At 38.9% G+C, this 144,179-nt stretch overlaps 2 protein-coding genes across 3 annotated transcripts; both read left to right on the top strand.

Annotated features, from left to right (window-relative positions):
- The first annotated feature begins 67,557 nt into the window (after positions 1-67,557).
- Positions 67,558-117,121, top strand: HBS1L (HBS1 like translational GTPase). 2 transcript variants are annotated; one of them, XM_070733588.1, is made up of 18 exons: positions 67,558-67,838; positions 69,536-69,601; positions 71,410-71,538; positions 75,152-75,346; positions 95,390-95,498; positions 98,235-98,494; positions 98,604-98,769; positions 99,792-99,909; positions 100,264-100,410; positions 101,105-101,179; positions 103,775-103,892; positions 104,011-104,079; positions 106,950-107,054; positions 109,502-109,592; positions 112,501-112,609; positions 113,520-113,620; positions 114,518-114,662; positions 116,490-117,121. In XM_070733588.1, exons 1-18 carry the CDS (start codon positions 67,796-67,798, stop codon positions 116,499-116,501), a joined length of 2,058 nt encoding a protein of 685 aa, XP_070589689.1. In that variant the 5' UTR covers positions 67,558-67,795; the 3' UTR covers positions 116,502-117,121. The 2 variants fall into 2 exon arrangements, with proteins under 2 accessions (XP_070589689.1, XP_070589690.1); XM_070733589.1 differs by lacking the exons at positions 95,390-95,498; positions 98,235-98,494; positions 98,604-98,769; ... (9 more) ...; positions 114,518-114,662; positions 116,490-117,121 and adding an exon at positions 75,986-80,336 and having other exon boundaries at positions 67,609-67,838.
- A 1,038-nt stretch (positions 117,122-118,159) lies between these two features.
- On the top strand, positions 118,160-138,524 carry ALDH8A1 (aldehyde dehydrogenase 8 family member A1). Its single transcript, XM_070733559.1, has 7 exons — positions 118,160-118,330; positions 121,667-121,814; positions 125,521-125,676; positions 129,839-129,988; positions 131,464-131,720; positions 134,124-134,285; positions 135,922-138,524. The coding sequence occupies exons 1-7, from the start codon at positions 118,193-118,195 to the stop codon at positions 136,384-136,386; spliced, it is 1,476 nt and encodes a 491-aa protein (XP_070589660.1). The 5' UTR covers positions 118,160-118,192; the 3' UTR covers positions 136,387-138,524.
- The last annotated feature ends 5,655 nt before the right edge of the window (positions 138,525-144,179 follow it).

Here is a 144,179-nt window from a genome sequence, read left to right as displayed (position 1 = left end):
TGTATACAGTATTGTATTGTTTGTTGTGAGCCGCTCCAAGTCCTCGGAGAGGGGTGGCATACAAATCTAATAAATTATTGTTATTATTGTTGTTGTTGTTGTTGGTAACATGAAATATGAAGTTATCTGGAAATCAGTGAATAGTTAATATTATCAAAATAGAGCATGCTATTGTGCTTGAGTTAATTTACTGGATATTTTTTCTGCAATATTAAACTAAATCATGTTCATCTAAATTGGCTGCATTTAGTGCACCAGCCTAAACTGATGAAAGATGATGGCTAGCAGGACCTTAATTAAATTACCCGACATATCTTGTTTTTAAAGGGAAAGTAAATGTTTACACATCATTGATCTCAGCCACTCTAAAACGCATGTACCTGGGAATATTGCTGCAGTAGTCCCTATCCGCTAAAAATATAAGAAAGTTGAAGTTAATAAGGTATGCAAATAAGATATTCAAAGATATTTTGGTGTATATATTCTGAAATATGGATTTTTCAATGATGTTCCAAATAACACAATATTTTTTTTTCCTCTTCAAGCTAACTGCTTGAAAGGATAACCTAGTGTGTGTTTTTCTTTCTGTAAGAAACACATAACCAAATGACATTTCTATGGGGTTGTGTTTTTTTGGCACTATTTCAATCTTTGCATATTTTTGCCTTCTAAAAACTAGCAACAAGGAAGTCTGACAAAATGAGAAATAAATTTACAGAAAGGACTCTAATCTTGATGACAGAACAAACCAGAAATACTGAAATGGCAACTGAAGGTCAAATTTCATCTTCTTGTATAATGCATGCAAATAAAAGTGTTCTTCAAGGAGGTAACTTTGGTCTCAGAAATCTAGCTTTTAGGAAAGTAGCAAAAAAATGCATTTCTTTTCCCCTGCTTGTATCAAGCCCTGGACCTTAAGCTCAAAAAAATGTGCTGGGCTGACTAAAAAAACCCAAAAAACCCAAAAAAGCTTGAAAGACAAAGGAATTGAAGCAGAAGTAGCGGGGATTACAATATATTGTACATATTGTATTATCCTAGATATAACAGGAGCAAAATTGAAGTCCTTTCAAAGATAAGAATGGGAAGATTTTGCTCATTAAGGAAGCACAAGAAATATGCTATGTAAAGCATTTCAAAGAGATACAAAATCAACCATGGTCAGGTGTCCAGTCTTGTCCGTAAACCAGGGGATGATCACAGCAAAACGCTGCCAGCAATAAGAACATTAAAGAATGACAAAATCCTACATTCACTCTACATCACAGCAGATCTACTAAAATCATGGAAAAAGCAAGAAGCAGGAATTAATAGGACTACTCAATGAATGTTCGGCAAAAATAGTGTGTCTCAGGAATTTGTGCTTACGTGAGATTCAGCTTCTGCGCATGCGTAGAAGTGAAAAACTTATGAGCCACCTTTGAGGTTACTACTGCCACCTCCTCCCTGCAGTTACATGATTTTATTTCCGGCACTCAGTAACTGGATTCCATTTAGGACTAGTTGCATTGTCCTAATGCTCATGTGGTTATACTGTAATTTGTAGTGTTTTCTGCCGGTGTGTGCAAAAACACTCATTTGGAAGAATAGATTCACTTAACAACCATTTGATTTGCTTAGCAACCACAGCAACTCACTATACGTCCATTGTAAAAGGGTTGTAAAATTGAGTCTAGACATGTTTATTTTTATTTATTTTATTATTTTTTATTATTTTATTATTTTTTAAATTTATAAATTTATAAATTTAAATTTATAAATTTATAAATTTTAATTTAATTTAATTTAATTTAATTTAATTTAATTTAATTTAATTTAATTTAATTTAATTTAATTTAATTTAATTTAATTTAATTTAATTTAATTTAATTTAATTTAATTTAATTTAATTTAATTTAATTTAATTTAATTTAATTTTAAATTTTTTATTTATTTATTTATTTATTTATTTGTTTGTTTGTTTATTTGTTTATTTATTTATTGTTAGAGTTGGAAGGGACCATGCGGGTCATCAGGTCCAACCTCCTGCCTAAGCAGGAAACCTATAGCATCCCAGCCAAATGGCAGTCCAATTTTCTCTTAAAAATGTCTAGAGTATTGGAGTTTACAACATCCGCTTGTAGGTTGTTCCACTGGTTGATCGTTCTGAACATCAGGAAGTTCTTCCTTATTTCCAGGTTGAATCTCTCCTTGGTCAGCTTCCAGCCGTTTGTTCCTCGTCCAACCCTCCGGTGCCCTGGAGAATAAAGTGATCTCCTCCTCTCTGTGACATCCCCTCGTATACCTGTAGACTGCTATCATGTCCGCTCTGGCCCTACTTTTCTCTATGCTATCCATACCCAGTTCCCGCAGTCTGTGTGGTACCTGACTTACGACCGCAACAACTTATGACTACAAGTCCAGTTCCAACTGTGGTTGTGAGTCACAGAATGCTGGTGGTATGACTATCACTACCCCAGTGTTGACACTGTAACAAACATCCAGCTTCAGGGTGTTATTTTATGAGCAACAACCTATGCAAGTGAAACTTGGAAATTACCACATCAACAGCACAGAAGCTCAAAATACTCTACAAGCATTGCTTATGAAACGTTACCATGATCTCACGTCTAAAAATGAGATTTTACAAAGAAGTGGCTCAAACAAAGTGCAACATATTTTGAAGGTAATGCAAGGAATTGTGGGCCTATCCTATATCTGCAAGATAAGTATGATCCAAAGACTGCCATGAAATGCAAAACAACTGGAAGGGAAAAAAGAGGCAATCCAAATTCTTCATGACTTGGACAAAAATATTGTAAAATCTTTTAAAATATAATTAGATCCTATGGAAAGAAACAAACCATTATACCTAACCAAAATCATTGAAGAAGATCTTGCCATCAGAATGTCCCAAATCTTAAATTCTAGAAAAGGTTTAGGAAATCCATGGGAAATTAATGTGGAAAAAACTGTTCTCTTTTTATCTCTATTTCTCTGGGCTCATTTTAACCACCAAACATCACCGCTATGTAACATCTTCTACAAAGACATTTGAAGTTCACAAGGAATATGCAGTAAAGATGCCATTTCCATATTGATACTCATAACTTCAGAGTTAGATAATTAGAAATATATATAAAGGCGGTTGGTAGCTAACTGTAATAACTGCTTGTGAAAAGCCTGGATACAGTGTTTGTCATATGCTTAGGTCTTTGTACTACTGGCTTTTATACCTGTGTGCACAGATTGCTTGCATAATTCATGCACGTTTGTAGCTTCTTTTAAATTCCTATACCAGGGATGGCGAACCTACGGCACGGGTGCCACAGGTGGCACATGGAGCCATATCTGCTGGCACGCAAACCGTTGCCCTAGCTCAGCTTTAACCTGCATGTGGGTGCTGGCCAGCTGATTTTTGGCTCGCACAGAGGCTCTGGGAGGGTGTTTTTGGCTTCCAGAGAGCCTCCGGGAGGATAGGAAAGGGTGTTTTTACCCTCCTGTGGCTCCAGCAAAGCCTTTGGAGCCTGGGGAGGGTGAAACAAGAGCCTACTGGGCCCACCAGAAGTTGGGAAACAGGTCGTTTCCGGCCTCCAGTGGGCCTCTGGGGTGCGGGGGAAGCTGTTTTTGCCTTCCCCAGGCATTGAATTATGGGTGTGGGCACTTGCACATGCGCGATAATGCATGTGCATGCTCTTTCTGCACCCAAGGAAATAAAGGTTCACCATCACTGTCCTACACAACTGCAGTATGCAATGCATTTTCCTACATGATGATATACAGTGTTCCCTCGCTTTTTGCGGGAGATGCGTTCCGAGACTGCCCGCGAAAGTCGAATTTCCACGAAGTAGAGATGCGGAAGTAAATACACTATTTTTGGCTATGAACAGTATCACAAATCTTCCCTTAACACTTTAAACCCCTAAATTGCAATTTTTCATTCCCTTAGCAACCATTTAGATTATTATTCACCATGTTTATTTATTAAAGTTTATTAAAAAAAATATTTATTAAAAGCAGACAAAAGTTTGGCAATGACATATGACATCATTGGGTAGGAAAAACCGTGGTATAGGGAAAAAATCCGTGAAGTATTTTTAAATTAATATTTTTGAAAAACCGTGGTATAGACTTTTCGCGAAGTTCGAACCCGCGAAAATCGAGGGAACACTGTATTTATGTCTTTACTGTATAGACCAGAGGTCTTCAAACTTGGCTATGCTGGCTGGAGAATTCTGGGAGTTGAAATCTACAAGTCTTAAAGTTGCCAGGTTTGGAGAGCCCTGGTATAGACCCATGATGGCGAATCTATGGCAAGCATGCTACAGCTGGCACGCAGAGCCTTGTCTGTGGGCACACTAGCTATCACCCAGCTCAGCTCCAGTGTGCATATGAGTGGGTGCCTTCCACCAGCCAGCTGATTTTTGGGATGTGCATGGGGGTGAAGTGCATGCAGAATACATGTGTGCATGCATGGGAGTTGCATGTGCATGCATGAGGGCTGCATGCAGGGGTGGATGTCATGCGATGGGTGCGGCGCCTCCCCATGGCTCATCTCAGGAGGCTGCAGGGAGTCCTACTAGGCTCAAAACAGGGCGTGGGTTTTTCCCCCCACATGTGCATGCACACAGGATGGGGATCATGGGGGATCATGCACACATGTGCAGCCTCTTGCATTGCATTATGGGTGTTGCGCGCACTTTCTACACACAATGAGAAAAGGGTTAGCTATCACTGGTATAGACAGTATGTCAACCTTATGCCTATGTTCTCTGCGTATTTTCTGTAAAATTGGTAGTCTGCTTGTCAATGTTCACATTCCCTTCAATTGAAGACCCAAGTTCAGAAGAAATGCATAGAATTATAGGTCAAGATGTGGTGCTGGGTTTTATTTGTACCTATAGTACAGATGACTACTAAGCAAGACAGATGTTAAGTGAGTTTTGCCCCGTTTTACAACCTTCCTCACACAATGAGCCGGGGTGGCGCAGCAGGTAGAGTGCTGTACCGCAGGCCACTGAAGCTGACTTGTACATCTAAAGGTCAGCGGTTCAAATCTCATCACCGGCTCAAGGTTGACTCAGCCTTCCATCCTTCCGAGGTGGGTAAAATGAGGACCCGGATTGTGGGGGCAATAGCCTAGCTCTGTTAAAAAGTGCTATTGCTAACATGTTGTGAGCCGCCCTGTGTCTAAGGAGAAGGGCAGCATAAAAATTGAATGAATGAATGAATGAATGAATGAATGAATGAATAAATAAATAAATAAATACTGTTGTTAAGTGAATCACTGCAGTTGTTAAATTAATAACACGGTTGTTAACTGAATCTGGCATTGATTTGGCTAGTCAGAAGTTTGCTAAAGACCCCATGACCCCAGGATACTGCAACTGTTATAAATAATGCCAGTTACTAAGCATCCAAATTTTGATCGCGTGACTACTTTTTTCAGTGCCATTATAACTTTAAATGGTCACTAGATGCATGGATATAAGTTGAGGATGATCGCTATAGGAGCCCTCATTCTACATAGGCGTTGGATAACATAATTTTTGCATGATCTTATTTATATATGACCCTCTACAAAATGTTCCTATTAGACTTTCAAGACATTAGGAACTTTAAAAGCTTAAAAAAAGATTGCAGCAATAGAAAGAAAAAAAGGCTATTTTGTCTGATTTTGTATAATAATTCTATTACATTATTTTCTGTACTTGTGATTTTTGTGTCTTTTACTATTACTGTCATGGTAAGAAAGTACCTGATACATTTTAAATGGCTCAAAAAATACCTCAAAATATAGAAATGAGTCACATTTTGAAATACATCAAATATTTAAATTTCCATCTCAAGGAAAACTATTTCTTAAATTTATTGAGTTTATGGCTTTTTTTTTGGTGTAAATATACTTAAATGTGTTTTCCTATGAAATCATTGAGAATTCCTACATAGCAAATTTGTTTAGGGCAGACTCTCATGAAATAAATGCTTGTTAAATGATTATTAACAAGTACAAAATGCTTATTAAATGATGATGTTATCAAGGCTGAATATAGAGTCTGAAGTGCAGCTGAGCCAAATAAACAAGTAAATCCATAAATACAGTATGGTTGGCTTAGCAATTCCTCATAAGACAAAGCCTGCAATCGGGCTTTAAAAAGTTTTTAAAAAACCCAGGAAGTGATGATGTCATGGCAGGTGGGTGGAGCCTCACGCTGCCATCGCTACCGGTTCTCTGAACCAGCCGCCATAGTTGCTACCTACTCGCCTGAACTGGGAGGATTTCACCACTGCCTGAAATGCACATATCCGAGTACTTATATGGAAAAAATGTTTTTACAATACTGAAAACAATAGAAGACTCTGCAAGTAAGTAAATAAAAAAGATGAAATAAGAATAATGTACAATTTCTAGATCTGAAGCTGAAACTGAACTTGGCTGTGATTTAAAATGCTAATTACCAAATGTGGTAACATGCATAGAGTAGTCAGAAATAGAATTGCTTTGAAAGAAACTTTATCAATTACAGAACAATATATGATCTATATATAGTTTGCCATGTAGAGCAGTTCTACTCATAGGATTTCCCTTGTGGGTACTGTCATGGTTTTCACCTTCCTAGAACATGTGTAGCTCATGTACTATTATGTACTTGCAGCAAACTCCAAGCATATGGGTTGTGATACAATTTATAGAGTGCATTATAATCAGGTTGCATAAATCTCATCCCAATTAATGAAACAGCGCGGAATGTAGTGTAGGTAGAAAACACAAGTTTTAGTGGAATTCACTTCCATGTAGTGTGGAACTCTGAGGCTCAATCAATTCTGCAAATTTTACATTTGTTACACAAAACTTCATAGTCCAATGCTAAGCACACTACATGGAAGTGAATCCCACTAAAATCCATGTGTTTCATTATTCCACGGTTTACAATTGTGTGCAAGTGCACATTCCATACTAACTCAATTCTTGAGGTATTAACAAAAAAAACCAAGCATGGTCACAATAGTATGAAATATTCTTTGCATCCTGCTTTGGAATTCACTCTAAATATCCAATTAAAAAAGCAGATTGGAAGCCACAGGTTTAATCACAGAAAAGGAAATGGAGCAACTATTTACTTTGCACAATTTTAGTAGCCAGGGCTGTGGTCAGATACTGATTGCAGAGGCAGTAAGATATTCACGTGAACCTCCAATTCTACCTCCAGTCATAACAATTCTACTGATTTTGTGTCATTTTGGCAAGAAATGATATATTCCTGTGTTTCATTTGCGAAGGATATCATTCCTAGGAACTTCTTCATATCTGCCTGGATGTCAGCAATGTATTGCCACTTTCCAGGGCATCTATGTTGTTTCAATCATTTCTCTTCAGTGGTTTAGAAATCTCCACAAATTGTTCACAGCTTCAGTTTGTGAATATGAGGTTAAACATTAAAATAAAATAATAATACAAAAATATAAAACTGATAGTAGCTTATTTCATAACCTATAATTTTCTTTCATTCACCTGCTCAGAAATAAAAAAAATTCAGGTTCACTTGTTTGTCTCATCTCTATGCCTTTTAAATATTTTATGAACCCCTTTCATATATTTAATAAAAAGGTGTGCAGTAAACTATTGAATAAAACAATATTGACAGAGTTTATTTACTATGTTTGATCATAAAGTATACTTTAGAAACCACAGTGGCTTTCTATTAAACAAAATAAATAAATCCACATTGTTGTGCAATATGTTTATGTGAACCAGAATTATAGGTTGTATGAATCCACATCAAGCCCAAAATCTAACAGTTAGCAAAAAAAATAAATACATCACAACACTACTTCCACAAACCTAGTGGAACTTGTGATACTTGTGCTCTTCTACTTTAATCAATGAACCAGTGAATCCAACTTTAAGATTTTACAATATGCTGTAGAATATTTTACTAGACACCTTTCCTCTGTATTCATGTTTTAATTAATTCAATTTATAATATTTAGTCATAATTATAAAAAATAATTTATAATTTGTAAGTAATACAACCTGGTAATATAAATAGTAAAAGTTTGTGGCCGTTGAATAAGAATGTTCAAAAAGCACCATATTTGGCCATGCCTAACAAAAGTAAAAAAGATACAACAATTTTGTATCTTGGTTTACAGTCGTCCTTTCCATTTGTTAACATTCATTCAAATTCCAGTATTTCATTGGTTAATCAAATTTTAGCGATTAAAGACTTTGGATTGGAAAGCCAATTACTGATTGCATAGAATGCATTTGTTTATATGCAATATTGTGCAGGTTCTGCTTTTAATCTTCAGATGTCTATTGTAACGTCTGAGAATATACTTTCAGATATGCAGAAGACTGCAACCACTGTAGATACAGCAGTGCAATATGACTAGTTTAAATGAGTCTATACAATCATTCTGTACATCTGAAAAATTGTGTGATGGTTCAGCTGTGCTTATTTTTAAAGTGAAATCACCTTCTTGAATATTATAATGAAGTACTGTTATGACTCTTAAATTAATAGAGTAGTAGTACATATAGTACTCCCAATAGTTAAAGAAGGAATAATGCACTTACAAGTTAAAAGCAATATGAGAATTATTTTCTCTTTAACATAGTGGAATATAATGCAGAAGGCAATAGCATGCAATCAAGGACTGGCAAAAATGCGATAATTCAATTTTCCCCACACCATTGGATATATTCTTGCTATTTCATTTATGGATTTTAGCTTGGACAAATTTGGGTACAAAAAGTAATGTAATAATACAGCTTAAAGCAGCAAGATAAAACATTGATAAATTTATTTTGGTGGGGATAAATCATGTTGATCTGTTACAATTCAAGCAATGAAGCGGCATGACATTTTCATGTATCTCACAAATCAAATTCAGCCCATAATTATAAAACACATGGACCACAGCTAATCTTGCTATTGATTTTAGTTGTTAATGCATCAGACAAAATTAGATGAAAACAAGTGGTAATTTAAAGTACTTAACCCAGTTCATACTTAACAACATGCTGCAAAACCTTTGCAAAATAACTAGTTATATTGATAAGTATTTACCATCACGCTGATGAACATTTCTTTTGTTGACTTACAGTCACATCATATATATGTGATCTATAATTTAAATGCTATTTTAATACTATTGTTCTCCAAAGAACTGTCCAAGGTGTACTCCCAACTGCAATGCAACAATACGGTAATAGGAGAGTCAACAACAACAGAAACTGAACAGTACTGGAAGAATATAGGGGAGAAAAGAAGACATGTGATACCAGTGAAAAGTGGCTGCAGGACCTCAGAGCAAACCACAGCAATTTCCCAAAACAGGAACCAGTCACCATCACAATAGCAGACATCCAACCGTGGGTCAAGAACATGAAGAGCTGGACAGCATCTGGCCCATACATGATCCACACTTACTACAGAAGCTGAAAAAAAATCTAATACCAGTGCGTGGACACCTAGCAGCAGAGATGAACCAGCTGTTAGCAATAGCACCTGTCTGGCTAACTTAAGGGATGACATTGCAGATCATGAAAGACCCCTCCCCAGGAAATAGCACCATCCAACAATCAGGCAATAGACTACCTACTCACAGCACAGTCCTATCAAGCATCATAGATTTCAGATTATAGGACCATATAGCCCAGTACATGAACACCACTCAGAAAGGATTTGGAACAACACCAGAAGCTCAAAACATTAGTTTCTCATAGAGCAGTTGCCCAAGACTCAAGGTCTAGACCAGTGATAGTGAACCTTTTTTTCCTTGGGTGCTATCTTGCACGCATGAGTGCCCACATCCATAATTTAATGCCTGGGGAGGGCGAAAACAGCTTTCCCTATCTCCCCGGAGGCCCTCTGGAGGCCAGAAATAGCCTGTTTCCCAACTTCTAGTGGTCCCAGTAGGCTTGTGTTTTGCCCTTCCCAGGCTCCAAAGGCTTCCCTGGAACATGGAAGGCAAAAACATCCTCCCACAGCCTCTATGTGAGCCAAAAATCAGCTGAGGTAGGGCAACAGCTTGCATGCCAGCAGATATGGCTCCGTGTGCCACCTGTGGCACCTGTGCCATAGGTTTGCCATCATTGGTCTAGACTAATGGTTCCCAACATGGGCCCCACACCCCACGGGTATGTGGGGCAATTTGATCTTAATGGGGGCAGTTTGAAGCTTGTTTAAACCAAGTTAATGGCCTTTTAGGCTTCCTCTGCGTGAGCAGTTCATTTTTGGAATAGCAAGAATTATATGTCATCAGGGGCGGGGGGGGGGACCAGGGGAATCAGGATTTTAGAGATGCTTAGTGGGGCATGGCCAAAAAAAGGTTGGGCACCACTGGCAGACAGACCAGTCTGAGTACAATAATGTGGATTGAATACAAGAAAGCCTACAACTTAATGCCACCTGCATGGATCTGTGAAATGGTGCTATACAAAATTAGAAGATACTAAGGGCCTTCTTCAAAAACTCAGTGGGGCTGTAGAAGACAATGTTGGAAGTCAATTCAAGATTGCTCACACAAGTGGCCATCCAGTGCAGGAGATAACAAGGTAATGGTAGGATGGCCACTAGTATTCCTGTTGGAAATAAACGTGAAATGGAATGCTTTGAAGTTGGATGAAAGACACCATTGATTTTACCTGATTAATTTTCTTCTTTGTAATAGGCTCTCAGAAAGGAGGAGGTGGAGGAGAAGGAGGAGGAAGAGGCACAAATACACCCATCCTACCTGATGAATAAAGCCGCCTTGCCTCCCAGCTGTGTCACAAAATAGTATAAAACAAGAGGAAGGAAAATTGTCTAGTGCTACTCTATTCCACATGGCAATTGTTGGTAATGACCTTTAAAGCCCTACATGGCATTGGACCAGAATACATGTACATCCGGAACCGCCTTCTACCGCACGAATCCCAGCGGCCAATAAGGTCCCACAGAGTTGGCCTTCTCCGGGTCCCGTCGACCAAACAATGTTGTTTGGTGGGCCCCAGGGGAAGAGCCTTCTCTGTGGCGGCCCCAGCCCTCTGGAACCAACTCCCCCCAGAGATTAGAATGGCCCCCACCCTCCTTGTCTTTCGCAAATTACTTAAGACCCACCTTTGTCGCCAGGCATGGGGGAGTTAAGTTATCCTTTCCCCCTAGGCTATTACAAGTTATGCATGGTATGTTTGTGTGTTTGTTTGGTTTTTTTTATAATAAGGGTTTTTTAGTTGTTTTTATTAATTGGATTGTTCATGTTGTTTTACCACTGTTGTTAGCCGCCCCGAGTCTGCGGAGAGGGGCGGCATACAAATCCAATAAATAATAATAATAATAATAATAATAATAATAATAATAATAATAATAATAATTACAGTAGCTCCTAGTCATGCTACCTGGAAGAATGGCTTCTGTGCCTTTTCTTGGGGACAAACTACGCTTTGAAGGGATAGCAAGTATTGTATCTCCACAACACAAACTCTTTAAAAAAAAAAGACTAGATTCATTGCATCAACCAATGCATAATGTACAGCGGTGCTTTTTTTGCAATGCACTTAATGCGAAAATGCAAACGGGGAGTTGTGTTCTAAATTTGCCAAGGACACTTTGAAGGGAGAAGTTTGAAAGTGATTTCCCCACCATATTCTGGTAACTCTTTAAGATTCTCCACCCACTTTTATGTCTGTCACCGTGAAGGGGAATCCCTAATTGAAGGGTTGATTCTCATATGCTACTTTTCACTAATGACCTGTTTCTGACCTTCCTTTTAAGTGGCAAGCACATACAGGCAAAGCCCATAATCTGCTTATCTACTTTTATCCTGCTATTTGTTTATAGAAAAATAATATGATATGAGTGATGTGAATAAAGTTGTCTACAAATTGGAGGATTAAGCAAAACAATGGACCAAAACAAATGTCCACTTTTTAATTGTTAATTTCCCTTGGTCTAATACACATGTTGACATGGTGATGATTATTTCTTCCTTCATTTATTACTTGAGGTCTATAGACTGATTTAGAAGATGCAAAAATATTTGATTGGATTGGATTTGTATGCCGCCCCTTTCCGTAGACTCCGTAGGCTAACAACAGTAGTAAAACAGCATATGACAATCCAATATTAAAACGGTTAAAAACCCTTATTGTAAAACCAAACATACATACAGTTATACCATGCATAAAATTGTAAAGGCCTAGGGGGAAAGAGTATCTCAGTTCCCCCATGCCTTGCAGCAGAGGTGGGTTTTAAGAAGCTTACGAAAGGCAAGGAGGGTGGGGGCAATTCTAATCTCTGGGGGGAGTTGGTTCCAGAGGGCTGGGGCCGCCACAGAGAAGGCTCATCCCCTGGGTCCCGCCAAGCGACATTATTTAGTTGACAGGACCCGGAGAAGACCCACTCTGTGGTACCTAACTGGTCGCTGGGATTCGTGCAGCAGAAGGCGGTCCCTGAGATAATCTGGTCCGGTGCCATGAAGGGCTTTATAGGTCATAACCAACACTTTGAATTGTAACCGGAAACTGATCGGCAACCAATGCAGACTGCGGAGTGTTGGAGTAACATGGGCATATTTGGGAAAGCCCATGATTGCTCTCGCAGCTGCATTCTGCACAACCTGAAGTTTCCGAACACTTTTCAAAGGTAGCCCCATGTAGAGAGCATTACAGTAGTCGAGCCTCATATTTCCATTTCATAGTGATGTTTATTAAAGTATTTCATGTCTACATTGAAGGGGAGTACCTCTAATTTCTATATGACTGCGTATGCATGTATGTACAGTATGTAACATTTTTGCTGATAATGAAAATAAAGGGAGAGTAGTATAGATCTATTTCAAGCTATTTTGCTTTCATCAGCTAGCCATAACCTTACCGGGATTTGAACCTAGGCAGTCTGCCTATAAGGCAGTAGTTTTAACCACTAGGCCACAGATTATCTTCCTATCTTACCTTTTACCAGGGAAGAATTTAAAAAACCCCCAAAACAAATACACACACACACACACACACACACACACACACACACACACACTCATTATTAAGTCATGGTGGGCTGTTGCAGTTCCTCAACATTTGAGAATCCCTTCGATACATATAATAAATTTAATAATTAAAGTTTTTAAAAGTTAGCAGCATATTTACTTCTTGCCCCAGCCTAATCAAATTATTAATTCTATGTGAAGGTGGGAGGACCAGTCAAATTTATTATCCTTTTTAGAAAGTTATCATATTGCAAAGTTTGGGAACTAGTGCAATAATGAAATGAGATGCATGTGATTAAGAATAGAAATATTTGGTTTATTTTCAAAACAAATAAAATTCTATACACATGTAACTGCACGCAGTAGAATTGTATGGCTGTCCCATGCCACAGTTCCATTGGTATTTTTTGACAGTCTAAATCATACAAGCAGGGGATTCTAAAGCAAAATTGAAAAGAAAGAATTAAAAAAATATATCCTTGTCACAAATTTCACAAATTAAAGGGTATACCATTAATGGTCACTTATTTGCAGATGCAAAATATAAAACTTTTGGGAAAATCCAAAGTAAATTAAAAGTGCCTGAAAAAAAGTCCAATAGATCACACAAAAGGCTTTCTCAGTTTCTAAATTATAGCTGTGGATCCTATATATTTTGTTAGAGCAAGAATTCTGAGTAAAATGTGATATTGTCACAAAGTTTATAACTGATAAAAACCCAGTTTGTTCTGTGTGCACAACAGACAGATGTTCAAGTTGTAATTTCTGGATCAGAACAGTATTTAAACAGCACCAGTCAAGGTAAAGTTCTATAATTAAAATCCATAGTAGAACCCTTGGCTTGAGGATATTTGGTTCATTAAAGTTAAACAATGTCAGGCCAAAGCCTCTGATTTATTTCTCGGATGCTATTTGGAACACTGACAAGGGATTTATTTGAAAATATATATTTCCACTTAAATAAGAGATAAATGTCCAGTGCATTTCTTGTAGTAATTCAGTAGAAAACCATCAGGTCCGGAGCCTTTCCCAATTGCATAGATTTGATTAAAATTACAGTTTCTTGAAGTAAAGGGAGTTTAGTAGCATTCTGGTCCCATCATATGACAAATTCTTCTGTCAAGATTAGATTAGATTAGATTTATTGGATTTATATGCTGCCCCTCTCTGCAGACTTGGGGCGGCTCACAACAATAGCAAAAAACAGTACATAGTGACAAATCCAATGCCCACCAATCCAATTACAATTTTAAGTTAAGAAATTCATAAAACAATCCCAATATATATAAAAAACAAGCACACAATCAATCAAACAGCAAAACAACATGGGCAAGGGGGAGATGTTTTAGTTCCCCCATGCCTGACAGCAGAGGTGGGTTTTAAGGAGTTTACGAAAGGCAAGGAGGGTGGGGGCAATCCTAATCTCAGGGGGGAGCTGGTTCAAGAGGGTCGGAGCCACCACAGAGAAGGCTCTTCCCCTGGGTCCCGCCAGACGACATTGTCAAGCAATGTTTTTGTGGTGCTGAACATTTTTAATGTGTTCAACTTCCTCAAAATAATTTGGGAAAAATTCATCAGATTTTTAAATTCCTTTTTAAAATATTGGAGTTGAATGGGCCTACGGTAAAACTTATTAGTCATGCAGGGCCAGATTTAAGCTACAGCCAAGAAAGTGCAAGACCTGGATATCAAAGTTTATAGGGTGCTAATACAGCCCTCTATTTGAATCATTCTAAAAATGCAAATCTTCACATCAGTGGGATGCGGTGCCATTAGTCACTGTGGCCTTGGGACACCACATGCTTTTGAGCTGCACGAACAAGAGAAACTGTAATGAGAAGAATCCTCTCAATGTTGAGCAGATAGTCATCAAGCAAAGCAAACCATTCCTATATTAGAGTTTTCCTACAGAGAACTGGGTAGTCTCTCTTAGTTTCTTTTGGAATATCAATCAGGTATAATTTGACCTAGTAAGAGTGAAATTCCAGATACTTATTTATTTTGTCCAATACATAATACATATTGCTGCATGAATCCCAGCGACCAGTTAGGTCCCACAGAGTGGATCTTCTCCGGGTCCCGTCAACTAAGCAATGTCGCCTGGCGGGACCCAGGGGAAGAGCCTTCTCTGTGGCGGCCCCGGCCCTCTGGAACCAACTCCCCCCAGAGATTAGAACTGCCCCCACCCTCCTTGCCTTTCGTAAACAACTTAAAACCCACCTCTGCCGCCAGGCATGGGGGAATTGAGATCCTTTTTTCCCCTAGGCCTTTACAATTCTATGCATGGTATGTATGTATGTATGTTTGGTTTTTATATTAATAGATTTTTAATCATTACTATTGTACACTGTTTTATTGTCGCTGTTAGCCGCCCCGAGTCTCTGGAGAGGGGCGGCATACAAATCCAATAAATAAATAAATAATAAATAAATAAATATTGAAGAGAAAGATATGTAATAATATAAGTAAAGAAAAGAATAGAAGAAAAGATGTAAAAGTATAGGTGAACATATTTGAAAGGAAGAAAAGATAAATGAGATAAGGAGAGACAATTGGACAGGGGACGGAAGGCACACTGGTGCACTTATGCACGCCCCTTACTGACCTCTAAGGAGCCTGGAGAGGTCAATTGTGGATAGTCTAAGGGAAAAATGTTGGGGGTTAGGAGTTGACACTAATGAGTCAGGTAATGAGTTCCACGCTTCGACAACTCGGTTGCTGAAGTCATATTTTTTACAGTCAAGTTTGGAGCAGTTAATATTAAGTTTGAATCTGTTGCGTGCTCTTGTGTTGTTGTGGTTGAAGCTGAAGTAGTCGCCGACAGGCAGGACGTTGCAGCATATGATCTTGTGGGCAATACTTAGATCGTGTTTTAGGCGACGTAGTTCTAAGCTTTCTAGACTTAGGATTGATAGTCTGCTTTCGTAGAGTATTCTGTTTCGAGTGGAGGAGTGAAGGGCTCTTCTGGTGAAGTATCTTTGGACATTTTCAAGGGTGTTGATGTCCAAGATGTGGTATGGGTTCCAGACAAATGAACTGTATTCAAGGATGAATACTTCCTTATTTACTTACTTACTTACTTACTTACTTACTTACTTACTTACTTACTTACTTACTTACTTACTTACTTATTTACTTACTTACTTATTTACTTACTTACTTACTTACTTACTTACTTACTAGATTTGTATGCCGCCCCTCTGTGTAGACTCGGGGCGGCTCACAGCAATAATAAAGACAATGTAAAAGCAAATCTAATAATTTAAAAAAACACTAAAAACCCCATTATTAAAAGCAAACATACACACAAACATACAATGTATAAACTGTATAGGCCCGGGGGAGATGTCTCAGTTCCCCCATGCCTGACGGCAGAGGTGGGTTTTAAGAAGTTTACGAAAGGCAAGGAGATACTTTATTTTGGCCAGAAAAATATTAATCTAATTGAATGTTGGGATCGTCCACTGACTTCTAATTTTCAGCTGATGCATTCCACTTTCCACCATCACATTGCTATGAGAGTAACTGAACTGTTAAGAGGATGGCAAAACTTTCATGGACCGTAGCTGAACAAGCCATCTCCATCATGGTGACATGTCCATCTTACTGCTTCTTGACCTCTCAGTGGATTTTTATATTCTTCACCATTGTATTCTTCTAGGCTGGTTACTGGGGTTAGGAGTGGGAGACATTGTGCCCTAGTGCACTGATGGTGAACCTTTTTTTCCTCAGGTGCCGAAAGAGCGTGGGCGCACGCTATTGCACATACTGTACTTGAATGCCCACACCCATAATTCAATGCCTGGGAGGGAGAAAACAGTTTCCCCCCACTCCTCCAGAGGCCCTCTGGAGGCCAGAAACGGCCTGTTTCCCAACTTCTGGTGAGCCCAGTAGGCTTGTGTTTCACGCTCCCCGGGTTCCAAAGGCTTCCCTGCAGCCGGGGGAGAGAGAAACACCTTCTCCTACCCTCCTGGAGGCTCTCTGGAAGCCAAAAATGCCATCCAGAGCCTCTGTGTGAGCCAAAAATCAGCTGGCCAGCACATACATACACATTGGAACTGAGCATTGAGTGGCTATTAAATTTCAATAAATAATCAAATAATCTATGTAATGAACTGTATCTGTTCAGTTCTTTATGAGGCAATTAAAGGGTTATTGGGATGAAAATAATAATAATAATAGTAATAATAATAATAATAATAATAATAATAATAATAATAATAATTTATTGGATTTGTATGCCGCCTGTCTCCGTAGACTCGGGGCGGCTAACAACAATGATAAAAACAGCATGTGACAATCCAATAATAAACAACTAAAAACCCTTATTATAAAACCAAACATACACACAGACATACCATGCATAACTTGTAATGGCCTAGGGGGAAGGAATATCTCAACTCCCCCATGCCTGGTGGTATAAATGAGTCTTCAGTAGTTTACGAAAGACAGGGAGGGTGGGGGCAGTTCTAATCTCCGGGGGGAGTTGGTTCCAGAGGGCCGAGGCCGCCACAGAGAAGGCTCTTCCCCTGGGGCCCACCAAACGACATTGTTTAGTCGACGGGACCCGGAGAAGGCCAACTCTGTGGGACCTTATCGGTCGCTGGGGTTCGTGCGGTAGCAGGCGGTTCCAGATATTATTGGGGAGCCAAAAGATACTAATATCCATCACTGTCTGCCTGGCCACAACATTATTATTTTGAAAAATCTTCCAACCCCCTTTTTTTAAACAGGCAAGAATTTTGAGTTAAGTGGAAAACAAGACTTTAGAAAGTTGGTTAAATTAGCCTTCTCCATTCGAATACTCTCCAGATGTATTAGATTACAATTCCCATCCATCCGGCTAAATATATATTTCTAGGTTAACAATTTTGTGTTCCCACCCGTGCTACTTGAGTTATGTATTGATGTTATATCCTAGACTATCTGGGCTTTGGTATTCCTCTTAATGGTTTATGCCTACTTATTACCCATATCTTTCAGGAAGAAATTATCTCTGTTTTTTTCTAATCATGTTCTCACTTGTCCTCACAAACATGTATCTGCCAACATCTGTGTTTGATGAAAGCTTTGTATGTGTTTCTTTTCCTTAAAGTGTTATATAGATTTCCGTATAATCTTCAATGTGTGAAAAGTGGGCCATCTACTGCTGGTTTTGAATATGAACCTTAAAACAGTGAACAAAGCAACCAGCAAGCTCACATTTACAATATCAATACAGTGTTCCCTCGATTTTTGCGGGGGATGCGTTCTGAGACCGCCCGCGAAAGTCGAATTTCCGCGAAGTAGAGATGTGGAAGTAAATACACTATTTTTGGCTATGAACAGTATCACAAGCCTTCCCTTAACACTTTAAACCCCTAAACTGCAATTTCTCATTCCCTTAGCAACCATTTAGATTATTACTCACCATGTTTATTTATAAAGTTTATTAAAAAAAATTATTAAAGGCGGACGAAAGTTTGCCGATGACGTATGATGTCATCGGGCGGGAAAAACCGTAGTATAGGGAAAAAAACAGCAAAGTATTTTTAATTTATATTTTTGAAAAACCGTGGCATGGCTGTTTTGCGAAGTTCGAACCCGTGAAAATCGAGGGACCATTATATATGTCAACGTATATATTAATATGAATATGTCATCCTATATAATGGATATATATTAATATGAATATATTGTTCCTGGTTTTTATTTCACCCATGTTTTTTCTTAAGGGGTGCAATGTAGCCTAGCCTCTTCATGGTGCACCCTGGGTAAAGTGACATTGTCATGGCTAAATATTCTCCCACTAAATTCTTTCTATCTATCTATCTATCTATCTATCTATCTATCTATCTATCTATCTATCTATCTATCTATCTATCTATCTATCTATCTATTTGATTTTTATGCCGTCCTTCTCCTTAGACTCAGGGCGGCTTACAACATGTTAGCAATGGCACTTTTTAAACAGAGCTAGCCTATTGCCCCCACAATCCGGGTCCTCATTTTACCCACCTCGGAAGGATGGAAGGTTGAGTCAACCTTGAGCCGGTGATGAGATTTGAACCGCTGACCTACAGATCTACAAGTCAGCTTCAGTGGCCTGCAGTACAGCACTCTGGCTCATTCTCTATCTTCTTATCTCTATCCACAATTACTCTGCAGTCTTTGAAATTCCAAATTTTAGCTGCCGGGCCACACAAGGATTTCTCAGCATGAATACTGTACTGGTACTAATAGTAGGGTGTACTCAGTGATGGGCTCCTATGGGAACGGTCAGGTAAGCAGTACCGGTAGAAAAATTTTGGTCAGGTATGCAGCACCAGTAAAAAATGCTGGATTTTTTTTCCCTGGGCTCTGGGTATGTTTTTCCTATCACAGTAAATGAGGTTGAATGTGTATAATTTTAGAAGAGTTGTGTGTGTGTGTGTGTGTGTGTGTGTGTACATACATACACATACAGTTTACATAGTACATAATGTATAATTTTGTGTGCCTGTGTGTAACATGTATGTACACATAGGGCATATATACATAGAATTAAATAGTATATTTTGCATGTTCAGTAATAGTAAATAGATAGGGAAATTGTATCTCTTTGACGCAAGAAGCCAGGCACCCTAACCCAAACCCTTGATGTGAGTGAGGTCAAGTTGGCCTCCTTTAAGCAAGTCACATGATCTTTAAGCCACCCCCCCAGTCACATGATCGTCAAGCCACTCCCACCTGGTCACATGGCCTGCAAGCCACCTCCACAAATAAGCCACGGCCACAGTGTGGCAGTAAAATTTTTTGTAGCTCTTCACTGGGTGTACTTCTATTAACTCCCTCACTTAAACAATATTTGAAAACATAGGATAGTGATGGCGAACCTTTTTTTCCTCAGGTGTCGAAAGTGCGTGTGCTATCACGCATGCGCGAGTGCCCACACCCATAATTCAATGCCTTGGAATGGCAAAAATGGCTTCCCTACCCCTCGTGGAGACCCTCTGGAGGCCTGAAATGGCCCATTTCTCAAACTCTGGTGGGCCCGTTAGGCCCATTTTTTGCCTCCCCAGGCTCCAGAGAGCCTCTGGGTGAGCCGAAAATCAGCTGGCCAGCTTTTACATGCACACTGGAGCTGAGATAGGGCAAAAGCTCATGTGCCAGCAGATATGGTTCCATGTGCCACCTGTGGCACCTGTGCTATAGTTTCACCATCACTGACATAGAAGGTTTGTCTATTTACTTCATCCTAATCCATGTGGATTCTTTCCCATTTTGATCCTATCCATGGGTAAAGAAGTACTGCAGCGATTGATTCATATTGAATCACAAATAGTACAGTGATGTACAAATCGTTGACCTAGCCCAGACCCACTAAGGAATGATGGGCTTGTGTCTTCATTTTATTGATAGCCGGTGGTCTATCAGGAACCTCATTTAAGAATTTTTATTGAAATGTCGGCAGTATAGCCACCAAGTTCACCAGAGTATGCAGCTCTGCTCTATGGAAAGTTTATCTCAAAATAAATATTTCTTCATTTGACCAAATATAAACAGCTAGGGCAGCACTGAAGAAATAATCCCACACTTTTGCCAAAAAATTGCAGTCACCTGAGTAGTTGCAGATGAACAATTTTTACAATGAATAGGTAATTGTTACATATAAGTATTTAAAAAATATTTCTTGTTATTTATATTTAAATATTTATTTGTTTGTTGAAACAGTAGATATCTCCCTGTCTCACAACAATGAGACTGGGTGTTGCTTAGAAGATGAAACCTAAAGAAGAAGAAGAGGAAGAGGAAGAGGAGGAAGAATTATGGCAAGAACCTTTCTTAATCCCTCCCCCCCCCCGAGGGGGAACTAATCAAATTTGCAGATGACACCAAGCTGGTGGGGATAGCCAAAACCCTAGAGGATAGGCTCAAAATACAGAAAGACTTAGATAGATTAACGCTGTGGGCCCAAACTAACAAAATGATGTTTAACATCCAGAAAAGTAAAGTCCTTCACCTAGGTAAAAAAAAACCTAGACACGTATACATTCTGAGAGAAATCTTACTTAGCAGCAGTGACTGTGAAAGTTATCTCGGAGTCTTGGTGGATAATCAACTAAATATGAGCCAGCAATGTGCAGCAGCGGCTAAAAAGGCCAACACAATCCTAAACTGTATCAACAGGGGGATACACTCCAAGACCAGAGAGGTATTAATACCACTCTGTAACGCCCTGGTCAGACCACATCTGGAGTACTGCATTCAGTTCTGGTCACCACACGTCAAAAGAGATAGAAACTCTGGAGAAGGTGCAGAAAAGAGCAACCAAAATGATTAGGGGACTAGAAACCAAGACTTATGAAGAGAGATTGCTGGAACCGGGCAGGGATAGCCTAGAGAAAAGAAGGGCCAGGGGGGACATGATAGCAGTCTACAGGTACTTGAAGGGTTGTGACAGAGAGGAGGGGGTCATGCTGTTTTCCAGGGCAACAGAGCGCCAGACGAGGAACAATGGTTGGAAGCTGACCAAGGAGAGATTTAACCTAGAAATAAGGAGGAAGAACAATCAACCAGTGGAACGGCCTGCCAGCGGAGGTTGTGAACTCCCCAACTTTAGACATTTTCAATAGTAGATTGGATTGTCACTTGGCTGGGGTGCTGTAGGATTTCCTGCTTAAGCAGGGGTTTGGACTTGATGACCTGCAAGGTTCCTTTCAACATACATACATACCTACCTACCTACCTACCTACCTACCTACCTACATACATACATACATACATACATACATAATGGGCATAATGGCACTGAAGATAGTATTCTTGATGCAAAAGCAATAGAATGCTCTTCTTCATCAACCATATAATGTGAAATAACAGTTTCAGCATCATTCAGGCATATCACACTGACCTCAATGGTTTATTTAGGTCATTATAGGCAAGACCCACGGATTGCTATCTGAAAAGCATTTTCACATTTTGTTCTCCATTTCCATTGGACAATTTCCTGCAAGAATTCATGCAACTCGGGCTAGGATGACAAAATTTGCTTACAGTAATTTAAGAAGTCTGAAATAAATAGGTGAAAATGTATTCAACACTGGGTTGCATCAGCCATATTTTCGGTAAGACTGTGGTCATGCCAACCAATATTGCACGGTAAGAACTCTACTGCCTCTTGAAGAAAGTAATCCTTGGATGATTGCAACACCAGTCATCACATTATCGAGTAGTGCTAAATGTTCATCCATAAAGCAAGCAGGGATTAAAGTACCGTATTATCCAGGATGCAGACAGTATGAAGTAAGCTTTGCATTACTTGATCCATTGTATGGTACACTGAAAAGCTGCAGGAGTGTTGAAATCCCCAAAGGAAATCTTTGATACTGATACAGATGTTTGTTGACTGTTTATGTACTATTCTAAGATGGAGACCAAATCTAACTGCTGATGGCACATGAGAAATATGTTTTACCTTTACTGGATTTGCCACCAGTCATTGGGGCAAACGTATCAGAGTGGGTTCCTCCCAGTTTGGGTCAGTTCTCCTAAACCAGTAGTGACCCACTGGTGATGTCACGATGATGTCACAGAACCGGTTGGGTTGGTGCTGGTTCATGGACACCACCATCTGGTTTTTGGATATTTTTTTATTTTGATTAAAACAAATCTTTTGGGCATGCACCAAAGCTGAGTTTCTGGCACTTCGTGTTTTCAGTTTTTTAATTTTTAAAAAAATTTCAGCACTATGCATGTGCACTCATGCGTCCCTCAATGACTTTGACACCTCTAATATATATACTTTGAAATTTTGTGTTGAATAAAATAAAAGCACTTATTTAATGCATCTACCATCACTTCTAAAACTGGCAATACTCACAGAATGGAGGTTTGGCTCCCTGGTCTTTGAAAAAGCAAGGAAATAAAATACCATGGAAACAAATTGTGCCCTTGGAAGGTGTGACACTGTATAATGTGGCCCTGTCTCCCACAGTGGTGACAAGTCACTAATTTAAAGTGGCAAGTGTGCTGTAAATGTGTACCCTTTAGCAATACATTTTATTTTACTGTTAATGAGGCTTCCTAAGCGCTGGAGATTTGTCTATGGTTTGTGATGCTCTCAATCCTGTCTCTTATACTGAAGAGATGCTATTGCATTACGTGCATAAACAAATGTGATTTGCATCTTTCAAATCTTCTTAAATAAAAATCAAAATCCTCGGCTATGTTAGAAATCTCTGTAACTTGTCCAAGAGCAGCCCTTGTGGCCAGGCGGCTGACAACAAGAATACCAATATCTAATAATTAAAATTATGACTAAAACCCATTCTCTTAAAAACAATCGATATTACACAATCAAACAATCACTATTAACAATCATAACCATACATAACTTTTAATGGTCAGAAAGGGGGGGCATGTGCTAATTGCCAAATGCCTGGTGACATAGATAGGTATTAAGGGTCTTGCGGAAGATGAGGAGAGTGGGGGCGGTTTGAATCTCTGGAGGGAGCTGATTCCAGAGGGCCGGGGCCACCACAGAGAAGGCTCTTCCCCTAGGCCCCACCAGACGACATTGTCTGGTCGACGGGACCTGGAGAAGGCCAACTCTGTGGGACCTGATCGGCCACTGGGATTTATGCAGCAGAAGGCGGTCCCATAAGTAATCTGGTCCAATGCCATGTAGGGCTTTATAGATCATCACCAACACTTTGAATTGTGTCCGGAAACCAATTGGCAACCAATACAGGCCGTGGAGTGTTGATGAAACATGGGTATATCTGGGAAGACCCATGACTGTTCGCATGGCCGCATTCTGCACAATCTGCAATTTCCAAACACTTTTCAGAGGCAGCCCCATGTAGAGAGCGTTTTAATTCTACTTCCAGGTCTAAAATAGCCACAAAGTCATCTTTCACACCAAATGATGTCTAGAAATGAACAAGTGCTCTCTTTTACAAAAATGGCTGCACAAGCCACAGTTAGTAAAACTTGGGAGTTTGCATTTTTGAATCTTACTCTTCTTCTGAGTCATATCTGGACAATGAGCTGAGAGAAAAACAACATAATGTTAGTGTTAAACAGCTATGAGAACTCAAATATTCTTCCCCTTGTTCCAGTTGTTATGAATCAACCAGTTCTGACTCGTGAAGTCTTAATTTATTGACAGTATCCTAGCAAGATCAACCCAGTGAGGTTTTCTAATTCCTGTAGCAGAGTTTCATAGCTTTCTTCTGAGTGCTGGTTGTGCTCATCATGATAAAAATGATGCATAGTACATAGTACACTGTTTTTTTCCACTGAAATGCAAATAGAAAGCTTCAGAATTTTATATCTCTAGGTAGGTAATTTTGTTTTAATTCAAGGCAAACTCCTGAAAAATCGCCGGCTGGGAAAAATATTAAGAAATATTAAATCCAGAAAATATTTATTTATTTATTTATTTACTTACTTACTTACTTACTTACTTACTTACTTACTTACTTACTTACTTACTTACTTACTTACTTACTTATTGTTAGAGTTGGAAGGGACCATGCGGGTCATCAAGTCCAACCCCCTGCCTAAGCAGGAACCCCATAGCATTCCAGCCAAATGGCAGTCCAATTTCCTCTTAAAAATGTCCAGAGTATTGGAGTTCACAACATCCGCTGGTAGGTTGTTCCACTGGTTGATCGTTCTGACCATCAGGAAGTTCTTCCTTATTTCCAGGTTGAATCTCTCCTTGGTCAGCTTCCAGCCGTTTGTTCCTCGTCCGGCCCTCCGGTGCCCTGGATAATAAAGTGATCCCCTTCTCTCTGTGGCAACCCCTCGTATACCTGTAGACTGCTATCATGTCCGCTCTGGCCCTCCTTTTCTCTAGGCTATACATGCCCAGTTCCCGCAGTCTCTCTTCGTAAGTCTTGTTTTCTAGACCCATGATCATTTTGGTTGCTCTTTTATGCACCTTCTCCAGAGTTTCAATGTATTTTTTGAAGTGTGGTGACCAGAACTGAACACAGTACTCCAGGTGTGGTCTGACCAGGGCATAGTAGACTGGTATTAAGACTTCCCTGGTCTTGGAGTGTATTCCCCTGTTGATGCAGCTTAGGATTGTATTGGCTTTTTTGGCTGCTGCTGCACATTGTTGGCTCATGTTTAGTTGATTATCCACCAAGACTCCGATGATGTTGAATTATTTGTTAAAGATTTGCGGAATATATTTCTTGTTACCTGAATGGTCAAGCAAAAATGCATCAAACTGAAGACTACATAAAGAACTAATAAATAATGTTTGGGGTGGTAATCATGTCTAAAAGCATAGAAAACAAAATAACAGAGCACAGCAAAACAAAGTGTAAGAGGATCACACATGTATCTGGATATTTTATTGGCCCAGGCTGGAAAGGACAGTTGGTCCTCAACATATGACCACAATTGACCTTAAATTTTCTGTCACTAAGCAAGACAGTTGCCAATGAAACTTTGTCCCATTTTATGACTTCCACTGCCACAATTGTTAAGTGAATCACTGCAGTTTTTAAGATGGGAACCCAGTTATTAAATGAATCTGGCTTCCCCATTGACTTTGCTTGTCAGAGGGTCACAAAAGGTGATTACGTGACCCGTCATAAGTTTGAACTGGTTGCCAAGTGTCTGAAATTTGATCATGTGATTATGGGGATGTTGCAATCGTTAATGGTCATTAGTCACTTTTTTCAGTGCTGTTGTAACTTTAACCAGTCACTAAATAAATGGTTGTGAATTGAGGACTATCTGTAATTCTTATTGTTGAATCAAAACCAAACTTCTCTTCTATTTAAAATAAAGCATATATTTTCAGGAGTAGAAACTGCTATATCTAAAAGTACGTGCAGGACTCTGGCTGGGGGAATTTTTCATGCCTATTTGTTTCTCTTGGGGTAATAACCATTCTGCTTTGAACTCTTCCTATTCAAGAGGACTAGGGGCTTGGATGTTGCTTTTTTTCAGTTTTTACCAGCACTGTTGTACTATTTAATAGCACTGTTGTACAATAGCAGGTTTCAGGCGCACTTCATAAATTCTACAAGGGGCACTGAGGACCCAATCAACAAGAAAGTAGAAGTAGTGTAATAAATAAAATAATGCCACAAAAAATGTGTCTTGTTACAAGCTGCAATACAGATTAATATCAATTCGGCTTTAAATTTTTTCAAATGGTTTCACAGAAATTTGACTTTGGTTTCATTAGACAGTGATGAATAATTATTGTACTTTGTATCTTAAAACCTAAAGAGAATGGCGTATTGTTTGGCTGTAGACAACTGCTCAACAGAACTGATGTCTTTTTAAATGCAAAGCTACATAGTGAAATCTCTTAGAATTAGAATGAATATGGAAACATGCCAACTATATACAAAGGCACGTATTTAAAAAGATCTCTTTTAGCATTATCACATCACACAAGGTCTGCCAGATATTTCCAAGTTAATCTTACTGCTGAGCTGTTCTCTGCCCACAATCCCATATCAGAGAACCAAGATTTTGTTCACCAACTAGCGCAATTTTGCTGTCAAAATCTAAGCAATATGATCCTTGGCAGCCAACATAACAGGTGTATTCCCAATTCCAAAGAGCAGTCTCTGGAATCAGGAAAAATTATGCCAGTTTGCAAATTCATTTTCAGCATTTTAGGGCCTGCAGAATTTCAAACCTTAAACTCAAAGAAAAAGCAAAATGAGTGCAATTAGCATTTTGATGCAGCTTATTTGTTTATTTATGTTTATCCTGTATTTATTCATTTTATAAATAACTCAAGATGGCAAACATATCTAATACTTCTTTCTCCTTTCCCCCCCTTTCAACAACAGCCCTGTGAGGTGGGTTAAGCTGAGAGAAAGTGATAGTTATCTCCAAATCTGTGGATGACTCTCTTGAAACTGTTCATATGGATCCTAAATTAGTGTCATCAGAACAGGGCTGCAAAAATTTGGACAGCAGCAAAGAAACAAAGCCAACTAAAATATGTACTGTACTGTAATATTTGTACAGATGTTTGTAAGTTCTTTGCTAGAAGTAAACAGCTGAAGACCAGACAGACTAAGTGATTTAAACATGTTACAAAACAAGTGGTGAGAATCACCTGATCCTTACTGTGCAAGGATCAAGTGATTTTAAAAAAGGAGGTTCATTGTTTACTTCTTTAGTAGTTTGTCTTCATTGTTAGATCTTTTTGTATTTACAGCAAAAGTAACTTCTTTAGCCAAGTGCTGTTCTGGAGTTATAGCTACTTGCTCCTGAGTGTGTGGATTTCTAAAGAAAATTCTATTGTACTAAATATAAGCTGGACAATTACAAAGCAAATGGCAGTACAGTACTGTATTAGTAAAAAGGAATGATATGGGAGAATTTAGAGAAATTAAAATAACAATTATAGAAAATGCCCAAGCGGTAATAGTTTTAGGTTGGAAGGATGTAATGAAATGGACAACAACAACAACAACAACAACAACAATAATAATAATAATAATTTATTAGATTTGTATGCAGCCCCTCTCGGAGGACTTGGAGTGGCTCACAACAAGCAATACATCTACAATACAAAATTGGTACCGGTACATGGTAGACCACATTCAGTTTGAAATTATGGACATAAAGATGATTATGGTTAATGAAAATAAATTGGGAGAACTAATGGGATGATGGGATAGGGTTAGAGATTACATGGCTAGAAGAATTTGAGACCAAGTTACAAAGAATAAATTGGAATTACTTTATAATATGTAAATAGACAGATTGATCTTGTGTTAAAATATTATATATACAACATACCTTCATTTGGGTGGTGGGGTTTCAATGTTGTCTGCTGGTGAGTGCACAGATCACCGAGCACTGTGTTATATGTAGTGTGTATGTTTTTATTATTATAAAAATTATTAAAATTTATGATATAAGAAAGAAAATTCTATTGTAGAACTCTGGGAGAAACTCTGCCATGTATTAACCAGGGGTGGGTTCTACTTACCTTTCTCACTGGTTTGCAATGCAACGGAAGTGCACATATTGCACGCATGCACGTCACTTCCTGAAATTGACCCTCAGCATATGGGCAGTACTAAAAAAAAGCTGTGCATACATAGAAGCAAAAAACAAGAGAGAACCGCCTCGGGGGCATTGCAGGCCTGGGTTGCTGCCAGTTTTAGTGACCCTGGCCACCAAATTACTAAGGATTCTATAGAACCAGTCCAAACCAGGAGGAATCTACCTCTGGTATTAGCCCTAATTAGGTAACAGGGCAGACAAGACAGAACACTGTAGGATTTCCCAGTACAATTCCAAGAAGATTAAGCCAAATATAGTAGTACCTCTAGATACAAGCTGCTCCACATACGAGTATTCCAAGTTACGAGCCACGACGGGAGCGAAATTTCTGTTCCAGACCCGAGCTCAAATTCGGGATACGAGCCGAGCTTCCACTAGGTGGCGGAAGAATCCTTGCTTCTGGTTATCTCTGCGGGGGAAAACAAAGTCTAAAGCCATTTGTTCCAGATACGAGCTGATCGACATACAAGCTCCGTTCTGGAACGAATTGAACTCGTATCTAGAGCTACTACTATACCTACAATGCTATCTTTAGTGTTACTGGAAGGAGAATCAAAAAGCCACCAGAAAGCTGTGATTTCAACCTTACAGCTTTCTGCAAGTTATTATTGGTTGACGATATGAGAAGCCAGGGAAGGTAATGCTCTCCCATGTCTTTCCCAGCATCTATCATCCCTTCAGATAATCATAGTTGCCTCTATGCCAAATCCAGCTTGTAGCATTTGCTGGAAAGGTCTTATAATTGGTTTCATTAAAAGCACTACCGTAGCTTCTTATTTACCATATTTGTGGAATATGTGGAATGTGGAATATGTGGAATATATTAAATTGTTCAGGGTTGAAAGATTTTTGTAAACAAGGTCACCTCACCAATCTCCTTTAAGACGTTAGAAGATTCTGTAATCAATATTGGCAAGACTAAGGCTTTAGAGCAGGGGTGTCAAACTCAATTTCATTGAGGGCTGCATCAGGGTTGTGTTTAACCTCGGGGGGGGGGGGCTGGAATGGGCACGGCCAGCTCAACATCATTTGTGTTGGGGGCACCTGGGGGGATCCATTGTCTCCAGCGGAGGAAGGCGAGACCAGGGAGAGCATCAAACCCTTCTCCTCCAGAGGAGCCGTGCTGTCTGCTGGTGGCCAAGTACTAAGGTAGGACTTCTCTTCATCTCTCTCTCCCTTTTCTTCTTTTTCCTTCCTTAGAAACATAGAAACATTGAAGATTGACGGCAAAAAAAGACCTCATGGTCCATCTAGTCTGCCCTTATACTATTTCCTGAATTTTATCTTACAATGGATATATGTTTATCCCAGGCATGTTTAAATTCAGTTACTGTGGATTTACCAATCATGTCTGCTGGAAGTTTGTTCCAAGCATCTACTATTCTTTCAAAAAAATAATATTTTCTCACGCTGCTTCTGATCTTTCCCCCAAAACCTCAGATTGTGTCCCCTTGTTCTTGTGTTCACTTTCCTATTAAAAACACTTCTCTCCTGAACCTTATTTAACCCTTTAGCATATTTAAATATGTTAAACACATTTAAATTTAACCCTTATTTCCCTTGCTCTCTTCCCATCTTCTTTTTCTTTGTTTTTCGTCTTTCCCTTTCTCCTTTTCTGTCCCTTCTTGTATGCTCAAATGTACAAGGGAAGCCCCATTTTCAACCCGGAAGGCCTCCTGTAATCCTCTGCCAGTGAAAACAGAGCCTACGCATGCCACCCCCCACCCGAATCCCATTTTCGCCGATAAATCCACCACAGGCCAATCCTTTGCTGTTTCCATAGCTGCCCTGTGGGACAGATCTAAGCAATCTGCAGGACGGATCCAGCCCACAGACCTTGAGTTTGACACCCCTGCTTTAGAGCCTTCTGTAAAACAGGCCAGGAAGAAGCCAACATACAGAGAATGGCACTAAGAGATCTAAAAACATGACCCACTTTCTCAAGAAACAAACTACAAAAGAAATTCAAACCATATTATTAGGCCACGTGCTGGAACATCAGACCCGGCATAAGTATTAGGAATTTGGAACCGTCTTCTGCTGCACAAATTCCAGCGACTGATAAGGTCCATCAGAGTTGGCCTTCTCCTGTCCCGTCGACTAAACAATGTCATCTGGAAGGCCCCAGGGGAAGAGCCTTCTCTGTGGCGGCCCTGGCCCTCTGGCATCAGCTCCCCCGGAGATCAGAACTGCCCCCACCCTCCTTGCCTTTCATAAGCTATTGAAGACCCACCTATGTCATCAGGCATGGGGAAATTAAGATACCCCTGGGCTTGTATTGCTTATGTATGGTATGATTGTGCTGCATGGTTTTAAAAATGGGTTTTAGATGTCTTTTAATATATTGGATTTGTCATATTGTTGTTTTTGTTGTGAGCCACTCTGAGTCTCTGGAGAGGGGCAGCATACAAACAAACAAACAAACAAACAAGGGAGAGTAGTATCAGCAAAAATATGTTACACTTATAGATTATAGTTGCCGGCTATAACAAGTTTATCTGTCTTGGAAAATGTCCCCTGGTGTGCATGCACGCACCTGCACCTGCACACATACATATTCAAATTCAGCAAAAACATGTGACATACACACACACACATAGGTCAGATGGGGTCTCCTGGCATACAGGTGAAGAGAGTTCCCTTGGGTGATTCTGTGCAGATGTAAAAGGGAAATGAGATCACTTTTCTCACAACTGTGCATAGATCTCATGCTAATGCCTAATTACTCATTCTTGGACCACTGCCACACTTGTTTTGCCCTTAATACTTAATTACTCAAAACTATTCATTTTTCAAAACTACTCTTGGTGTATTACATGCAGTGAGCGAGAGGCACTTAAGAAGCACAATATCAACATCTGGAAGATCGAATAGAATAGAATAACAGAGTTGGAAGGGATCTTGGAGGTCTTTTAGTCCAGCCTCCTGCTTAGGCAGGAAACCCTACATCATTTCAGACAGATGGTTATCCAACAACTTAAAAACTTCCAATGTTGGCACATTCACAACTTCTGGAGGCAAATTGTTCCACTGATTACTTGTTCTAACTGTCAGGAAATTTCTCCTTAGTTCTAAGTTGTTTCTCTCCTTGATCAGTTTCCGCCCATTGCTTCTTGTTCTACCCTCAGGTGCTTTGGGCAATAGCATCAGTCCTTCTTCTTTGTGGCAACCTCTGAGATATTGGAATACTGCTATCATGTCTCTTCTAGTCCTTCTTTTCATTAAACTAGACATACCCAGCCCCTGCAATCGTTCTTCATATGTTTTAGCTTCCAGTCCCCTAATCATCTTTGTTGCTCTTCTCTTCAGTCATTCTAGAGTCTCACCATCCTTTTTACATTGTGGTGACCAAATTTGAATGCAGTATTCCAAGTGTGGCCTTACCAAGGCATTACACTTACCAAGGTCTTGGTATATATCACTGAAAATCTACATGGAATAAAGCAAGAATGGTGTCAAGGCCTCTGGTAGCTCCTAGATCCCCAGGATCTTTGAGTAGCTAAAGGAGGTGACAAGAGGAACATTTAAAAAAGAAAGGATTTTACCCAGTGGTGGGTTCTGAATTTGTTTGCTACTGGTCTGCGCGCGTGCACATGATGCTTCTGGGCAATATCTTAAAAATAGTTTAAAAGATAGTTTAAAACCCATTAAAATCTCTTATGTCCGGATTTAGATAATATCTCATATAATCAATGGCCCCATGTCTGCCAGCAAAGGCTTTAAGGCTTTCCAGAAGGCCAGTAGGGTGGGGGTGGTATGGATTGCCAGGGATAGCTGATTCCAGAGAGCTGGAACCACCACAGAGAAGGCCCTTCCCCATGCCTACCAGCCAACACTGTTTAACTAATGGGATCAGGAGAAGGCCAACCCTGTAGGCCAGTGGTTCCCAATGTAGGCCCCACACCCCACAGGGAGGCAATTTGATTTTTAATGGGGGCAATTGGAACCTTGTTTAAACCCAATTATTGGTCTTTTAGGCTTGGTCTACATGAGTATGAGTTACTTTTTGAATAATAAGAATTATATGTCACTGGCGGGGGGAGTAATCAGGATTTTAAAGATGTTTAGGTGGGGCATGGGCCATAAAAAGGTTGGGAACTATTGCTGTAGGCCTTTATTGCCCCCTGGGACCTATTTGGCAGCCTGGTCCTAAGTGTTGCTTTCAGAAGTGTTCATCTCTTTGGGTCTCTGCAATTGCATGAAGAAACAGAAAATTTCTCAAGGGTTGGAAATCATATCTTGCCGTGTAGCTACTGAACTTCAAGTCTACAAAGGACTGCCCATTTTTTGGCTGCCATTCTTTTGGAATTTTTTTTCATTAAAAGCCTTTCTTTTTTCTTTCTTTCTCCACTCATTCATTAGGAGTGTGTATTATTGACAAGTACAAGCCAGGGTAACAGCTATTTTATTTTCAGCATCAGTCTCCCGTTTGCTTGAGATTTACACATGCACACCTGCTTTCCAGCTCCTAGTAAAAAGAAATTTTCTAATCCCACCCCACCCGCAGTTTTTGGCACCCTGTGTTGGCAGGAGTCTTTATTCTATGCCAACTGCTTTTTTCCATCTTCTCTATACTTCCCAGTACCCTGAGGGCCATCCTATGCTTTATCTACAATTTCCTTTTGGTGTTTAAAAGATTATGGGATCCTATTCTATTCTCAGACGACAACATTTTACTGAGAAATCTAAAATGTTTTCATTTTTTTTTCTTTTTGGAAGAAGCTAACAATGAGTTACCAAACTGGTAATATTAATTTATTTTATTTTATTTTTATTTTATTATTAGAGTTGGAAGGGACCTTGTAGGTCATCTAGTCCAACCCCCTTATGCGGGAGTCCCTACACCACCCCAAACCAATGGTAGTCCAGACTCTCCTTGAAAGTCTCCCTTTGTGGGCAAGCTGTTTCACTGGTTGATCACTCTGACCGTCAGAAAGTTCTTTATTTCCAGGTTGAATCTATTCTTGGTCAGCTTCCATCCATTGTTCCTTGTCTGGCCTTCTGGAGCTTTGGAAAACAGTCTGACCCCCCTCCTCTCTGTGGCAGCCCCTTAAGTGTTTGAAGACTGCTATCATGTCCCCTCTGGACCTCCTCTTCGTTAGACTATCCATGCCCAGAAGAAGAATTTCTTCCAAGATTATTACCACCTCCATAATTAGTGCTGACTTTCAAGTGTTATCCTAAAGCAGAGCTGTCAAACTCACAGGCTGTGGGCCGGATGAGTCACACGCTGGCCACGCCCACACCTGCTTTACCGAAGGAGAAAAAAGTTGTGATATGTCACTTGATGCTGCCGTGATGACATGAGTTTGACACCCCTTTTCTAAGGTATTTGAGTTAATCTAGATCTAATGTTTCTCCAAAAAAAAGTATAAATACAGTGGTACCTCTACCTAAGAACGCCTCTACTTACGAACTTTTCTAGATAAGAACAAGATTTTTTTGCCTCTTCTCAAGAACCATTTCCCACTTACAAACCCGAGCCTCCAAAACAGTAACAGGAAAAGGCAGGGAGAAGTCTCCGTGGGGCCTCTCTAGGAATCTCCTGGGAGGAAACAGGGCTGGAAAAGGCGGGAAGAAGCTTCCATGGGGCCTCTCTAGGAATTTCCTGGGAGGAAACAGTGCCTCCATCCTCCCTGTGGTTTCTCCAATCGCACACATCCTTATCTGGCCTTCTGGAGCTTTGGAAAACAATCTGACCCCCCCTCCTCTCTGTGGCAGCCCCTTAAGTGTTTGAAGGCTGCTATCATGGCCCCCTTGGACCTCCTCTTATTTAGACTATCCATGCCCAATTCCTGCAACCTCTCTTTGTATGTTCTAGTTTCCAGTCCCCTTATCATTCTGGTTACTCTCATATGTACTTTCTCTACAATGTCTTTTTTGTAGTGTGGTGACCAAAACTGAACGCAGTACTCTAGGTGTGGTCTAACTAGGGCCTCATATGGTGATATTAATACTGTACCTCCCTAGTCTTTGTTTCTTTTTTCTTTTTTTCTAATCTTTGCATTAGTATCCTCAAAGCTTCCTGCAGCAATTCTATATAAATAATGGTCAAAATAGTATTAAAAACCTTGCTTGGAGAAAGGGGCTTCAAGTAGTGTTGGCTTCAATTAACCATAATGTGTAGCTATAGTTTTCTTCCTGGTGGATGAACTTAGTAAGCAGCACTGTTGTCTTGTAATTGGTGCAATCCCAGACAGAGCTTTTGCATTATTTGGTATGTAATTATGCCCTATGCAAATCTACTCTAGACATCCTATTGCAATGTGTATAACATACAGTGAAGGGAGAGAAACTGTCATTGATTCACAAACAAGTAGACACAATTGGGTAAAATCCTGTAGCCTGAAAGGTCTGATTGACTAAAGCCATAATAGTCAGCATCAGGAGGCCAATTGTGGAATGTAAAAAATTGTGTCTTGGCATATAAGAGAAGGAAAAAGATGAATTAACAGTTACTTTTCAGACTCTGCTTGCAAATTGGTAGATTGCATTATATTATATTGTACTATAGATTGTGTTATAGTAGTAGTGTTAACTCTTACTTGGAACACGGATAAATAGTACTATAAGTAGGATCTAGTGTATCTTGGTTTTGCTTATATGTACCACGTGTGTACACACAAACAAACAAACACATTATATAATTTTTGATATGAAAATAAGGACAAATAAAGTAAAATTGGAAATCAAAATTATAACAATATACAAGATACTTAAGTAACCAAAAATGTACACACAAAAACACACTTTTATTGTTTTGGTAGCTTGTATGAAGTTGGTGCACTGGAGCTTTATCTGCCTGCCTGCCTGCCTGCCTGCCTGCCTGCCTGCCTGCCTGCCTGCCTGCCTGCCTGCCTGCCTGCCTGCCTGCCTGCCTGCCTGCCTGCCTGCCTGCCTGCCTGCCTGCCTGCCTGCCTATCTATCTATCTATCTATCTATCTATCTATCTATCTATCTATCTATCTATCTATCTATCTATCTATCTATCTATCTATCAACCTATCCATATATACACACACAATACACACACACACATATACCAACCAACCATATCACTCACTCACTCACTCACTCACTCACTCACTCACTCACTCAATCAATCAATCAATCAAATGAACAAATAGAACAAATTAAAACATGTGTAGACCTCTGAGTCTTCAGAGAAGGGCGGCATACAAATCTAAATAATAATAATAATAATAATAATAATAATAATAATAATATAAATAAATAAATAAAATGTTCTTATTTCAGCACCCTTTTCAGACCACATATAGAATGAATTAATGGAATACAATGGAGGGATTAGATTAGATTAGATTAGATTAGATTTATTGGATTTATATGCCGCCCCTCTCCGCAAACTCGGGGCGGCTAAATTGTGCCTTTGGGAAATCAAGGCAAGGGGGAAGTATGTATTAAGTTACCTGTAGAATGGAGTCAATAAATACTTGCATAAACTAAAACTGTAAATTTAATTGTGGTGCAAATGTAAAATAAATAACATTTATGTCAGAAAGCATGAACTTATGAAGTCTAGGTTGTTATCAGCGTGAATGAAAGGGAAAACCCGCATATGATGTTGCTGCATGTTATGCTTAAATGAATATTGATAATGAGAAGATTTTTGGGAAAAATTGTATCACATTCTCCGTGAATCTAATCTATGCATTTTTTTTGGTCCTACAAGGTTAGAGGCAAGTTTAGAAAAAAAGTGTCTGGTATATTTGAGGACCTAAGAATAATTATTCATGGTGACTGGTAAACATGATTGGACTGCCATCTGTCTGGGATGGTGTAGGGTCTCTTGCACGAGCAGTGGGTTGGGCTAGATAACCTGCAAGGTCCTTTCCAACTCTAATAATAAATAAATGTCTTATTTAGGAGAAAGTCTGTTTACTTCATAGAATCATTGTTATAAGAGCATTATAGATCATTGGTCAATATCTCTGCTGTACAGGATCCACCAACATATCTAAAGACTTTCAGTGAAAACTAACTCGTATCTTCATGTAGTAACATGTTATTTCAATAACAATGTATTGATTCCAAAATGACATGGGTCCCCCTCCCCTTCTTGAACTGTAGAAAGGTTTTTGGCTGTGCAAACCACAGCAAATTTTGGTGACTTCTTAAAAGTTTGGGTACCTTGGTAAACATCACTAGTCTATTTATGAGTTTGCACTCTTACATATCTCAAAGTTTGGAAGCACATAATCAAATTAGTAGATCTTATTTGTGACACGGTTTATGATGAGTAATTTTCAAGATATTGTCGAATCCTCATTAATTTTAGTCATCATAATAGCGATGAGGGATGATAGTTTTAGTCTGCTACATCTGGAGGGCAATCTGTTGCTCATCCTGTTCCAAAACTTGACTCACAGATGCAGCTTTCCTCATTTGAGCAAAATTTAAAGAATTCAGATAACTGAAATAGGGCATGCTATACAGCAGTGATGGCGAACTTACGGCACGGATGCCACAGGTGGAACACAGAATCATATCTGCTGGAACACAAGTTGCTGCCTTAGCTGAGCTCCAACATGCATATGTGTGCTGGCCATCTGAACTTTGGCTCGCGCAGAGCCTCTGAGATGGTGTTTTTGGCTTCCAGAAAGACTCCAGAGGGATGGGGAGGGCATTTTTACCCTCCCCTGGTTCCAGGGAAGGCTTTGGAGCCTGGGGAGGGCAAAACACGAGCCTGCTGGGCCCACCAGAAGTTGGGAAGCAGGCTATTTCTGGCCTCCAGAGGGCAGAGCTATTTTCGCCCTACCCAGGCATTGAATTATGGATGTGGGTACTTGCACATGCATGAAAGCATGCCCGCATGGTCTTTCGGCACCCAAGGAAAAAAAGTTCGCCATCACTGCTATATAGCCTTAGTAGAAAAATACTTTTTGTGCCAGAGGAAGATAAAGAAAAATTAACAGAAGAAGGATTTTTTCCAAAATTATTACCGCCTCCATAATTAGTGCTGACTTTCAAGTGTTATCCTAAAGCAGAGCTGTCAAACTCACAGGCTGTGGGCCGGAGGAATCACATGCTGGCCATGCCCACACCTGGTTTACCGAAGGAGGAAAAATTTGTGATATGTCACTTGATGCTGCCGTGATGACATGAGTTTGACACCCCTGTTCTAAGGCATTTGAGTTAATCTAGATCTAATGTTTCTCGAAAAGAATATAAATACAGTGGTACTTCTACCTAAGAACACCTCTACTTAAGAACTTTTCTAGATAAGAACCGGGTGTTCAAGATTTTTTTGCCTCTTCTCAAGAACCATTTTCCACTTACAAACCCGAGCCTCCAAAACTGTAACAGGAAAAGGCAGGGAGAAGTCTCCGTGGGGCCTCTCTAGGAATCTCTTGGGAGGAAACAGTGCCTCCACCTCCCTGTGGTTTTCCCAATCACACACATTATTTGCTTTTACATTGATTCATATGGGAAAAATTGCTTCTTCTTACAAACTTTACTGCTTAAGAACCTGGTCACGGAACAAATTAAGTTTGTAAGTAGAGGTATCATTGTACTGTTATGTAACTCCTTTTAGGAAATAAGGCTTCAATTTCAACATACAGATTATTTTATATTGAATAATACTATTGAATATAGTACTGTCCATTCTGGCACAGATCTCCAAGGCTACTTGGTACAGTTTTTTTCCAACTGTATCTGAAAATGTTAAAGACTAAGTCAGCAATTTAAAATATACTTTCCAGGTTATTTAATATTGAAACCTGAAGAAGCTAATAGTCTATTCATATTTTGAAAAAAAAGATATGAAATCTAGCCTAATAAACAATGTTCTGAACAAATTGAAGGAAGTGTTTGGTGGAGCTGAAACAATAAAATGATAAGAAAATTAGGACTATGTTCAAAGCAATTGGAACCTAAAAAAATACTTAGGAAAAATAAGTAGGTATAGGTAGAACTCTTACCTGATTGGACTCTGTTTGGAATATGTATCCACTTGTTTTGTTAAACATTTTAAAAAATAAATTACATTTGGAATATGTTTCCATGTTTCCATACTGACTGAAGAAAGATAGCTTTAAATTGGAATATTTACATTTTCTGTGTATATCTCTGTTTTAAGTACAGGAAAAGAATGATTTAGAATATTTATTCCTATTGGTACTGGAATTTCTACCCGTTTCAGAACCAGAAATGTAATGTATACATTTTCTAAAGATAAGGGGAAGAGAATCTAGACCATCGGAAAAGATTCTAAGCCATTAGTTTTGTCAAAACCTTCACAGGGAAAGGAACTTTTTGAACTGATTGTGCATTGCTCAACACCTTCTCTCCACAACAGATGTCATGCTAGTATGTGGCTGCATAATGTTAGAAGTTATTTTTGTTAAATATCACACAGTCAACACACTAGCTATGTCAAGGGGCATCAACAGGAGAAAGTGATATCTCATTCTTCTGATACTGAAGAAAATAAAACCTGTAAGGCACCCTTTAATCCATGCAAGGAAGGAAGTGATAGATCACAATGGAGGAATGTTTTATTTGATCTTAATAATCCACACTAACAATAAAACTTTTAAAATGCTACAGCCATCTACTGATAAAAGGTTTGTTAAAATTTGAGAAAAAAAGAGATTGATGAGAACAGCCATTAAGACCTGGCTTTTCCAGCAGGCCTGGAATTAGGAATGACTGTACAGTATGCATGTATGGCTTTTTAGGTTTTTATGTATTTTATAGCATTATTGTTTTATTACTGTTGTATTTCTTACTGTTTTTTAGTATTTGTGATTATTGTTAGCCAGCCTGAGTCCTGTTGGAGTGGATGGCATACACACAAAGAAAGAAAGAAAGAAAGAAAGAAAGAAAGACAGACGGACGGACGGACGGAAGGAAGGAAGGAAGGAAGGAAGGAAGGAAGGAAGGAAGGAAGGAAAGAAACAAACAACAAACAACCAGCCAACCAAACAGTTCTGGCACCAGAATTTCACGTGGATTTGTACATTTTTCTACTGGTTCTTTGTATCTGACCGTACCTATATGAGCCCAGTATTGCTCCCAACAACCTACCCATGTTCTTTTACAGGTGTTACTCATCAGTTATCATGCTGGTATGTCAATAAATTACATAAATTAAAAGTGCCTTGTACCGAAAAGCATTTCTCTTCTGTTATCCCTTAATTGATTGGATTCTCATGTCATACTAAACTGTAATGTAGTAGTATGATTTTGACTTAGGAAATTTGTGAATCCAATTGCAATGCATTCACAATTCATGATTAAAATCACAGGTGGGTTCCTAGGGGTTCAAACCAGTCCTATAGAACTGGTAGTAACATGGTGGTCTGGGTTGCTGGGACCGGCAGCGGCCCAGGCCTGCCATGCCCCCAAACCAGTTCTTTTGGTGGCACCATAAGCTCCGCCATCTTGTTTTTTGTTTCTGCGCATGTGCAGAAGCTTTTTGAAAGTACTCTGCATGCACGCCTGCTCAGACAATGCCTGCCCACCCATGCAATGCCTGCCCACATGTCGCCAGCAGTAGAATAATTCAGGATCATCCCTGGTTAAAACACACCCCACATAATATGTGACACGGGCAATTTGTATCAAATATGGATGTGGTACATGTGTTTGAATTTACTTTATCAATTCTTAACAATCATTTTAATATCCCCCCTTAGATCCTTTTTATTTTCCTGAACAAAATTCAGAAAACACTGCAAAGTTTCCTTAGGAAGAAAATGCTGCAATTTCTTAATTATTTTTGTCAGTTTTTATGATTCGTGTCCTTTATGTACATATTTCCTCCAGAGATCCCTTCACAAAAGAGTTCATTACTTTTGTGCTTGTTTTTTATCCACTACATTCCAATAAACATGTTGTTGAGTGAAAATGTGTGCAGTGGGAAAGAAACTCCTGTTGCATTAATAATAATATAAGGGTGTTGGGTGTGGTAACTATTAAAGTATATCACAAAAATGTCACATTTGAGAGGTAGACAATAAATCAAAGACTGAAGCCAGGAGGTAAAAATCAGAAAGTGATGGAAGTAATTTTCAATGTTTGTCTAAATACCCAAATAGTCCAATCATGTTAAGACCTGAACTAGTGGGAAATTACAGTTTTGTGCCATCATATGAGTGTGAGTATTCTTTCAGACACACACACACACACACACAAATACACACATACACACATGTATGCCATTGTTGCAGAGTAACAGAAAAGAGAGTGGTTTTTTTAAAAAATACATGAAAGTGTTCCAAAAAATTAAAGCAAGTTTTGGAACAGGAAGCAAATACTATGCCAATTTAGGACTAATATTTACCCTTTATATCTGGCTCTCCTTCCTTTGCCTCAGAGGTGGAAAATCACTTCCCCTTCCCCCTTTGAAATAAAAAATGGAATTATGAAGACAAGCCTATTATTTTACTTATTGCCTTCTAAAGCTACCTGATTCCACAAAATACCCTGATATTAATGGAGCCAAACTGATTTGAGTTGCAGATCCAGTAGTCTGGTTAATGCTCATCAAAAAGTAAAGGTGAGGTGAAAAGTAAAGCTGATCAAAAAGTCTGTTGCGTTTTCTCATTTTGTGTTCTCAAAGTGCAAGTGATTTCAAGACTTTGTATACTGTGGAGTGATCTCTACCTTTCGATTTTTGTACAGTCCCTTTATGGCACAGTTTGCTTTGCATATTTGCAGGATTTTGTTCTTTGGTACATTGGAGGCAATCTACCTCAGGTTGTTCTAGTTGGCAAAACCACATTCAAATTTTATGGATCAAATTCTGAAACCTTAAATAGTAAGTTCAGATTCTAACCCTCTTCCTCCAAGAATGCCCTCTATCATCTGTTAGAACTTTCATATCTTTCTATAGATTGTTTCCTTGTATATCACCAAGCTGTTATCATTTGTCTTGAGGAAACACATTGTAGTGGATTTCCTTCTAGGGTGAGTGAAGATAAAGTGCTGTTATTAAAATATATGAATTTATGCTAAAACACACTCATAGGATATATATTCTTAGAAAGCTTAAAAATGATAGGTTTTTACGTAGTACCAGTAATTTTAAGTACTCTGTTATTCCTACATTCTTGGATTGATGGCTAAGGTGAACAAGGTGCAGTATGCCATCATTCCCTACTTTTCATGGACATTGAAACAGATAAATGCCTAACAATCCTTTTCTTCACATACTCAAACAGCAAACACTGCACTTGCCTCAGTGGTGTAAGCTTAGCTAACAAATATTGGCAAGTCATAGCAGATGGATGTTTCTTTATATTCATCTTTAAGCCCAGTTCTTTACTCCTAGATTTTTGCACCTATTTGTAGTCTAAAATCTATTTCCACATGATTGGCTTAGCATTTATTTTCAGCTCTATGGTCAGTTACTTTTGGAGTACTCTTAGCTCATTATGTCTGCCTAAAGTAATAATCCAATTGTTTCTTTGAATTTTCTCCTGGCATAATTACACTCATCCAAGCCATGGAAAACCATTGAAGCTTTGGAATTTGAATCAGGATCTGTCCTCACACAATGAGATAATGGCATGGGATGTATGAAAAACTTCATAGTACAAGCAAGTGGGCTCTAAAAATGAGCCCCAAATCAAGTATACTTTTATTTATTTACTTACTTACTTACTTACTTACTTACTTACTTACTTACTTACTTACTTACTTACTTACTTACTTACTTACTTACTTACTTACTTACTTGTATGCCGCCCCTCTCCGTAGACTCGGGGCAGCTAACAACAGTAGTACAAAACAGCATGTAAATCCAATACTAAAACAGTTAAAAATCCCTTATTTGTAAAACCAAACATTCATACAAACAAACATACCATGCATAAATTGTAAAGGCCTAGGAGGAAAAAATATCTCAGTTCCCCCATGCCTGATGGCAGAGGTGGGTTTTAAGGAGCTTACGAAAGGCGAGGAGGCTGGGGGCAATTCTAATCTCTGGGGGGAGTTGGTTCCAGAGGGCCGGGGCCACCACAGAGAAGGCTCTTCCCCTGGGGCCCGCCAAACGACATTATTTTGTTGACGGGACCCGGAGAAGGCCCACTCTGTGGGACCTAACCAGTCGCTGGGATTCATGTGGCAGAAGGCAGTCTCGTAGATACCCTGGTCCGGTGCCATGAAGGTGATGACCAACACTTTGAATTGTGACCGGAAATTGATCGGCAACCAATGCAGACTGCGGAGTGTTGGTGTTACATGGGTATTTTTAGGAAAGCCCATGATTGCTCTCATAGCTGCATTCTGCACGATCTGAAGTTTCCGAACACTTTTCAAAGGTAGCCCCATGTAGAGAGCATTACAGTAGTCGAGCCTCGAGGTGATGAGGGCATGAGTGACTGTGAGCAGTGACCCCCGGTCCAAATAGGGTCGCAACTGGTGCACCAGGCGAACCTGGGCAAACGCCCCCCTCACCACAGCTGAAAGATGTTTCTCTAATGTGAGCTGTGGATCAAGGAGGACGCCCAAGTTGCGGACCCTCTCCGAGGGGGTCAATAATCCCCCCCCCCCAGGGTGATGGATGGACAGATGGAATTGTTCTTGGGAGGCAAAACCCACAGCCACTCCGTCTTATCAGGGTTGAGTTTGAGTCTGTTGACACCCATACATATACATACACACCCATACACCCACACATTTAGGCTGGTGGTATTTGGTATTTTAAAAGTTAATCAACATGCCTTGTATTAAAAAGTACTGTTTCAAAGTGACCTTTGTGTTGAATCACCTTGTGGGACTTCAAAATGCTTTGTTTTAATTATATTGCACCTCTTGCATTTACAAGCTGCAACTTTATAGTTATTTCATGAGAAAGTTATTTTTCCTTTCTCTCCTTTCATCTCCTTACTTCTGATGGAACAAATGTCACAATCTCATTGCCATTCACCAACTCCCACAGCTTTCAAAACTTCATCTCTGCAAGTGGATTCCCCCATAGATAAACTATATTTAAGCCTTCTGATTTCCTGTTGTCTAGTATAGGCTTTAGTTAAAAAATTTAGTACACTTGAGCCAACTCTTGTTTAGATCGGCACTATTTTTATCATTCTTTGGTAGCAATTTTTCATGCGGGAAGTCCTAGATTGAATCCCTGGAATTGACAATCCAAGAGATCCCAGCTGTGGAGCAGGTGTTAAGTGGATAGATGGTATCTACAGTGATCTCTCGATTAGCGCGGGGGTTACGTTCCAAGACCTCCCGCGCTAATCGATTTCCGCGTTATAGTGGTGCGGAAGTAAAAAACACCATCTACGCATGCGCGCCATTTTTTTCATGGCCGCACATGCGCAGATGGTGGAGTTTGCGTGTGGGCGGCGGGGAAGACCAAGGGAAGGTTCCTTCAGCCGCCCAACAGCTGATCTGCTCCGCAGCGTGGAAGCAGCGAGGAGCCGAAGATGGGGTAAAGGCAAAGGGGAAACCCCATCTTCGGCTCCTCGCTGCTGCCGCGCTGCGGAGCGGATCAGGTGTTGGGCGGCTGAAGGAACCTTCCCTTGGTCTTCCCGCCGCCCAGGCAAAGGGGAAACCCCAAGATCGCTTGCCGCTTGCCGTATTGCAGCTTGGAGCCTTGCTTCGCCTCCTTCGCTGCAATACGGCAAGCGGCAAGCGATCTTGGGGTTTCCCCTTTGCCTGGGCGGCGCTGGGGCCATGCGGAGCCGCTCATCTAGGGGGGCGTGGACCGGCAAGGTGCCCTCCGCTCTCTCTCTTTCTCTCCCTGTTACCGGTGTGGTATAAGAGAGAGAAAGAAAGAGAAAGGAGGGCGACTTGCCAGTCCACGCCCCCCTGGATGAGCGGCCCCGCATGGCCCCAGCGCCGGACTCCGCCGTTGCCTCCGCCCTTGTTCGGCTCTGCAGCTGAGAGACCACGTCCACCCCCTCCTCGGTGTCCCCAGCACCCAGCGTCCCCATGCCGCCTCCACCTCCCGGTAATGCGCCCGACCTCTGCCTCTCTCTTTCTCTCTCATATACCACGCCGGCAACAGGGAGAGAAAGAGAGAGAGAACTAGCGCGGACTTATTTTTTAATTAATATTTTTTGAAAAACCGCGTTGCAGCGTTTCGCGCTAATCGAGACCGTGCTAATCGAGGGATCACTGTATTTGAAAAGGCAGCACTGGACTAGATGGCATATAAGACCCTGCTTGTCCATCCATCCATCCGTCCGTCCATCTTTTTTCCCACCCACCCTGCATTTAATTTATCTGTTTCAGATTTAAACAATGTGCCCCTCTTCCCATTCCCTACCAGATACTAACATTATAATACCTCGTCACAGGTTTTGTAAGAAGTTATTTTAAAAAAACCAGAAGCATTTTCCTTTGGGTTTACATAAAAATGTCTGTTTTCTGAAAAGCTTGTAGTTAATTAGCTTGTGCTTTATGTATTATTCAGATTATACTCATAATAAATTTTGCTGACATATATTTGGACTGCAATCAGTCAATGTTATCCAAGGCCTGCGAAAAGATGTTTTTTACCTGATATCTGTTCTTTCCATCGTCCTCTGTTAGTTCTACAAACAGGTTTGTTCTGTGCTTTTCTTTCTTTCCTCATAGCTTTGTGTTGTCTGTGATTACATGGCAAGCATAGTGATCTTATTCTTTTGAGCCATACCAGAGAGTTATAGAATACGCATCAGAATCTTCACTCACTCTTATTTGGGAAGGATTGCATTAAGCTTCCTTTAGGAATGGGCATATTCATAGAGCACACATGATCCCTGAAGCCAAATGCTTATGAATCCTTATCTATTGGTAAAAATAGATAAGGAACCTAGAATCAAATATCTTTTGCCACCACACTTGTCAAAAACACAAGATATGCTTTTGTGGCCTTCTGGATGACTTCACAGGGAAAGGAGGGGAAAGTCTGATGAGAATATCATAGGGTCAATGCTGTGGTTAGTTCTGGCCCAGCTCCTGCCCCAAAGAATGTGGAGGTGGAGGTGGGGGAAACATCCACATGCCACAGGTCTGTTTTGCTCCCGATAGAATCTCCCGATGAAGGCTCCTCTGACGAAGGAAGCGTGAGTAGCAGGGAAGAGGGGGCTTTGGCAGACAGCCCAGGAGGAGATCAATCATCCTTATCATCCCTGGATTCTGAACAAGAACTTATGACGGACCCACGCATGCGTGGAGTGATGCATAGGAGAGAACAACTGAAGGATTATTACAGGAGATAAGTGAGGCCACCTGTGGTTGGATGGAGCTACTGTAATTAGTGCTACAGATAAAAAGAGCAGCTTGCTGGTTTAGCCTCGTGGAAGTTTATCTGATTCATAGTGTCGTCAAGATCGTGGTTTGCTGTTTTCCTGTGTGTGTAATTTCTGGACTTTGGAATTGGACTCAATTTCCCAGTTACTGGGTGAGAAATTGGATTGCATTTAACCTGTGCCTTGTGTATACCAGAAAATCCCTTTGACATTTAAAAAGGGAGTTGTTTCTGCTTTTCTGTTCATAAAGATCTTTTGTTTTCCTTCTATCGTGTGGTGTGTGTCTGTTTGGGACTAATTACCCTGTAATTACGGGCAGTTGGGACACGCCGGCAGAACAGTCAGTTTACACCTAAAAGAGCAAAGGATGATATTAGGGACATTATAAGGCCCCTTCACCTCTTTGACTCAAAATATCTCAAAACCTCCAAAACCATGGAAATAGTACTGTTGCTAAGCAGCAGAGCATTGCAGAGAGCCACAGTGTAAGGGTAGGTTCCTTGGAAGTAAACGTTTTCTCAGAAATTTCTTCAAAATGACTATTTAATAAGCACATATGGAATACAGATATGAAATGGGATGTAAGTATTGGATGTAACATCTGGGGTAGCTCTCCTGATCCTTACTCTAGCAGATCATGGAGATTTCAGATCTTTACTCTTCACTTAAAATATTATTTTTATGCTTGTTCTTCAGAAATATTAGTATTTCTTTTGGATCACAAGAACTGGATTAGCCTGGACTAATCTAATAGATTTCTCCTTGGAATCTCTGACTTTGGCTTTATCAAGTTGCACTGCTTAGCAGGATGCACTTATTGAAGCAGTAAGTCATTAAAAGGGGAAGACCACCCATATTCAAGTCTTTAAAGAACTGTGGTGAGATGGGAGGCAAACAAATTAAATATAAATGAATGAATGAACAAACAAGCAATAAATAAATAAATGAGTGAGTGAGTGAGTGAGCTAGCGAGCGAGCGAGCGAGCGAGCGAGCGAGCGAGCAAGCAAGCAAGCAAGCAAGCAAGCAAGCAAGCAAGCAAGCAAGCAAGCAAGCAAGCAAGCAAATAAATAAATAAATAAATAAATAAATATTTATTCTCCAGCAGAGACCTAGAGTTAGGAAAAGAAAGAGTGGAAATCGGGAAGTGAAAGCTGAAAGGACTTGATGCATTTCAACTTTTGCATAGAACAAATTCCTCATTTGGAGCTTTCCAAGGTGCTTAAGGGCCAGCCTTAGTTCTCTTGTGCAGGGTTCTCCAAACGTGGCAACTTTAAGACCTATGGACTTCAGCTTTCATAGTTCCTCAGCCAGCTTTGCTGGCTGAAGGACTCTAGGAGTTGAAATCCACAAGTCTTAAACTTGCCAAAGTTGGAGACTCTTGCTGTTGTGAGTGCCTGCCATTGGAGAAGTTCACATTCCACAGAGGTTGATGGGTGAAAAAGATCCTTACACTGGTTCTTGGCTTGATTTAAAAAAAATGCTCCATAATTTGAAGCATAATCATGACTGAAACAGCCCAAGATAATATGAGCCTTTCCTTGCTGCCCACAACACTTCTTTGTCTTAGTTGCTCTGCTGATGTATCTAGACGATTCGTCCACATATTTCTTACATTAGCATGTCTCTCAAGTTCTGCTGATATAACAGATTGTAAGGTAGTTCATCTGGTAGAATTTGAATGTAGAATTGCTTTAAAAAAATTAAAAACTACAGCAATAGCGAACCCCAGGTAGCAATCTGTGTTAAATCCAGTTGCAGAGAAAAACAAATAATTTAATGCCAATCTTCGAAAGTTGACTAAGTACATTTTGCCATATGCTGACAGAGTCTGATTTATCTTTATGTATTTATCAATGGTGCTTAACACAGTTTTTAAACTAAGGGAACAAATGGTCCGCATACTCTCAAACTACACAAAACTGGATTCTCTCTGGATTGAGCCACAGTGGCGCAGTGGTTAGGGTGCAGTATTGCAAGGTACTTCTGCTGACTGCCAGTTACCTATAGTTTGGCAGTTCAAATCTCACCAGGCTCAAGGTTGACACAGCCTTCCCTCCTTCCAAGGTGGGTGAAATGAGGACCCAGATTGTTGGAGGCAATATGCTGATTCTGTAAACTGCTTAGAGAGGGCTGTAAAGCACTGAAAAATGGTATATAACTCTAAGTGCTATTACTAACTGCTATGGTCATGATTAATAGCCGTAAAATACCTTAAAGGGCAGAGAGTTTTAAATCTCCAGTAAATGAAATTCCTACATTATAGTTTATTTGAAATTGGTCGCTGATCCCATCTGGGTTAGACGATACTGACCATCATATAACCATAATATATTTTTAACTTTTGTTCTGTACAAAACAGAGCCAGTGTGATTGTAGAAAGTAATTTATGGCTAAGCATATTGTCTGAAGGCAGCTCCCGTGATTTATTGAACAACACTTGTTTAAGGAAAGCATAGACTAGCACCATATGTTAAATCATACTATCACACTATCTCTCCACCTTCCGCAAGAGTTTAAAGACACACCTGTGCCGACAGGCTTGGAGCTGTTAAGATCAATATCCAGCCACGGCTGATGAATGGATCTACAATTGATTGGAAGAGATTGATTGGAATATGAATAGTTGTTTTTTATGCAATTAGGGTTTAACATGTTTTAGATTGATTTCTTTACAGTATGTATTTATTCTTGCTGTGAGCCACCCTGAGTCTGCGGAATAGGGAGGCATAGAAATCAAATAGATAGATAGATAGATAGATAGATAGATAGATAGATAGATAGATAGATAGATAGATATAGATAAATAGATGGATAGATAGATATAGAGAAATAAATAGACAGACAGACAGACAGACAGACAGACAGACAGACAGATAGATACAGACAGACAGACAGACAGACAGACGGACCGACAGATAAATAATAATCCTTCCTCATATTATCATAATGCTAATTTCCCTATTCATGGGGCACTAACCATCAAATTTAGGGTTTAAAATGGTCCAAATCAGAAAAGGTTTTATTGAATTTAGCTCTTTCCAGGAAATCAATGTCAGAACAAATTTTATGCCCCACGTAGAGTAGAAAAATGAAGCATTGACTCAGGTTTATGACAATTGTAATATCTTAGGATCACGTGATCAACTTTTGCGACTTACTGACAAGCAAAGCCAATGAGAAATCCAGATTCACTTTAACAATCATGCTACTAACTTACCAAATGCAATGATTCACTTCACAAACTGTGGGCAAGGAAAGTTTCACTTGGCAGAGTAAATTTTGGGCTCAATTGTGATTCTAACCAGAGGACTACTACCTGTAGTTCTTCTTTCTAGCTATGGGATTAGAAAGCTGGAATGTGAGATATCACAATTATGACTTGGTTTTGCTGGAGCGCAATGCTTTCTGAAGCATTCACTTGAAAGGACTACAACCAGTTTTGTATTATTCTCTATTTTGATGGTTTAACATGTGTTTTGGCACGAATCACTCAGGAGATGGGCTGGAGAAGAAGCCAGCCAACAGGACAGGCTTCTGAAATCTGCAGGTGTGTTGTGATTGTATGTGAATCCAACAGGCAAGAGATTTGATGAATGCTAAAATTTATCTGTAGCTGGAGGGATAACTGAGTGTACAAGGGTTTGTGTTTGAACTCTCTCTCTCTCACACACACACACACCCTGAAAGCCTGAAGGTTTGCTTTCTTTTTTCCCCAAAGCAAAACAAAAGAATATTTCATGTAATTACAGGTATCATGTGTGACTATCAATTATAGCTTCATTAGGAAATCTTTCATTTGAACTAGTCAATAATACGTTCCCCCCCTGATATTACTTGACAAAGGAGAATACATGTCTTTTTGCCCAAAGGTGCTGCAGGTAGGAGATTGCTAGACCAAGAGAAGCTATGCTGTTATGGGAGACAAACAGTCTAATTTTGCCAAAGTAAATGGCTAGAAAGTGGAAGACGGAAGGGGAGAAATGGAGGCGCATTACAAACTGTTCAAACTGTCAAATTCCTTTTGAACAAATTAGCTGATTATAATCTTATTGATGCTTGGATGCCATCCAGGGTTTCTTTTATCCACTTGTAAAGAATGATTTTTCTTTTAATTGGAGTTTTCTTTCCTAAAATCAGTTTTCTATCCTGACCCTGAAGGGAAAGATTACTAATAATGGAGCAAAATCCAAATTCAAATCCTTACCTTTCTTAGTATTCCCAAGTAGCTGTAAATATGTACAGTAGGTACATCACTTCATGCATGGTTTTTGGTTTAATTCCTGGATATTTGTCCTTTTATTTAAAAACATCAGGAACTAGATTGGACCATCTTCTAAACATGAGACATCTGGCGCACAAATCCATTGGAAAAGTAATGGAGAATCTGTGACTGAAAGATCCCTATTTCAAAAGAACGGCTTAGTTTTCCAAGAATAAAAAGAGGGTGAGATTTCCATTGTTTCTTTTTGGGTTCTCTTTCCCACTAGTTTTACTGGGAAGATGGTATATTAAAAGACAGGCATAATTTTTATCTTTTCTGAAAAATCAGGAGCTTGGCCTGCAGAGCTTTTGAAGAACTCTTTCCTTGATATACTTCGTTTTACTTCCAATTGTCATCCCAGCCCAGAAGTTGCTGTAACAAGTGAGCTACTGGAACAACTAGTTTTGCAAAGTATTTCCAATAAGGCAAACATAATTATGATCCTAATTGTAATGTTTGTATTTCAGACATTTCAAAATTAAAGAAATGATTGGTTTTTACACCTGCAAAATATATAGCTACATTGCTTCGAGAATAAAAATCTAAAGCACATTTATCTCAGGGACTGCCTTCTGCTGCACGAATCCCAGCGACCAGTTAGGTCCCACAAAGTGGGCCTTCTCCGGGTCCCGTCAACTAAACAATGTCGATTGGCAGGATCCAGGGGAAGAGCCTTCTTTGTGGCGGCCCCAGCCCTTTGGAACCAACTCTCCCCAGAGATTAGAATTGCCCCCACCCTCCTCGCCTTTCGTAAACTTCTTAAAACCCACCTCTGCCGTCAGGCATGGGGGAATTCAGAAATTCTTTCCCCCTAGGCCTTTACAATTTACGCATGGTATGTCTGTATGTATGTTTGGTTTTTATAATAAGGGGTTTTTTAGTTGTTTTAGTATTGGACTGGATTGTTACATGCTGTTTTTATCATTGTTGTTAGCCACCCCGAGTCTACGGAGAGGGGCAGCATTCAAATCAAATCAAATCAAATCAAATCAAATCAAATCAAATCAAATCAAATCAAATCAAATCAAATCAAATCAAATCAAATCAAATCAAACCAAACCAAACCAAACCAAATCAAATCAAATCAAAAAATCAATCAATAAATAAATAAATAAGAATCAATTAATATGATCATGAAAACAATCACAAGGTTCCCCCCCCCCCTTCGCGAATGAAAATTATTAACCAAGGATCAATCATGTGATCATAGGGAAATATTTTTGGAATTATAGAAAGTGTCTATTTATTAAAAAAAATAATCTAGAAAATAATCAAATGATATTCTACAGGTTAAACTTTTTTAAAAAAAAAATCTCCTGGGTATTTTAAAAAATGTTATTTCCCAAATTTATTTGTTTAGAAGATTTATGTAGTTGTCTGATTTGCATAATTGTGACTCCAGGCAATGTAAATAATAACATTAATAATAATATCAATAATTATTAATAATATTCACAATAGATTATTATTATTATTATTATTATTAGTAGTAGTAGTAGTAGTAGTAGCAGCAGCATTGTATTTCTCCTAAAATAAGATAGGGTCCTATTTTCTTTTGATCCCTGAAATAGGGCCTTGGCCTTATTATCGGGGGGGGGGGAGTTATTATTTTGGGACTGCAGTAGGTGGCGAGTGTGGGGCTGGATGTCCCATCGCTGCCGCCTCCCCCCCTGTTCTTGGCACCAGCTGAGCAGCTAGCCCGCTGCCACTTCCTTGTGGGAAGCAAGACTTTGCAAGGCTTGTTGTGCCATTACATGCATGGACTGCAGGACTGCTGTGAGCTTCATCATACTTGCACAGCTGGCATCTTACCGCTCATGGCTGTGCTGGTATGTCGGACTTCATGGTAGTGCTGCCGTTCATGCATGCAATGGCACAACAAGCCTTGCAGAGTCCTGCTCCACGAAGCAGTTGTGGTGGCATGACAAGTCTCAGAGAGACTCATTTCTGGCAGGTGGGATGTGTTGGGCTTCTCTAGACACAATGCAAAGGAATGCGACAGAGCTACAAGTCTCAGGTAGGATGCGCGTTTCACGGTGGGATGAAATTTGGGGGGTGGCAGGTGGTGTGGGGTGAGACAAGGTGGCCCATGACATATGGGTCCTACCTGACACTTGTAGCTCCATCGCATTCCTTGGCGTTGTGTCAAGGGAAGCCCATTGTAAAAGAAAACGTCTCACGGGTTCAATCAAACTTCTCAAACTCGTGAGATGTTTTCTTTCATAATGGGCTTCTCTGGACACAATGCCAAGAAATATGACAGAGCTACAACTCCCAGGTAGGATGTGCACAGTGATGGGCTCCTACGGGAACGGTCAGGAACGCAGTTCCGGTAGCAAAATTTGGAGCTCCACCCCAGAGCACCCAATTTGCACTGAAAGATGTTGAAACAAAATGCATAAGCCACGCACACAGTGTGGTAGTAAAAATTTTGGTAGCCCATCACTCGATGTGCGTCTCGTGGTGGGATGCAATTTGGGGGTGGACAGGTGAGGCAGGGCAGGGTGGGGCAGGATGGGCCATGAGACACGTGTCTTATCTGACACTTGTAGTTCCATCACGTTCTTCAGAGGGAGAGAGCAAGCAAGAGGTGGGCGCATACAGACTCCGACACAAGATGTACATATCCTGCAGGACCGGCTCAGCTCCTCTGGGCTCGGCCTCTAGTGGCATTTTGAAATGTGCTCCTGCCTGCGAGGAAGAGGAGGCAAGGTAGGGATTGAGGCTCTGGAGCTGCCAAGGTGAAAGTGGGGGAGAGCCCTACCCCCCATCCTCTGCCCCACAGCAACGTTGAGAGATACAAAAGTGCCCTTCCATCTGCTCCCCCAGGAGCTGCCTCCCTGCACCTCTGCTCAGTGGGCGACTCTCTTGGCAGGCTCTGTAGCAGAGACCTTCTGCTGCCTTGCACCACTGGGCATTAGTTAACATTTAAAATTTCCTCCTGCTGGGTGAGTTGCTGCTACAGATGCCACAGCCTTTCCTAGGAAAGGATGGGGGTCTCGGAACAATGGGAACCACCGAGCAAGAGAGCAGCTGTTTCTGTGACGCTTGAGTGGGGTCGGCCCAGGTGCGTGGGCAAGTTCCCCTTTTCCCTGGAAAGTAATTGGGGGCCTTATTTTTGGGGGAGCTTATTTCAGAGGATGCTCTGAAAAGCCTGATTGGCCTTATTATGAGGACATGTATTATTTTGGGGAGAAACACAGTAGTAGTGGTAGTAGTAGTAGTAGTAGTAGTAGACAATCCCAAAACATCTTGAGTACCACTTGAACATCACTGGCATTGAGAAACTCAACATAAGTCAATTACAAAAGGCAGCTGTTCTTGGAACAACTTATATCTTGCAACAGCATCTTTAACACCATCACACAATAACACCTGTCTGTATTAGTTCCTTGGGAAGGAATCAATGAGTGGATAAAAAGGCCAAATCCAGGCTAAGCATCTGGCTGACAATGCCAAAACAATAATAACAGCAACAACAGCTATTACAATAAAACCATGCTGTATCAACAAAAGGAAATTCATGAGCTAATATATCAGTATTAAGCTAAGCTCACCAATCATACTCTCCATCTCCCAGAAGATGGGTTAATCTATTTCTTTGGTGGTAAAGACTAGGGGGAAACCCAAGTCTTGAAGGTTTGTAAATTTGGAAATGGGGACTTCTAAAAGTGCTGCAACATAAAAGGCATTTCTTCTAGATCCTATCAGAAGAAATTGCCTCAAGACCCGGGTATGGACAACCACGTGATTGGTCAGAATTAACCAAAGATAGATAGTCATAGAAACACAGAAGACTGATGGCAGAAAAAGACCTCATGATCCATCTAGTCTGCCCTTATACTATTTTTTGTATTTTATGTCAGGATGGATATATGTTTATCCCAGACATGTTTAAATTCAGTTACTGGATTTACCAACCATGTCTGCTGGAAGTTTGTTAGTCTTGAGGATAACTAAGTCCTGTACCACGTAGGGGTTTGTTAATGGTAACCAGCACCTTGAATTCATCTGGAAGGATGTTGGGAGCCAGTATAGCATCCTAAAAGTAATGTATTATGGACTTATCATGGTGCCCCCATATCTACCCATCCCACTGCAGTTTGGACAGTTTTCAATAGCAGTCTTATATAGAGTACATCACAGTAGTCCATGGGGAGGGAACTAAGGCATGGATGATTCATAAGCAGGGTTTCTCAATCCAGGAATGGACACAATTGGTGCATCAGAGAAGATCGTGCAAAACCCTTCCTAGGTACAACTGCCAGCTACTCTTTGAGGAAGAGCTGTGTGCCCAGGAAAATTATTGATGTCCATACTTGTTTACTCCCTCCAGAAATAAAGGTGATAAATATCTAGTTACTGTATTCAGAGGACCAAATCTCACAGTCATTTAGTCTTGCCAGGATTGAGTTAAAACCTGTTCTTCCCCATCCAGGCCTCCATAGTCTCCAGACATTGGGGAATAACCTTGACTGTGCTATCTATTTGGCCTAGGGCAGAAATGTACAACTGATTATTATCAACATACTGATGACAGATGATTTCACCCAGTGACTTCATTTTGATGTTGTGGAAGGAATGAAGAGTTCTAAGGCACCTCATAAAACAGAGGTTGAGGACTAGGTTTTTCTTTCCCCATTGAAAGAAAGAGAGGAATCACTGCAATACTGTTGACCTTAAGCCAGACCCTCTGAGCAGGTTCAGAAAAATATCATGGTCAAAAGTATTAAAATCATTGAGTGATCAAGAAGGTTAAGAAGGTTGCTATACCCCATTCTGAGTCCTATAAATTGCTGAAAATGGAACCAATGCACTATAAATTGCTGAAAATGGAACCAATGCTAACCTAATACTATGTTCTGGTCTTTTGGGCCAGACTAGGTGGCAATATCTAGTGGATTTAGCTAATGTCAAAAATCTAAGCAAGGAGAGACCTGGTTAATACTTGGATGGAAGACAACCAGGAAATCCCAAGTTTATAGACTAGGCAACTGAAAAAAAAAGCCAGGAGAGGGCAATACATATCATGAAAACAATACGGACATGTCCATGAAATCAAAGCAATTGAACCTGCCTCAGAGATTTTATCTTTCTTTTACTGTTCTGTGGATAGTTAATTTATACTTAGCAAAGCTGGCAAAATGCGTAATTAACCTTAACAAAAAAAGTATCTGGGGTGGGAAGGGAGAAAGCATGACAGACAAAGAGGGAGGAACATGAATGACAGGATTTTGGCAGATCTACAAAAGGAAAGAACACAAAAAGAAAAGGATTAGTGAAAATAAAGATCAAGAGATGATCAAAACGTATGCTGGCTAAATTCCAAGAGGCATTTCCTACAATTTATAAGACAGTCTATTCTTAACTTTTGGAACAGAGGAACTAGTTGATCTTCACCTAAAACAATATTGACCACCCTCTGTGTTAGTGAATGAAAGGTCTTAGAGACTCCTAGAGAATCCAAAATGTAGTACAATTGTCAATTGACTGATGTCTTATATATATTAGAAACAACTAGCCTGTAGGATAGCCTGATTATTTTGACCAGCATTAAGCACATGGAAAATTTCCAGAAAATTTTCTTACTGGGAAACCAGATTTACATTGTTGTGGATTGGTAGAGCATGTTTTGGTACTGATTTGAAATTCCTGGGATTTACAATTCCAACATTTTTGGAAGGAAAAGGCTGTCCTAAAATACTCTCTCTTTCCACTTTGTGGCTTTGCGAAAACTCAGTCAGCCACACAATAGACCCAATCCAGAGCTGTGCTGGATCCTGCTAAAGAACAGAAGTTGCAGTAGCTACCGTACATGCAATGAAATACAAACAAAGCTCTCAACGGAAGCAGTAGCTGTTTTGAACCAAAAAACATATGGCAAGAAGGTGGGTGGAGGGAAAAGTTGGCAGGAAAGCGCAGCTCCTGTTGTCTCCTTTGCAAGTGGATTCTAGAGCACTGATCCTAGAGATCAGACCAGTGGTTTCAGGTGGGATTGGAACAATTGAACTCAGAGCTTACTCTGGATAAGCAAGCCTAATAAGGTAAGTGTAAGGGGAACACAAAATGGTCTTGAAGGACAGGAGAGAGAACCACTACCAAGATAATAGTCAGATAAGAGAGGCTTGATAACCATGATTCAAATGAGTCTAAAGTTAGACTCATCTTTTGGAAAGGTAGCTCAGGGTTAACAACCAGAGATGAATTCCTCTAGGTTTGGACTGGTTCTAAAGAACCGGTAGTAACTTGGCAGCCTGGGTTGCTAGAACTGGCAGTGACCCAGGCCTGCTACTCCCTTGAGCCTGTTTTCATATTGTTTTTTAAAAGTACTGTGCATGCGTATATGTGCAAAATGCATGTGCCCACATGGTGTGCCTGAGCAAACCGGCAGCAGGAGAAACCAGGACTTATCCCTAGTAACACCATTATGCTCTTGGAAGCAGATATGACTTTACTACTTAGAAATCTGTAAGCTATGTTTTAATAGTTTCTGTTTAAATCTGAAACACCTTCAAGCACTGATCTAATGCAGTTGACATTAAGAGTTCATCTACCCAAACCTACTTCACCAGATCTCTGGAAAAAACACTCAAGCTGGGACCAGGTTGGGTTGGAGATTTGCAGAGCTGGAGAGAATAACCTTAGTACTTATCTTATGTGTGGTTAAAATAATGCAAAATAATTCTCTTTTTAAAAACTGACTTTTAAACCTCTGCTGACTCATAAGAAAAGTGTTGACAAAGACTACAAGATGATGCAGAGTGAGCTTACGTGCAAGAGGTATGGACTAGAAGTACAATGAAAGTGTCTTGGGTTAAAAGCCTTCCCTCCATAAAGATTTTCGTCATTTCCTGTCCCAAGAGATATGAATGGTATCCTCCCTGATCGTGTTAGAAAACCAGCTGAAACAGATTCAGATTCCAATTTCTTCTGCTGGAATAGCTTTATGATTTATAGGAAGATTGGTTGCTTTTGCAGATGGCCTTTGATAGGATCAAGATGAAGGCACTGTAATTCTCCTGATCCTTTACATCTCTGCCAAAAGCGTTCTTCTTGAGAGCTACATGTAGTATACAGTCAGAGTAGCGGTAAAATCAATTTACCGTTCGTAATGATTTGGAAGCGCTTGCTCCATGTGTGCACGCTTGCTCCATTCTTGCCTGTGCCCCATCACGTACACTTTTTCATCCTCTGCGCATGTGCAGAAGTCTTTGCGCAAGCGCAGAGTGTAAAAATCAAGAACATTGTGACATCTGGCAACTGGGACATATCGGTAGCATTTCACCACTGAATCAGAGATTAAACAGGGAGGTTTCACAATTACTATAGATAACCATGGTGAAAGAATACCAATTGTAGAGATACAATACTTCTGCAAATGTTTCAAATGCCAATGCTCTATTACATTTACATTTTCACTTTTAGCAGTTCTAATATGGAAAGAAAGATTAATTTGGTAAGCAACAGTACTGACTCTTGTTGTTATAACTGAACCATTAGAACAAGGACCACACTCAAGCAACAACTGTATGATTTAGACTGGCAAATGGATGTGGGACATATTACTCAGCTTACCATAACGGACAATCAGAAGCATCTTGACGTCAGGCAAGTATCTCACACATCTTAATATTCCAAATCAGAGAAGGGCCTTTCACTTAGCTTGACGTAATGCACTACTCTTGACACTCCTAGTTAGAAGATAAAAACAGATCCTTACCCTTTAAGAATACTGTACATCCTTATGACTCAGAACAAGAACAAACTACAGAACATATTATTTTGTACTGTTTTACACAGCATCCCAAAAAACCCCAATTGCCTCACTGCTGACCAATAAAATAGGATATAAGGACCCAACCGTACAAGCAATTCTTACTTTCTAATATTAATCCCAAAATAACATGTAAGATTGTCAAGTTCTACAGAGTGGCATATAAAATTAGACAAAAGAATTACAAGTAGCTTTTGACTTACAAAAGTTTATTTATTTATTTGTTTATTTTTTATTTTATTTTATTTGTTTGTTTTATTTTATTTTATTTTGTGATGTTTATATGCTGCCAAACTGTTAGGTTTCTAATAGCTAAAAAGTAATTAACAAGTAAATTCAGAAAGTGATTAGAAAAGGAAGTATGAGAACTCAGTGCCATTTGGAAAGGCACCAACTGAGTAAAGATGGTGTTCCCTTATCCCCCAGAGCTCTAAAGTCACTGGAGACCACTGTCTTGTTGCCGCCTCTCAAATAGCAACTGTCTGTAGCTTTGAGTGATCTCAAGACCTCTCCTCCTCAGGAGAGGAACTATAAAGAGCCAATTCACATTCAATTCTTCATTCTGCCATGGTCTCAACTACATTTTTAGCAGAGCTATCTTCAGTTCCTCATTTGTTCCCTGGAAGTCACAATATTCCTGTCTCAAGAAGAAAAACATTTAATTTATCTAACAAGGAGAAAATCCCTCAGCAAAACTGAATCCTGGTCAGAGCTCTATTTTAAACAATAAATCAAAACGAAATTGACTCATCTGGTGGATTTCACACATTTCCCCAATGAAGCATTTTACGTTATTATTATTCTTATTGTTGTAAGCCTCCCTGAGTCCTTTGGGAATGGGTGGTATACAAATTGAATGAATGAATGAATGAATGAATGAATGAATGAATGAATGAATGGCAATACAATATTGCTTTTGGTGAGTTTCTATCAATGAGGCTGTTTCCAAAATCAGGATCTGGAACAGAACAGTGTTTTCTTGGAACCTAAAGCAAATGTTCCTCAAGTAACTCCTTGGCAATTTCCCGGTTGACAATTGGATTAACAGTTTCAGCTGAGGACACATGAACTTTCAACTGTTTTGCATGCTGTGCTATAAAACATGCAAATTTTCTGTCATAAAAGAATCAGGGTTTTGTTGTGAGAAAAAGTTAAAATGAACACAGCTCTGCATTCCTTGTAGGGCTCAAGTAGTTGTTTCTGATACTTACTTATCGATACGATTTGCCATATGATGATGATTACAAGCATATTTTTCTAACAGGAAGAAACTATTTATTCACAGTATTAAGTGTGTGAAAGGAGAGTCAGTGACAGATTATAACTAACCATACAGTATGTACATATCCCTTGAGCAGTCTGACAGCTGGAGCATTCTGGTCTGCAACAAATGTGTTACTCCTCTATTCATTCATTACTCCAAATTAGGTAACTTTCCTTCCAGTGTTGCTGATTTAAGATGACTGTGTGTAAATTGTGTTTAAAATTGTTGAGTCTTGTCAGCCTGTTCATTGCTGACACTTAACGTATCTTTTAACAACAACAAAAACTCTCACATCAAAAGGTTTCAGCAGTTAAACAGAATAATTGACTCAATCCTGAACATGTGAATACAGAATCTTATCTTGCTGTGCTCAGTGGGAGTACACCTTAGGATTTCACCTTCAAAAATATCTAACTGGTGGCAGAATAATTATTTCTTTAATGTCTGACATTTATTTCTTCGTTGACTTAAGAAAGTCATGTATTTTGTGTGAAAACTAAAACACCTATCCATCCATCCATCCATCCATCCATCCATCCATCCATCCATCCATCCATCCATCCATCCATCTATTGGATTTATATGCCTCCTCTCTCTGAGGACTTAGCAGTACAAACTTTGGGCTCAAAAGTATGGTCACAATTATAATAAACAGTAGGAAAACCACTAAACCATACAATAATACCATACGAGGTAAAAAAACATCAGAATGATTTGTTACAATTAAGAAAATGGGTATAATCTGCCTTATAAAGACAAAAAAAACCTAGTGGACAAAAATAGAGTATTCCAGTACTGAAGCATACACTATGTGTGAAAGGGCCTGGTTTTGAATACTGCCCACTATTTCTGAAGTGATCTCTGTAGAAAGGCTTTTCAGCAAGATCTAATGACTAGACAGGTTCACGCAGTCAGTATTTTAGATGTCAGCATTGTATTTGAGTGTTAGTAATTCTTAATGCTGCCTACTTCTTTGGGAATCATAAGAAGGTGTTCTTTGCAGTTATTTAATGTATCAGATTGCTTCTGTTTGTTTTTGAAGGTTTTTGTTTTTAATACATTTTAAAACTAAAATACTGATCCGCTTTCATGAAGGAATTGTTGGATATTTAAGTTTTCTTGTTTCTTATACATGGTTAAACTATTTTGTCTTTGTTGTTTCATTCAATTTATAGACAGAATAATTAACATAAAAGATGCTTCCTCCCAGGACACAAAATCTTATAGTATAGTGGATGGAATTGGATAATTATTTCATAGCAGTGCTCCATTGAAAACTTTATAGGCATTTGGGTAAAGAAATTTTTGATTTCATCTTCTTATCTTATATCATGAAGCATTATGTAGAGTAGCAGTGGTTTGCTCCTGGTTTTGCAAATCGGTAGTGCCGGCAGCGGGATGCTCCGCCCATCCACCTGGAGCGCTTCTGTGCATGTGCAGAAGTGCCGCACATGCTTAAGCTCGTGCACGAACCAGTAGAAAAGGCTTTTAGAACTCACTACTGACATAAACATTATAAATCTCACAATGCTTCTAGTTACAAACTACAAGTAGTTCTCAACGTATCCAAGGGTGGGTTGACAGGGGTTTGAGAGAACCTCTAGCCAAACTTCTGTGCAGTTCGGAGAACCCCCAAATCCCAAATCCCTGCCCACCCCACCCAACCTCTCCCAGGAGTCCTCACAAAGCCCATTTTGGATGCAAGTAAGTGCAAGGTGCACATGGAAGCTTGGGGAGGGCAAAAACAGGTCTAACGGAAGTTTGGGAAGGCCGGAAACAAGCCTTTTTCTAACCTCCATTGGGCCTCGGGAGCCCAGGGAGACCATTTTCGCCCTCCTGCAGATTTGAGTGAAGCCTTGGGAGCCTGGGAAGGACACAAACTCTCCCCTTCCATTCTGGTGCAGGAAGCTGACTCAGCTATGTCCACCATGGCCACGCCCACCCAGTAACTGGACCGTGCAGAGAACCCCTTGCTAAACTTTTTGAAGTCCACTCCTGCTTATGACTGCAGTTGAGCCCAAAATTGATGTCGCTAAGTGAGAAATGTGTTAAGTGACTTTTGCCCCATTTTGCGACTTACCACATTTGTTAAGTGAATCACTGCAGCTCACACGGAGACTCTGGGAGGGCGCTTTCGGCTTCCAGGGGGCCTAGGGAGGATTGGGGGGGGCAGTTTTGCCCTCCCCAGACTCCAGGGAAGCCACTTGAACCTGGGGAGAGTGAAAAACTGGCCTACCAGGCCCACCAGAAGTTGGCAAACTGGTCATTTCTGGTCTCCAGGGGTACGAGGGAGGCTGATTTCACACTCCCCAGACATTGAATTATGGATATGGGCATTCGTACATGTGCGATAGCACACGCCCCCAGGCTTTTGGCACCCGAGGGAAAAAAGGTTTGCCATCACTGATATAGACTGTAGTTAACCACTGGGGAGAAATTCTGTTTTTAACCACTGTATTATCACGATGACCTACAGAGTATCTGCTTCCCCACATGTTTAAAATTCAACCTTTTCCAAAGCTCTACTATCACTGGGCTCCAACTGATGCCAGAAAAGACACAATTCAATAAAGTGCATTTCCACCCAGCAAGACCCTAGGAATTTGTTAAGAGAAATTGTGGCAAAAGTACAACTAAAGCCGCAGGTTTAATGTAAAAAGTAAATTCTAAAGCTTTGATCCATTGGATTCTTAGTGGAGTTTGGCTACGCTCACGTTTATTCAGAAGTAAATGTCGTAATGGATAGAGTTATTCCTTTGGATAACACTAAGAATAATATATGATTTTCTTTAGCTATTATGTACAATGTATATGATTATCGCTTCTCATTCTTATTTCAAAAACATTGAAGGATAAGCTTGTCTAATTGCCACAATAATTATTTATGTATGTCATATATTGGAGACAATGGGGGTTCTTACCTCTTTGGTCACTATGGCATTATAATATAGCCTAAATATAAACATTTATGAATGTGTTATCTAATAGTAGTTGCCCAGCTAAGGAGTATTTTTGTCCATACATGTGTCTTTGATGAAAAAATACTGAAAGTGCTTCCTATTTATAGTTCTTTTACTCCATCCATCTATATCTGACAACTTAAAGCTATATAGTTCCCTTCTTTTAGGTTCCATCCAGGTGTCTCAATTAAATATTGAAACAAAGACAGCTCTATTGTCTCTTTATTCTTCGCTGCCAACATAAGACATGGTGGGTTATGTGTGACTGATGAGATACAATCCTTCATATTTTGACTTTAGTAAATAGAAGATTTAAAACACTTTCAACAAAAACTTGGCTAAAAAATCATTTGCGAAATGAAAGTCTATTTCATCTCCATGTCCTAAAACACATGTTTAAATGCATTATGCCTTTATTATAAAGCAACATAGTGCTTTAATATTAATCTGTGTGAAATAATCTTATTGTGCAAATTAAGAAAACGTACCTAGCTTCTACATTACTGGATAGTGAACATTAAAAAAAATATTATTGTCTGAAGCATTTTACTCTGGCCGGTAGCCAAAAAACTTTCTAGAGTAGCTTATAAGAAGTCAGTTCATGCCTACAGACTTAAAATCTAAAAGATACAACATAAAAAGAAAAGGGATTAGGAGAGAAAAAGGGGAAAGTAAATTTAGGCATCATTAGTTAACATTTATGATTGTTTTGTTTTCTTATAGTTATTTCACTCTACAAACTAGCGCATTTGCAATCTGATCTACACTACCTGAGTAAAGCACCTCTCAGCCGGAAATTAAGGTTCATCCAAAACTCTATATATACTCTTAAGTGTACACAGTGGAACATATGGAAGTGAAGACTGATTTAAACTAAGATATACAGTACATATAGAGAGAGCTTGCATTCCTCTATTATGGTAGCTGGAAAAAGGAAGCAGTGTAGAAATGAGCAAATGGTTTGCGTGTATCGTGTTCAAAGATGACATGACATCTAATGGGTGTATACTAATGGCATGTATACTACCTTGTTATAAAAGACTATGTAATTTTGAACACTATTTCTTTGCATTATGAATAGAAGCCCTTCAACAGTGCAGCTTTATAGTCCATAGTTGTTACCATAGATTTTGCTTTCAGCTGGTACAGGCAGAAAACATGATTTACCCATTATTTTTGCATACAGTACGAAGCCAGTCAGTCAAGATTTTTCAAGAATCACAAATGGACAGAGACAATAGTAAGTACGGTTATATTAGGTGATAAGCCACCAGGGGTGGGCTACTGCCTGGATGATGGGGAATGCAGTGGGGTAGCGAAAATGGAGCTCCAACCCAGAGCACCCATTTTGCACTGAAAGATGTTGAAAGAAAATGCAGGGTGTTCTGCATAAGCCACGGCCACAGTGTGGTAGTAAAAAATTTGGTAGCCCTTCACTATAAGCCACCTGTAAAATTAGAGTTCTTGTGTCCAAATTCACAGGAAAAATGTCAGCAGATGCCTATAGGTAGTCCTCAACTTATGACCAAAATTGGGCCTAGAATTTTAGTTGCTAAGTGATGAAGTCATAAAAGAAGATGTCATATAACTGCAACCACAATCCTGGCAATCCTCGTTGCTATCATTAAGAAAATTTTACCAATTATTAGCTGAAGACTCATCCCAAGGCCAAAGGACACGGTTGAGGGGACATAGGACAGTTGGGCAGTTGCAGTGCCACTGCAGTAAAAAATTGGGGGGGGGAACTCTACCAAATACCCACATTTTGATCATGTGACAGAAGGGCTCTGCAATGGCCATAACTTTGGACACAGTACACAAGTCCCTTCGTTCAGCACTTTTGTAAATTCAATAGCTGAAGAAATAGGTTGTAAGTTGAGGACTAATTGCATATCAATATAAAACTAATGACAATAAAAGATCACAAATACTGTACAACATTGTTCTTCAAAACAAAGTTTCCTGTCTAAATATTTTAAAGGAATAAGAAAGCAGCAGCAACTTTTTATAGTGAAATTAACCCAAGATAATATTTTGCCTAGAAAGTTGGTACAGAAATAACAAGATTATAAACAAACAAGAACTCATAGTATTTTCCTTTCCTGACTTTTTGATTCTCAATCCTCAATCCTTTAGAAACAGCTTAAAATTGGAATGGTAACCAATATTGGAGAAACTTAACGTAGAACATAAAATCTGCAATTACAGCAGATGATTATAATGTAGTTTATTTTGTCACTTGCAGTAACATTAAGTATAATGATTCTCAATGGAGTAATATATTCATAAATGCCTGAAAAGTTTTTCTTTGAAGAACATAGGGTAAACAGTTTCTCTTAAAGTTTGTGATAAAGTGCCTCATTATCAAGAGCTTGCATATTTTCAATATCCACCCAACTCTGTGGTATTATAAATTTGAAAAGGTCAGAATGACATAAGATGTTGATATAAAAGAATCATCATACTGCAGGCATGAACTTCGATCAGATAGGGTTTCAAGTTGATTTATAAAATGGAGAGTGTATCTGGCATAGCAGATTAGTCTTTAAGTGGTAGTATATTTGTTTTATAATGACCAATTAAACTTTTATTACAAATACATTTAAATAATGTAATAATTTGTTCTATTGTCCTTTGTAACTTAATGAAGTGAATGAAATAAATCCTTGATTGTAACTCTGAAATAGTTTGATTAAACTACTGTGTCTCTAGCATGACAATCATGATATCTTACCATCTTCTTTTTTCTTCCAAGAACTGTATCAGATAATATATTATCCCATTCTATAGCCAGAAATAGTATGCTAGATAATAGTGACATACCCAGTACTATGCAAGTGAGACAATTGTTAAACTGTGATCAGAAAGATCTGGTAGGAATTGGAAACCTTGTGAAATTAGATATAGGTAGTCCTTAACTTATGACCCTAAGTGAACCCAACATTTTTTTAAAAAAATATTTTTATTGAATAATTTTCAAAAAAACAACATGTATGTACAGATATACATATATGCAAATCAAACATACACCAAACTCCACATAATATTAACAAATAAACATAACCTGACAAAAACATAAACAATTACTCCTTAATTTATCTATCTTCAAATATTTCTTAATTTTATTCTACTAGCATTTTCATCTTCTTTAATCATCTAACTAAACCTATCTACTTGTCCTTTTATATTCTGTCTTTCTTATCGTTTTACTTGATTTTTGCATTCTAACCAATTATACCGGTTCTCCCAAATTTTATAAACTTCTGTTTCCTTTTATCCTGTATTTCCATAGTTAACCTGTTCATTTCTGCACATTCTAATAATTTTGTAATTATTACTGAGCTTGAAGGGACTGTTTCTATTTTCCAGTATTGAGCATAAGTAATTCTAGCCGCCCCGAGTCTACGAAGAAGGGCGGCATACAAATCTAATAAATTAAATAAATAAATAAATAAATAAATAAAATAAATAAATATTATGTGCAAAACAAAATACTGGTTTGATTTGTTTTCTCTTTTAAGATTCCCAATAGAAACAATTCCGATGTAAAGTCTACAGTTTGTTTTGTAATTTCTCTTTCTGAATCTTTTGCCAGTACAGTGGTATCTCTACTTAAGAATGCCTCTACTTAAGAACCTTTCTAGATAAGAACCGGGTGTTCAAGGTTGTTTTGCCTCTCCTTAAGAACCATTTTCTACTTAAGAACCTGAGCCCGGAAAAAATTCCCAGGAAATTTCAAATTTGAATGGCCAGTATCCTGCCATTTCCCCTTTAATCCCAGCCATCTTTGGCTTTTCTGGGCCGTCAGAGGAGCCTTTCCATGGCGCTTAAGGAGGCTTTGGCAGTCCAGAGCAAACAAAGCATTTTCCTTTCTGTGGGCGCTTGGAGAGGGAATAAACCTCTGCCAGCGCCCAGAAAAAAAGAAATGCTCCATTCGCTCTGGGCAGTTCCTTTTTTTAAAAAAAACCCCTTAAAGTTTTGGAGTTTTTAGATTCCCCTCACCTCACCTTCTTCCTTCAGCAGCGACTGCCTTCCTACGCTTCCTCCTCCTCCTCCTCCCACCCAAATTCTGAGCTTTTATTTCTTTCCTAATGGGTTTGCACACATTATTTGCTTTTACATTGATTCCTATGGGAAAATTGCTTCTACTTACAAACTTTTCTATTTAAGAACCTGGTCACACAACAAATTAAGTTCTTAAGTAGAGGTACCACTGTATTTCCTTGCCTCCAGGCACGTCCACCACTTATGGTAGTACACAGGGGCAAAGTGCCATTGCTGCTGCTACCGGTGTGCTGTGTGCACAGCTTCAGTTCTCGTGTGTTTTTGATTCTGTGCAGGAAATAAAATCTTGCGAGGGGATGCACATGAGATTTAGGTGACCTTTTTTGCTTCCGCACATGTGCAGAAGCAAAAAATCGCCAAAATCTTGCATGCATGCCCATCCCCTCATGAGACGCCCTCACGAAGCAAAAATATGGGGAAAAGATGGTGGCGCCCATAGGGCTGGCACCGTAATGACCGTGTGCAAATTGCGCAATTTGGTGGCCGCTACTGTCCCCTACCATACTGGTAGCAATCCACTCCTGGTAGTACGTCCCCAGAACTTGTTCGAATTTCCAACATTTTGCGGATAGGTTTGGATACCTTTTCACCAATCCTGCTGGACGTAGATGCCATCTATAAAACATTTTATATATATATTACCTTTGTAGGATGCTGCCATGGTTATCTTATAGTTTTGAGCCCAACATTTCTGTTATTGAAATAGTTGTTAAGTGAATTTTGCCACATTTTATGACCTTTCTTGCCACAGTTGATTCACTGCTGTTCTTAAGATAGTACAGCTAGTCCTCCAAGTACAACCATAATTGAGCCCAAAATTTATGTTGCTAAGTGCGACATTTGTTAGGTGAGTTTTGTCCCAGAAGGTCGCAAAAGGGGATCACATGATACTGCAACCGTCATAAATATGAAGCAGTTGCCAAGCATCTGAATCTTGGTCACGTGACCATGAGGATACTGCAAGGATCATGTGTCCTGATGTTACAACTTCAGTCACTAAATGAACTGTTGTTAGTCAAGGACTACCTGTAACACAGTTGTTAAATTATACAGTTGTTGATTCTAGCTTCCCCATTGACTTGGGGAGGTTTTTGCTTGTCAATGGTCTCAAAAGATGACCACATGACCCTAGGATACTGCAACTGTCATAAATATGAATCAGAGCCATGGTGTGGCAGTGGTTAGAATGCAGTACTGCAGGCTACTTCTGCTGCCTGCAGTCGAATTCTCACTGGTTCCAACCGAAAATCCTTCCAAAATAGGTAAAATGAGGACCTAGATTGTTGGGGGGCAATATGCCTACTCTATAAACAGCTTAGGGAGGGGGGGGGGCTCTGAAGCACTGTGAAGCAGTATATAAATCTAAATGCTCTTGTTATTAGAATCTTGATGATAAGGATGTAGCAATGGTGATAAGTGTAAAAAACGGTCGTAAGTCATTTTTGCAGTGTCACCGCCCGCACCCTTGAATGGTTGCTAAACAAACTATTGTAAATCGAGGACTACCTGTATATCCTCACAAGCAATTCCTACCACAAAGAAAAATTGGGAGTGAGAAAACGGTGCTCCTGAACCTCTGAAGTTTATAACATCCTTTTTTCCCAAGCTGAATCTTAAATTGGGCACAGCAATCTTTGCTCTGGACTCTCAAGATGCAGGAAGACAGAATTGGCAGCTGTGTAGCTGAAAGCGATTTTCTTCAGACAAAAACAAAAAACACGCAAACCCTCCGACGAACAAGGCAATTGTATAGCATTGCACTCGAGAATCTTGGCCACCAACAGAATACCAGAGCGCCACTGAACTGACGTAATCTAGATCATGGGTTACCAACCTTGGCAACTTTTAAGACTTGTGGACTTCAACTCCCAGAATTCCTCAGCAAAGCTGGCTGAGGAATTCTGGGAGTTGAAGTCCACACGTCTTAAAGTCGCCCAAGGTTCTAGACCCCTGATCTAGAGAACGACGCCCGGCCGAAAGGGGGCACTACAACACCCGGCTTCCCTTTAGTCCGTGAGTCGACAATCGTTGAGGGGAGGGGGCGGGAGGGGAGAAAACAACATCCCACCGAGGTCACACATGCGCAGTCAGAGAAGGCAAGGGATGTCAGCGCAGGCGCAGAAAGGCCGACGGAGCTGAAGGCGGGGCGCGGTGGTAGTAGGCCCAAGTCAACAATATGGCGGCCCGGGGTTGCTACGGTACCCAAGTTTGAGGGGGTTTTTTTGGAGGCTTCGCCTCTCCCTTTTCTACCTCAGATCTTCCTCAGCGCGCCCGCCATGGCCCGGCACAGAAACGTTCGTGGCTACAACTACGACGAAGGTAGAGCGAGTTGCTGCTGTCTTACGAGAACTTTTTTCTTGCCCTCTTTTTTCGATGCGCCCCTTTTACCTCCCGAGAGGGCTCCGACCTGCCTTCCGAGGCCGGTGCGAGGAGCGTTAGTGACGTCACTAACGGTCAACGGGTGGGGGGGGGTGAGGAGTGGGGAGAGAGCGTGTGTGGAGGTGGAAGCGGGAAACCTGCCAGGAGCCAAAGCAGGTCCGGCTCCTGAATCCGAAGGGCGGGCTGCTTTGTTGTCAACTAGGCCGGCTTACGTGGATAAGCGCTACTTCGGGAAAAGGGTCCCGTTCTTTTACTTGTCATGTGCAATGAAAGGGCTGAGGTGATTTTTAAATGCCCGATGGAGTAGTCTCCCACTGCTCAGTCTGACAGCTGCTTCCTTCCCATGTGATAATGGACGTCAACAAAGTACTTGTACGATGTTTAAAAAACATCCTCGTGGGATGCCTTTGATGAATGAATGCTAGAAGCAAAAAAGAAAAAAAAAGGATGGGGGCGGAGGGTCGTACGGGGATGGGATTGTGTTTATCTCACAGCTGAGCGTATAGGGGAGGATTTTGCTTGCCTGTGTGGAAAAGGAAGCGGTGATAACATCTTGAAAAAAGGCAACACACGAGTGAGCAAATCAGATGTAATAATAGCAGTAGCATTTAGACTTATTTATTGGATTCGTACGCTGCCCCTCTCCGTGGATTCAGGGCGGCTCAAATGTCAATAAAACAATACTGTATACAAATTACAATCGGATCCAATTAATATATATAATATTATATACCGCTTCAAGGTGCTTTACAGCCCTCTAAGCGGTTTATAGAGAATAGGCATATTGTCCCCAACAATCTGGATCCTCATTTTACCCACCTCCGAAGGATAGAAAGATGAGTCAACCTTGAGCCTATTAATATTCGATCTGCTAAACTGCTGGCAGCCAGTGATCAGCAGAAGTAGCTTGCAGTAATGCACTCTAACTACTGCACCATGGAGACTCTATAATATTGTAATAAGGCTTACTTCTGTTTTTAGTGTCGCCTGCTAAATATTAAGCTCATTCAAATTGGTCACACATTATATGATACAATTAAGAAACTATTCAGATACCTCCATCTGAAACAGGCTTTGAATTCATAGGCAAATATTGAATTAAGAGATTTAAATCTGAATGTTAAACTTTCTTTCTAAATCTTCTCCAGTGATTTGCACGTGCACCTTTTCATATTTTTAAATATGTACTTAATACTGGGTGAAATGATGTCACTAACCAAAAAAATCCTTTACTCCACCCACATATTTTATTTTTAACATAACTGTTATTTCATACCTGTTGTTATTCTTTTTATATTGTGACTCTTGTCCACACTATTTTATTTCAACATAAACATAAGAGAACAATATTTTAAATCCTGATTCTAAATTTAGGAATGTAATACTTCCATACAGACTGCGAAAATAAGTAATATTTTTTTAATGGAACTATTATGCTCTTACTAGATTATTACAAGCGTAATATTGTACACATTACAATAAAAGAAGTTTTAGGAATTAAATTGTCTTTAATGCATAAAAGGACTCAAGTAGAAATGCTATTTAACTGCAATGTATGCTGATGCTTGCTAGAATAAAATAAGACTATTATTCAGAATTACAGTGATGAGAAGGTTGTTTTTGTTTTTGCACGTCAGATTTTGAAGATGATGACATTTATGGGCAGTCTGTAGATGATGATTACTGCATCTCACCATCAACAGGTTTGCATTACATTTTGCCATTTTTATTTTATAGTGTAGGCTTGAACATTTGATGTGTAACCTTAAGGCTACTTCTATGTAATATGAGAACTGGAATGAACTAGAGCAGGGCTTCCCAATCTGTGGGCCAAGGCTCACTACCAGCTTGTTGGCCACTGGGCTGCATGAGTGGCTAGATAGTGCCTACGTGCATCTCTCCACTTGTGCTAATGTTGCGAACATTCCACGGGAACTAGCATTGCAAGCATTGGGTGTGCTTGTATCACCATTTGCGTCATGTGCACCCACATGAAGTGCTTGCCCCCTCTGCCCTCTCCCAGAAATGTAGGGGAATTCTGAACTAGAGAACCTGTGACGTTTTTGAGTAATTGTTTCAGAGATAATTACTTCCTCAGATTGCTCAGTTCCTTCGACATAGCAGAAGTTCTAATATTTTGGAAAGTTCTTAAAAATTTAAGCAGATATTAAAAGATACATCAGCTTTGAAAGTAGTACATGTTGAACTGTATAGCACAGTCAAACATTAGAGGTTTCACAGGAAATGCTATGGCATTTTTCATTATGTCATAAGATGCTTTATGGTAATTTTTATGACAGAAAATGTTTTATAATATTTTCCAAATAACAATTCTATAGGAGTCAGGAGTCCTGGATTTTGAACTCTTACAGTAAGTAAATTCATTTGAAGTACCTTGATTGCAAAAGATTTCCCAATGATATACTATTTTGCCAAGTTAAACAGACATTTTAGAGTGGCAGAGTTATATAGATAGATAGATGTATATAAAATAACTTGGGATAGAGTCTAATAGAATAGAAGAAAGAATGGAATAGAATAATAGAATAAGGAAAAGAATGGAATAATGAATGGAGGCAAAAATTCCTAGTACAGCTTATTTGCTTATGAGCACTTTAGAAATTGGTTTGGAGTTGATATCTGATAAAATCAGCTTACTTGAAGAATACTACTACTTATGTTTGAATTTCCTATCTACAGTGTTCCCTCGATTTTTGCGGGTTCGAACTTCGCGGAACGTCTATACTATGGTTTTTCAAAAATATTAATTAAAAAATATTTTACGGTTTCCCCCCCCATAGCACGGTTTTTCCCGCCCGATGATGTCATATGTCATTGCCAAACTTTCATATGTCTTTAAAAAACATTTTTTATAATAAACTTTAATAAATAAACATGGTGAGTAATAATCTAAATGGTTGCTAAGGGAATGGGAAATTGTAAATTTAGGAGTTTACAGTGTTAAGGGAAGGCTTGGGAAACTGTTCATAGCCAAAAATAGTGTATTTACTTCCGCATCTCTATTTCGTGGAAAGTCAACTTTCGCGGGCGGTCTTGGAACGCATCCCCCGCGAAAATCGAGGGAACACTGTATATCTAAAGTCTAGCATCATATACGGTATATCTCTTCTCATACCCATTCAGTCAAAGCAAAAGGAATAGAAATAATGAAACTTCATATATAATTAGAAGATATATTTAAAATGATTTTGGGGATTATTAATACCATATGATTATGCTAAGAACAGATACTGTTTCATTATCTGTAATGAAAAGTTTTAATTCTATGAAACATTTAAAAGGCAAACTAATTGTCCCAGCCTCATAATTAAACAAATGGGCAAAAATGAAACTATAGAAATTATAATCAGATTTGCAAAAATATCTGTTGTGAATTGGTAATAAATATTTGTATTTCTTGAAAAGACATTAAGTGTTTAAGAATAGAAAGGCAACTTAATTATGGACATTTTACCCAGTTTATCTTTGTTCTTTTCTTATTTTATTGTAGCTGCTCAGTTTATTTATTCAAAACGAGATAATACTTCAGTCTCTGCAGAACCTTTAGAGGAACATGATTATGAAGACTCTGAACATAGCAATTTTATGTCCAGTCACCAGCTGACTGGACTTGAAAAAGGTATTATATAACAACTTGATTTAATGTATGTTAGTTTTGTTCTCTATTTATTGGTTTACAGAAATACTTGCTTTTCAGTAAATTGCTATATTTGGCTGACATTTGCATTTGAAAGAATTTATGCAACAAGGTGAAATCTATGTAAAACTTCTAACACTAAGCAAATGATGGTAGAAGGTGGAAAGACAGACAGATGGGTAGAGACTTGATACCACACCCTTTTAATCTACCTAGTTCATCACATAATTTCAATAATTCCTAGTGAAAAATACTCAGAAATTACTCAGAATCTAATCTGATTCACTCTAGTAAATGTATGATTTTAAGAATTTTACAGTTTCTAAAAAGGTGCTCTTAGTTCCACTGCCACTAGAGTATCTACACTCTATACCAGCCAGAAAAATGAATTAATATAGCCATCCAATGGCTATTCCATACTTCCATGGTCTCAAGCTTGATGCCAAAACCAGGTCTTCATAGCCTTGCTAAAGGTCAGTGAATTGGGATAAGTTTGATTACCAGGTGACTGATATTGCACTGGTTGAGTACTGTGACAGAAAAAAAAATATTTTGATGGATCCAGCTGGAAGATACTTCTGACAGTTGGAACCTGGAGCATGCCTCTCCTGTTGGATCTTACAGGATGGATACATACAATTGTGGAGAGATAGTCCCATAAGTAACCCATCCTCAAAGTTGATTACTAGCACTTTGAATTAAAATCAAAAGTGCATTGAAAGCCAGTAGAGCTTATGGAGCAGAGTGTCCATGAAGATTCACGAACATTCACATCATAGTTGTGTCTGCTTTGTGTTGTAAACTGAAGATAGCGAATGTTTTATTCTTTCTCATTTGTTGAGGGAGGGGTGTTCAATTCTAACATAGATGGATTCTTTTACCCCTCTTTCAAATCAATGATCCTCTCTATCCAGAATGTGCACTTCAGTGCCTTCAAAAGAGTGACCTTTGTCTTTCAAATGCAAATGGACCACTGAATCTTGTCCTGATGGGTTTGATCTTCTGTGTTCTGCTATGTGTTTGTGAAGTAGTTATTTTGTTTCATCAATGTCCAGATGTGCATATGTTTCATTGCATTGTATTGCATATATCACATTGCTCAGTTTGTGCCTTGGTGTTTTATCCTTGGGATGAACAAACTTTTACCTTAGTTATTCCTGGGTTTAAATTGCATATGTACATTATGTTAAATGAAAATGCTCAGCTTTCCAGATATTCGTGCCATGTATGGAATAACAACGTTGCTATGTTTGTTATTCTCTTCTTTGCCTGTAATACAGGAGTTTTGGCTGGTTCTTTTTTTATTTATTTGATGACGAGCCCAGTGGTGTAAGGTTCTGATAGCTTCTATTTTGTGTTTCTGTGAATGGTGAGAATTAAAATGCAAATGCTGATCTCTCTGTGTGGGTTTTCTGTAAACTTCAGTGTTAAGGCTTCTGTGTCCCTTAATGTGCACTGCAGTCCAGGAAAGCCAGACTGTTTTTCTTAACATCTTCCTGTGTGACCTTAATGTATTTGTCCACAGAGTTGATGTGTTTGGTGAAGGCTTCCACTTCCTGTGTTTTAACCTTGACCAAAGTATCGTCCATATATCTACCAGTGAGTGAGTGGGCTTTGGTTTCTACCTCTTCCATGTAGAGATTGGCCACAATGAGGGACACAAGTGAACCTATGGCACAATCATGTTTTTGTCTGTAAAAACTTCCATTATATTTAAAATGAAATAAACCTATGCACTAGGTGCTGCATGTGCCAATGATATGCACTTATAATTCCACACGGCTGCACTTTTTACAAGCTGAAGCTTCCAAATACTTTCAGAGGCAATCCCATGAAGACCACAAAATTGCAGGAATTCTTTTGGGAGAAGACCAAAACATGTGTTCAGGACTTCGAGGTCAGGAACAGCTGCAATTGGCACACAGATGCGGCTATGCAAAGATGCTCCTACCATGGTTGCCATTTGCTCTTTGAACAGGAAGTCCTCAAGTTGAACACAGGTTTTGCCCAGGATCACTGAACAATCTTTAATCAAAGCTGCCAATTTTGTCATCTCTGCAAATTCTATCAACTTTACCATACATTTTTTCTTTGTAGGTATTTGTAAGTCCTTTTAACTTAGTACATATACAAACCTTGATACTATTGTCATATGCAAAAATGCAGTTTCAAAAGATTTTTCAATTTATAATGAAAACCACTGTTAGGGTATCTTTGAGAAGCTGAAAGAAATGAAATTTTGGTTTTGGGATTTAATGTATTTTTAATCAATATCTGTATCAAGGAAAGCTGGAAGTCATTCTATTTCTATTTTCTTTACTTTTTTCCTGTTTGCACTTCTATCTTGATTTCCTCCTGATTTTTTCTTTTCCCCCAATACTTTGTTCTTGTTTATCATTTATTTTTGGTTTTTAATATAATATTTAATATTGTATGTCTAGAAAAGAATAAGAATAGAATACTTTATTTAGAAAAATAAGGAATTTGGCTCTGATGCAGAAATAATATATTATTATGCTGAATTATGTTATGTTACTTAAGTTATATTACGCTATGTTACATTGTATCTTATATTGAAACAGAAGAAGGGCTGGAAGGTCCCCAGAACTAGGAGATCCCAAAACTCAGAGCCACTAAGAAGTTGATCATTATAGTTTTAGCCAATCTTTTTAATAGACTTTTAAATATATGTGTCTTTATCATTTCAAGGCAATGAACATACTTAATATGCCTGCCTCCTAATTTCCCCATCAAATCACATTATATATAGAAAGAATAACTGGGCCAAAGTTATCCAACCAGCTTTCAAGCCTAAGGGGTATCTAAAACTTAATAATAAATAATAATAATAATAATAATAATAATAATAATAATAATAATAAATAATGTTTATTTATAGTGCCCTTTTAACAAAGGGCATAACAGCATGTTATCAATAGCAATTTTTAACAGAGCCAGCATATTGGCCTCACAATCCGGGTCTTCATTTTACCCACCTCGGAAGGATGGAAGGCTGAGTCAACCTTGAGCCGGTGGTGAGATTTGAACCGCTGACCTGTAGATCTACAGTCAGCTTTAGTGACCTGCAGTACTGCACTCTACCCACTGCGCCACCTCGGCTTCTAGGGCAGCACCTTAACCACTACACCAAACTGGGAGTAAGCAAAATATCCTAACCATGATACCAAATCTGACTATAGCATAACATTTGATTATTCTGCTTTCTGTCTCTCTTTTAAATACTTTGACTAAATACTTTGTTCTTCAAATTTGCACTTATCTTAATCTATTTCTATAATCATTTTTATATTAGTATTAAATGTATTAAAATATTCAATGATAAGTTCAGTGTTGGAGCAACGTGTAAGCCCATGTTTGCTCCAAAATATCCTATTGCCTTCCGATCTGAAATGCTTCCAATCTCTGAAATGTACTACAGTCTATCTTAAAAGTGCATGAAATCTGTATTTTTTCTTCCTGGATGAAAATGGTGATTATTTAATAGAAATTAAAATATCTATTTTCAGCTGTTTGCATGATTTTTTTTCTGCAAGATTTCCTTCCTAATAATTCATTATTTCATCCCATTATTTAGCTCAGCTAAATTCATGCCTTGATCATATGAAAGAAGTTCTTGGAGATTCAGTGCCAGAAAAAATGCTGGTGGAAGCAGTACTCAGCAAAAACTTTGATATGCAGCAAGCTTTGGACTCTATCCTTGCACAAGACAATAAGAAAAATGGGAAGACTAAGAATGAGGATAATGTAATTGTAGGAAAGCCAACTAAAGGTACGTTTATATTTATATTTGCAGAATTAACAGGTAAAGTTTTAAAAAGGACACTTTTTATGTGTGGGAGTCAGTCTTGATCATTACATGAACAAGTTCATGCAGTTGTCTTGGCAACATTTTCAGAAGCACTTCCCTATTATCTTCTTCCTAGTGCTAAGAAAGAGAGCCTGGTTTAAGATTACTTGTTTGGCTTTGTGCTTAAAGCTAGGCTTGAACTCACTATCTCCTAGTTTCTTTAGCCAGTACCCCAAATTGATTGTCTAAGAAAAAGCACTTTTCTTTCTATAAATTTAATAGCTAAATAATACATATAAGTGGAGCACAAAAGTGCTACTTGGCATACAATTAAATCTTAGTCTCACAAAGATAAATAGTGCATCATGTAAATATAATTTGGAGACAAACTGTGTGTTGTATTAATTACTTTAATAGCAATTTTAATTAAATTGAATATGTGAAGTTGAATTCATGAACATATGTATTACTCTTGAGTACAGTTTCAATAATGTTTGTTAATTAAATGCCTTTTGTGTTCTTTTTTCTTGATTTTGCTGTTGCTTTTCCTGCTTGCAAATTGAAACTATCATTACTGTGACCTTGCATCTGTCTTGGAATTGTTGGCTGTTGTAAGGTAAGGCTTATTTTGTTCAGAAATATTTTCTAATATTAATCACTTGACTAATTTGGTTGAAAACATTTCTGATTCCACTGGTTCCTCCTTTAGTTTTAATGGTCCAATTGTCAATGCTGAATCAACTTATAATACTTCAGTGCCAAATGATAAAATTCTCTTCAAATCCAAATGTTGGAAAAACCCCGCTAAAAAGAAAACTTTCACATCTTCATGCAAATCCTTGGAAATTATTCCTTTATCATTAAGTGATGGCAATGAACAATCCATCAAGTGTGGCACTCTACCACAAGCTAAGGGCAATAGTACTACAACTAGGGAATATTGCACTGAATATGACACTTGCTATAATTTGGGGGATATATTGCTTAAAGAAAACCTATCAGAAAAAAATTCTTGGAGTTGGTCTGAGTTTAAAGACCTTAAGGACTTAAAAGATATACTTAATGAAACAGGGGATTCATCAGATGCTCAAGCTGGTTCATTAATCATGCCACAGAAAAAAAATGATTTTGGACACAAAAGCTGCTTGGATAGTTACTTTGATAATTTGAAACTAGATAATATAAATGATACATCTAATAAAATGACTGAATCTTTTGAAAGGAAAAACAAGGGTTGCTTTCAAGGGTGCAGCGGCAATTCTTCAAAGGTTAGCAGCTTAGCATTTTCAATGTCTGAAAGTCCATCGCTGGCTGATCTCCTGCAGGAACACCAAGAAAGCAATTCAAACAAGCCTTGCTCGTTGCATAATCTTTGCAATTTACCCTCAACAGACCTCACACCTATGGAATTAGAATATTCACCGTTGTCTCAGCTAGCCAACCATCTTCCAGTATCATCTGGAATGACAGAACTCTCAGGATCCTTATCTTCCTTGACACATTCTAAGTCATCTCCAGTAAAAGAGCTTGAGAGTTTATCACTTTCAGATTTAATTGCAAAATCTATTGCAGTGGACAGCCCTGAAATAATAAACAGCCATTCAGAATTACATTTAGCTAAAAAGGTGCAGCCTTCGGTTGTAAATCCAGATATTGATCTAAGTGTACTTATTAGAAAATCAGTATTATTACCAGAGCCTGAAGAAATGCAGTTAAATACAGTGCTTCCAGAAACTAAAGCTTTATTTTCAAAGCAGGCAGAGCAAATGTTATTAACTAAAGTAGGTAAGAAAAGCAAAAAAAAAGTGAGGTCACCTATCTTAAAAGGCACCGTTTCATGGGCGAAAGCTTTGTGTGCAAAACCCTCTACTTTTGCTATAACTTTATGTCTTCATTACCCTTCAAAGAGATGTAAACATCAAAGTGTAAATATTCATAAGGCATTTTTGTATGGCAGGCAAATGCAAGAATCAAAAGTTAATGAAATTGGACCCTTAATGGCAATCACTCCATTTGATTTCAAATCACCATCTCCTGATGATATTGTAAAATCAGGTCAAAAGAAGGCATTCACTAGGTAGTGCAAGGAACCAATGTTAATTTTGATTATTTCTGAAGTTTAAACTGTTTTATACAATATTATTTTGGATTCCAAATTGGAATAGATTTTGTAAAAGCAAAGTAAATTTCAGGTTATATTGGGTAGCTCAATTTTTAGTAAAGGTTTTAAAGAATGCACTGGATTCTAGTCTTGTTATTGTTTTATTGCTTATTGAATTATTTTGGTTTGAAGAAACTATTGTATGCAGTAGTTCTAAAAAAGAACAATACTATATGATTTCAGATTTAAAAATTACATTGTGCAACAAATTCTTGAAAAAAATATATTATTACAAGTAATTCACAAATTTTGTTTTTAATATTTGATATGCCACTTAAATGCATTGAGCTATGTTTCTTTCTTTTCCTAACTTTTACATATTTATTCATAAATCTGAGTTACAATATGGTTTGTTTATTTTGGTTTTAGCATAAGATGCAAATCTGTCCAAATCTGTTGTAATTTTTGTGTTGTTTTTCAAGGATCTGTACATAAGTAAATGAAAAACAAATCGTATTATGAATTAGACTTTTCTTCCATCATTTTGTCATAAATCTTGAAAAATCAGTAATGATGACTGTAATAAACACTTTTGGGCATAATAGTAAACAATTTCTAAACTTTAATGGAAGCAGTTTTACTTATTTGAAAGCCACCCTGGCTTTTAGATAATTTCTAAAAGACAGTATTGTAAACCCCCTTTTCACCTGAAATATTGTACAGCTAAAAATGTAAGAATAGAAGGGAAGGTTATTCAGTGGGGCCAATTGAAGATTATTGATAATTTTATGAGGATTACAGAAGGAAGATTCTCTTTTTCTATAAAATAATACTTACAGTATATGATAAGTCACCTAGCCATTTTTGGTGCGGAAGGAAAGCCATGAGGGGAAAGGCAGGAAAAAACCAGATCTGTGATATGAAGTTGCTGGTTGTATATGCATCATTGGGCATTACAGGTTATTAAAAAAAATCATTTAATGAAGTAATATTTTTTTTGCCCAAATACATGATATACATGGTAAGAACTGTTGCCAAACTTTTTTTTCCTGAGCTGTGTATTTCTTACCTGTATATATGCTTATATTGAAATATATTAAAGGTGCATGCTAAACATTTTAAATGCATTGTTAAAAAATAACAGTTTTTTTAAAAAAAAGATTTGAATAATAAAAACACTGTTTCTACATTGATTAATAAAGATACTTATTCTCCATTTAGTAAAACTTAGTAAATGACTAAATACCTTATTTTGCTTAATGTGGCCATATTTGGACACTTGAATCTTGATAGATAATATTTTTTAAAATAAAGTTATAGGTGCACCCAGCTCTTTCATTTCTTCCTTTATGCAGTGGGCGAAAGAATCATGGAACTTCTACCCATAATTCCCCATGTCATTTTAACAAAGGAATCTCAGGTCATCAGCTTTATTAGAACAATTGGGATTCTTCAGAAGAGGTTGTAGAATGTGGTAGAAAGACAGGCGGCACTTTACCTACCATTAATACAAAATAAATATTTCTTTAAATTTAGTGGCTACCTTAGTGTAATAATATTGCATTAATGTAACTGGCAATTATATATATATGCATATGTGAGTGCATACTATATATAAGAAGATGTAATATACTGTATACTTTTTAGGCATGTAAAAAGAGAAATTTCATTCCATTGCATGTCAAAACAAATTATTTGTTGCAATTCAGGGAACTTGTTAAATAGTAAAGTTTTTACAATTTTAAGAGCGGAAGGAAAAAATCTCTTTTCCATAATTTTTTGCTCCATGAAATGTTTTTTTCCTTTTTCACTTTTGATAAATATTCTTATAATTTTGCCATGTAGTCTTACAAAATTCAGGTCTCCCAATCTTTGTAAATGTAGAATTTTTCTCTATTTCCCATAGAGAAAGTTGAATAGATGAGAAGGTAAGGAAAAGGTCTCTATGAGAGATATTGATAGGCAGCTATACATATTAATTCAAATGAGGGATAAACTGCACAATTGTTTTAATGTTGTGTATTTATCCAACTGTAGAACATCTATATTGTATATATACAAATATTGGATACATTTTTAAATATGGTATTGATGTATATATTTAGATAAAAACAAAGATGACATTTTATTTTCTTAATCTTATGATTGTTATTTGTTTTCTAGAATGTTTTAATCTACATTAAGTTTTGAAAATATTTCTGATGTTAAATGTTGTTTACATGTTTTGAATATAATATTTTTGTGGTGATTATTGCTTTTTAATAAATTTTCTTTTTCCTGCCCAACATTTTGCTATAGAAACTTCATATACACACTGGCCATGAGTGTACTATGCCATGTCTATGTTAAGTCAGCTATTTATCCACTTAATCTCCAGTACTTAAACCTGCAGTATAAAGGTAGTCCAGAGGTATACTGATTTATAGAGTAGCATTCTACAGAACTGAGGGATAGGTAGATTGTTCTATGTGTGGTGGTTACTGGCCTCCTATTGTAGATAATGATCAAGTTGTAAATTGTATTTAAAAAGTGGGGGATAAAGTTTCATTTTTAGAGGAATCATATGTGGATTTTACATTCACATTTTATTAATATTTTAATGTTTTAAAGCTATGCTCTTCTTTATGTGGATAAATGTAGTAAAATTTTACTTGTATGTATTTTTGAAGAATGGGATTGTTTAAATAATCCTTTAACCAAAACCTTTATGTTTATTTGGGAAATATAAAATGGGCTAAAAATATTCAGAGTTTTCTGAAGCCAGCATTACAATTGTTTTATGCACTCAGTGTTTTAAAGTAAAAATTGGCTTGTAATTTTCTTTGTGAATTATATTCATAATAAAATTAAGCTTTAATCAGTTGGCTCACATTATTTTGTGTATTTTTTGGACATCCAGAATAGCTGTTTGATTGAACTTCAATTAATTAATGCAGTTTATTACATGTAATCGATGCTGGGAATGAGCTAGCATCCTGTCTTTTAGGAGGAGGATTCTGAGGAGTGAGCATGGTACAATGGGAAATTATTGATATCTTTGGAAGATGTTTAGTATACACTAGACATTTTGACTCATGTATCCTATGTTATATTTATTTTTTTTATTTAGTTGGGGACAAAGGAGAGTCTGAAAGATGAATTTGTTGAGGATTATATATTTGCCTATTTGTACAAGATTCTGATCAATTCCTACCTATTAGCAATTATTAATTTATTTTATTATATTTGTATACTATCCATTCCATCTAGAGGCAACTCTGGTGACTATTTCTTTAGATAAATTAGTGGCAAACTATTTTTTTAATATAGGAGTAACTAAGTATTTAGAATTCTATAAAATAGAAATTAATTTTTTTTTACAAATAGTTAAATTATTATTATATAATTCCTTAATTCTTGATTAAACCATTCTAAGAGAACTGAATGCTATTGCTAAAGATCTGATTTTTGAAAATCTTAGATTCAGTCCTTACAAATGTATAAAGATGTACTATGTTTTTGAGAAGGAAAAGTATCTAGGATTTGAATGTACAAAAAGCAGAAAAAGACATGAATTGCAAAGATATTCATGACATTCAGAAAAATATTCATTCAGAAAAGGAAAAAAACTCGGAAAATTGTTTTTCTTTCTGTTTATAGTTCAAATATATGCAAACTATGTTTTTCTTTGAATCAGGGATAATGGTGGGAAATCATAATATTTAATTCTGAATAATATTTTACATTCCTTTCTTTTACAAAGTTAAATAATATACTTGTAGTACGCCTAACATGCCTAAAAGCTTAAAGGAAATTTGAATGTGAGTGTATTTCTAATCCTAAATTATCATGCTCATGTGCCTTTAATAGCTACATTCATAACATTTAAAATATATTTCATATATAATTGGAGAACAGCTATACTTTCTTAACAATGGACTTAAGCAATGTGTCTTGGTCCACCTTTTAAATCTCCATTATTCATGTGGTTAAATGTAGAGAAAAATATGTGCTGGATTTGGGTGTCAGGTATATTCTGTTTTTGTTGTTTTATGCTTTTTGTTTTTATTTTATTACTGTTATGAGTTGTTCTTGAAGTGTTACATAAGATAGACATACAGTTATGAACATTCTGCTTACAATTGTATATTTCCTACATTTCTTGGCAAACTGTAATTCTAGTGAGTATATTTTTCAAGTATGCTTGAAAAAGTGTGCACAAAATCTATTGAAACTAGGAATTGAAAATATAATTGAACGTTAGGTTAAGATTTCTGAGATCTATACTAATATGACTAGCAAATCCTGACTATGCAAAACAATAATCCAGAGTAAGAGAAGTTATGTAAATCTGTACGTAACGTTTTGGATGAAGAATTTGGATTGCCTTATAGTGTATTATTTTATTATTCCTTATTAATGTAGGGTTAAGGGAAAATATAGCTCTATTTAGTACGAACAAGCAGTGTTAAGATCTTAGTATTCGGAAATCTTTTTTTCTGTCATAGATCACAAAAATAGTTGCAAATAAAAAGTCCTCATTCAAAATAATGTAACTGAAAACAAAAATATTGAAGTAGCTTAGTTTTTTATTATTCAGAGCAATAAAATGTGGAGTATTAAACAGAATGTCTGTGCAAAAGTGTCTCTTGGGACATTTGCAATTCATGGAATCTGTCTGATACAGCTGTGTGTGGGCTTCTGAAAGGAAGTGGCTTATGTCAGAAGCAGTAAGAAATGTTTTTAAAAAATGAAATTCAGTTTATATACACCTACACTGGAAAAAATGACACTCCAAGATCTTTTCCCTAAGATGTTGATTTGCAGTGTTAAAGCCAGCATAGTGTTTTGAAAGAATATTGCTTATAAAAGAGATAGTGGATTTCTTTGATATGTATATCAACCAATAATTTACATCGTTAAAAACATAACCAGTAGGTTCAAAGCAATATAATTTAACTGAAACATAATTTATTTTTGGTAGTTATTCTATCTAAGGCTTGTTTTAGTATTTGGAAGTCCCTTTGCAGAAAAATATCTTATCTGATAAGGGAATCCCACAAACACATATAGTAACAATCTTGTGAGTTATAACTCATATTTCCATAATAAGATTAGATAGAAAACTTAGTTTTATAAGGTTTTATATCTGTCCTAGATTATTACCATTTCACTCTAGGCAAGCATTGATAACTTTGTATATTTCTTTTAACAGCTCTGGAAAACAGTTTTAAAATTGGTCATATGTAACTTGTTTTCAAAAAAATGCCAAGATATTCAGAATACTTACTTTACATGTATTTACTTATTGCTGCTCTTACAGCTTGCTTTTCCAAGCCGAGTCTAAGCAGTTTATATTTCCTTGTTAAAGATTAAAAATGTAAAAGCTTCTAAACAAAAGAACAATGATCAGAAACAAATAAAATTACAAAAAAATATATATGATAATCAAATATCAATAGACAAACTCAGCCCATGATGAAAGTTCCAACTGATATTAGTTCATTTCCCTTCGTTCTCATTATAAAACTCAAACTATGTTGAGTTTAGTGTGAAGTTTAGAGATAAATTGTTCTAAAGAGGAGGCCTGCAAATAGAACCCCTTGCTCAACTCCTTGATCTATGGGGATGCCGGTCTCCTAGAGCAGTGTTTCCCAACCTTGACAACTTGAATATATCTGGACTTCAACTCCCAGAATACCCCAGCCAGCTGTTGAAGTCCAGACATCTTTTGGTTGCCAAGGTTGGGAAACACTGTCCTAGAGCAGAGGTCCCCAACCTTTTTTGCACCAGGGACCGGCTTTCAGCTAGACCAGTTTTCCATGGCCCGGTGGGGGGGGGGGGAGCTAGCTGTCAGCGGCGCCGTAAAAGGGGTGATCAAGAGAGGAATGGGTGAATGAATGGACGGAGGGTGGGAAGGAAGGAAGGAAAGAGGGAAGGTACAGGAACAGAAGAAGGGTGCAAAGAAGCAAAGAAAGGTGTGAAAGGGGAGAGTAAGAGAGGAAGGAGTGAAAGAAGGGAATGAGGGAGGAAAGAAGGGAGGAAGGAAAAGGAAAGCAAGAAATGGAGGGAGGAAAGGAAGGGAGGAAAGGAAGGAAGGAAGAAAGAAGGAAAGAGGGAAGGGACAGGAACAGAGGAAGGAAGCAAGGAAACTTATGAAAGGGGAGAGTAAGAGAGGAAGGACTGGAGGGAGGGAGGGAAGAAGGTAGGAAGGAGAAAGAAAAGAAATAGAGGAAGGAAAGGTAAAAGAGAGAAAGAAAAAGAGCAAGAAAGAAAGAAAGAAAGAAAGAAAGAAAGGCAACTTCAAAGAAAGGCTCACTGAGCATCTCTCACTCTCTCTCTCTTTCTATCCCTCTTTCTTTCTTTCTCTTCCTTTCTCTCTCTCCTCTTCCTTTATCTCCTCTTTCTCTCCCCCCTCTCTCCCCCTTTCCCTCTCTCTTTCTCTCTCCCTCTCTTGCTATCTCTCCCCCCTTTCCCTCTCTTTCTCCCTCTATTTCTCTCTCTCCCCCCTCTCTCTTTCTCTCTCTCTCCCCCTCTTTCTCTCTCTTCTCACTTTCTCTCTCTTGTTTTCTTTCTGTCTCTTTTGCTTTCTCTCTCTCTCACTCTTTCTCTCTTGTTTTGTTTCTCACGCTCTTTCTCTCTCTTGTTCTCTCTCTCTTGCTATCTCTTTCTCTCCCCCCCTTTCTCTCACTCTCTCTTTCTCACTTTCTCTCTATCTTGCTGTCTGTTGCTTTCACTCACTCTCGTTCTCTCTCCGTTCTTCTCAGCGGTGACGCGCGCACGCCCTGCCCGCCTCACATTTGCCGAGAGGACTTTCGCCCCGGGCTCTCAGCAAGGGGGTTTGCATGAGAGGCGGGGCCGGCGGAAGGTGATATTCAATGTCGGGGGCGCACGGGCGGTTTTGCGCGCGCTCCCTATCTCCCTGCTAGCCCACTCGGAATACGTATTCAAAATAAGAAAAGCCTTTGCCGGCGAAGGCTTTTCTTATTTTGAATACGTATTCCGAGTGGGCTAGCAGGGAGATAGGGAGCGCGCGCAAAACCGCCCGTGCGCCCCCGACATTGAATATCACCTTCCGCCGGCCCCGCCTCTCATGCAAACCCCCTTGCTGAGAGCCCGGGGCGAAAGTCCTCTCGGCAAATGTGAGGCGGGCAGGGCGTGCGTTCCGGGTGCGGGAGGAGCTGCGGTGAAAGGCAGGAGGTGGCAGAGGAGCAGAGGGGGCAAATCGGGCGGGCGGTGGGCAGCGCGGAAAGGCCGAGGGGGCCCTGGCGCCGCGGACCGGCTGAAAACCCCCAACGGCCCGGTCCCGGTCCGCGGACCGGCGGTTGGAGACCCCTGTCCTAGAGAATGGATTTGAAGCAGTTATTAAACATGCAAACATCACTGGGGGCAGGTGTGCTGAAGTTGCTCAGGTCCTGAGCCATTAAGAGCTTTAAGAACAATAAAAAGTACCTTGAATTGCAGGCAGAAGCTGATTGACAAAATGCCAGAATGGCTGTGGCAATAAATTGGAGCTTTGAGAAATATTTTGTCTTGGACTCTGATTTAAGTTTAGATGCTATCTGGAGCAGCATGCAAAGCAGGATATTAATGGAATGATTTTGGAACTTTGTCACTTTAGCATCTTCATTCTGTATAGGTGAAGGTTCTGAATGATCTTCAAAGATAAACCATCTTCAAAGATATATAATTTAGAATGAATTACAATGAATCCTGACAGCTACACAATCATAACATCATAGAATACTAGGCTTGAAAGAGACCTTAGAGGTCTTCTAGTCTAACTTCCTACCCAAGGCAGAAGTCCTTATAATATCTAGGACAAATGGTTTCTTATATTTTCTTGAAAACTTTTACCAATGGAGCACTCAAAATTTCAAGAGTCAGGCTGTTCCACTGTTCTCACTGATAGGAATTTTCTCCATATTTCCAAGTTAAATCTTCATCTGATGAGCTGCTTGTCCCATCCCCAGGTGCTATGGAGAATAAATCAGCACTCTCTTCCCTGTGGCAATCCTTTTGTCACAGTGTAAGTATTAGAAGACCACTATTATATCTCTTTCAGTCTTCTATTTCTTAAGGCAAACATATCTACAGGTAGCTCTCAACTTACAACCATAATTGAACTTATAACCCAAAATTTCTGTTGCTAGAGGACATTTTTCAGTGAATTTTGCTCCATTTTACAACCTTTCTTGCCACAGTTGTTAAGTGAATCACTGCAGTTGTTAAGTCAAATCAGCGAGTAGGTGGGGTCAATCCATTCCTGGATGCTCTCTCTACCCCATGAGAAGAAGTGTATCAGGTAAGACCAATGCCCCTTCTGCCTTCTCCCTCTGGCATTTGTTGCAAGTCTTAGCTCATTCTGAGCTTTAAGCTTCCTGACTCCATTCTTGTAAATTTGGGCTATTCGTTGGTATTCTGCTCATATTTGTCCTTTTTGTCCTTCAGCTTGTCAAGTGAGTGTTTTGTGTGATGACATTGGTCTTTTCAGACATCTCTTCTTTTTATATCCCTTTATTATCATGTTTTTCAGAGTCTCCTAAGCAGCCTGAACTGTTTTTTCCCCTCTAGGATTTTCATCCAAGGAATCTTTCCTATTCTTTCTCTTAGTTTGTTGAATTCAGCTCCTGTAATTTTCACTCCTTTATCCATTTCAACCTTGTTAGTATCAAGTCTAGTATAGCTGACCGTCTGTTACCTTTTCCACCTGTCAGGAACCTCAGTTCTTTAAGCAAGACTTGTGAATCTAAAAGCATTCCAAGCTTATGAGCCACTTCTACATGAAAGGTGTAATCCCATCCACAACAAAGATGGAACATCTCTGTAATTAGGTTTCTGAACCAAAGCCTGGAATTTTGCTGGAATTAAGTCAGTGCTTCTAACTTTCCCATCTAGACTAGCAGCCTCCAGGTACCAGGATAGGACTTCTCCCAGATTACCTGTTCATCCTGGATCAAAATGTATAGTTGGTTATCTGCATATTCCACAGTACCTAAAACCATGCTGGTGAATGGAACACCCCCCCCCCACCCCATAGCAATAATATTAAATAACAAGAACTATTGTGAAAGTAGGCCTGACGAGTCTAGAAGGATCAATGCAACTAAGTGTGTGTGTGTGGGGGGGGGGGTTTGGTTTTTTTTGCAAATTAGATTTATGTCAGTGTTCACAATTTTTGGATTTAGAATTTAAGTATTTGTTTCTTTAACTAACACATTTAGATAGTAGATAATGTGGAAGGATTTATTCAGTATTTTAAAATGTTCTATTAATTTGCAACTATTACTGGCACTATGACCTATAAATAAAAATCAAACCAGCATGCCTTTGCACATAGAACCATGAGTCAAAACTAGCTTAACCAAACTGGTATAGTGTCCTTAACTTTACTACTGAATGCTGCACGTGGCATGGCTAAAACTAAGCATAATGTGGATGATTTGACCAAAAACCTGAAAGCAGAAAAGGTCAGCATCTATAAGCATGACGTGGAAGATTAGAAATGGAACACATGATAAAAAACATGAATTAATTTATCACATGAAATCAAAGAATAAAACATTGTATATTTGCCAAGCTAAGTGAAGGGAAAATTATAATAAATCTGAAAGATAGTGGAATAATTCCATCTACAGTGGAATTATGCTTGGAAATGAATTTTTATGTTCAATTATGATGAAAGAGCTAAGATGGATGGTATGTATAAATTGGTATTATCTATATTGCTGAATAGTTAATAGGCATAGGTTAGTCATAGTTGTTGTGCTTCAGTGAAGAGTGAATTTAAAACAATTACGCATGGTGGGTGGGTGGGGGGAGATGGACAATGTCCTAATTGAAAGCAATCTGAGATAATTTAATTTAATTTAGTCAATTTACTAATTTATTGACTTCAGGAGACCCTTAGCATTTTAAACGGCATGAACACGGACCTAGACCTTACAGAAAGTGTACAGAAGTGAGTACATAAAAAAGCTTTGAGTCGAGAATAAATGAGAAAGCTAAGTTTTAGTAATTTCTCTGAAGAAATGCCATAAAAGTGGGAAGGTTTTAAATATTTCTTTATTATTATAATGCAACAAAAATGGAACAAAATATACAAAATAAAATAATAAAAAACTGTAATAGCCATATAAATGCATCAAACACTTTATATATCATTAAAAAATGCAACACAATTAAACAACAAATTAAAACTTTGTTCAGATGTAATCATATTCTTGTTCTTCCATTGCATCAGTAGACTCAAACAGAATGAGTAACCTAAAAACAAAAATGATGACATGCTTTGCAATGAAACTAAAGTGAGTGGATAATGGAAGAACGTTTCTAGAGATTTATATGTTTATGGCAACAAAGAAAAATTTAGCAAAAAATTGGGAAAGAGATAACTTGCTGAATATAATGACAATTTAAACTTGGAGAATGTGCAGTAATGACAAAATTAATGGCATACATTGCAAAAAACAGTACAACGGCAAACCAGAAGTGTGTTTTCCTGAACTTCCAGTTTGCCCGTTTTGGCGTTTTTTTTACATCCCAGGCTTCAGTGAGGCCTGTGCGCATACATGGAGATGAGGGGGGATTGTGCGCATTTGTGGGGCAGTGTGGGGTGTGTGCATACACGGAGGGGAAAGGGTGTAGCCACATTTACACAAGCTAGTGCATCCACATGTTCTGTTTTGGCATGCAAATCAAAAAAGGTTCGCCGTCATTGATCTAGAGTATGGCTTTTAAGTGTAAAAGAAGCTTAAGAGTTGAATCAAATATTTGTTGTTGTTAATAATAACCACAATGGGCATACTACTTTTGAAATCTTGCCCAAAACATCTTCATTGTCTTAAACTGGCAGTCCTCGTCAATGATTGCTTGCTTATCGGCTGCTTGAAGTTATGATGGACCTCCCAGAGCTACTTATGACTCATTTTTGAAGTGATGATGGTGGCACTACTATACCCCGGCAGTCCCCTAATTACCTATTGGCATTTACAGTCATTTGCAGCATCCCAGTGTCACGTGACTGAAATCTTTGGCATTTTTGGCCAGATTTTGACATTTATTTCTGGCTTCTAGCAAAAAAATGTCCATTTGGTGAAAATGGGTATGCTTAATGACTGCAGTGTTTACTTAATGATCACTGCAAAAAGTTGTAAAATTGAGCCTGGACACAGTGACCTGTTTAATGATCACCTCAACTCGTGACTCTTGTTTGGGGCTCAATTACATTCATAAATCAATATCTATTGAGATTCTCTGTCATCCAGATCATGCTTGTCCCACAGGTGCTTTTTTCAAGAGCCAACTAGGTTTTCTAGTTTTTCTTTGAAGACATTTCACTTCTCATCCAAAAAGCTTCTTCAGCTCTGACTGGATGGTGGGGCATGAAAGAATTTGAATTTAAATCCTTCCATCTTCCACCATCGAGACAAAGATGAAGCCAGAAAGTCAGTTGCTTCTTTAAAAAGCTAGTCAATACTGACTGGAAGGCAATCAGTCTATAAACCACAGGTTTTCATTGTTTTTCCCGCTCCGTTTTAAATAATTAATATAGAATTTAGTACTTAGCTCAGAGATTTAAATTCTTATATTGTTGAAACAAGTTATTTTACCTAAATGCAACTTAATGTTTTCTAAGATAGTTTCAAATTAAAGCTACACTGAGTACTAACAGTACAATCTTAGTAAATAGAATGATATTGAAATATTTTTTTAATATTAACATGTCAAATGAAAAGGAAATTATGTTAAATCATATTGTTGAAAATAATACGATAGCAAATGTATGCAGTGTAACTAGAGAAATAGTGGATTCTGTAGGTGCAATTGATCATCTGTTTGTATTTGTACATGTCTAAGGTGTGTGTATTCTATGTAAATTTTATTTTAAACAATTTTGTCTAAACTACTTAACTACAGTATTCATTTGCATGGGTAGACAAATCACATCCAGTTTAATAATATAAGATTAGTATTTTTTTATTAATGTTTACTATCAAATATCTACAGTCTAATTTTATAAAGTTCTAAATACTATACAGTTGTTATGTTAGAACTTTATAATTTACTTGTAAGATAATGAAACTTAAAACAACAGCACCATCCTCTGGTATCATAATGTTAGTTTTAGTGCCAGATAATATGTCATTTCTGGAAACATGAATACATTGTAGTAAAAGTATCTGTTCGTTTTATCTTATACTTTCAGTTTTACATACTCATAATGAACCAGATGCTCAACAGAAATTCTACTGAAGAACATCAACGTGGACTATATAAGCTTTCAGTTTATGTGTTGGAGAAATATTAGGTCTACCCAGTATTTAGTATTAATTATAATATGTATTTATGGTCACAAAGTTTTACATATTATTCCAGAATATTTTCTGTAATTGCTTAAGAAACAACATTACAGTCATTTAGCAAAATCTGGTGTATAAGAAGACATCACAGATGCTTGAGGTTATTTTTGGAAATATACTGTGGAAGGGTGCAGAACAAATACATTTAGTGCACAAAAAATATCTTTTCAGAATAATTAAAGTTAACTTGAACTGAATCTATTGTACAAAGTTTTAATTCTGAGGACATTTTGAAAATTCCTGTAATGCTTTCTTTTCCCGTAGGAATATTAATTAATCATATTAATCAACAGCTGAAAATTTGGGAAATAGCTGTTTACTTTCTTGTCCATTTTTATTTGATCTTTGATTTATTTCTTGTTAATTTGATTAGTAAAGTATACATTTAAGAATAAGAAAAATCCCATAAATTAGATTAGAAAACCCTTGATTTTAGCTATAGTCAATAATAGAACTGGTGAAGGCTGGAGGAAAGCATGTTCTTTTTTTTTCAAAAAAGAAAGTAGGAGGGCCCAGAGAAATTACAGAGCTGTTACCTTATATTTACTGAGAAAATTTTGTATCCTTTTTTGTCAGAAAGAGAGTAGTAACGATGGAATGGCGCAGAATTCCATGCAGGATTCTGTACTCTTCAACATTAATGAATTGAATTATTAATTATTAATGAAAGGGTTAAGGGCAGGGGTAGGTTCCACTTACCTTTACCACCGGTTTGCATCGCAACATTTTGCATGTGCTAGCTCCGCTTGCGTGCGTGTGCGCGTTCCCTCATGCAATTTGGTTGTGCTTCAGGCGAACGAATAAAGGTCAGTTTAAACACAGGGGTGAGTGGGAAGGGCCCTTTTACAAGCAGCAGAACAGGAAAAATCTTTAAAATAGTAAAAAAAATCACCAAAAATTCTCCAAAAAGATGTGCGGCACCCACAGACCAGCACTGACTGAACTGGATCTGTAATGCCATTGTCACATCAACAGCCGATTGCTAACGGTTCGGGCGATCTGATCTGAACTAGAAGGAATCCATCCCTGATTAAGGGGATGATTCTAATTTGATAGAGATGCACAAGTAGGATAAGTGGCTATTTTAGAAGAGAAGAAAAAGATTCAGAACGATCTAAACCAGTGGTTCTCAACCTTTCTAATGCCATGACACCTTAATACAGTTCCTCATGTTCTGGTGACTCCCAACCGAAAGTCTAGCGCTAATTCTCCCAACAGAGCTTTAAGCTGATTGGCAGGAAGTTCAGAGGGACACCCCCACTGTAAACGCCTGATTGGTTGGATTGTAAAAATATGTTCCAAGGAGCTATTCGAAGCTTTAGTTCCTAACACCATGGGAAGTTTGTCTTTTCCCATGGTCTTAGGTGACCCCTGTGAAATGGTTGTTTGATCCCCAAAGGGGACCCCACCTCCAGGTTGAGAACCACTGATCTAAACAGGTCTAAAAAGATTTTTAAAATGCTCTTAAATAGAATAAAAATTAACAGAGAGAAATGTAGGCAACTACATTTAAGTACGAAAAATTTAAGTCAAATATTGTGCAGGAAAAAACTAATTTGGCAGTACTGCATATGAACAGAATTTGAATGTTCTTGTTGAACAAAAGTTAAATATGAACTAGGAGTATTATGCAATTGTTAGAAAATCAGTGCTACTTTGGGATGTATTAAAAGGAACATAGTGTCCAGGCCACAGGGAGTATTTGTCCCAGTTGGAATTATACTATGTTCAATTTTGGGCACCACATTGATAAATTGACATTGGTTCAGAGAAGGCTGTTAAGATGGTAGGAGGACTGGAAATATGAGGGTTGAGTAAAGGAACTTGTTTATTCTGTATAAGAGGTGGGAGTGGAGATGTACCAATCTTTAGATATCTAGGGGTTATTACATATGCGTTATTACATAGGCGATAGAGGTACTAGTTCTCTGTTGCATCACTGCACATGACAAAGTCTAATAGCTTGAAACTGCTGGGAAGTAAATTCAGTTAGATGCTACTGTATGATGAATTTCCTGATGGTAAGAGCAGTTAACCAGTGGAGTAATTTGCCTCAAGTAGTGGTATTTTTCACTGCATTGGAGGTCTTCAAACAGATGTTAAATAGTCCTTTGTACAAAATACTTTTAATAGTGGTTTACATTTGATCAGACTAGTTGACATCATTAATTTTCTTCTTTTTTATCCTGTGTCCAGGACAGTGTAGTCTCTTCTAACTATCTTTTGTAGTAAATATGTTTTATAGTAGATATGTTTCATATCTTTTAAGAAATGTTTTATTTCCAGTTAGCATGTTTACTGACAAAATGGAAAAATTTAAACTAATTATTTCTAGAATAATTTCTATTATTCTTGGGTGTGCTTCATGGAATATTTCCTGTTAAGATATTTTTCTTGACATTTATGCTAAACTGGAAGATCAATTCTGTTTTAAAACATTTCAAAATATTTTAAATTCTTGCTATTTTAGAGCTCACATGAAATGTAAAGATGTCAGTTATTAGTCCCAGAGGGCTTTTAGTCTTTTTAGCTGTTAATTGCTGCCAGGTAGTTACTATTGAGTTGTAAATGTTTAGGGTGCTCATTTTAAACAAACAATATAGAACAGTATATGAACTTTGTAAAGAAACAGTAATTGAAAGCAAACAGGGCTTTTACTTGGAAACCCCCTTTCTGTTTAGGAAATAACCTTTTTCTAAATCACTCATTGTTCTTGCTTGGAAAGTTATTTAGAAATGATTTGCAAAGAGCTGAACATTTTTGAGTGGTTAGTATAATGCTGACTGAGTCTTTTCTAGTCAGATGCATTGATCCTGAGCTCGGTACACTGTTAGCAAGCATAATCTAGAAGGGAGTAGAGGTAAATAGGTGGGAAGGATCCCTCTTATTGATGCATCTTGTGCAATGCTAAATCTTTTATAATTCTGCAATATGGTATAAAATACGTCAACAGAAGTTAAAAAGGAAAATGAAAAAAATGTGGATGGACGATAACAGAAAGATTCTTAGAATAAGAATTATAGGCCTTGGAAATTTTCTAGTCCAATCCTCTGTTCAAGGCAGGAGTCCTTTTACTATCGCAGACAGATGGTTGTCCAATCTTTTCTTGAAAACCAGTGATGGAACACCCAAAACTCATGGAGGCAAGCTATTCCATTGACTAATTGTTCTCACTGTCAGCAAATTCCTCACTTCCATGCTGACTGGAGGTTCCACCATTTACTTCTTTTCCTGCCCTCAGGTTCTATGGAGAATAAATTAACCCCTTCTTCCTTGGGCCAGCCCTTTATTTATGTATTTATTTATTTATTGGATTTGTATGCCACTTTAAGTATTGGAAGACAGCTATCATGTCACCCCTAAAGCCTTCTCTGTGTTAAGCTAAACATACCTGATTCTCTTAGCGGTTCATGATGTGATTAAACTTGCAGACCCCTTATCATTTTTGTTGCTCTCCTCTGCACTCCTTCTAGGGCCTCAGCGTCTTTTTTATATCTGGTGACCAGAACTGGACATAGTATTCCAAGTGTGGCCTTTTCCAATGTATCAGTTCCCATGATCTTGATTCTATCCTTCTGTCCGTACAGCTTACGACTGTATTTTGGCAGCTGCAGCACACTGCTGTCTCATACTTGAGTGATTGTCAACACTCACAGACACTATTGTTGAACCAGGTACTGCCTATAGTACTGTAACTGTGCATTTGGACCCTACTTTTCTTACCCTGAACTGCATCCTGTTGCACAGAGCCTAATGCCCAAATCTGTCAAGATCCTTACAAAACTTGGGTCTATCAATTCCCCCTATCTTGGGTCATCTGCAAGTGTACAGTACTTCAATCTCCTCATCAAGGTCATTTATAAAGATGTTGAAGAACACTGAGCTAAGACAGAACTTCCAGGTGCCCCAATGAAACCTTTCCTCTAGTGGTAGGATTCAATTTCTTTTTTTACTACCAGTTCAGTGGGTGTGGCTTGGGCGTGGCTTGGGTAAGGATACTGTAAAATCTCCATTCCCACCCCACTCCAAGGGAAGGTACCTGCAAAATCCCCATTTCCTCCTGATCATCGGGGACTCAAGAGGCATAGAATAGATGGGGGCAGAGCCAGTCAGGGGTGGTATTTACCGGTTCTCTGAACTACTCAAAACTTCTGCCATTGGTTCTCCAGAACTGGTCAGAACCTGTTGAATCCTACTTCTGCTTCCCTGCATGTAGATGGAATGGCAAACACAAATTGAATTAAGGAGAGCCGCATTCTGTGCCTAAAATAAATTCCATAAATTTGTTATATATTTGTTTTGAACATTATTCCCAAAACCTCAGAATTTAGGGATTTGTTTTTTAAACTGAAAAAAAATATATAGGTTGAAATAATCTGAAAGTTGTATAGAACTGCATTCCCATTCTAAGCTAACTACACTGCTCAAAAAAAATAAAGGGAACACTTAAACAACAATATATAACTCTTAAGTAAATCAAACTTCTGTGAAATCAAACTGTCTATTTAGGAAGCAACACTGATTGACAATCAATTTCACATGCTGTTGTGCACATTCAACTTTGTACAGAACAAAGTATTCAGTGAGAATATGTCATTCATTCAGATCTAGGATGTGTGATTTGAGTGTTCCCTTTATTTTTTTGAGCAGTATATTTAACATCATATATTACCACTAGTAAATATACAGTACTTCAATATATTCCCACTAGAATTTGCCATTTCCAATTGACTTGAACAAGATGGTTCTTCCCCTTATAATATTTATTATGATATTTGCATTTCAAAAATTATAATCAAAACCAGAATAAATGTCAATGATCAATAGTAGGCATGTAAGATGTAGTTTATTGCAATGGAAATAAACCGAGCCAAAAGCCTGCAAAAAAGCTAATACGATATTAATATGATTTAAAGATGTGTATACAATGTAATTCTAAACAATCTATTTTGGACAATATTGAGTCAAAGAGAGAAGCAAGACAATTCAATTATCAGAAATATAATGTGGAATTGAAGATGAGGGGGATCTGTTGTAAGGATATATCAAATTTTAATGTACAAAACAAATTTTAAGTTAGAAATAAAAAAAATCTGGTTTTTTTCCCCTACTGGACATTTCATGATATATGTTTTTTAAAATGACAACATTCCTGAGTCGCCTCGAAAAAGGCGGCATAGAAATCGAATGAATGAATGAATGGATGGATGAATAAATAATTTGATATCCAATTCCTGTTGATGGATCAGATCCTTCAAGCAATGTATAAGGAACTGGTAGAAAGGATTGAAGACTAAAGTGAGAAGGAGAAAAGTCATAGTGGAAATAGATTAGCATGATCATTGATTTTCACCATTACTTACCAAATTTCATACAAGACCTAGGATTCTGTAGATCTTCATCAGATCTCAAATTAGAAATGTACTCAGAATGTATTATGTCCACTCTAATTTTTCATATTTTTCTTGTTCTAAATTTTTAAGAAGCTATTTTGTACAATCTGTTATCAGCCTATTGTGCAGGCCAATCTAGATATCTACTCAGTTTGCTTTATTTTATAGTTTTTTTTCCTCATTCTGCTAGGAAAAGTGAGAGATTCCCAAGTTATCAAAACAGATTCTGACATTGTGCCAAAAGTTACCAAAATGACCGTATCTGGAAAGAAGAAAGCTACTGGCTTTGAAGTCCCATGGTAAGACCTTATTCCTTTCAAAATACATTTCTGTGAGCTCTTTTTTTCGAATAATGAAGCTCTATTGATATTTGTTTTGTTCTGCTTTTTGGTAAAGATTTACTATTATATATGCATATATGCTGGGTGCATTGCAAAAGTAATGCAATTTTTTAAAAAGTAATTTATTGAACAGATTTGCACAAACACTTAAAATTCTTCAAAGTACTGTCCTTGGGCCTCTACACATTTTTTTCCAGTGACTCTGCCATGACCGGTCCGTGCCCTGGAAGGCGTCTTCAGGGACCTCTCGCAAGGTCTTCATCACGGCTGATTGGATTTCTTCTATAGACGAAAAACAGGTTCCTTTCAGGGCTGGGAACAAAAAGAAGTCTGCTGGGGCACGTCAGGATTATTGGGGTGGGATGGGGCAGCGTTGGCACCTGGTGTTCGGCACCAACTCACTGACTCATAGCGCATTGTGGCAAGATGCGTTTTTCGTCCATAGAAAAGATCCAAAGACACCTTCCAGGGCACGTACTGATCATGGCAGAGTCGCTGGAAAAAATGTGTAGAGGCCCAAGGACAGTACTTTGAAGAATTTAAAGTGTTTGTGCAAATCTGTTCAATAAATTACTTTAAAAAAAACACACTCTATGGCATGACTTCTTGTTTCATTTGTTTAAGTTGACATAAAAGGCATCTGACATTTGTGGGTTTTTAAAAAAATTAGTACATATTGTAGGTAGAACAACAATGTCATTTTAAAATATATTTCTGTAGATTGCCAGATTATTCTGAGGTGAATTCAGATTAGAGCATTGTAAATTAATTTTTTGCCCAGATAATTTTTGTGAAATGCAATTAATTCAGAAGAGAGGGAAGACATTTGGGTCATTCTTTCAGATGCCCGTGTTATATACCACATCATGTAATATACGTTGTCTGTATGCCTTCCTACTGACTGATCTCTTGAATGATGGACCAGTATCTTACTTTACTACATCTTATTTACTGTGTTCTATTTTCTTGTAGAAGTGACTATTCCATCTAAATGCAGTATGTTATTTAAGAATTTGATAGATAACCTGTGCATTCTGAGTCTCTAGTGGTGGTGTATTTACAAATAGAGAAAATATGTATTATTCTTGGCATGGGAAAAACATCTTGTGGCTTGAGTTTCAGCTAACAGTTTCAGGCAAGGTTGTAGTGCAGTTGAACAGAATCCTGGAACATTTTGGTTGTTCGAAATGTTAGTTAAAATGAACATGAAAGAGTCTAATGGAATGAGTAGAGCAGGGCTGGTGCATCTCACTCACCATTTTCTTCATTCCTCTGTGGCCTGTGCATTTGCTTTTCTTATTTTTTCCCTTCTTTCTCCCCCTTTCTCACCTTTAGTTTCATGTCGCCATTGCTTCTGCTGTGCTTCTGTTCAACCACACCTTACTTAAATAATTGGCCTCCCTCCCTCCCCACCTCTTCCTTTCAGACCAGTTTGGACTTAGACTGGACATGACCTGTCCACAATCTGCCTGTTCTATTGAGTTCTGTTCTGCACGTAATCCAGTTTTTAACTATTTGGATAATAAAATAGAGAGCTACATATTATAGTTAAAAGTTAATAAAAGAAAAAAGCTTCAGGATTTCTTAATGAGGACCAAATGCCATCAATTGCTAATCCCTACTATAGCTCTGAATATCATTGGGTTCCTGCTTCACAAAAAGCAGCACCATTTCATATTTAGACTAGTTAATTGAAGCTGCAACACAGTTGCACATTTTCCCCTGCTGGACATTTGCCTTCTGTGTTGGTTTCCTACATTCTTCGAAAAAAATACAAGACTAAGTGAAGCTTAGGTTTTCTATAGGTATTTAAAATTCACATTCTTAAATCAGAATATATAACCAGACTACTGTAATTTAAAACAGAGAATTTATGCCATAGAGATTAAGACTAAGAGATCCTGAATATGTTTTCTTGTTTTCTAACTTTAAAACCTGGATTAAGGGACTTTTAATGATAATATAAGACAAAAGTAAAACTATTCCCAACAAGGTAGGGTTTTTTTTAGCTTTAAAGCATGATAGGAGTTTTAAAAAAAATATTTAACCCTATAATTGGTATTTACAACTATAAGTATAATTATTATAATTCTGCTATAGCACACATATTTTCTAAAGTGTCCCACCATATATGCTGAAATGACATACACTATTGTTTCAAGTTTGAAACAATAATACATTTTATAATTGTCCCTTGCTGCACACTTTGGGATATAAGAAATGTCTGGTTGAGATGAATGAGAATTCCATATGGCCTGTCCCTACAGGGCTTGTCTGTTTAGAAGCTGCTCTTTATAACTCATTACGCAACATAATGCATGACAGGTTGTTTATCTTTCCTAACATTGCATCTCAAGACAAGAAACTTAGTGGGTAAATGGAAGAAGCTGTTTGTCAAATAACAATTTAGCAGGGTTAGAATAATTTTGTATACTATCTGAATGCTTTTTGTAGCGGCAAGCAGAAAAACGCCCTCATAATTCTTATTTGAAGCTTAGTAAAGGAATAGAGTAATATACTTTTCCCGCCATAATCCCATATATATAGAACTTACCAACTATTTATACAGTAGTTAATTCACTGTCGTCATTTTTTTCTTCCATCTGAGATTGTAAATACATATATAGATAATTTTATTTTGATCTGTAGTCTTTTGAAATGTGCATTCTCACATTCATGCTCTGCTTTTTGTAGTGCAAATGTAGAAGAGAATGGACATAATACCTTTATGCCACAAAAAGGATTCTCTGCTGGAGATACCATTGCAAATATGGGAATAGTTGAGATACTACCTAAATCAACTTTTCCCTCCCAGACCATTCAAGCATCAGAAGAGCCATCAGTGGTACCAACTCCTGTGAAAAAGTCTGGAAAATCCAAACAACAATTCGATATAAAAGCTGAGTTGGAGAAGAGACAAGGAGGAAAACATTTGCTTAATCTTGTAGTAATAGGTATATTTATTTTGGTGCGAAAAAATATATGTAGTTCCTCTTTTCAGTTACAGGCATAGAATGTTTTCTAAAATAAATTAATCAGTGACAATGTAATGTTTCTTTTTAGGTCATGTTGATGCAGGAAAAAGTACTTTAATGGGTCATTTGTTGTATCTTCTGGGTAATGTGAACAAGCGAACTATGCATAAATACGAACAAGAATCAAAGAAAGCTGGAAAAGCATCATTTGCTTATGCATGGGTTTTAGATGAAACAGGGGAAGAGAGAGAAAGGTGAGAAAAACTACCCTTTTACATGAAAATTGGCTGTGGTAGCAGTGGTAACAGCAAAGTTGTTTTTGAGGTTTCTGTGTACTGTGTACATACATATAATACGATTAAACTGTCTAATTCTGATATAAAGTTATGGGTTTTTTTAAAAAAATCACTACGCATAATTTTAAGGTAGTATTTCTACCTCCATGAACTTTTACTGAGAGACCCCAGAGTAGATCCTGATACAATTATAAAAAAATATTATTATTCAGCTATTGGTACCAGATTACTTCTGGAAATATTTGAATTTCCATTGCAGAATTAGAAATGAACTTTGGGAAGTGATACGTGGGTTAACACTTCTTTGGGTGATGGTAACTTGTTCATATAATGTTCATATAATGAACTTGTTCATATACTAGGCTAACATGGCAGATCAAGGAATATTTATTCATATCACAATTATAATCCATTTTATGATATCATATGCTCTTACCCCTAACCACGATCACTTATTGAAGCAACTTTCCAAACATAGCTATATCATATAATTTTGATTTTAAATATGATGATTGAATGCCCTTTCTATCACTTCAATAATATCTGTATTTTTTTATTTACTCTCCTGTTTTAACTCTCACATTGTATGGGATATTTTGACACTAGTTGTTCAAGAAGATATGAATATATGAAAGATTAGAAACCTGTTATGGACTTTTTGCTGAAAATGGGAAAAAAGTGAACCGTGATTTATAGATTTAAAAGGGCTTAATATGGGAAACAGTGTGTTGACATGTAACTTTAAAGAGGAAGGCAAGATACTAAGATTGGAATTTGCTTCTTTATATTTTCTTTCTTTTCTTTTCTTTTCCTCCCTTTTCCTATTTTCCTTTCTTTTAATCTTACTTTATATTATTTCATTTTATCTCTATGAAAATCTAAAATAAAAGTTATATATAGAAAAATAAGAGAGAGATACAGATTGATTTTGAATATTATTATTATAAATGATCCATTGTTTGCCTGTTCATTGTTTGTAGGGGAGTGACAATGGATGTAGGTATGACCAAATTTGAGACAAAAACAAAAATTATTACACTAATGGATGCTCCCGGCCATAAAGACTTCATTCCAAATATGATCACAGGAGCTGCCCAGGTAAAGCCTTTCCTAGTATCATCTGTCATACATAAAGCACTTTTAGATTGAATTGTAGTATTTACTGGCAATTTGATTTTCCCATATTATACATACTACATCATGGATACAAATTGTAACAATCAGAGGAAAGAAATTATTCTTAAAACATTATTGAGTAATGTTATTTTTGCACATTATAATTCTATCAGCAAAAGGAGAAATGTTGTGGTGTTTCATTTGAAATGATTTAAATAAGCCAATCTTTATGAAAAGGCAACAATAAGAAAAAGGCAAAAGAATTTTAGATGTACCTAGTCTTTGTATGATGAACCTATACCTAAGAAATACAACTAATCAAGTGGTTTTCCTTAGGCTGATGTGGCTGTGTTAGTGGTGGATGCCAGCAGGGGAGAATTTGAAGCTGGTTTTGAGACTGGTGGACAGACACGAGAACATGGTCTTTTAGTTCGATCTTTGGGAGTAACACAGTTAGCAGTTGCAGTCAATAAAATGGATCAGGTATTGCTTTGATTCCCCCCCCCCCCAAAAAAGCTTCTTTTATAAATATAGGCTTGTTTTTATCAATACATATGAAGAGAACAGATAGAGGAAGAGAAAGATTTTAGATAATATTAACTTTGAAGTTAATCTCTAGTATCTTTTGAAAAAAGATAGCTAAACCCTAAAATAGAAGAAAATGGTGTAAGCAGGATATATTAATAAAGCATTTGCTTGTATTTCCTGTTAAATGAGAGATTAGCCACACCGATGCTACCCTGTTAATTTCTTCAGTGTGCTTAGTTTTTGTGCTTCATTATACTATTATTAATCCAATAATTTAAAATTAAGAATTAAATTTTAATTCTTAAATTTTGCTTTATTATGAGAAATTGCTTGATGTAGTTAACCTCCTAAAATACTGTAATAATACTGTGTTGTTATATAGTTGCAATTAACGGTAATAACATTCCTTAAGAAATGTCCACTTCCCATGCATTTTAATTGAAGTGGTACTTGAATACATTTTAAAATGTGTTTAACACATCACATTTTCTACTATATTGCCATCTCATTTTGATAAAGAAAAGCAGCAAGGGAAAAATTCTTAATGATATTGATATTTCTTGGTTGATAAAAGATAATTTTCATTTATACCAGAGTAATGTTCAAGTAAGTTCCTATTCCTCAGTAAAGTATTATGTTTATATTATAGGTCAATTGGCAACAGGAACGATTTCAGGAAATTGTTAATAAACTTGGACAATTCCTTAAGCAAGCTGGCTTTAAGGTAAAGAAAAGGTTATAAAATAAAATTTAAAAAATAAACACATGGAGTACAAAATAAAAATGTAAATACATGCAATATTATGTTAAGAATTCTTAGCTGACAATTAAAAACCTGGTAAAAAAAGGAGCCAGTTTAGCCTAGTGCAGTGATGATGAACCTTTTTTGATTCACGTGACAAAAGGATGTGTGTGTGTGTTAGCATCTGTGCACATGCCCACACCCCTTCTCTCCCCCCAGGCATGTCCCCCCCCCTGCACATGAACACAAGCCTTTCTGAAGACTGGTAGGCAGTGGTGGGTTCATATGGTATGGTGGTGGGGGCGGGTAGAGCCGTACTGGTATGAACCCACTGATTTTTGCCGATTTTTTTCCCTGGCGTCTCTGTCATAAGAAGCCCCTCCCTCTCGTCTTAATGCTGACCTTTAAACTTTGTCCAAAGCATAGCTGAGGACTTCTTACACACAGAGGTGCCGGAAAATACATCGCCAAAATTCATTGGGTTCATACCAGTACGGGTCTAACCCCTGTTGTTAGGTACCTAACACCAGTGCTGTTAGGTTTAAAAAAAATGCCCAAACGGACAAACTGGAAGGGCATTTTTCCAAACTTCCGGTTTGTCCATTGAGGAATTTTTTTGCCTCCCGAGCTTCAGGGAAAGCCATCACGGGTTTAGTGGTTAAGGCACCAGGCTAGAAATGTGGAGACTATGAGTTCTAATCCTGCCTTCGGCATGAAAGCCAACTGGGTGACTTTGGGCCATCACTCTCTCCCATCCCAGAGGAGTTGTGAGGAAAATAGAGGAGGAAGGGATGTTCACTGCCTTGAGTTATTTGTAAAAATAATAAAGGTGGGATAAATAAATAAATAGAAAGAAAGAAAGAAAGAAAGAAAGAAAGAAAGAAAGAAAGAAAGAAAGAAAGCCTAATGTTCTTAATGGGAGAAGTGTCCCCTTACTGTAGATAGACTTATCTGATTCATCAGCTCTTTAAAAGGTCAGTGCCAGCATCTTAGGTTGTGTCTGATAAGCAAGTGGAAGAATCACAATCCTGGTATTTTGTGGTGAGTAGCAGTAGCTGTCACATTTTGTATGATTTGAAACATGCATCCCTTTCAAGGTTACAAAATATTTTGTAGTAGTTAAAATGGGATATATAGCCAAGGCATGGATTGGATAACCAAATCAAGAGTGGTTGTAGTTGCTTCCCTGGCTATAATTGTTCAAAATTACTTCTCACCACAGCAAGCACTTGGGAATTTAATGAGTGACGAGGATTTAATTAATTAAATAATTAATATAGCCACCCATCTCACCTATGTGACTCTAGACGGAGTACAATAAAATAATCAGATAAAACAATGGTAGAACAAGAATATAACGCAACAGTTGAAACTTTAATATAGTTAAAAACCCAGATATAAAAAAGACTGTGGTAGAATGGATCAGCATTCTACATGCAGTACATTCGACTTGTGATCTTGCTAATTCCTGAGATCACCAAGTTAGTTGAAACAACCAGGGTTTAAGGGATTTCCTAAATGCTAAGAGGTTTGGTACTAATCACATTATTATTATTATTATTATTATTATTATTATTATTATTATTATTATTATTATTATTATTATTACTGTTATTGTTATTGTTGTTGTTGTTATTATTATTATTACTGCTGCTGCTGTTGTTGTTATTGTTATTATTATTATTATTATTATTATTATTATTATTATTATTTAGACTTGTATGCCGTCCCTCTCCGAACATCTTAGGCAGGTGTTCCACAAGCTCATCCAAAACAGACTTAACTGCACTATTTACCATATTATCTGGATTTAATTTCATCTCATTCTTTCCCTTCTAGTCTCTAAAGTGACTTAAACAAGGTCAAGAGTATCAATTATTTCATTGGGGTTCAATGGCAAGGAGCAATAGAATTATGTATCACTGCTGTATTAACCTGTCCCACTGAATTTGTATAGATAATAAACAGTTGGTGGGGTAAGATGAAGCCTACAGGCACTGTGGGACAGCAAAGAATTAGTATTCCCAAATCATTTTCTATTCATGTTCTAATATGAAAGTCCAGAGCAACTACAAATTAGTGCCTTCAAAATCAGATCGTTGTAAAGTTATAATGACTCAGGGTACTGAAAGTTGCCATGATGTTTTTGAAAACTGGGTGGGCTATATTCCCCTAATTCATTTCCCAGCATTTATGATTATAATCTATGGCGGATTATAATCTATGGCGGCTGCATGATCCAAAGAAAAGTTGCATTTGCATTCAAAAATTGCTCTAGATCATCTTTCAGAAATTGAACCACTCAGGACAAAAATGCCTTTGGTACAAGCACTCTTGACCCAATCAGTTCAGGGGACAGTGATTTGAATGATTTCTAAAGCAACTCAGTTGCTTTTTAAAATGGTCTTAGTTTTATCTGAATTTGAAACTATTATCAGTTAACTTTATTATATGAAATTTTAAAAACCCTTTCCTGAAAAAGCAATTATTCTTAATTTGAATTTCAGATGTTTGCATTTAATAATATAGAGTTAATTATTAATTTTGCATAGCAAAATAAACATTTAATTCAACCAGGAATCAGATGTAGCTTACATCCCTACCAGTGGACTTGGCGGTGAAAATCTTGTCACAAAAAGTCAAACAAGTGAATTGGCAAAATGGTACACAGGAAAATGTTTGCTGGAACAAATTGGTAAGTAGATACATCTTTGAAGATTTGAAAATCATTGCAAACATAGTACCAATAAGCCATATTACACCCCAAGTAAAATATATGTCCGTTAACACAATATATATTGATTTATTTACAGATTCTTTCAAGCCACCGCAAAGAGCAGTTGATAAACCATTCAGATTATGTGTATCAGATGTTTTTAAAGGTATGTGGTAAAGTCTTTCAAAATGGATTTACAAAAGACATTTGTTAAAATTTGGATAAATCTTGTATGAAGGGGCAAAAAAGAATGAAAAAACAAGTTGTATATAATTTGAATGGACTACAATTATTAGAAGTAAAAAGAAGGAATATAAAATTTGTTTGTTTGATCAAGGATAAAATAGATATGTTATTAGTTGTGGCAACCCTTAATGGACTTTGGCTGTCACCTGAACTGCAATGGAGGTTTATGGATTTCTTTATATATAAGAGATGGGAAATGGATGGATAGATCATTGATTGTAATTTAAAAGGAGGCGAAACATTACCAATATTCCTTATTCTTTATACTTGCTATATGAAGGATGGAAGTAACTTCTTTATATATTTCCCTCCTCCCTCTCTCCCTAACTCTTCACTCACTCCATTTTAATTTGTATTAGCAATTATAATCTTTAATAAAAATATTTTAAAAGTTTCACCAAATGTTTTTTTGTAAACAATTTACTGAAGTTGGGTAAAGTATCTGAAAGAAGTGTTTGACAAAATGCGTGTTAGAAAGTGCTTCTCTTTAAACCATCCAAGCAACAACATTCTTTGCAAGATTTGTGCAGCTATTTCAAAATCCATCCCTGATTATCTGTTCATGGAAGTACACAAAGTTCCCTGGAATGTTCTATTCATACAGAGATAAATTTTGCACATCTCTAGAGACATCTGGGGATAACTTTCAAATCAGCTGTCACGCTTTACAAAGGACATAATTTTTCTTGACTGATCATTTTGCCAGCAGGCATGCAACCCAGCTCTTTTTATAAAACTTAGGTTTTTTTCTTTTTGTATAAACTAATCCCTAAAACTTTCTAAGAACAATAAGATGAGTAGGGGATTCAGAACTCATTTTGGTGTTTGTGATAACAGCACAACATTATTTGCACACCATAAAAGTGCCATGTAGCGGTAGTGGGTTTCACTTATCTTCTCTACCTGTTCGGAATAATCTGTGATGATGTCCAGGCATGTGAGTGGAGCGTTCTGCCGCTATGGATTTGCCTGAACTAGGAGAACTAATAGCAATCCACCACTGCCATGTACCTGTTAGCAATTTTTGGGAATGATACCACAAAGTACTATTTCTGTGTAGTTCTGTTGATGTTCAAATGAAAGAGCAAGTGAACTAAATATATTCTGTGTGAGCCAAAAATTAGCCAACGTGCATGTGCGGCTGGCACATACATGCACGTTGGAGCTGAGCTAGGGCAACGGCTTGTGTGCCCGCAGATATGGCTCCATGTGCCATAGGTTTGCAATCACTGGTCTAAGTGGTCTTCAAAGGAAGGTTCATATGGAGCTAATTATAGCACCTTGCTTGTGAGCATATTCTAAAATCCCATTATATTTTACATACACTGCTTAGTGCTTATAAATATAAAACAATTTTTGAATGATACGCTCTTGGAAAAAAATCCTTTTCCCCAAACAATTATACTATGCATAGAAAACAAACATAAGTAATTACTGAGTCCCCTGGAGAAGGGCGGCCTAGAAATTTGAATGAATGAATGAATAAAAAGGATCTTTTTGTCTTAATTCAGCAAGATTAATTCAGGTAGCCTTTGGGTTATGACGGCAGTTGGGACCAGAATTTCTGTTGCCAAACGATGCAGTTCCAAAATGACAGCATCACTTAGCAACAGCAATTCCAGCAGTCCTTGTTGCTGTTGTATCCTGAGAACTCTGTGGGTCATTTAAGTGAGAATCTCATATGATCACGACTTCTGGTTTCTTAAGGGCTTCCCCATTTACTTTGTGAGTGGGAAGCCAGCAGCCTAATCATGAACTCTGCATGAACTGGATGGTGATCATCTGACTACCGGGAGCTGTGATGGCTGAAATTCTTAAGAAATGGTCATGAGTACCATTCATTCCGAACCACTGTAACGTTGGTTGCTAAACAAAATGGTCATAACCCAAGAAATGCTTGTTTGAACATGCTAAACCAAACTTGAAGAAATTAATAAATCTGCAAGTAGACTGAAGCAGAAATTCCAGCATAGCAACTTTATTTTATGCGTCAAAATGTTTGTGAATTGTTAAAACAAATTGTGTGATCCCGTCTGAAAGTAAATAATGTAGGTGTATCTGTTATATTGGGTACCAAAAGTGTATTTCAAGAAGGTAAATTGTATGTGTTTGTCTTTGAGTCAGCATGGACTTCTATGAGTGCCTGGACACAGGTCGTTGTATATTTCATGGCAAGATTTTGGCAATGGTTTGCCATTGCCTGTTTTTCATTCTTGAAAGAGAATGACTGGCCCAAGGTTACCCAGCTGGCTTCATGCCTAAGGTGGAATTAGAATATCTTGTTTCTATCTAGCCTTAACCATTGCGTCAAATTGGGTCTCCGAAGGCAAAGAGATTTATTATTTTAATTTTTATTATTGAAAATCTGAGATAAAATAAAACAGAAGAGAACAATCTACAATGAACCTCACCCCTTTGGAGCCGGTCAACATAAACTGAAACAATGAAAGGAGGAGAAGGAGAGAACCCAGCTGCTGTGGCCTAGAGGTGGAGGTCTTGCCTCACAATCAGGAGATTCTGAGTTTGATCCTAGGTAGATTCAGATGTAGGGTCTCCTGCTTGGAAAGAGGGTTGGACTATGTAAGGTCCTTCCAATTCTGATAATTTGTAATTACGTATAACTAAGAACATAGGGAAAAGATTTCTGTAACTGGTGTTGAGTTTTCATTATAAAGCCAAGCTGATGAATTTTGAAGGCTTATTTTTTTAAAAAACTGTACTAGTTGAATTTAAATCAATATTGTTACTTTATCTTCAGTTAATTTTTTTAAACAATATTTTTTGTTCTAGATCAAGGATCAGGATTCTGTGTGACAGGTAAAATTGAAGCAGGATATGTCCAAGTTGGGGAACGACTCCTTGCCATGCCTCCTAATGAAACTTGCACTGTAAAAGGTACAGTAGATGGTTCAAAGGGGTTTTTTTCTCTTGGATTACACAATAAAGAGTTTCATAAATTGGTAACTAAAATTATTTTTTAAAAAACCTATAGATAATCCTCGACTTACGATCACAATTGGCATTTGAATTTCTGCACTAAGTAATGTGGTCTTAAAGCAAGACATCATGTGACCACATTGCTTAGTTACAGCAATCCTGGCAGTTCCAGTTGCTGTCAATAACAGAGAACTAGGATCATTAAGTGAATGTGCAGGCCAAGCCAAGATGTCCTGGACTTGGTCCCTCCAGCTCTGCACTCTGCCTTGTTGGGTGGTAGGCATCTCCAGAGCCATACAACACTGGGGCTACTTGTCATGGCCCAGGAAGCCTCAGCTGCACTTGGAGACCTCTGCTGCCTTTCCTGCGTTCTTGCTCCTATTGCAGTTGATCCTTGATTAGCCTAATATTTAAAGTCTTTTTAGATTGGTCTAGATCAATGTTTCCCAATGTTGGCAACTTGAAGATATCTGGACTTCAACTCCCAGCATTCCCCAGCCAACATTCCCCAGCCAGCATTCTGGGAGTTGAAGTCCAAATATCTTCAAGTTGCCAACGTTGGAAAACACTAGTCTAGATAATGACATATAAAGGAAATAAATATTTTTATGGTTATACGTATTCAAAGTATATATTATGCTTGCTAGTCCTTCAGTTGTTTTGTTTTCATGGTCATCCCACCCCCCTCTGGGATATGTAGGTTTTGCATTTGTATTTTTGTACAGTAGAGTCTTGATTATCCGACATAAACAGGCGGGCTGATACTTGGATAGCTGAAAATGTCGGATAATCCAGACTCTACTGTATGTGGCCTTGACCTGACTCAAGAAAAATAAATAAAACTAAATAGGCCCCGGCTCCTACAAACTACTAAAAACCAATGGGTATTCCGTCCGCCCCTTGCACGTTCTTTCCTTCCGTCCTCTGCTTGCTTAAGCCACCACCGCTGCCAGCATGAACATTTCCTGCTAGCAGGGTCTGTGCTGCCCTCCGCGTTGCTCCTCCCAGCTCGCCTGCCCACTTGGGCATTGCAGCAACCTGCACTTCCCTCTCCCCGGCTCCTCTCAGCGTAACCCTCCTGCCTGGAAGATGAGATGAGATGAACACCTTGGTCCAAGCTTTCCTCTCCTCTCTCCCCCCCCATTTCATTCCCAAAGCTCCTCCTCTCCTTATAAGCTGGATTTCCCCCCCCCCCCAGAAAGCGGGTCATATTTCAGCGAGCTTTCTAGGAAAACTATCAGGGTAATGGGAGGGGGGGAGAAGAAGGGGGATTTTCTCCAAACAGAAGAGAGCCCAGAGATTTGCTTGTTGATTTTTTTGTATGTCATGGCAAGTCCAATATTCACCCCACAAAGAAGGAAATAAATTTCTTGCCCGTTTCTGATTAGCCGAAGAGGATAATTGCATTTCTTCCCTGTCGCGGCTGCCATGTTTGGGGGGGTGTCTGGGGTGGTGGTGCAGAAATGCCTACAACCATGCCCCCAACCAGTCACAACATCGATGATCCAGAATGTCGGATATCCGAAGGACGGATAACTGAGACTCTATTGTATTTTTTACATTTATATACTTAGAGTTTCTGAAAATTATAAGATTCTATCCTAATTCCTGGACAGAAATGTTTTGGATAGGAATGTCTGAATGATACATATGATACTAGAATAAAACATAAAATGTTATAATTCAGTTATCCATTAATAAATGTGCAAGAGGAAAAACAGAGGTTTGTATACTGAATTACCAGTATGCATAAAATAAATAAATTAAAATTCAGAAGACATAGAATAGGCTTTGCTGGCTAAGAGACTCTGGGAGTTGAAGTCCACAAGTCTTAAAGTTGCCAAGATTGGAGACCCTTGACATAGAGGTAGATCTGCTTGGTTTTTGGTGTCTAGTTTAAATATACAGAGATTATTCAGAAAGAAAGAAAAAAGGATCTAAAGATTTCTATAGAGATTTCATATTTGCATTGGATTATCTGTATATCACAGACACTCTTCAATGATTCTTTCAAATAATGTAGGGGTTTTTAGAGTACAATTTTGTGGCCTGCATTATGCACATGTCCATGTGAAAGGACACACAGAAATGTTTTCACTTATTTGTGGAAAAATGAAAGCAGATAACTCAGTTTTAAAAGCTATGGACAGCTATTGTTGTGTGACACCCATAAAAGCCTATTGCTGTGAATTGCAGAAAACCATGAATAAGCAAAATACTTATAGCTAATAGAGGTATCTGAACATAAAATGTTTCTTTGATTTTAGTCAACAGGCTTTACTATCACTTCATTCATACTGAAAACTGAGGAATAGCAGTTGATGCAGCAGAATTGCAGAAACAGTTCTTTGTAGCTGTTAAACCAAAGTAGTTCACTATTTAGTACTGGTTTTACTCATTTCTAGGAATTGCTCTACATGAGCAGCCAGTGGATTGGGCTGCAGCTGGAGATCACGTTAGTCTCACTTTGACTGGCATGGATATCATCAAAATCAAGTGAGTGCACAATAGAGTTTGACTAAGCAACCGTTTATGTTTAACATAACCTCTTATAACCGTCATCCCCAATCATGAATGGTTTACCCGGTGCAGAAGAAGCATGTGGGAAATTTACCTGAGTCCACCCATAATGGTGCAGATTCACCAACTTTTGCAAAATGCAGTTTGAATTTGGCAGTGTTCTTCATCCTAATTAGATTTTGCCAGTTGTTTGGCTAAAGAAAAATAAATGAGGGATATTTCACAATTCCCTGCAATATTCATCTTAATCTGCAGGCAGTATATAAAGTATTTTAAAAACTTAAGTGGTATTTAAGTTCTTTGCTGCTGAATAACAGTTATGAAATTATAGGCAGGTAAAGAATAGAAACACAACACTGCTACTGATTGAAATAAGCAGGAGAACTGTGTGTAGCTGTGATGAGGTGTTTTACTTCAGCAAAGTTTTGAGTGAAACACTCTCTCAGAGGTGCTTTGTGATGCAGCAGGGCCACCTTGCTTCTAAGAAATACAGGACAAGCTACACTACATTTTGGCAAGCTTTGGAGAAGAGGTACCACTCATTTTTTCAAAACATTGGACAAGTGCAGGAACGGATATCCTATTCCTGTAGACTTCTTGCCAAAGTTTGGGAGACTGATCTAAAGGAGGTGAGCTGCTTTGACAAGTGGTATGGGGGATGTGCTTAGCTCCATATCTGGCACAGCTTGATATGTGGTAAACCATGATAAAGAATACCGTGTCCACACGTCATGCAGTCAGTATGCATGTGAAGCCTCTCATGACTATCTGACAAGAAAGAATCAGGGGCTTTAAGATAATGCGAAAATGTGTAGTAAATGATACTGTTACTTTGCTTCAACAAAGAGGTTCTCATTGTTTCTGCAATGGGAATCTCTTCATCAAAATTCAACCCAGGTTTTAAAGAGTTTAATTAGTGAGTTTGCATTCTAGTAAAGGCAATGTGGTTTGTAATCCATTTTGCATAGCTGCACATATTCATTTTTACCTGCATTCTTTCTCTTGGTTAATGCGTGTTTTCTGTAATAAATATGAACATAAAGGGAAGCTTTGGTTCAGTGTGGTAGACTTCAGAGGAAAGTAGCTGTCACATCAATTGAGATGATCATCTGACTTCCTTAATAGCATTGTGTTATGGCACCACCACTCAAATACAGGTAGTCCTTGCTTATTGACCTCCTCATTTAGCAAATATTTAGCAAATATTCAAAATTACAACAGTTTGTTGCAGTTGTCATTTTCTGTTTGGATGGAAACTAAGAGAAGCAACTTAGAACAGTGTTTCCCAACCTTGGCAACTTGGTGAATGCTGGGAGTTGAAGTCCAAATATCTTCAAGTTGCCAAGGTTGGGAAACACTGACCTAGAACTAAAGAGAAATTTCCTGACAGAACAGTTAATTAGTGGAACAAATTGCCTTCAGTTCTTCCTGGAGGTTTTTAAGAAAGGACAGGTCAACCATTTGTCTGAAATGGTAACAGGTAGTGATGGGCGAACCCAACAGTGTTCAGGTTCGGCAAGTTTGGACGAACTTTGCGCAAAATTCGGCCAAACCTGAACGGTTCGTGGTGCCAAAACTCCGCCCCCGGAATCCCATCATTTTTTATTTTTACGGTTTATTTTTTATTTTATTTTTTTTAACGCAAAAGGACACCGCAGCGGCGCCGCAAGCAAAGTGAGGTCCTTTCATGTGAAAATAAAAACTTTTATTTTTACATGAAAAGACCTCCCTTTGCTTCCAATGCCGCTGCGGCGTCCTTTTTCGTTTAAAAAAAAAAAATTACATGAAAGGACCTCCCTTTGAAGGAGCTGGGGAATCCCTCCCACGAAGAGATTCCGGGGGCGGCGCTTTGATGTCACGTACACCGGCAGGTTGCTAAGGACCCCAAAGTGATCACTTCCTGGATTCCATGTAATCCAGGAAGTGATCACTTTGGCGTCCTTAGCAACCTGCCGGTATATGTGACGTCAAAGCTCCGCCCCTGGAATCTCTTTGTGGGACTCCCCAGCTCCTTTTGTGCCTCCCTCCCAGCCTCCCGACCGGCTGACAGCTCCATGGTGTTCGCCTTCCTCTGCAGCCACCGGCGCCCGGCTCCTCCTCCTCTTCTCAGCAGGTGACAGCCGGGTGGTGGGTCTCGCGGCATTCGGCACGAATGCCGAACTAAAGCACGAATTTTAAAAAAAAATTCGGGTTCGGGTCCGGCATGCCGAACACCACAAAATTCGGTACCCACCCTAATTGTGCAGGTTCGGTTCGCCCAACACTAGTAACAGGGTTTCCTGAACAGTGGGACAGCAGGTTTCTTGAGCAGGGCATTGAACTAGAAGACCTCCAAGGTCCCTTCCAAGTCTGTTATTCTGAAGAATAGTATATATGTTTTGTGACCAAGGCACTTAACAGCAGAGTTGCATATCCCAATTGTGGTTACCAAGCCTGAACTACCTGAAAGTGCAATTGCAAAGGCAAAATAACTGAACCTACCTGTCCTACTCTTTTCCAAAAGAGTAAAACAAGAGAATATTCTTGCCCCGCTGTTACTTAATTTATATATTAATGATTGACAATTTGGCTAAGGCAAAATTTCATTCTCCCTTTCTTGCTCAACATACTATCCCCGTTCTTCTGTGTGCTGATAATGTGGCCATTCTATCTCTAACACGTGTGCTGATATCTTCAAACCTTGTTATTTTATTGCTTAGGGAGCACTTTGAAATTAATTCTACTAAAGCAAATGCTAATGTTGACAGAGGGCAGTAGGAAGGGAAGATTCTTCCAACCTTGTTTTTTGTCATGGTCCATAAACCTGGGCTTGCTGATTTATATTATGGCATATCATGATATCATTATCAGTCTATATTTCATATTAATCTGTTGTCTCTTTCAGTGTTGGTTGTATATTTTGCTGTCCCAAGGAGCCAATTAAAACCTGCACACACTTCAGAGCTCGTGTTCTTATCTTTAATATTGAAATACCCATCACCAAAGGATTTCCTGTGAGTGGAGCGATTTTTAAGGGATTTCTTTTATATTTTTAAGTATTATTTTCCTGAGCCTTTTAAAGTGAACTCACGATGCCAAAAGAATTTTACATGCCAATATTTTCTTGCCATTCTGAGCACAAAGTAGAGAGATTATAATATTCTAGATGAAGATGGATGTACAGGTAGTCCTTAATTTACAGAAATTGTAACCGGATCTTACATCATTAAGTGATATCCTCATAAAGCACAAGCAAGCCCTGGAGACCTGGTTACTGTCACTAATCAAATCTTACCATTGTTAGGTGAAACACAACCAAATCAGTGGGAAAGCCAGCAGGAAGTTGCGAGTTCTAGGTAACTTGCTATTAGATTGGCAGACAGGTAAGTGATTGCTGCCAGAGGCAGGGGGCAGAAGGATATACAAAGGTGCAAAGGGATGCATGAAAGTGTGAGGGAAGTGAAGCAAGACTCAGGGAGGGTACAAGAATGCCCAAGGGTATGAAGAAGTTTTGAGGCTCAGAAAGTGAGTGTGAGAGGCATGATGAGGTTTCGGAAGAGTACACATGGGGCATGGGTGTGCAAGCAAGGAACAGTGAGGCTTGGAAGTACACACAGCTACACAAATAGTTGGGTAGCCCTGGCGAGGCTCAGGGTGGATGTGCAGAGATGCTCAAGTGGATAGTGTGATATGAGGCTAGAAGGGCTGGGGGAGGATGGATGGATGGGGAGACTTCCCTCAGTGACTTGTGACAGTCACTGTCAACGTCCTCATTGACTTTCAGAGGAAGCTTGCAAGGAAGGTCACAAATGGAGATCATGTTATGCCAGAGTGCTGCAGCTGGTTGAAAATGCAAGTTGGCTGCCAAAAACATTTTCAGGAAAACCTGTCAATATGTCAATTAAAAATGAAATTTTATTTCAGGTGCTCTTACACTTTCAAACTGTAAGTGAGCCTGCTACCGTTAGAAAATTACTGAGCGTGCTTCATAAGAGTACTGGTGAAGTTGCCAAGAAAAAGCCTAAGTAAGTATGTTAAGGTAATTTGTTAATATATAAATATCAATGTAATTAATATAGTTTAAAATCTTTGGAAAATTGAAATTATGGATTAATTAAAAGTGGTAGAAATTGAATGTAAAATCAGTGACCATGATAGATTTTAAATGAATTCCTCTTAACATTAGTGCCTACGGACTGTTTTATTTATATTGACAAGTGTAATGCTGAAGTATGAGGTTTATTGTCAGACTGCAGAAGTGGGTTCCTGTGCATTCAGACTGGTTCTATAGAACCATTAGTAACTTGGTGGCCTGCGTTGCAGGAACCCTTAGTGACCCAGGCCTGCCATGCCCCCAAGCCAGTTCTCTCAGCAGCAACATAGGTGGACCCATCTTGTTTTTTCTTCTGCACATGCGCAGAAGCTTATTTTTAAGTGCAGCACATGTGCAGAGAGTCATTTTTGGGAAGGAGCGTGCACATGCGCAAACCCTGCACTTCCATCTTTATGCAAACTGGTGGGAAAGGTAAGTAGAACCCACCCCTTGCAGACCGCCTTTTCTGAATTAAAATTGTACATTGTCACAGATTTTGATTTCAAAGTGAGATGTGATTTGATAAGATTTAGAGGTAGAATATTATGATTAACCTATGGCTGTTTCCAGCTTATGAATTCCTTGGTGTGTGCGGATTTCTGGGAAATCAGCACACACCAAGTTTGAAATGAGAAAATCATCAAAATATCAGATTTTGCAATTCCTTACTGTTTAAGAAAGGGAAATGATGGTCTTTGCACAGTTTTAGGTGGAAACTATATTAAATCTTCCGTTCTGTATATCTGAAAACACAAGCATGCACAATTGGATGCCCTTTCATAGTAATATAATTCTTAACAAGTACTAACAAGTTTTCTTTTACTTGAAGGTGTCTGACAAAAGGGCAGAATGCTTTAATAGAACTACAGACCCAAAGGCCTATTGCTTTGGAGCTTTATAAAGATTTTAAAGAACTTGGGAGATTTATGTTGCGCTATGGAGGATCCACTATAGCAGCAGGTGTAGTTGTGGAGGTACAATGTTTTTCTGAACGCTATTATGAAATCATAGTTTGTGTCTTTTGCTAATTATTTTTTAATAAATAAACATCTACGTACATTTGAGTAACCAGATCTCCCAGTGCTAATATAGTAGTGTGAAAATATTTTGTTAAAACATTTTTAACAAAATATACTTTAAAATAAAATAAAATATAGGCACTGTAGAAATAGTTACATTTTTCGTTCCCAAAATTTATCTTGTAAATTGTTATTAGGGACCTTCTCTTCTGTTTTGTCATCTTCCTTTTTTCCTCAAGCCTGATATTTCCCTAAACAGGTTTATAACTAGGGATTGGTTGCCTAGCACTGCATCTGTTTTTTTGCAAGATTTTAATCTGTAGATTAGGTTGAATCAATCTACCCTTCTTTAGCTATGTACCTGTTTGCAACTGGGTTGTCTATCTCAGGATGCAAAGAGATGATTAGATATGTCTTGGCTTCACTGTCCCCATTTTTAAACTTACTTCAGTGTAAATATACAAGGCTCCTTGTTTGAATCAGGACCAATTTATGCAGAGAGAGGAACATAAATGCTCTCCCTTGAAAAATGCCTGTAATAGGTATACAGTGATCCCCCGATCATTGCGAGGGTTCCGTTCCAGGACCCCCCGCAACGAGCGGGTTTTAGCGAAGTAGCGCTGCGGAAGTAAAAACACCATCTGCGCATGCGCAGATGGTGTTTTTACTTCCGCAGCGCTAGCGAGGAGCCGAAGATTGGGGGCCGCGCGGCTGTTTTAAAACGTCGCCGCCGGCATGGGGGGCTTGCCAGCACCCCCCGGACCCCCAACCCGGGTTTGGGGGGCTGCTAGGAAGCCGCCCATGCCGGCGGCGACGTTTTAAAACAGCCGTGCGGCTTTCCAATGAGTCCCGAAGACAAACGTCAAACTTCCGCGTTTGTCTTCGGGACTCATTGGAAAGCCGCGCGGCTGTTTTAAAACGTCGCCGCCGGCATGGGCAGCTTGCCAGCACCCCCCCCGAACTCGGGTGAGCAGCGAGCGAAGGGCGGGTGGCCGGGCGAAGGGCAGGCGAGCGGCGAAGGGCGGGCGAGCGGGTGCTGGGGAGGGCTTCTCGCCCTCCCGCCAGCAAGAGGGGGAGCGAACGGCGTAGGCAGGCTGCGGACAAGCCGTTCGCTCGGGCCGCTTCCCAGCTGAGTACTCAGCTGGGAAGCGGCCCGAGCGAAGCGGCAGCAGCGAGGAGTTTGCGTGGGCGGTGGGGAAACTCCTCGCTGATGCCCGCCAAGAGGGGGAAGACCTAGGGAAGCCGCCCAGCAGCTGATCTGCCCGGCGCCATCTACGCATGCGTGCCCATAGAAAAAAAGGGCATGCATGCGCAGATGGTGTTTTGACTTCCGGGTTCAAAAATCGCAAATTAGCCTGTTCGCAATGGTCAGGGACGCAATAACCGGGGGATCACTGTACATTCCTGAACTTGATCTTTCTTTGAATTTACCCAAGGAAAATGTATCATCTGATCTGATTGTAATTTTGGACTGGGGCCCAGATTGGCTATATATGCATTGATATTTCATTTTAAATATGGAACTTGAATTGATAAGCTTGTTGAGACAAAACTGGAATCCAAGAAGTATAATATTGTATTTCTATATGCCTGACCAGCTAGTATCTCTCTGCACTAGAGATACTAGAGAGATACTAGAGAGACTAGTATCTCTCTTCACTTAATACAGCATTATAGAGCCACTCTGCAGGCTTGTATATTTTTAGGGGGGGGGGGAGCTGTTCTCAAAGTATAACATGTTTTTTTTTTAAATTCTTCATTGACATTTCTGTTTTATTTTAGATCAAGGAGTAATAGTGTGCCAGGACATCTGCAGTCCAGCCAAATGAAATCATACGCTCAAATATACTTCTCTGAGGAATCCATTTTTATCTGTTGAAGGAACAAAGACAATTATGTATTGGCAATTATGTATTGGATACTCTGCAAACATTTCAAGGCCATTGTTGCTGTAGAACGATTTGCCAGCAAGGAAATACTCATTGCACTTTCTCACTGCACAGGTTTCAGCATATTCCCAAACTAAAATGTCATCCCATCAATAGTTCTAGAGGATCGTTTTCAAAAACTGATTGGAATGATGTATTAAAGAATGGCGATTCATCATGGATAAAAATGTTCCTTCCAGCCTTAAAATTTGTTTACAATTTATAGGGAGAGCTGATACTTTGCTGCATGGTATTTTATAAAATCACACATCAATTGAGCTAAAATATTCAAAGTTTTATACAACTATGTTTTCAAAGAATCTGATCTCTTCTGTTTCAGAAAACATTATGTAACGCTGCACCTACAACTTAATTTCTTTCCATCCTAATTTTATTTTAAAAATTGAGTAGATATAGCTTGTCCAATAATGATTAATTTTATTTTTTAAATTGTAGAAGTATAATAAAGTAGTCATCTGAGCATAATTTTGGCTTTTTCCATGGTCTTTTATAAATAAAAATCCTGACAAAAATAATTGGTTCTGATGGAATAAAACATACAGTTATCCAGTTGTAGCTAAAAATAAAGTGGCTATTGCAACCCCCCCAAAACCAGTCAAAACAAATAACTTTATAAGGTATAATTTTATATGAGTATGGCAATTGAACTATGTAGACCTTCTGCATAGTCTTCGGAGAGGGGCGGGGCGGCATACAAATCTAATAAATTATTATTATTAATTATTATTCATTGTTATGAAAGGCTTTCTTCCTTTCAGTATTGTATGTATGTACATCTAAGGGAGGGAGAAAACAGGAATAATTAAATAACAAATATTGGAAATTGGAAAACATTCTACATCTACTGTAATCAATGGTTCTAAATACACTATGACTGTCTTGAAATAGATTGCCGCTGACGCATCACTTTCATTTTTAATTTTTTCCTCATACCTCATTGATAAATTGCATTCTCTCCAATAAAGGCTTGGAAATGCTTGGAAGCAGTGAAGGGCTACCAAATTTTTTAGTACCACACTGTGGGTGTGGCTTGTGCATTTTCTTTCAACATCTTTCAGTGCAGATTGGGTGTTTGGGGTGGAGCTCCATTTTCGCTATTCCACTGCGTCCCCCCCCCCCAATCTGGGCAGTAGCCCACCACTGCTGGGAAGGAATTAAAAAACAACAACACTCTAATCCATTTTTCCCGGGTACAGTACACTCCACATCATGTGTTACAGTACAATAAGTGAGTATGCTAAAAGTGAAATAAACCCTCAAAAGTACTAAGGTTGAAATGGAATCCTCCCAGATGATGCTGACTCCAAAGAGATTATAATGCCATTTTTATGAAGCAAATACTACTAAACTGATGAAATTATTCCCGCAATGTTTGTTATAGTTATACTTCATGTGGCTTAGGCTGTGAACTGATGACAGGTTTTGATCGAGTCAAAGAATGATTGGCAAAAGAGGAGGAGTTGAAGCTGGCAAATAAATACACTCTATAAATCACAAACATAGTAACAGTGCTTGGACAGTACAAACTGAGTTGCAATGACCCCCTCACAGACTCACTTGATTTTGGAGAACTATATCGGTGGCCAGTTTGTGCCATGTTCCTCATATCTAGATTCTTATGACCCATCTATTGGTGAAGTATATTGCAAAGTACCTGATAGCGGCAAGGAAGAGGTGAGTTCCTACAGAAATTTATATTCAACTTTCTCATTATTTTGTAAAGTTGTACGGAAAGATTGCATGAGGTGTTTGTAATAATTGTGAACGTTCTGAAATACTGGCTCGTTTTAATGTTATATTGAATTATATTTTTTAACTGTGGGAGATGATAAGGCTAAATTTCAGTATACTGTAATAACATGGTGTGTCATCAGCAATAGTTCTAGATTAGCAGCTCAAAGTTCAAAGCGATTTTCTTTGAAATGTCTTTTATTTGGCAGAGTGGGAATTGTGTCAAACTTCAAGGCAAACTGAAAAGAAAAAAATACTCAAAGCTTTCCTTATTGGCTGCTTAATTCCTTTAAAAGTCCCAATCAAAATAATAATTGTATGATCTAATCACTGAGTTTGGAAATAAAATACTACTCTTCACTTTTACAACTTTAACTTTGACCTTTAGCATTCAATTACAGTAAATCAAATGTTTGCTTAAGTATACATAAATAGTGGTTGAAGTATAACTAGCATTCCTTTTTCTAAACTTGAACTGTGGAACTTTGCCCTCATAACTTATTTTCCTATGCAAACAAAATGGGTTGTATACTAGATACATCGAAAAAGATGCTTATTAAAGAATAATATTGATTGCTCATTTAATATTGTGGTCAGCAGGATAGAAAAGATTTTAGGTTTCTTGGGGTATCCAATACGTTTTACCCCCAGCATTTAATTTAGCTTTTGTATCAAAGGCTGGATCAGAACAAGGAAAGCAGCAATACCAATTCAAGCGTAATATTTGAATTTGATAGCAAATTTTAGATCACCTTTGGGGAAGGGCATATCCTAGGCATGAATGCAAGCAGGGGTAACACACTGAATGCTACTATACCCTGCACAGAGAATTTCAGTTACTGGTTAGTTTGAAAATGCAAGTTGGTAATACTATGGCCTTGCTTAAAGACATTGTGACAATTCTGCAGGAGTAACAGCTCAACAGTGCTGCCTAGTGGCTGTAGTTCTGAATGTTAAATTGGAAAGTAAGCAAGTAAAAAAATACCAAACAGAACAAAAATGTCCCTTGAAGAAATGATAAAAAAACACATTGTATCTGTAAGTCAGAGGTGGGTTTGGTTTGGACTGGTTCTATAGAACCGTTAGTAACTTGGCAGTCTGGATCGTTGGAACCAGCAGCGACCCGAACACACAGCCAGTGAAGGGCTACCAAAATTTTTACTACAACACTGGGCGTAGGTTATGCAGGACGCCCTGCATTTTCTTTCAACATCTTTCAGTGCAAATTGGGTGCCCTGGGGTGGAGCCCCATTTTTGCTACCCCACTGTGTTCCCCCCTGTCCAGGCAGCAGCCCACCCCTGCCTGCAGCCCCCCAAGCTGGTTCTATGTATGGCGGTGCCATCTTTTGTTTTTAAAGTACTGCGCATGCACAGAGGGTCACTTCCTGGAAGTGACGTGCGAGCGCAAAACGTACTTCTGTCGCGATGCGAACTAGTGGGGAATATAAGTAAAACTCCTGCTATATGTGTTTATGTATCAATTGGTATTACCCTTCTAATTCAAATACATTTGGCATAACGTGAACAGAGCTGTGTGGTTTCTGTCTTTAACAGTCATATGTCTAGATCAGTGATGGCAAACCTATGACGTAGGTCAAAGATCAACTCATTTTGGCTGACACACTGGTGTTTATTTATTTATTTATTTATTTATTAGATTTGCATGCCGCCCTTCTCCAAAGACTCGGGGCGGCTCACAAGATACAATATAGAACAACGCGTACAAACAAATCTAATTAGTTAAAAACTACAAGCTAAAAACCCAATATATTAAAATCAACCAATTCAATCACAACCATACATCACATTTAATAGTCAGGGGGTCTAGATCTAATTGCCCCAGGACTGGTAACATAAGTGAATCTTGAGACTCTTGCGGAAGGTGAGAAGGGTGGGAGCAATGCAAATTTCTGGAGGGAGCTGATTCCAGAGGGCCGGGGCTGCCACAGAGAAGGCTCTTCTTCTAGACCTTGCCAAACGACATTGTCTGGTTGATGGGACCTGGAGAAGGCCAACCCTGTGGGACCTAATCGGCTGCTGGGATTCATGCAGCAGAAGGTGGTTCCGTAAGTAATATATATTACTTTAACCAACACACAACAATTATTCCTAAAAGCATACCCCACTCTCAGTTTGGGAGGTTGTGGAGGCCACATGGAATGAGGTGTCTTTCTCGTGGCCTCCTGATCCTCTGAGTTATGTGAGATGGTCGTGCTGTTGCGTGGCCTTTGAGTCTCCAAAAATCATGTGAGAACAGGGCTATGCTTTAGTGTGGTTTTTCAGGGCTTCCGAGGCTGTGGAAGAACATTCTCCAAAGCTGCTTCAGGAATAAAGGCCTTATGCAACATGGAGCAACCTCAGGTAGTTTGTAGGGACCTGTCAACAAAAAAGCACCACCTGAAGGTAAAGAATGCATGGCAGCACTGGGCAGTACATCTTGGAGAATGGAACAACAGCTTTTTTGAACGGCAGCAGTGACGCTAGGGCTAAAATCAGAGCTCAGGCCTTTAGTTTAGGCTCAGCCAGTGTACTATCACTGAGTGTTGTTGTTCAGTGTGGCTTCAATGTGGGGAGCAAGAGGAAGACAAAATAATTTCTCTTGTTTGGGGAGGGGCGTGCAATGCCATCAGGGTCCACTTAGGTATATTTGAAATTTTTGACATACCGAGCCGAAAAGGTTTGCCATCACTGGCCTAGATCAAGCTTGCCCAGGAGACTGAGGTTATTCTGTATTGCAATTGATTAGGAATGCAAAAATCCTCTTGGTTTATAAATAAGGATTATTATTTAATTTTAATTCATTAAATTTATAAGCCACCCAACTCTTTTCAGACTCTGGGCAGCATAGAGTAAATAAAAACAATATAAAAACAGTTAAAACCCCAGAAAACAGGCGTTTAACAAACATTCATTTCTTCTTGGCTGGAACTAGATGGTCTTACTACTTATGGTCCCAGGCCTGCCGGCAGAGCCAGGTTTTCACAGCCTTCCGGAAGACTAGGAGGGTGGGGGCGGTACAGGTCTCTGAGGGTAGTTGGTTCCAGAGAGTTGGAGCCACCACATAGAAGGCCCTCATACATGGACCCGCCAATCGGCATTGTTTGACCAATAGGACCTATTGATTTTTACCTAACCCAGGATGACATTGCAGTGGATTTAAACTCTGGCCTCCAAGGAAGCGGTATTTGTTTTCTATTTTCTCGTAGTTTCTGTTAACATCTAACATCATACAGGCTTTTGCTTATGCAAACGTATATTTTCACCGATTGCATTTTTAAGGTGGAAGCTGCTGTCAAAGCTGCCCAAAATGCTTTCCCAGGATGGTCGGCCAAAAGCCCACAGGAAAGGTCAAAAATAGTGAGCAAGCTAGCAGACCTTATTGAAGAAAATCTGGAGTCATTTGCACAAGCAGAATCAAAAGACCAAGGTAAAGGAGAAAACCTGTTGGCTTCTGCTCCTAGCGATAACTGGTTAAGAAAATAATAGCAGCTCTCAGTATCAATATCTAATAGGCTAAAGACTCTGTTATACTGAGACACACTCCAAATTAAATCCATATTTAGTTTTAAGACAAAGGCAAAGTTTTAAGGAATTAAGGATGTATTTCTTGATAGTGACATACCTGTATATTCAACCCCCCAGTACTGTCTATAAAGTTACCTTCATTTTGTTCAATGGTCTTTTCCGAAAGAATATAACCAAAATACTTTTTTCAAATTGATTTTATTTTTTAAAACTACAAAAAAATACAAACAAGGACACATATCCACATATATACATAAATTCACTTTTTACAACCGTTTTGTCTTGGTATGTATTATATTATTTACATTTTCCCCTTTTGTTCTTCTCTAAGTATTTTTGTATTTGTTGACCTATATACACATTTCTATTTTTGTTTCTTCACATTAATTACTTAAAACATCCTGTTTTACCAGTGAAGGGCTACCAAAACTTTTACTACCATACTCTGGTGGGAGGTGCCACCTGTAGAACATCTTTAGCTGATTTTCCTTGAATGCCACTAATATTGTTAATTTTATATTTGTTATCCACATTTTTCCCATTTTTCTAATTCTATGTTGTACTGTAAAAAAAATTGCTCATTTAATCATTGTTTCGTTATTTCATCTTCCATTTTATATAACAAGCAGGAAGAGGGAGATTATGATCCCGCTATATAGAGTGCTGGTGAGACCACATTTGGAATACAGTGATCCCTCTATTATCGCGAGGGTTCCGTTCCAAGACCCCTCGCGATAATCGATTTTTCGCGATGTAGGGTTGCGGAAGTAAAAACACCATCTGCGCATGCGCGCCTTTTTTTTCTATGGCCGCGCATGCGTAGATGGTGGAGTTTGCGTTCCCCGCCGCCCACACAAAGGGGAAACCCCGATTCAGCTCCTCGCTGCTGCTGCGCTACCGAGCAGATCAGCTGCTGGGCAGCCGAAGGAACCTTCCCTGGGTCTTCCCCCTCTTGCTGACGGGCGGGCGAGCGGCGGGCATCAGCGAGGAGCCGGGGTTTCCCCTTTGCGTGGGCGGCCGGGAAGACCCAGGTTGGGGGTTCGGGGGGGTGCTGGGAAGCCCCCCAGGCTGGCTGCGACCTTTTAAAACAGCCGCACCGCTTCCCAGCTGACTCCCAAAGCCAAACGCGGAAGTGGTTTTTTTTTAATTAATATTTTTTTAAAAATCGCGATATAGCGTTTCGCGAAGATCGAGATCGCGAAACTCGAGGGATCACTGTACTGTGTTCAGTTCTGGAGACCTCACCTACAAAAAGATATTGACAAAATTAAACGGGTCCAAAGACAAGAATGGTGGAAGGTCTTAAGCATAAAATGTATCAGGAAAGACTTAATGAACTCAATCTGTATAGTCTGGAGGACAGAAGGAAAAGGGGGGACATGATCGAAACATTTAAATATGTTAAAGGGTTAAATAAGGTCCAGGAGGGAAGCATTTTTAATAGGAAAGTGAACACAAGAACAAGGGGACACAATCTGAAGTTAGTTGGGGGAAAGATCAAAAGCAACATGAGAAAATATTATTTTACTGAAAGAGTAGTAGATCCTTGGAACAAACTTCCAGCAGACGTGGTCGGTAAATCCACAGTAACTGAATTTAAACATGCCTGGGATAAACATATATCCATCCTAAGATAAAATACAGAAAATAGTATAAGGGCAGACTAGATGGACCATGAGGTCTTTTTCTGCCGTCAGTCTTCTATATCTCAGTAGAAATTTATATTCTTTACTAATTAATTTTTGTTTGTTGTATAATTTTGACCAATTTTTTTCTGGTCTTTCTAGATTTCATATAATTTTTTTATCTTTTTAAAGTTTGAGTGGAATTTGGGTATATGTCCACCAATCTACTCCTCTGCCTATATCATGTTCCAATTGTTGTGTTGTTTTCAAATTTAGCCATTCATTTAATTAATCTTTGTACCTAATTATTTATTCAATGGCCATTATGTTTGGGCGTGTCACCGCTTCTATTGGTGATATCCACATTGGGATTTTTATATAATTATTCTTTTTTATTATTTTCCAAGTCTGCAAAATAGCATTTCTACGGAGAGGGGCAGCATACAAATTTAATAAATAATAATAAATAAATAAATTTCGTATTATATATTTTTGTAAGTATCCATGTGCTTTATTTCTCATCCCATAAAAACACGTGCCAACCAATGAATAGACAAGTATTGATCATATAGGGTCAATGAAAACTAAATGCACTTCACCATATATTGCAAATCGCAGATTTACAAAGAACCCTTTAAGTTATGTGATCATCTAAATTTGTTGAATTCCATATAGTTTTCATTGACCCTAGATGAACAGCACAGTCAACTTGCCCATTCCTTGTCTGAAAGGACAAATTGCAATTTGGCCCTTTCTCACATTTACACTTAAAGATAAAAACAAAAATATTTTCCTTATTTATTGATTTATCTGGATTTGAATAATTGTGTCTTTAGCTATGTATTCAGGTGCCGAATTACAGTTGTTTCTTTTTGATGAGCTTCTTATATTTAATGCAACTGCAGTCAGATATAATATCCTGGGAATAATTAAATTTCTGAATGGGCAAAAAAATATTTTAGGAATGGATCTCCTTCTCTGTATTTATGCAGAGTTTTTGTTTGTCTTCTATGTCAGTGTTTTTCAACCAGTGTGCCGCGAGACATGGTCAGGTGTGCCGCGAAGCTCAGCTGGCCCGCTGGCTGGACTGGAGGTGCCAGCCCCACACCCATGCGCAGCGCCAGCATGTATGGCGTCCAGCAGCACGTCCAGCTGCCGCCGTCAGGGCTCCCGCTCGCAGTCAACCGCTCTGCCGCCACCCCTGGCTACTGCCCAATGCTGCTGTTGCAGGCATGGTGTAACGAGAGAAAAAGAGAGAGAGAGAAAGAGAGAGAGAAAGAAAGAGAGATAGCAAGAGAGACAGAGAAAGAGAAAGAGACAAAGAGAAAGAAAGCAAGAGAGAGCAAGAGGGGGGGAAGGAGGCAGAGAGAAAGACATAGAGGGAGGGAAGGAGGGAGAGAGAAAGAGAGGAAGGAAGAGAGCAAAAAAGAGAGGAAGAGAGAAAGAAAGAAAGAAAGAAAGAGGGATGGAGAAAGAGAGAGAGGAAGGAAGGAAGAGATAGAAAGAGGGAGAGAGAAACAGAGCAAAAGGGAGGAAGAAAGAGATTTTTTTTGTCCAATTTTTTTTTTAGCCCTCCCCCCTCCCTCTGGCTCAATGTTCCCCAGGATTTTGAAAATATGAATAATGTGCCACGGCTCAAAAAAGTTTGGGAAACACTGTTCTATGTGATTGCAGAGAAATGTAAAATCTGAAGATGTACTCTCGTGGTCAAATGTGGCCAGAGTGATTTACATGGATTCCCCCATAATCCTCTAATAATCCTCTAGCTTTCTTGTTTTTTTGAAGTTTTACTTTTGAACATTTGGATTGTTTTCTCCCCTCCACTGTTTAAATAACTAGACAACTTTTACTCTTTGCTTAAAAACAGTTCTTACTTAAAATTATTTAGGATATGAAGCCTATTGAAATAATTAGTACATTTCAAAAGCATTGCAGCAACACTTGCAAATATAAAATTATTTGGTAAATGTCCTTCTGTTGCAGGAAAAACCATTTCTTTTGCCAGAACAGTGGATATACCCCGAGCAGTATACAATTTTCGCTTTTTTTCATCATCCATCCTTCATAAGACATCAGAATGTACACAGATGGATCAAATGGGCTGCATGCACTATACTGAAAGGTCACCAGTGGGAATTGGTAAGTCTTTGTCAAAGAACTGCAGATGGTTTTTCAAAATAATAATAATGATGATGATGATAATAATAATAATAATAATAATAATGATAACAACAACAACAACAACAACAACAACAACGTGGGACGTCCGACTTCAGACTGACCAAATTCTGAAGCATAACGCACCAGACATCCTGATTGTGGAGAAAAAGAAAATGGATCATCGACATCGCAATCCCAGGAGACAGCAGAATTGAGGAGAAGCAGCTAGAGAAATTAGTGAAATAGGAAGATCTAAAAATCGAGCTGCAACGACTCTGGCATAAGCCATTGAAAGTGATCCCAGTGGTACTTGGCACGCTGGGCGCAGTGCCAAAGGATCTCAGCGGACATTTGAAAACCATCGGAATTGACAAAATCTCCATCTGTCAATTGCAAAAGGCCGCTTTACTGGGATCGGCAAACATAATTCGCTGCTACATCACGCAGTCCTAGGTGCTTGGGAAGCGCCCGACTGGTGATGAAATATGAAATCCAGCATAGTGATCTCGTTTGCTGTGTTGTATTGACATAATAATAATAATAATAATAATAATAATAATAATAATAATAATAATAATAATAATAATATCAAAACAACAACAATGACAAAACAACAACAACAATAATATTAATCATCATCATCATCTTTTTAGGACTAGCATAATGTTAGTAAATTTAGCTTGAACATATTGCCTTATTTTATATACAGTTGGGACTATAATTTTTGTTCTTCTTGTTTTGAACTGTAAAGCAGAGCTACTGTACTCAGTTGTATTTGGCCCACAAAATATCGTTCCCCAGAGCTATTACCAAATTATTATTTCTACTATGATAAAAGAGGGAAATATTAAATATGTGACTGGTCCATAATCTTATTATCTTAAATGAATTAAATGAAATTAGAATTTGTTCTACCGTTACTCACTAGTTTGAGGAATGTAATCCTTGGCATAGCATTTAAAGGCTTATACAGTCTGTAGCAGGTTTGGGTTCTTTTTACCTTTTCCTACCAGTGCGCATTGGGATGTTTCATGTGCATGTGGATGTGCATCCCTTGCGCGATTTCACTTCCGCGCATGCTCAGAGGGATGATTTTACTTCTGTGCATGCTCAGAGGGATGATTTTACTTCTGTGCATGCTCAGAGGGATGATTTCACTTCCACGCATGCTCAGAGGGATGATTTCACTTCCGCGCATGCTCAGAGGGATGATTTTACTTCTGTGCATGCTCAGAGGGATGATTTCACTTCCGCGCATGCTCAGAGGGATGATTTTACTTCTGTGCATGCTCAGAGGGATGATTTTACTTCTGTGCATGCTCAGAGGGATGATTTCACTTCCGCGCATGCTCAGAGGGATGATTTTACTTCCGCGCATGCTCAGAGGGATGATTTTACTTCTGTGCATGCTCAGAGGGATGATTTTACTTCTATGCATGCTCAGAGGGATGATTTTACTTCCGCGCATGCTCAGAGGGATGATTTTACTTCCGCGCATGCTCAGAGGGATGATTTTACTTCTGTGCATGCTCAGAGGGATGATTTCACTTCCGCGCATGTTCAGAGGGATGATTTTACTTCTGTGCATGCTCAGAGGGATGATTTTACTTCTGTGCATGCTCAGAGGGATGATTTCACTTCCGCGCATGCTCAGAGGGATGATTTCACTTCCGCGCATGTTCAGAGGGATGATTTTACTTCTGTGCATGCTCAGAGGGATGATTTTACTTCTGTGCATGCTCAGAGGGATGATTTCACTTCCGCGCATGCTCAGAGGGATGATTTTACTTCCGCGCATGCTCAGAGGGATGATTTTACTTCTGTGCATGCTCAGAGGGATGATTTCACTTCCGCGCATGTTCAGAGGGATGATTTTACTTCTGTGCATGCTCAGAGGGATGATTTTACTTCTGTGCATGCTCAGAGGGATGATTTCACTTCCGCGCATGCTCAGAGGGATGATTTTACTTCCGTGCATGCTCAGAGGGATGATTTTACTTCTGTGCATGCTCAGAGGGATGATTTTACTTCTGTGCATGCTCAGAGGGATGATTTCACTTCCGCGCATGCTCAGAGGGATGATTTTACTTCCGCGCATGCTCAGAGGGATGATTTTACTTCTGTGCATGCTCAGAGGGATGATTTCACTTCCGTGCATGCTCAGAGGGATGATTTCACTTCCGCGCATGCTCAGAGGGATGATTTTACTTCCGCGCATGCTCAGAGGGATGATTTCACTTCCGCGCATGCTCAGAGGGATGATTTTACTTCCGCGCATGCTCAGAGGGATGATTTCACTTCCGCGCATGCTCAGAGGGATGATTTCACTTCCGCGCATGCTCAGAGGGATGATTTCACTTCCGCGCATGCTCAGAGGGATGATTTTACTTCTGTGCATGCTCAGAAAGCCGGAAAATTGCCAAAAATCCCCCACTCCAAAAAGGCAGTGCATACAAACCAGCTCAGACAGCACCGGAGCCATTGTGCCAAAGTTGTGTCATTGGCGGGCCACTACCAGAGCACCCGTACCAGTAGAAACCCAGCCCTGGTCTGTATTGAGGACCTCATGTGATCACAATTCCAACTTCCTGCTGGCTTTTCCATTGACTTTGCTTGTGGGAAACCAGCAGGGAATAGAGAAAATTGCCATCATGTGACTACATCTCGCTCCAATAGACTGTAGAGATACTGCAATGGCTCCAAGGAGCTGCTGTAAATCCCTTTGTCCAACAATATCACAACTTTGAATGGTTACTGACTTAATGGTCATAATTCTAGGACAGTGATGGTAAACCTTTTTGGTGCAGAGTGGCCTAAGCACATGCGTGAATGCATGCACATATGCCCCAATCCCCAAAATGCAATGTGAGCGCCCCGCGCATGTGCTTCACACATATGTTTATGTTTCCCAGTATTGGGAAGCCATTTACTGTGCTAACTGGATGGTCCTCAGTGGCTGGCACACTTATGCACTCTCCTGACACATGCACGCACACCCCATGTGAGATTTGGCTTCTGCGCATGCGCAGCAAGCCAAATCGCATGAGATTTGATCTATTCTCACCTATATTTTTGTTTCCGCACATGTGCAGAAGCAAAAAATTGATGAAAATAAAATATTGGTGGAAATAGCCTGTTTCTCAACTTCTGGTGGGCCCAGTAGGTTCGTATTTTGCCCTCCCGAGGCTCCAAAGGCTTCCCTGGACTGGGGGAGGGTAAAAACACCCTCCTCCATCCACCCCGAAGGCTCTCTGGAAGCCAAAAACGCCCTCCCAGAGGCTCTATGCGAGCCAAAAATCAGCTGGCTGGCACATTGTGACATGCACATTGAAGCTGAGCTAGGGCAACAGCTCATGTGCCAGCAGATATGGCTCCGCATGCCACCTATGGCACCCGTGCCATAGGTTCACCATCACTGCTCTAGAACTATCTGTAGTTTAAATGGTTCTGAGCTGCTAGCACCCAGATGACCACTAGATGTCATCACTCACTTTTCAGTGTCTTTCCCCCCCTGAAGTTTAGTGATTGTCTGGACTTTTATATCTCAAATCTGGTAGTTCTCTTCTAATATAAAGCACAGCTTGAAATTTTCCATGCCTTTTTCTAATATAGGTAAGCCCATTATAATTAGCTCACTCAATTAGAATATAGTTAATTGGCAAGATGCTATACTTTTAATAATGAGCTAAACCTGATATTGGAGGATGGTTTGCCTTGCTTTGCATCATGATTCAATAGATTGTTATAGAACCCGAACAGTAGATATTATTCAAATTTTCCATTTACCTATTTCCTTTGATCAGAGTTTGGCACATAGAATGGGTGCTAAAGCAAAAGGCTACTGAAGCTTACTGTCATCAGTGAAGGGCTACCAACATTTTTACTACTGCACTGTGGGCGTGGCTTATGCAAGACGCCCTGCATTTTCTTTCAACATCTTTCAGTGCAAATTGGGTGCTCTCGGGTGGAGCTCCATTTTCGCTACCTCACTGTGTGCCCCCCCAATCCCCGTCCAGCAGCAGCCCACCCTGGCTATCATGCTCTATTTTCTAACTGGGTATCAAAAGAGGGCCATGGATTTCCTATGTATCAAACATCATGTTTAAACAAATTTGTTCCTTTTTCCTATTTTTTTTGAAAGCTGGATTAATTAGTCCTTGGAATTTGCCACTTTACTTACTGACCTGGAAAATTGCCCCTGCTGTCATATGTGGAAATCCTGTCATTGCCAAACCGAGTGAAATGACATCCGTCACAGCCTGGATGATGTGCAAACTTCTGAATAAAGCAGGTATGCCAGAAAAATAACTCCACTGAAATAATTAAAGCTGCATACATATTAGTGATTCGCGATACAAGTAGGTAACACTTTGATTCAAAGAGCTTATACATCAAACATGTGATCAAGGTAATATTCCATTAATAGCATGATTTAGAACCTGATTGTAATGAAATATGGCAGTAGATTAAAAAGATATCATATAACAGACAAGGAAATTCCATCATATATAACTCTTGTACTGTATACTATAAAAGTAGTTAGGATCATAGCAGGGGTGGGCAGCAGGCAGGACGGGGTGGAACGCAGTTCCACCAGCGGAAATAAAGATGTGTGCGCAGCTCCAGCTGATCAGCGGCTGTCACTTCCTGGATTACTGGTCTCGGCTCGGCTCTCCTTTTCTTCCCTGCTGCTGCGTCTGCACTCCTTGCTTTTTTCCTCTTTCCTCCTTCCTGGCCTTGGACGAGCTTCCCTCTCTCCTGCCAGGTCCCCCTCCAGCCTCACATGGCCATCTACTGCCTGAAGTGCAAGCAGAAGGCGTGGGTGGAAGCGGCGCTGGCAGCATTTATGCTTCTGGCAGCACCCGTTTGCCTAGCTACCCTGCCTGAGGCAGAGGGCCAACCCAGGAAGGAGAGCGCAGGAAACAAGAAGCGAATTGTCACTGCAGTGAGCGACACTGGTAAGGTTGTAAGTCGAGGACTTAACAGTTCACTTGAACAATGATGATCGTTCAAACCACTCCCACCTGGTCACGTGGCCGGCAAGCCACTCCTACCCAGTCACATGACCATTAAGCCACACCCACAAAAGAAGCCACACCCACAGTGTGGCAGTAAAAATTTTGGCTGCCCATTACTGGATCATATTTGAACGACTCCATAATTCTTTATGGGGTGGAGTCTGGGCAACTGAATGTAGTTAGCAGAATGTTTTAGTGGCTGGATGCAGTATCGGGTTCCTACGCAGTATGGGCTGTACTGCGCACTGGTAGTAAAATGGGAGCTGTACGCGCAGCTTCCGGTATCCGGCATGCATGTATGTCCCAGCGAGATTTTGCTTCTGAGCATGCGCAGGAGGCAAAACCATGTGAGAGGATGTGCATGTGCAATTTCAGCGATTTAGCAAAATCTCGCTTGGACTCGCCCATGTGCACGGGGGACACCTGAAGCTGTATGCGCATCGCACCGACGGGAAAGGCAACCCCCACCATTGCCGGATGCCCTTCCTGTTGCCAATGCGGAGTTTTGTTCAGCAGATATATTCACAGTATGCCCAGAGGGAGCAATATCTGCCTCTACTGAGAATTGAACTCAAAGCCTCCTGATTGCGAGGTGAGTACTCCACCTCTAGGTCACGGCAATGCTCTAGTTAGGATCATAATATTGTATTAAAAGTATATGTTTCTCAGTTGCCACTTAAATGGAATGTGCTACATAAGCACGGTGTTTGGTCTATTTATATGATTTTCCTCCTCTGCTGCCTACAAGGTTTTCCTCCAGGTGTGATAAATGTCGTGTTCGGAAGTGGGCCCAAAGCTGGAGATGCTATTGTTTCCCATCCGGCGGTAACTCTGATTTCCTTCACTGGGAGCACACTCACCGGGCAGAAAATCATCCAGAGCTCTGCTTTGCACTGCAAGAAGCTTTCCTTGGAGCTAGGAGGCAAAAACCCAGCTATCATTTTTGAGGATGCTAACTTGGATCAATGTATTCCTGCCACTGTAAAATCCAGTTTTGCTAACCAGGTAAAAACAGAGAGTTACTTGCTCATCCCTCCCATTACGCAAGCTTTCTTTCTTTCTTTCTTTCTTTCTTTCTTTCTTTCTTTCTTTCTTTCTTTCTTTCTTTCTTCCTTCCTGCCTTCCCCCCTCCCTCCCCCCTCCCTCCCTCCTTTCTTTCTTTCTTTCTTTTTTCTTTTGTCTACGTATTGGTGGTATATAAACATATATTATTTATATACATGATATTAGTAAAAGAGAAACATAAGGACAGGGGACGGAAGGCACTGTGGTGCACTTCTGAAGTTTGAGAAACTTTGGGTCCTCATGACAAACTTTAATATAAAGACTGAGTATATTATTCTGAGTCAGAGGATTCCTCTTTTACTTATTGGAATTGGGCAGCTAATAAATTCCAATAAATAATGATAACATTTAAAAATAACATTTAAAAAAAAAATCTGACTTAAGATGGCATCCTCTCTCAGTGAACATTGTTTATTTAGCGTGTGGCAAGTGAATATTGTTATGATATTCCTTGATAATAATGGATGGGTAAGCGCCCTTTTTCTTTAAAAAAAAATATTTTTATTAATGTTCACACTTTACACATCATAACATTTTTAAGCAGATCTACAGCCATATGCACATATCATTGTTGTATTTATGCAATTTATATATCGTTTTCCCATATTTTCTAATCCTATGTCTTTGTCCCACTGTCTCTTTAATTTCCTATTCCTAGCCCAATTATACCATTTTGTCCATTTGACATAATATTCTGAGTCTTGAGTAAGCTCCCTTTATCTATCAGAATTCGTTTTGAAATAACTCTTTCTTGTTCATATCCAGAGGTGGGCTAAACGTGGAAAGGCATGGAACGCTGTTCCACCGGTGGAAATTGACCTGCGTGTGCAGGTCCATGCACGCAAGATTTGGCTTCTGCGCATGTGCAGAAGCTGAATCTTGCTGCCGCAGCCAGTAACAACAGTGCCTCCCTCTAGGTGGGCTCAGAGAGCATGCTGCTAGTCCTGCAGGTACGAGGTGCCCCTACTGCTGCTGGGGCCAGTCGGTGGTTGCCGGGCTGGGTCCTGCAAGGTGTGGCAGCAGCGGTGGCAGTCAGTCCCAGATGGGAGCCGCCAGCAGGAAAAAATCACCGTCCAATCACCCGTTCTCCCACTTCCCCTTGCTGCTCGTGGCAGCTCTGCCCTTTAGCCCGGTTCCCCTTTCCACTGCTTGTCCCGTCGTGTTGCTCTCCTCTGCTAGCCCTGCCGCTCGTCCTGCTGTTCACCGCGACAGGGCAACTCGAGCAGGTGGGGTGGTGGGCACGTCTCCTGACTGAGCAAGCGCAAGAAGCAGCTCAGAGAGGTGGTCGATGTGAGGAGATGAGCACCGGAATGAGTAAGGTAAGGGCCGAGCTGCCACAAGCTGTGCGGTGGGGTGGTGGGGTGAGGCGGGGCAGGGGCAGGTCACTCGGGCAGAGCTTCTGCTCATGGTGGGACAGAGCCACCTCTTGTGGCGGTGAGCGGCAGGACGAGCAGCAGGGCTAGCTGGGGCGTTAGTGGCAGTGAGCAGTGTGGTGGGACAAGTGGCGGCAAGGGGAACTGGGCGAATGGGCGAGTGGGCGGAACTGCACTGCCGCTCATGATGGAGCCACCACGAGCGGTGAGGGGAAGCGAGTGAGTTGACAGAGGTGGGCGACTGGACGAGCACAGTGGGGAGAGCGGCGGCTGTCTTACTTGGGGGTTTCCGGGCCTTTTTGCTTCTGTGCGCCTCGAGCGTTCCAGTAGGGCCATGAATGGCTGCCCATTACTGTTCATATCCTCATAGTTTGACACTTCAAAGAGCCTCCCTACTACTGTCCTACACATAACATTCCAAAAGATTCAGCATATCAGATCCAATATAAGACAATTCTCCACTGACTTATTTTCCTTGGATGGGTTGCCCATGTCTTATTATTACTGTGTCTTGGGACACTTCACATCCTGGAATGGGCACTAGGGGGGTAGACAGTCTTTCTGTAGCATGCCCACTCTTCCTTGGAAATACCAAGATAAAATTTGATTTCTCCTCTTGGCTGTTGGGTATGAAGGCAGAAGTCTTAGAAGGAATAAAATGTCCTATTCAACAGTAGTTCCTCTCTACGCAAATACTCCTTGTTATTTGGTAAAAGTGGATAGGGGTACTAACAAAAACCATATAAGAGCTTGCTGATATTTAGATTTATGGCATAATTGTAAATCTTAAGGGTTGTCAATGTACTGCTTTTACTGAAATCTAGAAAACAAATTCTTCCTTCGGTGAACTAGGCAGAGTTTCACTCTGATACTAATACCTCTTGTAAAGAACTTAAAAACTCTTGCTTCAGTGAAACAATGACTCCTTATTGAGTTTCTCCCTTTTCTATAAGTTGTTCGTTCTTGCCAGGGTGAAATATGCCTATGTACCAGCAGAATCTTTGTTCAGAAGAGCATTTCTAAAGAATTCTTGAAAAGATTTGTGGAAGCTGTTAGAAAATGGAAAGTTGGAGATCCTTCAGACCCCACAACTGATATGGGGGCATTGATAAGTAAAGATCATTTAGCAAAGGTAAACAATGTTGGAAATATTTTTAAATTTGCTAAATTGGCTGCAAATATGTTTTCTTCCTCTTTTGAGAAAGTATTGTAATATATAATGATCGAGATTTTTCTATACAGTGATACCTCTACTTAAGAACTTAATTCGTTTGTAAGTAGGAGCAATTTTTCCCGTAGGAATCAATGTAAAAGCAAATAATGTATGCAAACCCATTAGGAAAGAAATAAAAGCTCGGAATTTGGGTGGGAGGAAGAGGAGGAAGAAGAGGACGACAGTCACTGCTGAAGGAAGAAGGTGAGATGAGGTGAATCAAAAAAATCCAAAACTTTAAGGCTTAAAAAAAAAAAGAGGGACTTTGAGGCGGCGAGGAGGAGCACGCGCCTCCCATACAACCAGCACGAAGCTGCCTCCCATACACTGTGCCAGAGAGAGAAACCCAGAGGGAATGGCAGGAAACTGGCTGGGCCTTCGTGCCACTCTCAAATTTCCTGGGAAATTTTTCCGGGCTTGGGTTCTTAAGTAGAAAATGGTTCTTGAGAAGAGGCCAAAAAAAAACTTGAACACCCGGTTCTTATCTAGAAAAGTTCTTAGGTAGAGGCATTCTTAAGTAGAGGTACCACTGTATATTGTCAGCAGAATTGAAGAAGACATTTCAGATCCTTCTCCCATAGTTTCAAATGTGCCTAAGATTTTTCTATATTTCTTAGTGTAATACATTATTGAAGGTTTAATTAATAAAGCTACAGCAGTCACACGATGTTCCAGTGATAAAATTGCATTGGCATTTTGCTGGTACTGTATAAGGTAGAATGTGTGTTCAAATAAATGAATTAAAGTAAACCAACCGTTAAAATGATAAATGTTATTTAAAATTACATGTAAAACCCAAGAGCTTAACTAATTCATACAACATGTCCAGATATAGGTTTTATATAGTAAATATGTAGGTGTGGGAGAGTACAGTGGTACCTCTACTTAAGAACTTAATTTGTTCTGTGACCAGGTTCTTAAGTAGAAATGTTCTTAAGTAGAAGCAATTTTCCCGATAGGAATCAATGTAAAAGCAAATAATGCGTGCAAATCCATTAGGAAAGAAATAAAATCTCGGAATTTGAGTGGGAGGAGGAGGAGGAAGAAGAGGAGGAGGATAGTCACTGCCAAAGGAAAAAGGTGATGTGAGCAGCCCCTTTTGCCTTTCCGCGCCCAGCCACTCCAGGAGGCAACTTTGCACCAAGTGTATGGGAGGCAGCGCAAGAGAGTCACTACAGCGAAGTGGTTTATTCCCTCTCTAAGCGCCCAGAGAAAGGAAAATGCTCCGTTCGCTCTGGGCTGCCAAAGCCTCCAAAAGCCTCCTCTAGCAGCCCAGAAAATCCGGAGATGGCCGGGATTAAAGGGGGAATGGCAGGAAACTGGCCAGGCCTTCATGCCACTCTCAAATTTCCTGGAAATTTTTTCCAGGCTTGGATTCTTAAGTAGAAAATAAGTAGAGGCAAAAAAATCTTGAACACCCAGTTCTTATCTAGAAAGGTTCTTAAGTAGAAGTGTTCTTAAGTAGAGGTACCCCTGTATTGCCTTATTGTTATTAACAATTAGAATTGGCTATCTTTTCTAAATATGCTTCTTTTTTTGTTGCTGGTCCTAATAGGTGAAGAAATATATACAGCAGGCTCGGGTAGAAGGGGCCAAGATCCTTTGCGGAGAGGGAATAGATTCATTGAATCTTCCTCTAAGAAACCAAAATGGCTATTTCCTGCCTCCTACAGTTGTCACAGAAGTTGATGATCATTCTTGCTGCATTCAGGATGAGATCTTTGGTCCTGTAGCATGTGTAATGGTGTTTGACACAGAAGAGGAGGTGATTAGGAGAGCCAATGGAGTCAAATATGGCCTGGCAGCCACCGTCTGGTCAAACAACGTGGGGCGGATTCATCGTGTTGCTAAAAGACTCCAGTCTGGTTTGGTGTGGACCAATTGTTGGCTGATCAGAGATCTGAATTTGCCCTTTGGGGGAATGAAAGCCTCTGGCATAGGTAGAGAGGGTGCTAAGGATTCGTATGAATTTTTCACAGAGGTGAAAACAGTTACCATAAAATATACTGATGTGAACTGATAGGATGAAATTTGTGCCATAAGTCTGTGTGTGTTGCTTTGCCTCTTTTGATATATTGAGAGAAACAATGATTATGGTTTATACTTGTATGTCTGATAAGTGTATTGTAAAAAGTGTCATATGAAAATAATGACCATATTTTTGGAGTATAAGATGCACCAGAGTATAAGACACACCTTAGTTTTGGGAGAGGAAAACAAGGGAAAAAAATTCTGCCTCTGCCTCCCAGCAATTTGCCTCCCAGCAAACAATATAGATAATATACACTGTTTGCTGTGTATTTCTGTGCATGTGTGTCTGATCCATCGAAATTACAAAGAATTGGAGAAACGTACATTAAGGCAGTATATTAATGCCAGAAGGTTTTGTTAAATGTAGTCACACTAACTCCTGCCACTTATTTAAACAGATCTACTCCAAGCACAGCTGCCTTATTGTAATACTAAAACATGGCACTCTTACATTTCAGACTACACATATATATTTGCTGTTAAAATTGATGTGGCTTTCTGGAAGTATAGTGGTATCTCTACCTAAGAATGCCTCTATTACCAGATTTTCCAGATAAGAACCGGGTGTTCAAAATATTTTTGCCTCTTCTCAACAACCATTTTGTACTTACAAACCTGAGCCTCCGAAACTGTAACTGGAAAAGGCAGGGAGAAGTCTCTGTGGGGCCTCTCTAGAATCTCCTGGGAGGAAACAGGGCCAGAAAAGGTGAGGAGAAGCCTCCGTGGGGCCTCTCTAGGAATCTCCTGGGAGGAAACAGGGCCAGAAAAGGTGGGGAGAAGCCTCTATGGGGCCTCTCTAGGAATCTCCTGGGAGGAAACAGGGCCTCCACCCTCCCTGTGGTTTCCCTAGTCACACACATTATTTGCTTTTACATTGATTCCTATGGGAAAAATTGCTGCTTCTTACAAACCTTTCTACTTAAGAACCTGGTCACGGAACAAATTAAGTTCGTAAGTAGAGGTGCCACTGTATAGTTATTCTCTGGTATTTAATAGAAGATACAAGATACCACTGGGCCTCTTCAGATTAAACATTTATTTGAAAAAGCTTCTTCATTTTGTTAAGTTGTCTAAACCAATAATAAAGCAGTCTTTAAAAAAATAAGTCTAATTATTTGAACATTCTACAGACATTTATAGTTATTGACTTACCTCCTTGCATCCAGTTTCAGAATTTCATTAGCAGAAGAAAATAAAATTCTGCCTCTGCCTCTCAGCAATTTGCCTCCTTGCAGCTTTAGTTTCACTTTCAGTTTAGCAGGTGGCCAGCCTGCCTGCAGCCTCAAATCAACAGGATCGGGAAACTGATAATGAGTTGCTTGGCTTAACAGTCTCTGTTCTATTTGTTGCAAGGAGGTAAATTGCTGGGAGGCAGAGGCCAAAGGGTGGGGGTGGTTGGGTGGGGCTACATTTGGTGTATAAGGTACACATAAGTTTTCACCCTCTTATACACCTAAAAATACGGTATATGAGACATTTTTACAGCTAAAAAATATATGGCAGAGAGTGTCATTAGCTTTGTTTTAACTTTGCAATGCTACGATTTTGCTGAGGCTCCCCTCGCTGGGAAGCCCCACCTCCAGATGTCCGTTGCCAGCGAAGCACCCGTTTTTGTGATGCTGTGATTCCCCTGCAGCATCACAAAAACGCAGAAGTCTGGAGGTGGGGTTTCCCATGGAGGGGAGCCTCAGGGGAATCCCACCAGTGCGAAAACGGGCGCTTTGGCTGGCAAAAGGGGTGAATTTTGGGCTTGCATGCATTAATTGCTTTTCCATTGATTCCTATGGGAAACATTGTTTCATTACGAACTTTTCACCTTACGAACCTCATCCTGCAACCAATTAAGTTTGTAAGGCAAGGTACCATTGTATATCATATCTTTTCATTGTCCCGATTCTTAATCTTTTCTACATTGTCATGCTGTTTTTCTCTTATTTTTACCATTTTGTCTAAACCTTATAATAATCCAACTCATTTTGTCCTTTTAATTCTATTGTCAATTTATGCACACCTGTATATTTTATCAATCAATACATTTTCCACTGGAGATTTGTTATCCTTCCAATATTGGGCATAAGCAATTCTTGCTGCAGTAATGATATGTAATGATAAATATTATATATCCTTTGGGTGTAGCTTTCTTATTATCTGTAGTAAGAAGAATTCCAGAATGTATTCCATTTGTCTTCCTGTAATCTGATGTAACCAATCATGAATCTTTTTCCAGTACTTCTTTGCTTTAGGGCACAACCACCACATATGAAAGAATGTACCTATGTCTTAGATCTCTCTTCTAACCAGGAAGGAAAAAGTGCCATTTGTAGGTATGATAAGGGATGAGGGGAGAAAAAGGGAATGGAAGCATAGTAAAATAGAAAAGACCAATAATGAATATAGTGTCAATTGAACATGCCCTCTATGTCCACTAGAAGCAGCAAAGTGCATTAATGACATATGCACAGGCACACAGAGATTTGGTTAAAGCAACGTTCTGTTCTGAGAAGATAAAAATAAACTGGCTTTAGGATTGGGGAAACCTTAGAACTAAATTGTGGCATGTGAAATGATTTCTTGCAAAAGACCTACTCATGAGCTGCAGTTTAATAATTGAAAAAAATCTTAAATTTTAACAGCTTTTTCAACAGCTGTCTTATCTAACAAAATTGCATAACCATCATGAGGATTTGGATTTAATAGTTTTATGTCAAGCGGACGAGTCAATTCATCTCTTAATTCATCTCTTAATTCCTACAGATGGAAATTAATGCCAATCTGGCTATTCAGTTATTGCCAGTTGATTCCATAGGTCCTAAATCTAAGACACGTACAGAATCATGCAAAGATTTCAAATTGATATAGATTCTAGGTCTTTGCTCAAAACAATGTCAGGATTGTTAATATTTATGTTTCGTCTCAAGTTCATTGTTTTCAGAAGTAAGATTGATTTAAACAAGATAATTTTTAAATGAAATATTTGGGAAGCTGGTGAAGTTGGGCAATTGCATCCAATAACTTATTGGCATGCACAGAAGGAGAAATTAAAAGGAGAATTGAATTTCCTACAAAATTCCTACAGACTGAGGGAGGAAATACTTGGGCTGTATTTTAATACAAACTGATCTAATTTATACTTCCTGGGGTAAGATAAGAACTAGAACGGACATCGCCAATTGCATATTTTTAATTGTTTAACATAATTCACATACTGAGAAAACTGGTTGCATAACTTTTTTTAAAAAAAGTTAAATTTATAGAAAGCAAAATGAATATGTTACCTGTACTAGAGATTAATATCATCCAGTCTGGATCCACTCTGGAAGTTTATCTTTTCATAGCAACATAGATTTGGATGAACTTCCAAAGATCATGTACTACATCTAGTGTTGAGTCTCAATACTAAGAGGCAGGAGGCACATTGAGTAACTTCAGCTCTTTACTAGTTATTGTGAGCAAACTTCAGCAAATGTCTACCGGGAGGCCCTGATTTAAATAGAGCGCCATGGCAGAGAGGAACCAATCAGCAAAGAGCACCCTTAATCTATAGAGCGGACCAGGTTGTAAATATCTTGCTAACAGGACACAACATCTAGAGATGTCACCTGATGGTGAAATGAGGGGCAAACAAATTTAATAAATTTAATATTCAACTTATGAATACTTTAATATTCATTATCATTATCATTATCATTATCATTAATAATAATATGCATAAGAATACTTGGATGCAAACAAATCTAGAACTCAAGAGCAGTGTTTCCCAACCTTGGCAACTTGAAGATATTTGGACTTCAACTCTCAGAATCCCCCAGCCAGCGAATGCTGGCTGGGGACTTCTGCAAATTGAAGTCCAGATATCTTCAAGTTGCCAAGGTTGGGAAACACTGCTCTAGAGGGCACTTATTTCTATTTCCTGCAATGCAGTGACTGGAGACTTTAGCGAAATATGACTCCGTTTTGCTTCAATTTTCCTGACAGAGAGCTATCAAGGTTCTACTTAGCTCTCTCTAAATTAGTCTTATCAATGATAATGCAGAGAGAATGATCTTATATTATCAACAAGCGAAACTCGAAAAATTAGAATATCGTGCAAAAGTTCATTTATTTCAATAATGCAACTTAAAAGGTGAAATGTAATATGTGAGAGAGACTCATTACATGTAGGGCAAGATAGTTCAAGCCGTGATTTGTCATAATTGTGATGATTATGGGATACAGCTCATGAAAACCACAAATCCCCCATCTCAGAAAATTAGAATATGACATGCAATCAATAAAACAAGGATTGCACATAGAACAATATCGGACCTCTGAAAAGTATAAGCATGCATATGTACTCAGTACTTGGTTTGGGCTCCTTTTGTAGCAATTACTGCCTCAATGTGGCGTGGCTTGGAAGCTATCAGCCTGTGGCACTTCTGAGGTATTAATGGAAGTCTAGGATGCTTCAATAGCGGCCTTCAGCTCTTCTGCATTGTTCGGACTCATGTCTCTCATCTTTCACTTGGCAATGCTCCATAGATTCTCTATGGAGTTCAGGTCAGGCGAGTTTGCTGGCCAATCAAGCATAGTAATCCCACGGTCATTGAACCAGGTCTTGGTTCTTTTGGCAGTGTGGGCAGGTGCCAAGTCCTGCTGAAAAATGAAGTCAACACCCTGATAAAGCTCATCTGTGGAAGGAAGCATGAAGTTCTCCAAAATCTCCCGGTAGATGGCTGCGTTGACCCTGGACTTAATGAAGCACAGTGGACCAACAGCAGCAGATGACATGGCTCCCCAAATCAACACAGACAGTGGAAACTTTTGCATCTCCTTTGGAAACCAAGGACCCAGAGTATGGAGAAAGAAGTCCAGTGTAAAGTTTCCACTGTCTGTGTTGAAAAAATGCATCTTTTATCCCATCTAATTACCATATTTTTGGAGTATAAGACACACCAGAGTATAAGACACACCTTAGTTTTGGGGGAGGAAAATAGGGAAAGGAATCTGCTTACCAGGTATTCATCTGGCTAGCGTCCTTACTCTGGTCAGCTTCAGCACATTATTTTATCCCCTGGTTAGGGATTTAAAAAAACTTTATTCGGAGAGAGTAACAATGAAAAAGCTTGCAAGCCAGTAAGAGCTGGGAACATCATTAGCTCCTGGAAAGAAACAATCAGAGCAAGTAGAGCAATGGAAAAAACCCTGCAAAGATTTAGGGCTTGGAAAACATTCTTCGCAGAGAGTAATAATGAAAGAGCTTGCAAGCTGGTAAGAGCTGGGAACATTGTCAGTATCTGGTTAGGACTGGAAAGAAACAATTGGAGCAAGTTAAACCAATGGGGGAGGGGAAATCTGCAAAGACTTAGGGCTTGGGAAACATTCTTCACAGAGAGTAACAATGAAAGAGTTTGCAAGCTTGTAAGAGCTGGGAACATTGTTAGCACCTGGTTAGGGCTGGAAAGAAACTTATTCTGAGCAACTTAGAGCAATGGAAAAAAACCCTGCAAAGACTTAGGGCTTGGAAAACATTCTCCGTAGAGAGAAACAATGAAAGAGACTGCAAGGTAAGAACTTGGAAGATTATTAGCAGCTAGTTAGGGCTGGGGGGAAAGGGGGGGGGGAAGCTACATTCAGAGTATAGGACGCACCCAAATTATCAGCCTCTTTTAGGGAGGAAGTCTTATACTCCAAAAAATATGGTAATATTATTATATCTTTTTATAGTAAGTAAGCTAACACTCATCCAATTGGGCCTTCTCTGCACGTCTTCTGATTGCAGGCATATGCTCCCTATATAGAAAAGTTGAACTTTTCTCTATAGGGAGATTTTAGTCAACTATATAGAGTTGACTAAATGCACCATATGGAGACATTGCTAAATTAATTTCATTGGAAATGTCATATCTGTATTACTGGCTATACAGGTAGGACTGGGGTGGGTGGGGATTCTTTCACGGAAAAGGTTGATCTAGTTGTGATAGCACCTATCCAGCGGTTGGGAATTGCAGAATTTTCTGATCGTGTGTCTTTTGTGTGGTTTTTTTATTTTTTATTTTTTTAATCATTTTTATTGTATAAACATTAAAAATAAGACAGTACATAATCTATAGTTTTACAATACAGTGTTCCCTCGATTTTCGCGGGTTCGAACTTCACGAATAGCCTATACCACGTTTTTTCAAAAAATATTAATTAAAAAATACTTTGCGGTTTTTTACTGTCCATAGCCAAAAATGGTGTATTTACTTCCGCATCTCTACTTTGCGGAAATTCGACTTTCGCAGGCAGTCTCGGAACTCATCCCCCGCGGAAATTGAGGGAACACTGTATACTTATTTGTTTGTTTAAATGTTGTACTTATATCTTATAAGACAAACAACAAAACATAACACAACATAACCCCCCCATCCCGTTTGAACTGTTATCAGGACAGTTCATTCTTTATATAATTATACGGCTTGTAACATCAGCAGTTGTTGTACAGTTGCTCTATAGTTCCAGTAAAACTAAGGTCGAGTTGTTGCTATAGCTCATAATCTTATGATTTTGTGATTTTTAAAAAAAACTAAAAATATATTGTTGGAGATTGTTCTATCCCAGAGATGACAAGCCTTTTTGGCACTGAGTGCCCAGACCAGAATATGCACACATGTGCGTGCCAGAAACCGAAGACCAGCTGGCCAATGTGCCTACTAGTGCCCACAGAGGGCCCTGCCTGCCACCTCTGGCATTTGTGCCATAAGTTCGCCATCACAGTTCCATCCTTTACACCAGGGGTCCTCAAACTTGGCAACTTTAAGACTTGTGTACTTCAATTCCCAGAATTCTCCATCCAGCTCTGCTGGCTGGAGAATTCTGAGAGTTGGAGTCCACAAGTCTTAAAGTTGCCAAGTTTGAAGACCTTTGCTTTACACAGAAGGCTGCTATTTTTACTTATTGTTTTATTCTTTTCATCTTGTCTGTTTGATTTGCGAGTTGTTTTGCCGTGTAACGTTATCATGCTGGGACAATAAATTATGTTCCCTTTTGTTTGCGTTGTCAGGAGAAGCTGTCCCATCTTGTGCCCTCTCTGCCCCCTCTTTCCCAGAACAATCTCACAGATTGTGATTTTGGGGGCAGCTGTCAGATAAGAAGAGCTTCACCCTTTCCTGAGGATGTGTCCCTTTCCCTGGTGTCATTCACACTCTAGAAAGACCAGCTCAGGTTCATGGTCTTGCTGAAACATTTGGAAAAAATAAAAGACCTTCCCTGCTTTATTTATAAAGTCGCCCTTTTTATAAATCCTATGAGCCTGAGAAAATGTTCTTAAAATAAAAGAACCTTCCAATTGTCCGTGAACGCTATCATTCCAGTGGAAATGATGTATGAGGGTTTAAAAAAAAAAACCCAGCCCGGTCCTGATTCTTGGCAGCCTTTTCCTCCTAACTTGTACTAATGCTCCACTGAACTGCAGTTGCCAGGAAAAAGTGACCTGAGATGGGGTGGAGTGAAATCAGCCCTGTGATATAGTGAGAAAGGAAATACAGTTCAAATTATGGACATTTATGGGAGTGATTCACATCTAACACTGAAGACATTTTGGAGCCAGATGTGTGTCCTTTGAGAACATTGTTAAGGCCGTCATTTTAAAATGAATTTGTTTTAAGGGAAAGTACAGGTAGTAGTCCTTAACCAATGAGTACAATTGAGCCCAACATTACTGCTGCTAAGTGAGACAATTGTTAAAATGAGTTTTATTTATTTATTTATTTATTATTTAGATTTGTATGCCGTCCCTCTCCGCAGACTCGGGGCGGCTCACAA

This window comes from Erythrolamprus reginae, chromosome 1 (genome assembly GCF_031021105.1).
Source record: "Erythrolamprus reginae isolate rEryReg1 chromosome 1, rEryReg1.hap1, whole genome shotgun sequence".
NCBI lineage: Eukaryota > Metazoa > Chordata > Lepidosauria > Squamata > Dipsadidae > Erythrolamprus > Erythrolamprus reginae.
Note: the sequence above shows the minus strand (reverse complement) of the source record. Positions and strands in the feature narration are given on the sequence as shown.

What these genes read in the sequence shown, in the direction of transcription:
- ALDH8A1 (XM_070733559.1), top strand. Translation starts at nt 118,193, where the DNA reads ATGACCCCCTCACAGACTCACTTGATTTTGGAGAACTATATCGGTGGC. An exon ending in CAAACTTCTGAATAAAGCAG is followed by an intron (nt 129,989 to 131,463) that starts GTATGCCAGAAA and finishes GCTGCCTACAAG; the next exon opens with GTTTTCCTCCAGGTGTGATA. An exon ending in GTAAAGATCATTTAGCAAAG is followed by an intron (nt 134,286 to 135,921) that starts GTAAACAATGTT and finishes TGGTCCTAATAG; the next exon opens with GTGAAGAAATATATACAGCA.
- HBS1L (XM_070733588.1), top strand. Translation starts at nt 67,796, where the DNA reads ATGGCCCGGCACAGAAACGTTCGTGGCTACAACTACGACGAAG. An exon ending in ATGGATATCATCAAAATCAA is followed by an intron (nt 109,593 to 112,500) that starts GTGAGTGCACAA and finishes TGTCTCTTTCAG; the next exon opens with TGTTGGTTGTATATTTTGCT. An exon ending in CCATCACCAAAGGATTTCCT is followed by an intron (nt 112,610 to 113,519) that starts GTGAGTGGAGCG and finishes ATTTTATTTCAG; the next exon opens with GTGCTCTTACACTTTCAAAC.